Raw genomic sequence first — 144,179 nt, 5'->3', positions numbered from 1 at the left:
TTCCAGCCCTGATCTGGGAGCATTCCCGCTTGCCTCTGAGCCACGAAGCCAGGGGCCACAGCTGTTGAGCCTGCCCTCGAGAGCCCAAATTAGCTGCAATTCCTGAGCCCACGCGCCGCAACTACCAAAGCCCTCCCACCCAGAGTGTGTGTTTCGCAACAAGAGAAGCTGCCGCGATGAGAGGTCCAAGCACTGCAACTGGAGAGTAACCCCATCACCACCACCACCAGAGAACAGCCCGCAAAGCAACAGAGACCCAGTGCATCCCAGGAGGATGGACGGAAGAAAAACAGCCCAAGAAAGAAATCTAGGAGGGCTAAGCAGAAACTTAGATCCAGTGTGGCTTGATGCTCAAGTCACTGAAACACAGACCTAGGAGAAGTGACCAAGGGCATGAACTCCATGCGGGCCATTCAGTAGGGAGGCTGGGGTGATGGTAAGAACATGGTCAACAAGCCCAAAATGGAAAGCATTCCTTTCACAGTTACTGAGCACCTGCTGGAGACCAGGCACAGAAAATAAGGAGAGGGTGTAAGTTTTATGTGCTTTAACATGAATAAAGAAAAACAATTTATTCATCAATTAAAAAAAAATTATTGAAAGGCACAGAGAAAGAGGGAAAGCCCCTGGATTCTTTGTGCTGGGCTCAGTCGTGTCCAACTCTTGGTGACCTCATGGACTGTAGGCCTCCAGGCTCCTCTGTCCATGGAATTCTCCAGGCAAGAACACTGGAGTGGGTTGCCATACCCTCCTCTAGGGGATCCTCCCAACCCAGGGATCGAACCCAGGTCTCCCGCGTTGCAGGCGGATTCTTTACCATCTAAGCCATCAGTTCAGTTCAGTTCACTCAGTCGTGTCCAACTCTGCCACCCCATGGACTGCAGCATGCCAGGCCTTCCTGTCCATCACCAACTCCCAGAGTTTACCCAAACTCATGTCCATTGGGTTGGTGATGCCATCCAACCATCTCGTCCTCTGTCATCCCCTTTTCCTCCTGCCTTCAATCTTTCCCAGCATCAGGGTCCTCTCAAATGAGTCAGTTCTTCGCATCAGGTGGTCAAAGTATTGGAGCTTCAGCTTCAACATCAGTCCTTCCAGTGAACACCCAGGGCTGATCTCCTTTAGAATGGACTGGTTGGATCTCCTTGCAGTCCAAGGGACTTTCAAGAGTCTTCTCCAACACCACAGTTCAAAAGCATCAATTCTTTGGCGCTCAGCTTTCTTTACAGTCCAAATCTCACATCCATACATGACCACTGGAAAAACCATAGCCTTGACTAGATGGACATTTGCTGGCAAAGTAATGTCTCTGCTTTTTAATATGTTGTCTAGGTGGGTCATAACTTTCCTTCCAAGGTGTAAAGAAAGTGAAAGAAAAGGGGCTTCCCTGGTGGCTCAGAGGTTAAAGCATCTGCCTGCAATGCGGGAGACCTGGCTTCGATCCCTGGGTTGGGAAGATCCCGTGGAGAAGGAAATGGCAACCCACTCTAGTATTCTTGCCTGGAAAATTCCATGGACAGAGGAGCCTGGTGGGCTATACTCCATGGGGAAGCAAACAGTCAGACATGACTGAGCAACTGAACTGAACTGAACTGATGGCTTAGATGGTAAAGAATCCACCTGCAATGTGGGAGACCTGGGTTCTCTTCTTGATTCTATTGTTCAGTAGTCTAGTTCTACACTTTCAGAATATATATATATCCTCCTTTTCAGATTCTTTCAAGAGTCTTCTCCAACACCACAGTTCAAAAGCATCAATTCTTCAGCGCTCAGCTTTCTTTACAGTCCAACTCTCACATCCATACGTGACCACTGGAAAAAATATAGCCTTGACTAGATGGACCTTTGTTGGCAAAGTAATGTCTCTGCTTTTTAATATGCTATCTAGGTTGGTCATAACTTTCCTTCCAAGGAGTAAACGTCTTCTTAATTTCATGGCTGCAGTCACCATCTGCAGTGATTTTGGACTCCGGAAAAATAAAGTCAGCCACTGTTTCCACTGTTTCACCATCTATTTCCCATGAAGTGATGGGACTGGATGCCATGATCTTAGTTTTCTGAATGTTGAGCTTTAAGCCAACTTTTTCACCCTCCTCTTTCAGTTTCATCAAGAGGCTCTTTAGTTCCTCTTCACTTTCGGCCGTAAGGGTGGTGTCATCTGCATATCTGAGGTTATTGAGGTCTTGATTCCAGCTTGTGCTTTATCCAGCCCAAAATGATTCATATATATATATATATATATATATATATATATGAATATACACATATATATCCTCTTTTTCAGGTTCTTTTCCATTAAATAGGATATTGAATATAGTTTCCTGTGTTGTACAGTAGGACATTACTATTTATTTTATATGTGGTAGTACCTGTTAATCCCAAATTCTTAATTTATCCCTCCCTCTCCCTTTCCACAGACTTTTCTAATTACAGAAAGAAGTAGAAAACAAAGTCAGGGGGAAAAAGCACTTCTTCAGATATAAAACGAGAGGACCTGCCTAATTGTTGAACATTATTATGAAAGTGTTGAACTAGACTATTGAACAATAGAATCAAGAAGAGAAATAAATCACTGAAAATAGGAGGGAAAGTTATACTTATTTCCTGATGATTTGGTTGAAAGCCTAGAAAATCTAGTTCAATAAGATGGTTGGTTAAGAAACAAACAGACATCCCTGGTGGTCCAGTGGCTAAGACTCTGCACTCTCAATGCAGGGGGCCTGGGTTCGATTCCTGGTGAGGAGACTAGAACCCACATGCTGCAAATAAAGATCCCACATACTGCAACTAAGACCTGGTGAAGTCACATAAATATATAAAAAACAAATAAGTAGATAGATGATAGGTAGGTAGAGATAGATGTAAAACTTTTATATAACAAGCAATAGCCATTGTATTCAGATCAAGGCAGGATTTATTTAAGGATACAGAAACTGCAGCAGTTGTTGTAAGAGAGAGTAGTTAACACAAGGAATTAGTTAAACAGGTATTGGAGGATGGAAAAAGGGAGAACGTGATTGTAGTAGGCAAAATTAAGATGTCCACATCGTAACACCCAGAACCTGTAAACACAGAGGGTTACAAGGCAAGAGCAACTGAGGTTAAAGGTGGAGTTAGGGTTTTAATCAGGGGACCTCATGGGGAGAGTGACCTGGGTTATTCAGGTAGGCCCAGGGTACTCTCAAGGGTCTTAAAGGAGGGCCGGGGGTGGGGGGGTGGTGTGGAATGCAAGGTGGGGGATGCAGTGGGGAGGGGAAGTGGGGAGGAGTAACTATCGGAGAGCTGACAGCCTGAGAAGGACTTAGCCCAGCATTGCTGCTGGCTTTGAAGATGGCCAAGGGGAATGAGCCCAGGAATGAGCATCTGGAAAAGGCAAGGATTCTCCTCAAGAGCCTCCGGGAGGGACCAGCTCTGCCAACGCCTTGATTTCAGCCCAGGGAAAGCAGCACTGGACGCCTAACCTCCAGAACCGTAAGATGATAACCTGGTGTCTTGTTTTATGTTTTGGCCACGCCCTGCCGCACGTGGGATCTTAGTTCCCTGTTTTTGTTGTCATTCAATCGCCAAGTCATGTCCGACTCTTTGTGACCCCATGGACTGTAACATGCCAGGCTCCTCTGTCCTCCACTGTCTTTCAGAGCTTGCTCAAACTCATGTCTGTTGAATTGGTGATGCCATCCAACCATCTCATCCTCTGTCATCCCCTTCTCCTCCTGCTCTCAATCTTTCCCAGCATCAGTGTTTTTTCCAATGAGTTGCATTAGGTGGTCAAAGTATTGAAGCATCAGCATCAGTCTTTCCAATGAATATTCAGGATTGATTTCCTTTAGGATTGACTGGTTTGATCTCCTTGCTCTCTAAGGGACTCTCAGGAGTCTTCTCCAGCACCACAGTTTGAAAGCATCAATTCTTTGGTGCTCAACCTTCATTATGGTCCAACTCTCAGATCCATATGTGACTACTGGAAAAACCATAGCTTTGACTAGACAGACCTTTGTCAGTAAAATGATGACTATGCTGTCTAGGTGTGTCATAGCTTTCCTTTCAAGGAGCAAGCGTCTTTTAATTTCATGGCTGCAGTCACCATCTGCAGTGATTTTAGAGCCCAAGAAAATAAAAGTCTGTCACCGTTTCTGCTTTTTCCCCATCTATTTGCCATGAAGTGATGGGACTGAATGCCATGATCTTAGTTTTCTGAATGTTGAGTTTTAAGCCAGCTTTTTCACTCTCCCCTTTCACCCTCATCAAGAGGCTCTTTAATGCCTCTTCACTTTCTGCTATTAAAGTGGTATCATCCGCATATCTGAGGTTGTTGGTATTTCTCCCTGCAATCTTGATTCCAGTTTGTGATTCATCCAGCCCAGCATTTCTCATGATGTACTCTGCATATAAGTTTAATAAGCAGACAATATACTGCCTTGATGTCCTCCTTTCTCCGACCAAGGATCAAATCCGTACCCCCTGCATTGAAAGCATGGAACCTTAACCACTGGACTCCCAGGGAAGTCCCTATTTTGTGTTGTTTTAAGTCACTAAGTTTGTGACCATTTGTTACCAGAGTCACAGGAAACCAGTGTGGGGACAGTGAGTTAATACAAAGAAAGTAACTGCAGGAAGCAGCTGAGCTCTGCGGTGCTTGGAAGCAGGGGAAGAGCTGAAAGGTCTGGAAGCTCAAAGCACAGCTCTGCAGAGCTAGGACCTCTGAGGGTTGCGGGGGGCTGGCTCGGGGGGTGCAGAATGGCACCAACGCCAGGGCCCTTGAGGGCCCTGCAAGGTGATGCCAACAGGATGGCAAGCAAAGCAAGATGTGAGCTCACCTTCTTTAGCCTTGAGGTTTCCCTCTGAGCCGCTGCTGACAGAAATGAATGCACAGTCAGCTTCCAAGGGGGAAATGTTGTGGGAACCCCCTGGCAGTCCAGTGGTTAGGACTTGGCATGCTCACTGTGCGGAGTGGGAGAGGATGCCCAAGTTCGATCCTTGGTGGAAGAACTAAGGTCCCACAAGCAGCCAAAACAAACACACAAAGGAGAAATTTAAGTATGAGCATCCCTCTCTTGTTCCTCATCGTAGAGGAGAAGCTTTCCGTTTTTCTCCACCGAGTATAATGTTCCTTGTGGGTTTGTCCTATGCAGCCTTTATTATGTTAACATTATGTTGCTTCTGTAGCCAGTCTACTGAAGATTTGTATATGAAAAGAGGTATTCTGTCAAATGCTTTTTCTGCATCTGCTGAGATGGTTGTGTGATTTTTATCTTTCATTTTCTTAGTGTGAGGTGTTATGTGTATTGATTTGCATCCATGGCACCACAGGGATGAATCCCCTTGGGTCACGGTGTATTATCTTTTCTATGTGTTCCTGAATTAGGTCTGCAAATATTTTGTTGAGAATTTTTGTATCTACATCCATCATGAATATTTGTCTATAGTTTTTCTCTTGGGATGTCCTTATCTGGTTTATCAGGGCAGTGCTGGCCTTGTGGAAAAAGTTTGGAGGTACTTCCTCTTCAATTTTTTGGAAGTGTTTAAGAATGACCTGCATTAATTCCTCTTTGATGTTTGATAGAATTCGTCTGTGAAGCCATCTGGGCCTGAGATTCTCTGTGTTGGCAGATTTTTGGTTTCTGGTTTAATCTCTGCTCATTTGGTCTCACCACTCTTACTTGACACAGTGTTGGAAGGCCTACCTAGAGCAATTAGACAAGATCAAAAAAAATCAGGAAGGAAGAAATAAAATTGTAGTTTGCAGATGATCAGATTCTGTATACAGAAAATCCCAAGAGTCAGCCAAAAAAAAGCCATTGAAAGTAATCAATGATTTTAATAAAGTTACAGGATACAAAATCAACATGCAAAAATCAGTTTGAGATGGATCTTTCCATCACTGGCAACAGAAGCACACCCTAACTGATACATAAAGCTGCAGTTATTAAAACAGTATCAGTAGACATGTCCCTAGGTAGATTTATGGGGCAAAAAAGAATAGAGAAAGAGATTTATGGACATATGGAAATGTATGAAATAAAAAAAAAGTGACTTCAAACTAATTGGGGAAAGATAAATTACTCGAGGAAAGGTGTTGAAGTGCCTGGCCAACTTTGGAAAATAAAGCTTAACTTTCAACTTCACTTCTGACACCGAAATAAAATAAATCTCATAGAGATCAAAGATTCACTCTTAAATATAAATGACAAACCTAGAAGAGAAAGAGTGAACATTTTTATAGTCTTGGGGTGACAAAGGCTTTTCTAAGCAGAAAGAGAAAAAGCAAACTTAACTATATACAGTGTAGAGTTTAAAGCTAGCAAAAATTACACATAAAAAATCAAGACAAACTAGGAAAAAAAATAATAATACATATATAAAGGCACTCTGATAAATTGATAAGAAAAAAAGCTAAAAAGAAAAATGGGGGAAAGATGGGCATAAAAACAGCCAATTAAAAAAAATTAATGGGTGACTCCCTCGTGGTCTAGTGGTTAAGACTTTGCCTTCCAATGCAGAGGGTCCTGGTTTGATCACTTGTCAGGGAGCTAAAAATCCCACATGCCTCATGGCCAAAAAACCAAAGCATAAAACAAACAATATTGTAACAAATTTTTAAAAATTAATGGGAATTCCAAATAAAAGCAAAGTGTTTTTTAACTACCAGCTTCCCAAAGATTTCACTGTGTGTTAAGCTGACACACACATGGTTGGTGGGAGTGTGGATCGGTAGGACCACTTCATAGGCATGTGACAATACAGATCACCCTTTGACAGATGCATATCTTTTGACTGGGTGGTTTCTTGGCCTTATCCAGAAGGAATACTTTCACATGGAAGCTAAAATAGCTGCACAAGATATTCCTTGTAGCATTTGTCTTCACTTGTGTAGCATTTTGCAGGCAAGAATGGCTGGAGTGGGTTGCTATTTCCTACTCCAGAGGATCGACCCAGGGATCGAACGCGTGTCTCCTGCATTGGCAGGCGAATTCTTTTACCTCTGAGCCATCTGAGAAGCTCTTGTCTTCTTCACTACCAAAAAAAGAAAAGGAAAAAAGTGAAAAGATGACTCAGGGGCGCCTAATGGGGGAAATGATTAACTAAACCATGCTAAGACCACTAAGCACCTATTAAAAACTCTTCTCAGGCTTCCCTGGTGGCTTGGTGGCCAAGAATCCGTCTGCCAATGCAGGGGACATGGGTTCAATCCCTGGCCTGGGAAGATCCCACATGTTAGTTGCAGAGCAACTAAGCCTATGTGCCACGACTACTGAGCCTGTGCTCTATGGGCCAGAAGCTGCAATGACTGAGTCCACATGTTGCAACTACTAAAGCCCCACGTGCCCTGGAGCTGGTGCTTCACAACAAGAGACGCCCGAGCACCCCACCTCGAGAGTAGCCCCTGCTCGCCATAGCTAGGGAAAGCCCATGCCCAGCAATGAGGACCCCATGGAATGTAGCCCACCAGGCTCCTCCGTCCATGGGATCTTCCAGGCGAGAGTACTGGAGTGGGTTGCCATTTCCTTCCCCAGGGGAATCTTCCCTACCCAGGGATCGAACCCGGGTCTCCTGCATTGCCGGCAGACTCCCTACCCTCTGAGCCACAATGAAGATCCAGCATAGCCAAAAATAAATAAAAAACCAAACTCTCCCCAAGGTCACAGATGGCCTTTACTTTGCAAAAACCACTAGCCAGTTTTTCTGTCCTTAACCTTACTCGTTATCGTCACATGGGAACCACCCTGTCCTCCCGGAAGTCTCTTCCTTAGACCCGAGGACACGTGGTCGCCAGGCCCTCCTCCCGCTCGCCGCCTGCTCTACTGCGGTCTCTTTGCCCTTCTTCCCTTCCAGACCCAGCTCTCCGTCCTTGGCATTTTTCTCTTCCTTGACTGGTGAGTTCGTTCAGTCCCTGATTTTAAAATTCCATTCACATGCTGCTCTTCCAGAGTGCCAGATCTGACTATTCCACAGCCCCCTCCATTTCCCCACTCACAAGTCTCCCAGCGTCTCCAGCAACGCGGCTGAAGGAGAAGCCAGGCTTTCTTCCCAAACCGATCCACGGTATCAGTGGCCTCTCAGTCCTAAACCTAGTGTCATTCGTATTTTCATCTTCTTTATAACAGTTAGGCAGTAAGACACTGGAGAGACGCTACTAGTTGTGTACCTGTTATCCTTTCTACCGTTTCTTCTTACCAACAGAACCCCAGTTTTCTTAGGGGTAGCCCTGGGCTTCCCTGGTGGCTCAGAAAGTAAAGAATCTGCCTGCAATTCGGGAAACCCAGCTTCAATCCCTGGGTCGGGAAGATCCCCTAGAGAAGGAAATGGCTACCCACTCCAGTATTCTTGCCTGGAGAATCCCATGGACAGAGGAGCCTGGCAGCCTACAGTCCACGGAGTCACAAAGAGTCAGACACGACTGGGTGACTAACACAACAATGAGCAATGTACCCAGATAAACACATATATTTCCAAGCCTCTCTTACATCTAGTTTTGGGCCTATTAAATACAAGTGGGAGTTGCTAAGGCTTCTGGAAAGCCATCTGTAGCATCTTTTTTATCAATGCCTGGGACACAGATGTGACACTGGTGGTATGCAGCCACTTTATGACCACAAAGTGACATACATGATGTAGTTTTTTTGGGGTTTAAATCTTTCAACTATCTGATACCAAGTATATATGGTAAGGTGCCTTTTTAAAGTGACAATTTAAGTTTAGTTGATTAGTTACCGTTTGTCCAGAAACTTGATGTTAGCCATCCTTCTGTTTCTGCATTCCAGGTCCAGCTTCTTTGTCCTCCTACATTGGAAATTAGGGAATTTCCTGGTGGTCCAGTGGTTAGGACTCTGCACTGCTACTGCAGGGGGCCCAGGTTTGATCCCTGGTCAGTGAACTAAGGTCCTGCAAGCTGCCTGGTGCAGCCAGAAAAAAAAAAGGAAATTAGCTACAAACAGACTAGTCAATGTCCTCAGTAAACCATAGGATCCTCTCCTGTTCCCTTCATCGTGAATGTTGGTCTGTCGCAGAGTGATTTTTTTTTAAGGAAAAAGGAAAACTAATAAATCTGAGAGCTGTCTGAGCATCCAGCAGTTGACACCTTCTCTGATCCCCAGGTTGGAAAATGGGGAGCCAACAACCGACGTACACAGGAGAAATCCCGACTGTAACTGGTTATGAAGCTCATAAATATGCACCTCCAGGCGCCCCCGGGAGGTGGCCTCAGTGTTTTGTGTTTCAGAATGTCATTGCAAATGGGGCCCACTTGTAAAAACACTTTCTCCACTGAGCATAGCACCACCGAGAGGGGCTCAATCCGCTGGACTCGTTACAAGGGAACCAAAAAAAAAAGAACCTTTCAACTAGGCATTTTATTGACTTTTTTAACACATGCTGGTCACCGCCTTTTGGTTTTTTGCATTTCCACAGTAATTTCCTCTCTTTACTCCACTTTTTATCTCCAAAGGTACATTTTCTTTTTCTAAATGGACTAAATAAATAAGTCTGTGAAAGGTTGACTTCGTAGCAGGATATGGGGGACATGTTGAGCTCTCCGGGCAGGAAATGTACTTACCAAGGAGTCGATAAAGCATCTCTCTTTGGAGGTGTGTTTTGGAATCTGGGAAACAGCCTGAGTCTGTCTGGCAAGAGGAATAGCATTCAGCAGCCCCAGGGCTCAGCAGGACGCTCCGACGTGGACGCGGATCTCAGCAGAACAGCCTAGAAGGTGTTAGTGATACGCTGAGAGCCCGCGGGGAGGGGAGCGCCCGGTTATATACGACTCCTGATGACGGGGGCTTGTGGGGCCTCCCACCACCTGCCTAATTCTTGGAAACCTCTCTCTCCTGAACCAAGGCTTTGGCTTCCGTTTGATCTGGACGCTTCCAGAAGCGGCTATCTTAGGGATAAGGTATGGCCATGCAAGTTAAAACCCCAGATGGCATCCATGTGATTTATTTAACAGGCGTCATTCTCCTGGTCCTCCTTAAAGCTACAAAAAATAATAATAATAAGTCTGTTTGCTCCCAGCTGCAGGGCACATTGGCAGGTGCTGTCTCAGGCTCGGATGTTGCATCAGGCAAAGGGAAGCCCCCACAGGCAAGAGAACTGGGCCTCCTCTGAGCTTGTTCTTCTGCCTGGCAGGCCCCTCGCCCCAAGTCTCAGGCTGGACGCTGGTAAGAGCAGCTCCCCGCGCAGGGGACCTTGATATGCCCTGGTTTCCTCCTCTGTAACCGAGGGCGCAGACAGAGCAGCCCCAAAGCCCCAGCCCACTCTGCGTTCTCTGGCTGCCAATACTTCCTGCGTTCTCAGGAGACAGGGAAGAAAGGGAGAGTGGTGGGTGTGCAGGGAGCCCCTCCAAAGGCCCCTAAGACTCACAGCATCTCTCCCTCTGGTGGGAGAAGGGCAAGAACAGAATCACTGGGTCCAGACAGACCCGCAGGCTGACCTTCAAAGGACCCAAACCTGTTGCTGGGCCTCGGCCTTTCTGTACCCCCAAACTGGCGTGGTCTGGGGGGAAACCCCAGGAGTCTCCTCATGATTTCTTTTTTTTCTAATTGGAGGATAATGCTTTACTGGCTCATTAGAAAAGACCCTGATGCTAGGAAACATGGAAGGCGGGAGGAGAAGGGGATGACAGAGGATGGGTTGGTTGGATGGCATCACCGACTCGATGGACATGAGTTTGGGTGGACTCCAGGAGTTGGTGATGGACAGGGAGGCTTGGTGTGCTGTGGTTCATGGGGTCGCGAAGAGTCAGACACGACTGAGTGACTGAACTGAACCGATCTGATGGAATTGCTTTACAACGTTGTGTTGGCTCCTACTGCGCAACAGGGTGAATCTCTCACGATCATATATGCCTTCCCTCTTGAGCCTCCTCCCCTGTCCTCCCCCCACCAAGTCTTCCCAGAGCGACAGGCTGGGATCCTCATGTGATACAGCGGCTCCCCACTAGCTGTCTGGTTCACACGTGATTGTCTATATGTGCCAACATAGCTTCCTCAATTCCTCTGACCCTCTCCTTCCCCTCCTCTGTCCACAAGTCCCTTCTCTACGTCTGTATCTCCATTTTTTCCCTGTAAATAGGTTCACCAGTACTATTTTTCTAGATTCTACACATATGTGTTAATATACGATTTTTTTTTCTGGCCGTGTCGAGTCTTAGTTGTTGTATGTGGCATCTCCCCTTGTAACATGTGGGCTCTTCGTGGTGGTGCATAATTCCCTCCAGTTGTAGCTCAAGAGCTTCTTCTCTAGTTGTGGTGTGTGGGCTTAGCTGCTCCACAGCTTGCGGGATCTTGTTCCCTGACCAGGGATCGAACTTGTGTCCCCTGCATTGGAAGGCGGATTCCAAACCACTGGACCACCAGGGAAGTCCCTCTTTTCATTGTTTTGAATGCAGGTAACCTTCATCTTTGGATGCCTCAAATGGGCACCGAGGACCTAAGCAAACTACTGTTTGTGCTCGAGTGATGTGTTCAGAGCCAATGGGACTGCATGTCCAAGCCAAGTACCAGGGACAGGGACCAGGGTAGGCTGGTAGGGAGGAAACAGGTGACGCAAGGTGAGAGGTAGATGAAGGGGATGCGGGGGTGGGGGGGGTATGGTTACATGGCAGGGAAATGGTGCATGGATGGATGGATGGATGTTGGTTGGAATGATGGCTGGGTCATGGTAGGTGGATAGGCGGATGGGTGAGTGTGTGGCTACAGGAAAGAGGCCATTTTCATAATGGCTATTTTGGCTGCACTGGGAGCGGCATGCAGAATCTTTTAAGCTCCCTGACCAGGGATAGAGCTCCTCTCCCTGCAGTGGAAATGCAGAGACTCAACTACTGGACCGCCAGGGAAGTTCCTTCATAATAGCTGTTAGAGAGAAATGATCAGTGTTCACAATGATTCCAGAAAATGCTCTGGTTAAAGAGCAGGTTAAGAGACAAATGTTCCTCATTGGTTTAGTGTTTTCCAACTTGTGACTTCGCTCTTCACAGAACTTGTCTCTTTCAGCCAAGTTTTTATTATTTCCCAGCTGTCCTTTGTAGAGTCGCATGACAGAGTCTTTCTTACCTTAATGGCTCATTCATTCAACAGCTGGAGAAGGCAATGGCACCCCACTCCAATACTCATACCTGGAAAATCCCAAGGACAGAAGAGCCTGGTAGGCTACAGTCCATGGGGTCTCAAAGAGTCCGACAGGACTGAGAGACTTCACTTTCACTTTTCACTTTCATGCACTGGAGAAGGAAATGGCAACCCACTCCAGTGTTCTTGCCTAGAGAATCCCAGGGATGGGGGAGCCTTGTGGGCTGCCGTCTATGGGGTTGCACAGAGTCGGACACAACTGAAGCGACTTAGCAGCAGCAGCCTTCAACAGCTATTTATTCATTGTCTCGCTTTTGACAGGCACCATGCAATACGTTTGTTCTATTTATCCCCCTCCAAATAAAAGGGAAATCCTGACAGTCTAGGCAGACAAAAAGCATACAAGCAAATGAACTTATAATCATACACTGTGATCAGTGCCATGAAGTCATGAGAGAATGACAGGTGGGTCTCAGCCAGGAAGAGGTCAGTGAGGACCTCTTGAAAAGAAGAGGTTGAAGCTAAGACCTGAGGGCCGGCAAAGAGCCAGGTGGAAGTGGAGCAGCGAAGGGGCCTCCAGGCAGAAGACATGGTGTATGCAAAGGCCCTGTGCAGGCAAAGAGCTTGGCGTTCAGGTTGGACGGACGGTCAGGATAGCCCAAGTGTGCTGTCCAGGCTGACCTCATATATGGTGTGTTGGGACCATCCCAGGGTCATCAGTTATCCTAATATATCTACCCAAAGTGCCCTGGTTGGGGCAATCTATTTCAGGGTCACCCTGAGGATAAGAGGCAAGTGATAAACACATCAGAGGGAAGTTTGGGAGCCAAGCGCACTGGCTGCATGAGGAGTTCTGTCTCTGCACATTGAGAAACCGCTGGATAGGACTTCTGTAACTTTCTCAGGTACCACGTGCACGTGAAGGCAGCTGGGAGACTCAAGACCAGGAGTTTCTGTCTGTCCATAAATCAAAATACCTTTCCTGAGCATATCAGATACTATGCTATGCACTGGAGACTTTAAAAATGAAAAGGAGAAGACAAACAAATGGCTAATAAGCACATGAAACGATGCGCTGCATCCTTAGTCATCAGTGAAATGCAAATCAAGATCACAATGATAATTACCATATGTGCTGGCTTCCTTAAGATTTTTTTTTTTAATGTGGACCATTTTTAAAGTCTTTCCTGAGTCTGTTACAATATTGCTCCTGTTTTATGTCTTGATGGGATTTTTTGTTTGTTTGTTTGTTTGTTTTTTGGCCACGAGGCACGCGGGATCTAAGCTCCCCGACCAGGAATCGAACTCACGGATTGAGCCCTTGCATTGAAGGGGGCGTCTTAACCACTGGACCACAAGGGAAGTTCCTGTATTCGTTTCTTATGGCTGCCATAACAAAGAACCACAAACTGGGCAGCTTAGACAACAGAAAGGTCTGGTCTCCCAGTTCTGAGGCTGGAAGTCCCAGGCCACGGGTGTGGGCAGGCTCGGTTCCCTCTGTGGCTCTGCAGGCCCACGAGACCTTTCTCGCTGGCTTCTCCATGGTCGTCTTCTCCCTGTGTCTTCACGTTGTCTGCCTTTGTGCATCTCCACCCCTGTGTCCAGATTTCTCTTCTTCATAAGAACACAGGCATGTTGGATAAAGGCCCACACTAGTGACCTCATTTTAACTCAATTGTCTCTGTAAAGATCCTATTTCTAAATAAAGATCCTATCTCTAAATAAAATTACATTCTGATGTGCTGGGTTTAGGATTCCATCGTATCTTTTTGGGGGACACAATTCAATCTATTGTGCTATTGTTGTTGTTGTCCAGTTGCTCAGTCATGTCCGACTCTTTGCAACCCCATGGGCTGCAGCACACCAGGCTTCCCTGTCCTTCACTATCTCCTGGAGTTTGCTCAAATTCATATCCATTGAGTCAGTGATGCCATCCAACCATCTGATCCTCTGTTGTCCCCTTCTCCTCTTGCCTTCAATCTTTCCCAGCATCAGGGTCTTTTCCAGAGTCGACTTCACATCAGGCAGCCAAAGTATTGGTGCTTCAGCATCAATCCTTCCAATGAATGAATATTCAAGGTTGATTTCCTTTAGGATTGGCTGATTTGATATCCTTGCTGTCCAAGCGACTCTCAAGAGTCTTTTCTAGCACCACAATTCAAAAGCATCAATTCTTCAGCACTCAGCCTTCTTATGGCCCAACTCTCACATCTGTACGTGACTACTGGAAAAACCATAGTTGACTATAAGGACCTTTGTTGGCAAAGTGATGTCTCTGTTTTTGAATATGCTGTCTAGGTTTGTCATAGCTTTTCTTCCAAAGAGCAAGTATCTTTTAATTTTGTGGCTGTAGTCACCATCTGCAGTGATTTTGGAGCCCAAGAAAATAGAACTGATGGCAGACTCAAATGGATACTTGTATACTAGGGTTCATAGCAACATCATTTATACTAGCCAAAAAGTGGAGACAATCCAAGTGTTCATAAACAAATGAATGAATAAACACAATGTGGCATAGCTATACAATGGAATATAGTTTGGTCATAAGAAGAAGTTAAGTTCTAGTACATGCTGCAACATGGATGTACCTCAAAATTATGCTAAGTGAAGTAAGCCAGTCATGAAAGGACACACAGTGTATGATTCCATACAGAAGAGGCAAATTCATACAAAGTAGAATAGAGGTTACCAGAAGCTGTGGGGTAAGAGGAATGTTATGTAAGTGACTATTGAAACATCTCTGGTCAATAACATTCTGGTAACTAAAAACATTGATACTTCTTTGGTCAATAATAAGTTAAAATGGCTAAAATGACAAATCTTATGTTTTATATATGTTATCATAACTTTGGGCTTCCCTGATAGCTCAGTTGGTAAAGAATCCGCCTGTAATGCAGGAAACCACAGTTCGATTCCTGGGTTGGGAAGATCCGCTGGAGAAGGGATAGGCTACCCATTCCAGTATTCTTGGGCTTCCCTTGTGGCTCAGCTGGTTAAGAATCCACCTGCAATGCAAGAGACCTGAGTTCGATCCCAGGGTTGGGAAGATCCCTTTGAGAAGGGGAAGGCTACCCACTCCAGTGTTCTGGCCTGGAGAGTTCCATGGACTGTATAGTTCATGGGGTCACAAAGAGTCCAACATGACTGAGTGACTTTCACTTTCTTTCATAACTTTAAAAAAGAAGATCCAGTCCCTGCTTTCCCTGAACTCTCAGATGGGTGGTGGGGTGGGAGTGGCGGAGAGATGGAGCTGGAGAGAGAACTGGTTCTGCTCCAGAAATCCCCCTTGGGAACAGACTTGGGGGCAACATCACCCTGGACAAGGGCCAGAAGGAGTGGCTCCCAGGCGTTCTGGAGGTGCTGCCGGTGGTGATGTGTGGTAACCTCAGGCCGGACACGGGCTTGCCCAAGAAAGACCAAGGTGACTTCCTGTCAGTGGTTTTCAAATCTAAAAGCAAAACACTGTTAATGAAAAAAATCAATCAATTTAAGAAAGAAATGGGCTTCCCTGGTAGCTCAGAAGATAAAGAATCTGCCTGTTATGCAGGAGAGCTGGGTTCAATCCCTGGGTTGGGAAGATCCCCCGGAGAAGGGAATGGCAATCCACTCCAATATCCTTGCCTGGGAAAATCCCATGGATAGAGGAGCCTGGCTGGCTACCATCCACAGGGGTCATAAAGAGTCAGACACAACTGAACGATCAGCTCTCAAGAAAGAAAGAAATGGACTTCCCAGGGTACACTAGTGGTAAAGACCTGCCTGCCGACACAGGAGACTTAAGAGACTCTCTGGGTTGGGAAGATCCCCTGGAGGAGGGCATGGCAACCCACTCCAGTGTTCTTGCCTGGAGAATCCCATGGACAAAGGAGCCTGGCAGGCTACAGTCCATAGGGTCACAAAGAGTAGGATAGAATTGAAGCAACTTAGCAAGATAGACATGGAAAATTTTATGTGCACCAGCCTGAGGATTACAACCTGGGAGACAATCTTTCAGAAAGCTCTGAGGACCCTTCTGCCTGTTAAAGCACATTTATATACATTTTTAAGACAAAGGATTATACATCAGACAGCACATTGACAGTTCACACAATCTAGAGCTACATGTCCAAGTGAGCAGTGGGTTATGGCTTGCTGTGGTCCCTTAATGATTAAAAAGGAAGGTTATCTCCTAAGGAGTTGTGACCCTTGACGAGATTAAGCAGGAAGGTTATCTGTTAAGGAAGTCTGGTTAACGCAGCATAAGACACACTGCAGGAGAGGGAGGAGGCCCAAAGGGGCTGAGAACATGTTACATCTAACGCTTCTTGTCTTGCCAAAAATACGAATTTCATTTCAGCATCCCTGGTGCTCAGTGAACGTCTACTACACAGAAGGCCCTTCACTGTTTCCTTCTCACGGAACCAAGGAGATGAGAGCTGTTGCCACCCTGGCCTTCCCCAGGGAACCCAAGGTGCAGGGAGGCCACGTGACTTGCCCACGGCCACAGGCATTAAATCAGTGGGGCTGGACCTTCAGGCCAGTTCTCTGGGCCCAGGGTCGCACCCTTTCTGCCAAGAGGAGCCCGGCAGATCCATCCTAGCCACTGGGAAGGGGTCCTGGGCCAGGCCAGGCCAGGCAGGCAGCCACAAGCTTGGCCTCCCCTTTGGGGTCCCCCTGAGTGTGTTGGCAGCCCCAGGCCCTCCACTGCATATTCCGCCAGCACTCAGGGCTAGAGCGGACACACCCAGGAACAGAAAAAAAGACCCCAGGATGAAGGACCAGCCTTGATTCCTCTAGCATCTCAGAGCTGAGCCTTGAATGGCTCATGCCCAGAGAAACCAACGTCCCTCCCCAACATGGCTGAGGGGGTGGGGCATCTCCACTGAGGCCCTCTTTCTTGCTTTCTTTTTAAATATTAATATGTATTTATTTGTCTGCCCTGGGTCTTAGTTGCCACATGCAGGATCTTCGTTGCATTTGTGGCATGTGCATCTAGTTCCCTGACTGGGAATCGAACCTGGACACCCCCACCCCCGGCACTGGGAGTGTGGAGTCTTTGCCACTGGACCACCCGCAAAGTCCCAAGGCTCTCCTTCCAACCCTCTTGCTTAGTGAAGCACAGTATGGCACCCGCACGTCACACGGGAGACGAGAGCTCTGGTTGCACAATTCGCTGCGCTGCTGAGCAGATAAGCGCAACCTGAAGCTGCAGGTGAAGGCCAGGCCGTCAAGGGCACAGACCTGATGTCCGCCCGCCCTGCTGGCCGCAACCCCCCAAACACCCTGCGGGTCTCACGCCTTTTGTGGAGGCCTCTGGATGGCCAGATGGTGTCCCCTTCATCTGCTTCGTCAGCCAGGAGACAGGAGACCCCCGATGAAGCTGAAGGTCTGGCCTTAGAGGTAAAAATGGCCACTGGGGATGGGACAGACCCAGATTTGAGACTCGGACCGGGCTGCCCCGCGGCGCTGTCACTTCTGCCCCTGCTGCCACTGCCGTGGTTTTCACTGCCTGGGGTGGGGCAGCGGTTTGGCAGCTGTATGTTTGGAGACCCTGCTCTTCCTGGAGCGTGTTTAGCCTGGAAAAGAGAACCCCCCGAATGAGGCGGTGGAATTCCATTACACACCGGAACAAGGGTGCATGCTGCTCTGTGTGGACATAAGCGGAGCCAGGTTTGATTCCATAGGTGGGAGATGCATCCACCTAGGCTGAGCAGAGATGGAGCACATGGTGGTGAGCTCCCCGTCACTGGGAGGGTCCAAGTTGAGGCTGGGTGAGATGAAGCCGCAACACACAGCAACCACACTTGGGACCAGGAGGGAATTACCTGAGCAGGACTTCCGGTGGTGGTCAAGGGCCTGGCCCTGGGGCTCTGTTTTCCTGGAAGCCAGTTCAGCCTCTGCCCCTCATACAGCCCAGCGTGGGCACCTACCCTTCCTGGGCCTCCGTCCCCCGCTTCCTGTAAGAAGGGCAATTGGCCGAACACGAGGGAATCCCACCATACTGACGGCTTCCAGCTCTGTAACTCCAATCTCTAAGGCCCCCCTGGTGTGCGGTCTTGGAATTTCATGTCACGAGTGAATAACTACAGTCATCAGAGTCAGAGTCGCTACAAGGACTGTCATTTTGATCTCCGGAATGCTCCTCAAGTGTGGCTCCCCTCATTCCCACCTCAAGCCAACATTCTGGCCCAGACCCATCACCACTGCTCGGACCATTGCAGTAGCCTCCTGACCGGGGTTCTCTGCACCATTCTCCGCGTGCATGCAGAGGGCTCTTTCTAAAACACAGCGGGGAGTGGGTGCCTGTGAGGGGATCTCCTTTGCACTTTGAATAAATTCAGGCTCCCCTCCAAGCTTAACCCGCCCCCATCTCTGAACTCATCACACACTGTCTATTGGCTGGTTCACAAAGCTCCAGCCACATGAATATCAGTCTATCTGTCCATTCATGAAAGGTCAGGCCTTCCCACCTTGGGGCCTTTCTGGCTGTTTCTTCTACCCACCCCTCCTCATATTTCAAGTCTTGGCTTAAATATCATCCTTCCAGTCAGTCCTTGCCCTACCCCATCCTAAAGCCCTGTAGCGTGCACCCGCGAGGAGGGGTCACGCTCAGTGGTGGAGGTGATGGAGGTGTTACAGGAGCAGGAATGGCTGTTGTGTTTGAGGCTCGGTGGGGGGGCGCCTACTCCGTGCACCCCACCCATGGCTTCTCACTGAATCGGCACGGCAGGTCCGTGAGGCAGGGGCTCTCTGTCATCTCATGTTACAGGTGAGCAAGACAGGCGAGGCTCAGCAAGGCTGAGCAACAAACCCTTGGCCACACAGCAAGTGGCGGAGCCGGGGTTCAAGCCCAGACCAGCTGGCTGATCTTCAACCGCTGCGATTGCTGAGAACCTGGGTTCTGCTGGGTTCAGCTGCCACAAGTTAACTCACAGGTGCTTCCACTTATACCTTCTCATAGGAACCACTTCCATGCTATTTCAGTAGTTCCTGAATTGCTCTTTGAGGAGCTGTCAGAATATTGTGGATTCTCGTAGATTAGCATTATTTGGGTGGAGAGAGGGCATTTTACCTAGGTATCTAAGAGACCAAATTAACCGTGAATTAGGGACCCAGATCTCCTACTGTCAGAGTCCAGTCTGCTGTTCTGCTCGCCAGACCATGGCATTCTCAATTTCCAAGGTTGGCCAGAATTGGTGGTTGTGGTGGTTGATTTTTTTAATGTGAATTTATTTCTTAGGGAAGTGGAGTTGACCTGTAACGTTGTGTTGGCTTCAGATTTACAGCAAGTTGATTCAATTATCTTTTTTTTTCAGATTTGTTTCATTATATGGGGCTTCCCCTGGGACTCAGATGGTAAAGAATCTGCCTGCAGTGCAGAAGATCCAGATTTAATCCCTAATATATAGATATCAGGGCTTCCCTTGTGGCTCAGCTGGTAAAGAATCCACTTGCCATGAGGGAGACCTGGGTTCGATCCCTGGGTTGGGAAGATCCCCTGGAGAAGGGAAAGGCTACCCACTCCAGTATTCTGGCCTGGAGAATTCCATGGACTCTATAGTCCATGGGGTCGCGAAGAGTCAGACACGACTGAGCGACTTTCACTTCACATATAGATATCAAATATAGTTCCCTGAGCTATACAGTAGGCCCTTGTTATTTACATGATGGCTAATTTTAAGTGTCCGTTTAGAGAGTGTTTTGGGGTGAGAGTAACATTTAAATCTGTGAACTCTGAGTGAGCGGATTGTTCTCCCAAACCTGGGGGTCCTCGTCCAATCAGTCGAAGTGCTGAGTAGAACAGAAAGTCCAGCCTCACTAAGCAAGAGGGAGCTCTCCTGGGTTAGCACGTGGCAGCCTTTGGGCTGGAACTTCAGCATCGGCTTTCCTGGGTCTCTAGGCGGCTGGCTTACACTGCAGATTCGGACTTGCTAGCCTCCATAATCATGTAAGCCATTTCTTATAGTGAATCTCTCTCCCTCTCATTTGTGTATTTATACATATATATAAATTCACGTATATGTATAGTTATATACATATATGTGGGTATGGTTATATACATACATGTGTATGTATACTTATATACATATATATAAATATGTGTGTAAATTTACCTGCATGCATGCTCAGTCACTAAGTCATTTCCAACTCTTTGTGGCCCCATGTCCATGGGGCCCACATGTCCGTAGCCCACCAGGCTCCTCTCTCCATAGCATTTTCCAGGCAAAAATACTGGAGTGGGTTGCCATTTCCTTCTCCAGGAGATCTTCCCAACCCAGGAATCAAACCTGCATCTCCTGAGTCTCCTGCACTGGTAGGTGGATTCTTTACCACTAGTGCCACCTGGGAAGTGTGTGTATATTTAAATACATACATATAAAATATATATATAAAGATATGTGCATATTCATATATATACATATCCTATTGTGTGCTTATCTGGAGAACCCTAGTATAGTGGTTAAATATCTCCCCAGGGATGGCAAAATTTCTCCCCTGAGAAAATGGAAGTCTCAGTTTAAGAGGAAGGTACATGTCCCAGCCAATCCTTTCAACTACTGTATGAGGCGAAAGCTATATTTCTATGTTACAGAAGGGAAAATTGAGGCCTAGGGAGAGGATGTAAAATGTGCCAAGTCACACAGCAGTTTAGCAGTTGAGCCAGAATGAAAACTGCACCCCTTCTAGCTCCAAAGCCCATGCCTGGTTATGCGCCCCCCAGACCCCCTTCACACCACCTCACGCACTCTGGCAGCCACATTTGTGGCAATAACCCCACAACCACTTGGCTTGCAGGCCTAAGATCCCCCGCCACCATCTAGGACAACGCCCGCGCCAGTCTCGTGTGCACCAGCAAGTGGCTAGAATTGTTAGGTGCTGGTTTGAAGTCTAAAGCTGGAAGGGTTCATGTTGATATATGGTGGAAACCAACACAATAATGTAAAAGCAATTATCCCCAAATTAGGAATAAATAAATTTTAAAAAAGGAGGGGCTTCCCTGGTGACTCAGAAGGTAAAGAACGTGCCTGCAATGCAGGAGACCTGGGTTCGCTCCCTGGATCGGGAAGATCTCCTGGAGAATGAAATGGCAACCCACTCCAGTATTCTGACCTGGAGAATCCCATGGACAGAGGAGCCTGGAAAAATTTAAAAAATAAAACTGGCAGGGCCTCGAGCGTCCTAAGAAGAAGCTGCCCTCTCCCTCGGCTCCCGAGGAAAAGTTCAGAGCCAAACGCTCCTCCGGTACCAGCGCGGTGCCTGCTTACCCCGGAGTCTTTCGGGCCAGTCCCCTGTCAACTTGCAGGGACCGTGATAAATCAGATTTTACCTTTGTTTCTGCACTCGCCACATTATTGAACAGGGGATTTTTGCAGAAGCTAAGGACTGTGGTCAAAGATCTGTCATGTAGGTGAATACTGAAGCATCTCTGGTCAGTAACATTTGGGTAACAAAAAGCGTACTACTGTGGTCAGTGTTAACATTTTTCCACAGCAGCGACGAGGTCTAGCTAACAAACATCGCATGCCACCATATAGCTACACCGTGACTTAACCTCCTTTTGGCAGACACTTTGGTGATTTCTGATCTTGTTTTCCATTTCCAAATATTGCAACAAATCTTTGTGCACATGTCTTTGTACAGTTGGGAGGTGCAGCGGATATTACCTTTGCTGCTAATGTAGAGAAAGGTCAGTATTAAGACTGTATTTTTTGGGGGGGGGGGGTTAAAAATTTAAAAACCTTTCTGAAGTTAGTGTCTTCAAGCTCATTATACTTTTGGTACAGTGAATATAAGTGCCTTTTCAACCTAACTTACATACATGTGAAGTTTTCCTGGTGTGCCCTGAGTCAGCATGTGACTTGCATTTATAGAGCTCTTTGGGATGATAAAATAGCATTTAATTATCTAGAAAGTAATAAACATGAAAAGTGTATTGTAATAGATAATATACTACTTCCATAACAACGGGATTAGAAACCCTTTCAGTGAAAATATTTGAAATGAGTTAATTTGACGGTGGAGTTAAGGCCTGGCAATATCGCCCCCTAGTGGCTTGTCGGAGTGCTCGTCCCACCGGTAACCGAGAGTTGGTTCTCGCTTCGGGGGGTGGCTCCAAGAGCGCAGCATCAACTCAATCCTGTGACTTCTGGGTTAGAAATGCAGTGACGCTGGGGGCGGGGGGGAAGAGCGAAGTTTTCTTCAAGATTCGGCCTCTCAAGTAGCTGAATATGGAGGTTCTTTATGAAATCAGTGAGTTAAAAGAATTTTAACGGCCCATCACTGGCGTCTTGTCTGGATTTCACAACTCCTACCCATTCCCTTTGACTGCAAGGAGATCCAATCAGTTCACCCTAAAGGAAATCAGTCCTGAATATTCACTGGAAGGACTGATGCTGAAGCTGAAGCTCCAATACTTTGGCCACCTGATGTGAAGAACTGACTCCTTGGAAAAGACCCTGATGCTGGGAAAGACTGAAGGCGGGAGGAGAAGGGGGCGACAGAGGATGAAATGGTTGGATGGCATCACTGACTCGATGGACATGAATTTGAGTAAGTTCCTGAAGTTGGTGATGGACAGGGAGGTCTGGCGTGCTGCAGTCCACGGGGTCGCAAAGAGTCGGACACGACTGAGTGACTGAACTGAACTGAACCCATTCTCAATGCCAGGTGAGCGTGAGGCGCCAAGGGAGGCCAAGGAGTCGGTAGTGGGGCTCCTCACCGGCAGGGGGCTGCCATCTGTTCCCACCCCATCACTCAGGAGCAGCCTGAGCCCAGGGGATGCCCACCGGATGTATCAGATATGAGCTGAGAAGGGTGTCTTGCTCTTGGGAAAACCTAAATGCCTGATCTGCCTCCTTCCTTCCCCGCCCCCTCTCTTGTTCCCGCCTCCCTGAGAGGCCTCCTCCACTGTAAGCTGCAACCCACCCTCCACCCAGCTCCCCTGAGGCCCCTCACCTTTCTCTTTTTTCCATAAGTCATCTCCTTATATGCACTAGCTTTATGGTTGGTCTCCCCCCAGCAGAACGTGAGCTGCAGGAGGGCAGAGCTTTGGTTTGTGCCCCGATGTATCCACTGGTGTCTGCGTGCTGTGCTATGCTTAGTCACTCAGTCGTGTCTGACTCTTCGCGACCCCGTGGACTGTAGCCCACCAGGCTCCTCTGTCCACGGGGATTCTCCAGGCAAGAATACCAGAGTGGGATCCAATCCAGGGGATCTTCCCAACCCAGGGCTCGAACCCACGTCTCCCACATGGCAGGCGGATTCTTTACCAGCTGAGCTACCAGGGTATCTAGGTATCCAACAGACAGATGAACCAAGTGAGCGGATGAGGACACACGGATTATTTCCATAATCCTCTCCCAGCGTGATCTGTTGTCCTGTCTGGCCAGCAGGGGCTGAAGCCGGCATCCAGGGCCACTCACATCAAGCCTGACAGGGACGTGGACGCCTCCAGGAGAGGCGGGACTGACTGGGCAGCAGAGTCCGAGCCCAGGCAGTACCAGACTCCAGCATCAGCCCAGACTCTACTACCAGGCCAGGCCAGTGCGGACAGCGCCCTCTAGTGCCCATGAGAGTTCATACCTCGGCGAGAGCAGGTGCCTATTGAAAGTGAAAGTCGCTCAGTCGTGCCTGACTCTTTGCAACCCCATGGACTGTCCATGGAATTCTCCAGGCCAGAATACTGGAGTGGGCAGCCTTTCCCTTCTCCAGGGCATCTTCCCAATCCAGGGATTGAACCCAGGTCTCCAGCATTGCAGGCGGATTCTTTACCAGCTGAGCCACCAGGGAAGCCCTTGTGCCTGTGACCCCCACACAAAGGGAGGAGGTGGGCTCTGGTTTACCCTCAGCCCTTTAATTGTTTCTCTTGTCTGCCTTCCTGCCTTTTCTCTGACCCTTCTCCCCTGCCAAAGGAGGCACAGTCTTTAGAGCTGTGAAGAAACTTTCTCAGATGAAGTAGCTTGTCCGAGGTCCTGCCTCTCCCATAGAGACCGACAGACAGACAGACAGACAGACAGACAGACACATATCAGGGGAGAGGGAGCTGAGGCTGCAATACAGCAAAAATAACCCAAAAGGGGAGGTGCAGGAGGGCTGGGGGAGTCTAGCTGGGACAGGGGAACAGACCCGTTCATCCTGCACCCCTCACCCCCCCACCCCCAGGACTCGAGATCTACGTTACTTAAATGGACACTGACAAATCATTTGGTAAGAAGGGTCCAGAGCATCATGACAATGCAGACAGGGGTGCTTTCAGCAAGGACCACAGTGGCTGGCAGGGGACAGAAATGGATCAGACGACTGGGCATTGACTCACCCTCCTGCTCCCCTCCTGCCTCTTCCCCACGGGGCACCCTGATGGGCCTGGTCACCCACCACTGGCCCTGCCCGCGCTCCTGGTGTGACAGAGCCGTCACCTCTGCTGCCGGCCGCCCCACCAGCCCTCCTCCCGTGGGCCTGCAGGTCACTCCTCCCCAGACTCCAGGGAACTTGTTATCAAGTTCTCCCGAGCCTCTCTCTACCCAGCAGGCAGCTGGGATTCAGACACAAACCCCATCCCCTACAGATCCATAATGTTGAGCAGGTCCCTGCGCTCAGCACGGATACGGCTCCCCCAGCAGCTCCCCCACCACCGCCCGGGTGGAAGCAGGCAGCTTTGGATCAGGAGGCGGGGTGCCGCCGCCGGGGCTCTTACTGCCGAGTGTGTAATTTATAGTCAGGGTGGCAAACGGGTAATAACTCTGCCCACAAACACGCACCCTGCCTCCTCCCGCCCCATGCCTGCCGCCCCTCCACTGGGGGCGGTCAGAGTGCAGACCTGCTCATCGAGGCACGCGGGACCCACAGTGTCCCCTGTTCGCACGGGGATCAACCCCCACAAAAGAGCCCTCGCTCCAGCTGCAGGATACTTTTATTTTTTGGCTGAGCCCCCTAGCACATGTGGTCTAGTTCCCTGAATAGAGGTCGAACCTGTGCCCCGCTCCTGCGTTGGAAGCACGCAGGAGTCTTAGCCATCGGACCACCAGGGAAGTCCCCAGCTGCAAGAAATTTAAAGTCATTTTTCCTCTGAAGAGCTGATGGCATCTCCCACACGTTGTTATCCTTTTGGTTTGGTAAAGAAAGCTGCTGTCCCTCAGTGATGGACCAGGAAAGCAAGAGAAAGCTTTTGGTGCAGATGCATTTAACAGGCAGAGACTGCCTCCAGGGAAAGCTTCCCTCTCTTCTCAATCCTGGCTGTGCCTTAGATCGCCAGCGAAGCTTTCAAGAATCCTAAGGTTCAAACAGCACCGCAGACCAAGGAAGACAGACTTGGGCGGCAGGACCCGGGCATCAACGTCTGGCAGCTCTTTGGGGGGGGCCTCAAGGCGGAGAACCCTTGGTCAAAACAGCTGCTCTTCGACCTCTTAAAACATCTTCCTACTGGACGTGACCCACACCTGTGTTACTACAACTCTGCATCGATTCACCTGCAAGCTCTCCACATTGTAAATCATCCCCTTTGCCTCTTTCCCGTGAAGAGAGAGGCGGGCTCCTTTTCTGGTTAACTGGGTTGTGGACGGAGCTTCCCAGGTGACTCAGTGCTGAAGAATCTGCCTGACGATGCAGGAGACACAGGTTCGGGATGGTGCTCTGGAGGACACGGCAACCCGCTCCAGTATTCTTGCCTGGAGCATCCCATGGACTGAGGAGGCTGGCGGGGGCTACAGTCCATGGGGTCGTAGAGAGTCGGACATGACTGAGCACACACACGTGGCTCAGTGAAGCAAAGAACCAAGTCCTTTCCAACTCTCTGCCCTGCTGCCGGCCTGAGCTGAGGGTCGTTCTCCCACCCTCAGGGGCTCCCCGCAGAGGCGGGATGTGCGGATCCTGAACTCGCCCTCTGGTCTGGCTTAGTTGGGGCAAGGCGCGCTGGTGCAGCCTCGCCTGGGGGCTTCATCTGCCAGGGTGACGGACGGCATCAGGCGTCGCGGAAGCAGGGGTCAGCTCCGCTCAGCGTGACGCGGCCGCGCCGGCGCCCGGGACCACGCCCGTCGCCACCTCTCGGTCACGACGCCAGCATCTTTCGCACTAAGAGGAGCCTCCAAACGTGTGATGCCTGCTGCAGGGACAGCACGTCACACATCTCAGCCCGCAAGGCCCATTTACTCCCAGGTGGGAAAGGACCACACCAGCAGCCCAGGTGCTGAACGGGCAGAAGCACAGACCACCGAGGAAAGGTACTTCTTTTGCTTTGAAAAATCAAGAAGGTAACCTATGTGTTAACCAAACTGCATATAAAGTGAGATCACAACCCTTCCTCCTCCCAAAAATAACATTAAAAACAATTTTTTTTAAAAAGGAAATATGCTGAAACAGTAGCAAGGGTTTCCTTTTGGTGGTGAGATGGGTGATTTCCACCTCCAAGCCAGTTTCTTTTGTCCTAATTTACTCTAGTTTACTATCTTTCTAGAAAGAGCATTATTACCTTTAAAACCTGAAAGCAAACATAACAAACTTCCAAAAGTTAATCAACTATTTAGGAGCGAAGTTGATCAAATCATCCAACACACTAAAACCTAAATGGAATAAACCTTCTCAAAGTACCGTCTCCTCTAATTCCAGCTGTAGGAGAATCCACGGTCAAGTGTCTGCATTTTCATACAAATATTCCGAGGCGAGAGTCACTCATTTTCACACTAGGTAACACTGAAAGTGAAAGTTGCTCAGTCTTATCCGAGTCTTTGCAACCCCATGGATGATACAGGGCTCCCATCTCAGGAATTCAAGAAAAAGAGAATGTAGTCTATTAAGATGTTCACATCTCTGAGGTAAAAATATATCCTAAATACAAGAGGCGACATATCTCTGGAGAAGACCAGTCCACGTGTATCTTCCGTTACTGAAATCCATTTCCGTCGGATGCCACTGGTCTCAGGTGCCTTCAGGCCCACCCCTCCCTGGCACCCGGGGGCCCCAGAGCTGGCCACCTTCAGGCACAGGACAGGTCTCACTGGGGTCCTTCTCCGTGCTCACCGAATCGGGGCCGCTTCAGCTCCGGGGGGCTGACCTGAGGCTCTGCAGGCATCTCTGAGGCTTAAACACACACAGGGTTGGCAGGTGAGTGAAGACATCTCTAAAGTTAAGAGCTTAAGTTTACAAGATAAATTTCGTGTCCAGACAAAGGAACTGGACTGCCTGGCCAGGTCCTTTGTGGATCTGAGGGGGAGATCTGACCCAGCGGTTCGCAGCCAGGGGTGGCTGTGCCCCTCGAGGGGCAGTGGGCAGAGTCTGGTGGCACTGCAGAGTGTCACGAGGAGGGGGAAGGGAGGAGAGCACCCAGGGGTGCTGCTACGCCGCCTGCATCCAAGGACAGCCCCACAGCCAGGAGTGACGCCCACAGCGCCAACCGGGCTGAACTGGGAACCAGCTCTACACCATCTCCCCCTCAGGTTTAAACAAGCCTGGTAAGATGCATCCTTCTTTAAAGCCAGGTTTTATTTATTATTATTTATATGGCTGTGTGGGGTCTTAGTGGAGACACACAGGATCTAGTTCCCCAACCAGGGATCGAACCCAGGCTCCCTGCATTGGGAGAGTGGAGTCTTGGCCACTGGACCACCAGGGAAGTCCCAAGATGCATCCTTGCTTTCTCAGAACTGACTTAAACTCAGGTGGTGTTCATTTCCAAAAGAGACGAGATTCTCTTTAATTATATTAAACCAGTAACAGTGTCGCTTGAAAGTGAAAGTGTTAATCATTCAGTCCTGTCCGACTCTTTGTGACCCCACGGACTGCAGCCCACCAGGGTCCTCTGTCCATGGGATTCTCCAGGCAACAATACTGGAGTGGGTGGCCATTCCCTTCTCCAGGGGAATCTTCCCGACCCAGGGATCAACCTGGGTCTCCCGCACTGCAGGTGGATTGTTTACCAGCTGAGCCACCAAGAAAGCCCACAGTGTTGCTCACCTGATTGAACTTCCTCTGTGGAAGGGCTGGAAGTTATGGGGGTTGATATGGAGTTCGGTGGAGAATCTGTCTTTAAGGGTATTAAGTTTATTCTCCTGGATTAAAAAGAGAAGTAAAAGGTCGTGAGTGTCACAGGGATTGACTGTATGTGGTACCAAGGTTCCAAGGAAACACAGGCATCAGCTGACATCACGCGAGGCGCTGAATACTGTGTCAGTGTGCCTCCTCACTCAGTAACCAAGGACCACTTACTCAGTAACCAAGGACCACTTACTCAGTTACATCGTCACATAAGTAACAGTCAACCAGTTATCTAAAAGCTTCAGAATCCGTGCTTTGTGAATTTTCAGTGACACATTAGCCACTCTGCTAGATGCTTCATATAAAGCCTACTGGCCGTGGCTTCAGTATGGAAGCTCTAATACATGGATGGTTCTTTTTTAAAAAAATCCAGCCTCAATTCTCAACAGTTACTTTTTTAAAACTCTAACTGCAAGAAGTTCACAAGAAATTAAAGGGGGGGAACTTTAATATCAAAAAGACTTCAAACACCGTCCCACTCCCTCCCCCACCTAGAAGCGAGGTGGACGGAGGTCTGAGTGAGGATGGGGCCCCACAGACGTCAGGAAACGTCTCTCCGGCCGCCGTGTAGGAGACCACACGGTACAGGGCGGGGGGCTGTGTTGTCTCAACCTCAAGGACGCTTTCTTTCTGCATCCGAGTGCTCACCGGGGTGTGGGCTTGCTCCAGGCCTGCAGGGTGTTCAGGGTGACCCTCCGGGATGGCTGGGCCTTGGCATTCTGACCGCTGGGCTGCAGGGGCTTCTCCTTGGGGGGCCCTGCCGGGGAAACCCTGGAACCGGAAGCGGCTGCAGGGGTGTCCTTGGCCGCCGTGGGGGCTGGAGACTGTCTCACCTGCGGGGGGGTGGCAGAGGGACTGCTGGGGTCCTGGACTCTGCCGGTGGGGGTCCCCTCCCCTGGCCTGGGTCCTGGCGAAGACCCCGAGGGGGTCTGACTCTTGGTTTTCTTTGCTGTATCAGGAGTTCGCACGCTCAGAACCGGCTTCTCTTTCAAGGGGATTCCAAGCTCATCTTTCTCGAATGTCACGAAGGAGCAGTAACCATCTGTGGAAGAGATGGCCAGGAAGGCCCCGTCGCTGGACCTTCATTCCCAAAACAGAAGCAGAAGGGAGGAAGTTTACCGAACGCTGTAGGCCACTCTGGGCGTGCTCATCACCAGGCAGGAAAACGGAAGTTCAAACACCGTCCCCAGCTTTGTTTGAAGGCAAGAGTCGTCCGGGGGAGGGGGCCCGGCTGAGGAAGGGCTCTTGGAGCCCCTTCCCTGCCCCCCTACACACTGCACCACCCGCCTCAAGCTTCCCAGGGCCCCAGTGTCTCTGCCTCCTCACAAAATCCACCGGGGAATCTAGGTGAGACGGCCTCCTCTTGCCCACCAAGATAAAAAGAGGACAGGAAGAAGATCAAGAGTTACAAAGAGCAGGAACCGGCTGGCTGGCAGGGTGGCCAGGCCCAGGCTGGGCCCCAGCAGGCAGGAGAGACGGAGTAAGGGGCCCGGGGGTGCTAAGAACCCCAAGCAGGAAGGCCAGGGCGGCAACCCCCCAGGACGGGCCCGTTTCCGGGTCCCCCTCTGTGTCTGGGCTTCCTTCCTCCCAGGGGCCTGGTGAGTCCCCAGATGACCAGGGAGCCCAGGCGTCTTCCCCTCGGTTTATGAGAATGGGAAGAATCCACAGGGCCATCTGTGTGGCATCAACATCCACTGACGTGACCACCAGAAGCAGTATTGTAGCAAGTGAGACACAGATTTCCTTTTAATGTTAATCTTTTCCAAAAAAAAAAAAAGCTGGTAAATAAGGGCCAACCAAGCCAACTGCAGGGCTACTCCAGGGGAGGGTGCGTCCTCACTGCCCACTCACCAGGAAATGTCACTCAGGGTGTGGTAATGGATGTTGGACACGTAGCCGAACGGGAACAGCTGCTGGGTGTCGTAGAGAAGCACCGAGTCCTCAGAAGCCACTGCGAACACCAGGCGGTAGGGCAGGCTCACCAGCTCCATGCCCGGTTCTGGTGATGGGCACACACAGGGGCAGAGACGGTCAAACAAGCCAAGCTCTTGGAGAAAACACATTTCCACCCCCACCAAAGCCCTCTCTCCCTGGGGAACGTAAGTGACATAATTTCATGAAAGACTAGCTTGCTGTATGCTTTACAGAATTCAGTTTTGTCTTACTTTATATATGAATATCAGAATCCAGGGCTTCCCAGGTGGCTCAGATAGTAAAGAATCTGCCTGCAGTGTGGGAGACCGGGGTTTGATCTCTGGGTCGGGAAGATCCCCTGGAGAAAGAAATGGCAACCCACTCCAGTATTCTTGCCTGGAGAATCCCATGGACTGAGGAGCCCGGTGGGCTACAGTCCATGGGGTCACAAAGAGTTGGACGTGACTGAGTGACTAACACCCACGTAAGAATCAAGGAGAACCACACATGAACCAATGAGGACACCATGTTATGATCCGAGACTCAAGGACACCTGAGATCCAAAAAGAAGGAAAGGAAGATATGTGGATGAGGCAAGTCACCCCGGGGTCAGCACCTGACGAGGAAAAATCAGGGTCACGTAGAAATGTCTTATCAAGGGATGTTTTCATGCTGTGTGCGCTTTGCTAAGTTGCTCAGTCGTGGCCGACTCTTTGTGACTCCATGGACTGTACCCACCAGGCTCCTCTGCCTGCGGGGATTCTCCAGGCAAGAATACTGGAGTGGGTTCCCATTTCCTATTCCAGGGGATCTTTCCAACCCAGGGATTGAATTCAGGTCTCCCGCATTGCGGGCAGATTCTTTACCAGCTGAGCCACCAGGGAAGCCCAGGAATACTGAAGTGGGTGGCCTATCCCTTTTCCAGAGGATCTTTCCGACCCAGGAATCGAACCGAGATCTCCTGCATTGCAGGCGGATTCTTTACCAGCTGAGTTAGCAGGGAAGTCATTCACATAAAGGTTTAGAAAGTTGAAAACAGTTTCTGCATCTAGCCTTGGAGTAACAGGGACCAACTGACCCTTCCCTGAAAAAATTAAAATACCTGGCAGAATACTGAAACCAGGGTTTGGGGGACACTGTCCACGAGCCCATGAAGGACAGCAATCTCGCAGAGACAGGAAGCAGGAGACCCAAGCCCTTTCACGGCCCCTGCTTTCTGCCTGGAGTTTCCAGGCCCCGCAAAGGTGGAGGGAACTCAGGCAGCGGCCAGCAGAAACCCCGCGCTGGGAGCCAAGAGGCTTGGCGGAGCATATGGTGGCGGGGCAGAGAGAGAGCTGTGGGGGCCTCCTGAGTCTTCAGCTGACGCTGGCAGTGCATGCATGTGAGAAAACTACGGGAAAGAAAGAGCCATCCCTAAGGAGGCCAGCAATCAAACAGACAATCCACAGGATGGGAGGAAGTATCTGCAACTGATGCTACGGACAAGGGCTTAATTCCCAAAATACACAAACAGCTCACGCAACTCAACAACAACAAAAACCCTATCCAAAAATGGCCAGCAGACCTAAACAGACATTTCTCCAAAGAAGACATACAGATCACCCATATGAAAAGATGCTCAACATCGCTAATTACTAGAGAAATGCAAATCTGAACTACAGTGAGGTACCACCTCACACTGGTCAGAGTGGCCATCATTAAAAAGTCTACAGACAACAAATGCTGGAGTCAGGGAGCGCAGCCAAAATTAAAAAAAAAAAAAAAAACAACAAGAATGAAAATACATCTGCATCCACTAAGGTAAAATCCCCACAATGTCTAATAAAAAATTATCAGGCATGCCAAGAAGCAGAACAATACCCATAATGAGGAGAAAAAAGTTAATCGAAACCAAGCCTTTGTACACAAAGCCATTAAAAGAGTTGTTTTAAGAAACTGTAGTCTACGTGTTCAAGAAGCAAGAGGAAAGCAGATACACATAAGGAAGAACCAGCTTGAACTCGAGATGAAAACCACACTGTCGCAGGTAGAAAATACAGCGGATGGCACCAAGGGCAGGTGACAGAGAAGAAAAGGTATGCGAACTCAAAATTCAGCTATAGAAACTATCCAAGATAAAACACTGGCAGGCGGGGGGCCGAGCTGGGGCAAGTCAAGTCAACAGAGCACCAGTAAGCCGTGGGTAACTTCAAGCAGCCTGATACACGCGTAGCTGGAGTCCCTGAAGAAGAGGAGAGAAAGAGAGGATGACAGAAGAAAGTATCTGAAGAAGTAACTGGCGAAGTTCCCCACATCTGGGACTTTGCTGGAGGTCTAGTGGCTAAGATTCTGTGCTCCCAATGCAGGGGATCTGGGGTTCAATCCCTGGTCAGGGAACTAGTTCCCTGGTGCCTCAACTAAAGATCCAGCACCCACAACTAAGATTGGGTGAAGTCGCTCAGTCGTGTCTGACTCTTTGCGACCCCGTGGACTGTAGCCTACCAGGCTCCTCCATCCATGGAATTTTCCAGGCAAGAACACTGGAGTGGGTTGCCATTTCCTTCTCCAGGGGATCTTCCCGACCCAGGGATCAAACCCGGGTCTCTTGCATTTCAGGCAGACGCTTTACCATCTGAGTAACCAGGGAAGCCACTGATCGGGTAAAACCAAATAAATAAATATATTTTTTTAAAAAGCTCCCCTAATTTGATGGAAACTATAAACTTGTAGACCTAAGCCAGCCAGTGAACCCCAAGCATAAGAAACACAAAGAAAACTGTGGCAGGCACACAGCGACAGGACTACTTAAAGCCGCTGACAGAGAGAAAAATCTTCAAAGCAGCCAGTGGAGGGAAAACAGTTACACAGAAATCCAGTTCATGTATCATCTTTACTGCACAGGAAGTTGATGATGAATGATCGTCAACCAAGCAGCAGAGAAACAAAGCTACTACTTTCATTCCTTTAAAGTTGGTTGTAGCAAAAAAAAAGAGTGTATTCTAGACAATGCGTAAGCTGACAGGTATTTTGGTAACATCAGTCTTTGCTCCTGAAAGGGGTCAAACGGAACCAACCCCGCACTCACCTCTTCCCTCCCCGCCCCGGTCACTTAACACACCTGCTTCCGCTGCCGGCCTCAGCTCAAAGTAGACGGGGCAGCAGCGGACAGCGAGCGTCGCCTTCGCAGGACATGGAAGGTGGGCGATGGGCCTGGAAGATGAATTGCGGTTTTGCAAAAAGGCACCGTCACGTAACAAAAGCCAAAAAAAGAATGGGTGCACGTTTCATATGTTTCTTTAATTGCCTACCTTTTAAGATTTTTCCTGGAGAAAACGTAAGTCGTGTTCGTTACATTTTCACCGGATTCCACGCACCCAGCTGGAGAAGCAGGAGAGGAAGGCGAGGCCTGTGTTATTATCAGACTGTTCACCAGCAGAGACGCACGAGCATCAGTTCTGGTTTATGTTAGATTCCTCGGAAAGATTATTTCCTGGCCAGTGTTTGATGACTGAGGACAAATGCAAACATCTCATCCCTGTCTGGGCTCAGCCTTACTGCGGTTCTAGCCACCTGTCACCCCCGAGTGTCACCTTCCAAGGGGGCTCCCTGGGACCCCCTACCAGGCCTGGGCAGGAGGAACAGAAAGCAGGGACCCCGGCCTCAGCAGACCTCTGCCTGGGAATCCAGCCAATCCCTGTGATGAAGCATTGTGATCAGACCCTCGGCTTGCTGTCCTCCCCGATTCTGACCCCAGCTGCCACCCAAAGCCTGAGACTTGAGCTTCTTCTATCTGCCTGATGGCACCCCGAGGCTGCCAGGAGACCAGCCCTCTGCTGACATCTCCAGCCCCTGCAGAAGCTGCCTTTGCCCTGGGGAGCAGTCCACATCTGAGAGCTTACCACAGGCTATACTCAAAACCAGGTCAGACCCTGTCGGAGAACACCCGTCACACACAGCTACTCTTGGGAACATCTCCCTGTTTTACACTAACATTTCCACACAGACACACAGTCTTCCACAAGACCATTCCATACCCCCTGGGGAGGGCAGCAGACAGAGCCAGTGTCTCCCTACTCTCTCCCCCTCACCCATCCTTCCATCCCCAAATAATCCATCTTAACAAACCATCAGGTCATTGCTAGTTTCCTCCATGCTCACATAATCATCACAACCAGTTATAACTCAACTGCAGGTATATTATACAGTGGCTTTTTAAAATCTATTTTACAAAATGGGATATTATTCACACTTGTGCTCGTTACCTGCATGGCACCAACAGACCCTTCCCTTAGCAGCTGCCTACTGTGCACTGGTATGAAAATGCCGTAATTCATCCTCTCTAAGTAAGTATTGCTTTTTGGTGGTTTTTTTTTTACAACTACAAACCATGTTTGCAATAAACACACTTGGACATATATCCTATGTACTGTTTTCATTTCTTAATGAAGTGAATCTCAGATGACTCAGCAAAGCAGATGCACTGAACGGTTACCAGACTGCTTTCCAAAAAGGCTCTGATAATCCACACTCCCTCCAGCAATGGCCACACCCACACCCGTCAGCCATAGGTATTTTCACTGTTTTTCAGTGTGAAATGCCTAGAGCCATACCTAACTTATATCAAGGTAGCCGGCACTGCCTTGACTGTTGCTGGGTTCCCGAACACTCTCCTGTGTGTGCTGATACCACATGCAGATCTGCTTTTCTGCAAACTACCTTTTCTATCTGGCTCTCATTTCTCTCTTCCAGACTTTTCCCCTTTGTTTGTTTGTTCTTCCTGCCAATTGGAAGAGCACTCACATACGATATCATTTAGCACTTTCTTTCCTGTTCCATGAACATTATTTTCCAGCTCCATCATATGACTACTGATATTGCCTACTGCATCTCTTGCCTGTAGGCAAGCTCTACATTCTATAGCCAAGTAGGTCATTTAAGAGCTTCTGGGTCCCCATTCTTTTGCTTGATCTTCCCCAGTCCTAGAAAGGCCTTCTAGATTTTCTTGTAAGTTTTACATTTTCACCTTTTATGTTTAAGTACGGAGTTCACCTGAGATTTATTTTTATATAAAAGCTAGGAGTCCAATTTCATTTTCTTCCATACATCTAGACATTCCAGTATTCTTCACTCACTAACCCATTCTTCCCACTGAAATACCCTCAGGTTACCTACTAAATTTCCTTTTATCCCAGGATCTATTTCTGGATTCTGCTCTGGTCCACTAATCTATATGCTTATTCCTATACCAATACGGGTACAGAGGAGCCTGGTGGGCTACAGTCCACAGGGTGGCAAAGAGTCGGACATGACTGAAGTGACTGAGCACCCATACCAATTCCATACTGATTTGATAACAGTTATTGTTGTTCAGGCACTCAGTTCTGTCCAACTCTTTGTGACTCCGTGGATAGCAGCACACCAGGATTCCCTGTTGTTCTTCAATATCTCCCTGGGTTTACTCAAACTCATGTCCATTGAGTCAGTGATGCCACCCAACCATCTTGTTCTCTATCATCTCCTTCTCCTCCTGCCTTCAATCTTTCCCAAGATCAGGGTCTTTTCCAATGAGTCAGCTCTTCGCATCAGGTGGCCAAAGTATTGGAACTTCAGCTTCAGCATCAGTCCTTCCAATAAATATTCAGGATTGATTTCCTTTAGGATGGACTGGTTTGATCTCCTTGCAGTCCAAGGGACTCTCAAGAGTCTTCACCAACAACACAGTTCAAAAGCACCAATTCTTTGGCACTCAGCTTTCTTTATGGTCCAACTCTCACATCCATACGTGACTACTGGAAAAAATCATAGCTTTGACTAGACAGACCTTTGCTGGCAAAGTAATGTCTCTGCTTTTTAATGTGCTATCTAGGTTGGTCATAGCTTTTCTTCCAAGGAGTAAGTGTCTTTTAATTTCCTGGCTGCAGAGATCGTTCACAGTGACTTTGGAGCCCAGAAAAACAAAGTCTGTCACTGTTTCCGTTGTTTCCCCAACTATTTGCCATGAAGTGATGGGACCAGATGCCATGATCTTCATTTTTTGAATGTTGAGCTTTAAGCCAGCTTTCTCACTCTTCTCTTTCACCTTCATCAAGAGGCTCTTTCGTTTCTCTTCACGTTCTGCCATAAGGGTGGTGTGATCTGTGCATCTGAGGTTATTGATATTTCTCCCGGCAATCTTGATTCCAGCTTGAACTTCATCCAGCCTGGCATTTCACATGATGTACTCTGCATAGAAGTTAAATAAGCAGGGTGACAATATACAGCCTTGATGTACTTCAATTTGGAACTAGCCCATTGTTCTATGTCTGGTTCTAACTGTTGCTTCTTGACCTGCATAACAGGTTTCGTAGGAGGCAGGTAAGGTGGTCTGGTATTCCCATCTTTTTAAGAATATTCCAGTTTGTTGTGATCCACACAGTCAAAGGCTTTGGTGTAGTCAGTGAAGCAGAAGTAGATGTTTTTCTGGAATCCTTTTGCTTTTTCTATGATCCAATGGATGTTGGCAATTTGATCTCTGGTTCCTCTGCCTTTTCTAAATCCAACTTTAACATCTGGAACTTCTTGTTTCACGTACTGTTGAAGCCTAGCTTGGATAATTTTGAGCATTACTTTGCTAGCAAGAGAAATGAGTGCAATTGTATGGTAGTTTGAACATTCTTTGGCATTGTCCTTCTTTGGGATTGGAATGAAAACTGACTTTTCCAGTCCTGTGGGCACTGTTGAGTTTTCCAAAATTTGCTGGCATATTGAGTGCAGCACATTCACAGTATCATCTTTTAGGATTTGAACTAGTGCAGCTGGAAATCCATTACCTCCACTAGCTTTGTTTGTAGTGATGCTTCCTAAGGCCCACTTGACTTCACACTCCAGGATGTCTGGCTCTAAGTAAGTGATCACACCATTGTGGTTATCTGGGTCATGAAGATCTTCTTTGTACAGCTCTTCTGTGGATTCTTGCCACCTCTTCTCAATGTCTTCTGCTTCTGTTATGCCCATACCGTTTCTGTCTACTGTACCCTTCTTTGTGTGAAATGTTTCCTTGGTATCTCTAATTTTCTTGAAAAGATCTCTGCTGCTGCTGCTGCTGCATCACTTCAGTCGTGTCCGGCTCTGTGCGACCCCATAGACGGCAGCCCACCAGGCTCTGCTGTCCTTGGGAATCTCCAGGCAAGAACACTGGAGTGGGTTGCCATTTCCTTCTCCAATGCATCAAAGTGAAAAGTGAAAGTGAAGTTGCTCAGTCGTCTCTGACTCTTCACAGCCCCAGGGACTGCAGCCTACCAGGCTCCTCCACCCATGGGATTTTCCAGGCAAGAGTACAGGAGTGGGGTGCTATTGCCTTCTCTGTGAAAAGATCTCTAGTTTTTCCCATCCTGTTGTTTTCCTCTATTTCTTTGCATTGTTCACTGAGGAAGGCTTTCTTAACTCTCCTTGCTATTCTTTGGAATTCTTCAGATGGGTATATCTTTCAGCATTCAAATGGATATATCTTTCCTTTTCTCCTTTGCCTTTCGCTTCTCTTTTTTCAGCTACTTGTAAGTAAGTCCTCCTCAGACAACCATTTTCCCTTTTTGCATTCCTTGTTCTTGGAGATGGTTTTGATCACTACCTCCTGTACAATGTTACAAACCTCCAGCCATAGTTCTTCAGGCACTCTATCATATCTAATCCCTTGAAGCTATTTCTCACTTCCACTGTATAATCGGAAGGGATGGGATTTAGGTCATACCTGAATGGTCCAGTGGTTTTCCCTACTTTTTTCATTTTAAGTCTGACTTTGGCAATAAGGAGTTCATGATCTGAGCGACAGTCAGCTTCCAGTCTTGTTTTTGCTGACTGTATAGAGCCTCTCCATCTTCAGTTGCAAAGAATATAATCAATCTGATTTCAGTATTAACCATCTGGTGATGGCCATGTTTAGAGTCGAGTCTGTTGCTGGGAAGAGAGTGTTTGCTGTGACCAGTGCATTCTCTTGGCAAAACTCTGTTAGCCTTTGCCCTGATTCATTTTGTATCCCAAGATCAAACTTGCCTGTCTCCAGGTGACTCTTGACTTCCAACTTTTGCATTCTAGTCCCCTATGATGAAAAGCACATCTGTTTTTGCACTACAGAATCTCTGACATTCAGACAAGGAGATGCGTGCTCAAGTGTTACTCTCCTTTCATATGTGCTACATGCTCAGTCGCTCAGTCATTTCTGACTCTTTGTGACCCTGTGGACTGCAGTCTGCCAGGCTCCTCTGTGCATGGAATTTTTCAGGCAAGAATACTAGTGGTTTGCCATTTCCTTCTCCAGGGGATCTTCCGGACCCAGGGCTTGAACCTGCATCTCCTGCATTGCAGGTGGATTCTTAACCACTGAGCCACCTGGGAAGCTGATTGCATTATTCTTTGCATTTACTCAGCTAAACAAATCTGAGATGTCATACAATTAAAAAAATAGAAAACCAAAAGAAACAACCAAAAAAACATGAAATGGGATCCTAATTGGAAAACAATGAGTATGTTAATTTTTAGAACATGAAATATCTATTTGTTCAGAACTTGTTTTATAACCATCAATCAATAAGACCTTCTAGTCTTCTTCATCAAGGCTCTGTGCCTCATTAAATTTTTTCCTATGTATTCCCATGTCTTCTGGACTTTGCACTATTATGAATGGAACTGTCCTTTTCACATTTCTAAGTACTTATTCTAGTGTAGCAGATTCAGATTTTATGTATTTTTACAATATCTAGCCACCTTATCAAATTCTTTTTTGATTCCGATAGTACTTTTTTAAATCTCTAGGATTTTCTAGAAACATAATCCTATCACAATGTTTTCTCTCTTCTTTTCCAATCTGTCATTGCATTTCCTGCATTTATTAACATCACTGAGAATCATTAACAGTGACAGCAGATACCTATCTGGTGTCCGTTTTGAACCGAAAATGTTTTTAAAGCTGCCATTTAGAAAAAGGATTTGATGCTGAGTTTAGTAAGTAACTTTTAATATACTCAAGCAACTATTTACTCTTGGCCCTGGGACCACCCCCCAAGCCAATGTCATTCCCACATGCTCTCTATTGTCCTTTTACAGTCTAATCCACACACATGTCTGTGTGATTCACACACTCCTGGGGGCCCCCACCCAGCCTGGCTGGAACACGCAGTGGCAAACCTGACCTGCGCCCTCCTGTTTGGCTGAGCCCTGGTTCACGTCACTGAATCACACACAGGATGGTACCCGAGCAGTGGAGAGCAGGGGTCGGTCTCCTCTGAGACCATGCTGGCCATAGCACCACCCTGGCTGATTCTGCTAGGCTCACCCTCTTGCCCTCCTGCAGACAACAAGCCTGACGTGTCCTCACTGATTCTGCTGACCTATCAGATTTGACCACTACACTCCCATAGGTTATTCCAACCCGACTTGTCTGTGTCTAGACCCTGTCACAACAGGTTGCTTCATCACTCAGAGTAAACATGATAAGGGCACTTTCTCGTGAGTTTTAGAACTGTGACCTCCATGTACATGTCTAGGGAAAAGGAATTTGTTAAGAAAACTTTTAAGCTGAATTTACCTAAGAGAATACGTTTATCACTCTAGCCTAGTGCCTCCCAAACTTGTCTGTGCATTAAAACCACTGGGGATCTTTTTAAATTCCAAAACCCAGACCACACACTTCAAACCAGTTAAAAGACAATCTCTAGGGGTGTGGGACCCAAGTACCAGGACTTTTGGAAGCTCCCTGGAGGTTTTGGAAGGGCTTTCCAGGTGGTGCTAGTGGTAAAGAACCCATCTGCCAATGGAGGAGATGTAAGAGGCGCGGGTTCAATCCCTGGGTCGGGAAGAGCCCTTGGAGGAGGGCATGGTAACCCACTCCAGTATTCTTGCCTGAAGAATCCTGTGGACAGAGGGGTCTGGCGGGCTACAGTCCATGGGTCGCAAAGAGTCAGACATGACTGAAGCAACTTAACAGAGTTCAGTGTGTGGACAAGTTGGGACAACTGCTTTCATCAGAATTCCCTGAGCTGCAAAGAGCATCACAGATCAGGAGCACAGACACCAGCACTGCTGCCCTCCTGCCCTCAAATCCAAAGCTTCGTGAAACACACCTGGTGTGAGGAGCAAAGATCCATCAGGAGTGAAACTCAGTCTACGGAAGAACGACTTCATGCTGTCATCATGGAACATCCGGTAACTTCTCGCCTGCAGCACACGAAATTTACATGTTATCCCAAATCTTCGCATTCACACTAAAGGCTTACCAATTCCTATCTCTTTTTACTACGTATTGTCATTCATTTATTACTGACATAATAATAGGTATAAAATTGAAACACATTACAAATCAAATAATCACACAGAACTGCAAAGGCCATCACTCTTGAACAGATTTCCCATTTTTGGTAGGGAAAGCTTTAAGTGTGTGTGTGTGTGTCTACATGTTTGAAAGTGAAAGTGTTAAGTCACTCAGTTGTGTCTGACTGTTTGTGACCCGCCGGGCCCTTCTGTCCCTGGGATTCCCCAGGCAAGAATACTGGAGTGGGTCTACGTGTTTGTGTGGTTCAACAATTATTAAATGAATACATCTCTGTAAGAACACACCACGCTGTGAGCAGAGCTTTGCCTGGGAAATGAGACTGGGAAAAGGCAGGAAGGTGACGAGGAGCCCTTTTGTTTGTTATCTGTGTGTATATATTTAGAATCTCCCACTGAATGAACCCTTTTTAAACAGAAAATAGTAACCCCATCATCTTCCCAGAAAATGCTGCTTGAATTGAACCCCTACGTGGAACAGTTTTTGCTGCCATGCACCTGATGCTTTAGAAACACTAGCATTTAATCCTCCAGAACCAGCCCAGCCTGCTGCCCCAGGACTGCTCGGCAGTCAGCCCTTCTTTGCTCCAGTAACCAACTTGCTCCCTTTCAGCTCCATGCCTGCCTTAGTACTCAGTCATCTGACATCTCAGGACTAGGATGCTACCTTTATTTGCCGCTTCTTCCCAAAGACCAGAACCTTTCCCATTCCTGGGTACCAGCCCAGTGACCCGCGTTGCCCCTCTACCTGCCTGGAAGGTGCCGGACCCACCTGCCTTCCTGTTGCCTAGGGCTGGGATGCTCCTGGTCAGTGGTTCCCAACCGTCATTGCACCTCAGACCCCGGGGCCCTGGCTGCCTCCAGCCACATGAAACTCATCTCTGGGGTGCTGTCCAGGTGACTCCACAGCGCACTCAGGACTGGAAACCACTGAGCTCCATCGCCTACTCCTCCCCTGGCCCCCAGAGGTCCCCACCCCCACTCAGATCAGCCCGGCCCCCCACAATGAGACTCAGCGGTCTGCGAGGAAGTCACTGCAGTTCAGGTGTCAGGGCCTGGCCACCAGGGGCTTAGCCGCAGGGTACAGAGGTGCTCACGACTTCCTGGGTCCCAACTTAAGTACAGGTGGGATGGAATGTCAACCCTGTACCTCTCCTTCGGCCCCCACTCCAGACAGCATCTTTGAGACGTTAAAAGCCACACGTTTCTTCTGTGTGCTGTACACCCTCAGGATCCTAAACAAAGAAGACAAGAGTGACCTATCTCTTCTAGTAAGTGAATTACGCTTCACACAGAAACAATCTAGTACCAGAACTAAAGACTGCTTCAACAACTTGCAGCCTGCAAAACCACTGACCAAAGACTTTCACACTTAACTGAATGACATGGGCAAATATTAACAATTGAAAGGCTACCGCTAATGAAGGGGGGAAATACAACATAATTTCATTTTTCTATGGAATGTTTCAACCTGTCAAGGGAGATGAACTTCGGGTCTTGGACGTGTGGCCCAGTGGCCATCTGCATGACTGTCGTGAAGTTGATTTTGTGTGGAATGGTCTTGGCCTCAGGGATTTGCAAGAGTAAGGAAAACACCAGAAGGTAACTGGTTGTTGGTAATTCATATTATTCCCCAAGCTGATCAGACTGCTTCACTCCTGAGTGCTGAATAAAACATGTACACCAGGGGATTACTGTGGCAGTCGAGTGGTTAGAACTCGGCCCTTCCACTGCAGAGGGCATGGGTTCAATCCCTGGTTGGGGAACTAAGATCCCACATGTCACTGGGGCAAAGCCAAAGAATTCACATATATAAGAAAATAAATGACATCTGGAATGTTACAGGAGATTCTACAAAAAATAAACACTAATTCTTCCTCAGTGTTTTCATTCCAGGGTTATCTGAAATCCAGTTTGTTATACTTAAAAATAGCTGTATGTGCTTAGTCACTCAGTCGTGTCTGACTCTGAGACCCCATGGACTGTAGCCCACCAGGCTCCTCTGTCCATGGATTTCGTCAGGCAAGAACACTGGAGTGGGTTGCCATTTCCTACCCCAGGGGATCTTCCCGACCCAGAGATTGAACCCGGGTTTCCTGTACTGCAGGCAGATTCTTAACCACTGGAGTCACCGGGGGAAGCACTTCTCAATTATGGCCGCAATAAACCTAACAGAAGACTTTAGCATAATTGGGCTCTATATGCTCTATATGAAAACTGTCATTATGTATTTTTTTTCTGGTGATAATTTTCAATCTAAAACAAATCGGCAAATGGCTAGAGCAGGACCTTTATAAATCTGAGAAGCAAAGCCGAAGAGACATGAAAAAGGATTATGACTGGTGAGCAATATGACTGGTAACTCTGTTGTTTTGTTTTTGATTTTTTGTAATTTGGCTAGGCCAGGTCTTTGTTGCAACATGCAGGGTCTAGTTCCCTGACCAGGAATTAAACCCAGGTACCCTGCAGTGGGAGCACTGAGTCTTAACTACCGGACCACTGGGGAAATCCTCCTGGCTTTTTTTCTAATTCTTTGTTCCAAGAACACAATTAAATTATTGTGTTTAATTACACCAGTAAATACAGCAACAAGACCTCCTTGAAACAAGGAGGAAAATAAGATAAAATATCTTCTTTTCAAATTAATTTAAATGGAGTTATTAAAATCACTGTAGCAGTAAACACTAATCAAAAAAATGAAATAAATATCCAACCTTACTACTAGGTATCTCTTCTTTCCTAAGTCATAAAAGACTTTCTCTTTAAAAGTTGCTAAAGAAGTTCAGATTTAACTCAGAATTATTTCTGCATTCATTCATCCATTCAATAAAGATTTATTAAGTACTAACTTTGTGTAAGGTTCTTGTCCTAATCAGTTTCCAATTTCTTACTCTGTTTTATGGATAACAGTAAAATAAAACACTTTCTATGAAATCAGGAACAAAAGAATCAAAGCTAGACTGTGGTTTATATTTGTTAAGTTGTAATAAAAATACCTCTGAAGAAAATTTCAAGCTAACAGAGTGAGGACAACTCATCAAATACTAACTTACCTGTCACAGCTCAGAGTAGCAACATATTGACCCAAAGGATCCCAGGTTACTCCTTGTACGTAACTTTTATGTTCATTAAAAATGGAGATCTTCTGGCCTATGGATAAAGCATACAACACATTACTAAAACCTGCTAATGCACAAATGGTATAAACTACAATTTCAGTATTATTCCTTTGCTGTTCCATCATTCAGCAGCGGGTGATTGAGCCTCTGTACCAAACCCCACAACAGGCTGTGGAGTCAAAGATAACTTCACGTGGTCCCCCCTCCCAGGGAGCTCAGAACTCCCGGTGGCAGCTATGCACACACAATCCCCCTGGGGAGCAAGTGGACAGAGAGAATACGAGTGGCAGGGGCAGGGGGAGGGGGGAACAGACCACCACCGAGCACGCACATGGACACCACGGGGAGGACGAGGGGCAGCCAACACAGCAAGGGGCGAGGGTGGAGAAGGCTCGAGCTCGGAGTTCAGGTCTCCAGGTCAGGCAGGACGTAGGGGGCCAGCAGGGAGAGAAGGCAGCATTCTGAGCAAACCCAAGGGGTGAAAGTCAGCTTGGTGTTTGGGGAAACGACAGGCAGCTGAGACCGCTGGTGGTGCGACACCCTCGTGCACGAGAAGGGTTCTGGGGGCTCACAGTGTGGCTCAGAGCAATGCTGAGCTTGGGAAGTGACCTGCATGTTAAGGATGAAGCTGAGGGTTGAAGAGAGCACACACAGCAAGTGTCACTAGTTGGGAGGGGACAGGAGACCGGGTGAGAGACAAGAGCCTGCCCCAGAGCGAGGCGGGCCAGGATGGGAAGGGGCTTTGGGGGAGAAACGTGGAGGATAAAACCAGTCGCACACAAAGACGACCTGGAAGAAGCGAGGAAGGAGTTAGGAAGCCTTGGCCAGACTTTGAGAAACAAAACTCTTCTGGGGGGAGCGCCCTACACCTGGTCACTCACTCTGGTGACCTCCTCGCCTCTCACTTGACCCTTTGCCGGGGGCACCCGCTCCCCACGCCCGCCACTGCCCCCTAAAATCGCAGGCCCCGAGGTCACCAGGGATCTTAATGTGCATGCCACAGATGTCAGACTAACTGTCCGTCCCGCTCCCCTTCATGAGGCTCTTCTCTGGGAGTCTGCTGAGATTAAGGTGGCTGGGGGTGAAGAAGCGGCTTCGGCAGATCTTCGGAGGTTTGAGGGGGAGGCTACTGGGGAAACAGGGGTGGGATTAGACCTCACAAGCAAAAGGGGCAGGGACCTTGGGACCACCCGCCCGCCCCCAAAGGCTGCTGGGGACACATCTGCAGGGGCCCGGGGTGCAGTGTGGGGGTCTGTGACCAGCTGTGCTCAGCCTGGGACCCGGACCTCAGCTGATCCTGAGCTGGGGTTTGTCTTGATGGAGCTGGTAGATGAAGATGGTCTGTGTTCGTACACAAACCCCTTGGGGAGCAAGCTGGACAGGGAGAATATGAGAGGCCAGAGGGGCCGACAGACCAGGAAACAGAGGGCTCAGCGGACTGCGGGGCTTCGGGAAGGAGATGAGCAGGAAGCGGAGGTGCTGAGGGACCAGCCGGAGATGTGCTGATGGGGGGACATGCCACCTGGCCTGACAGGGACCCGAGGGGTCCGTGTCAGATCTGTCAAAGGACAGGCCTTCAGAGACAGATGCCCAGCTCTGGGAAGCAGACAGCAGAAAGGACAAGTGCAGACCAAGTGGGCATTCTTCTTTGAGGGCCATCTTGAGGATGATGACTTCAACTCTGGAGTCAAAATCACTGCAGATGGTGACTGCAGCCATGAAATTAAAAGAAACTTGCTCCTTGGAAGAAAAGTTATGACCAACCTAGACAGCATATTAAAAAGCAGAGACATTACTTTGCCAACAAAGGTCCACCCAGTCAAAGCTATGGTTTTTCTAGTGGTCATGTATGGATGTGAGAGCTGGACTATAAAGAAAGCTGAGCGCCGAAGAATTGATGTTTTTGAACTGTGGTGTTGGAGAAGACTCTTGAGAGGCCCTTGGACTGCAAGGAGATCCAACCAGTCCATCCTAAAGGAGATTAGTCCTGAATATTCATTGGAAGGACTGATGCTTAAGCTGAAACTCCAATACTTTTGCCACCTGATGCAAAGAACTGACTCATTTGAAAAGACTCTGATGCTGGGAAAGACTGAAGGTGGGAGGAGAAGGGGACGACAGAGGATGAGATGGCTGGATGGCCTCAGCGGCTCAATGGACATGAGTTTGAGTAAACTGGGAGTTGGTGATGGACAGGGAGGTCCAGCCTGCTGCAGTCTGTGGGGTCACAAAGAATAGGACAGGACTGAGCGACTGAACTGAACTGAAGGTGATGGGCAGTAGAGGGAATCACAGCACATGCAAATCCACAAATACAAAAACTTAGTGACTTTGAATAACCTTGCCCATGTTACACATTTAAACAAAGGCTTACAATAAAGTCTCGATTTCCATACTCCTTAAAAACTGCTCCTCCCCCTGCCCCTGCCCCCTTCTCTGTTGTCCCAGGATCAGCATGTCACGTGCTAATAAGTAAAATCAGGTTGCTCTACTACTCAAAGCCCTTCAGCAGCTCACGATTACACCTAGGATACAACCTGAGACCCGACCCAGGTGCCCGGGCCCACCACCACCCTCCAGCCTTGGGTCCTCCTTCCCACTCCTGCTCCTGCACACCCTTGATTTCCTATTGCCTGGACACAACAAGCCGTTCCGGCCACAGGGCCTCCGCACCTGCTGTTCCCACAGGCGGGAACACTGTTCCCTGAAACAATGCACACAGCTCGCTCCCCAAGTTCATTCCAGTCTCTGTTCAAACTCCACGTGTTCAGAGAACCCTTCTTGATCACCTGACCACTCTCTGACCCCCTTGGGGCGCTATCACTTCCTAACATCGGATGGATGTTTGTGTACTTATTCACATCCTGCTAGAACATGGCCATCATATTCGGGTATTTTCCAGCACCTGCATGAGTGCCCAGCGTGCTGGCAGTGTTCAAGGTCATTACAACTGGCTTCAGAGGTGCTGGATGGAGTGCCCACAGACACTGAAATATCAAGGTTTGGGGAAAGAAGATGAGGATACTGGTCACGCCAGTCCTCCCCTTGGCCGAAATGTCAGGGACTGATTAGAAAGAGTGTGACACAGAGAAGGCAAGAGAGGCTGCTTCAGTGGACGGCACGGAACTATTAACAGAAGAGAGGCTTTTACAGCATGGACGGAAACCGGGTGGATGCAGTGCTGAGACTGCAGGGGATGCCAGCGCCATAGCCTGACCCCTGACCTGGGTATTTGGGCTGGTGGAGAATGATCAGATAAAGAAGAGGAGAGGAAGAGGTTTGGGAGAAAACACCAAGCTTGACTGCAGGACTGCAGCGGGGAAAAGTGGTTAGGTATTGGCCACCACTGCTATTTTCAAACTGTACTTTAACTTCTCACATGTTTACCTCCCACCTCCTCCCACTCCCCTCCCAAACAGATTCTTTCAAAGCGGCGAGGTATCCTTTGCTTTATTTGATGTCCTGAAATGTAAACTTGACCATGAAGTGAAGTGAAGTGAAAGTCCAACTCTTTGTGTCCGACTCTTTGTGACCCCAAACACTGTATACAGTGCATGAATTCTCCAGGCCTGAATACTGGGGTGGGTAGTCTTTCCCTTCTCCAGGGGATCTTCCCAACCCAGGGATCGAATCCAGGTCTCTCACATTGTGGGTAGATTCTATACCAGCTGAGCCACAAAGGAAACCTGATCACACCTACCCCTATATTGAGCAGGCAATGCCCCACTGATGATGATGACTTGACAACCTTTCAAGATCCTCAGGTCCATGAAGGCTGGGATCAGCCCTGTCCCTCCCCACCCCCTGCCCCGTCATATCTGCACCCCCAGGCGTGCGGCGTCTACCTTGCTTTGGCATCAGCAACTCATGACTCATAACACCACTGCTAAACCTCATACATTCCGACTGCATCCCTGGCATATGGGGATAATCCCTAAGCTGTCGAGCGAAACTTCTGTTTCAGTCCGCTAAAGAAACTCTTCTGAAGCGTTTCATGGTTCGGCTTTTCAGACACTTGGAATGTCGCTCCCCTAATAATGGGCTTTCATGGTGGCTCAGACAGCAAAGACCCTGCCTGCAACGCAGAAGACCTGGTTCCAACCCAAGGTCGGGAAGATCCCCTGGAGGAGGAAATGGCAACCCGCTTCAGTACTCTTGCCTGGGCAGAGGAGCCTAGCGGCCCATAGTACACGGGGTCGCAGAGAATCGGACACGACTGAACAACTAACACTTGCACTTTTGCCCCGACAATAGCAAAAACACATCAGCTACCTTTACTAACGTCCCACATGATGGCCGTGTTGTCCACAGAGGCAGAAGCCATTAAATTTCCGTCAGTTGCCCAGCAAATATCATACACGTCTTCTAAGTGGCCCCTAGAATCCAAAGAAAAGAAAAGAAAAAGCAATTCTTGTCTTGAGGAGAGAAAAAAAAAACAAATGTCAAAAATTTAAAGGCAAACTCAGGGCCCATGCAATGGGATTGTAGAATTCCCACTAGAGGTACATTAGCTATATAGCTATATTAGCTGTAGCTATAAACTACTACCTTCAAGGACATTTGTATCTTTAAAATTGATTCAAGTTTACTAAAAAAATTTTATAAGAGAAACTAGGAAAATCTATTTTAATGGCTTTTAATGAAAAATCCATTTTATTCCATATTTTTATCTTTTTAAGCCAGGGGTCCCCAACCCCCAGGCCATGGACTGCTACCAGTCTAGGCATTTAGCCTTTCTATCTCACTTAAAACTTTTAAGTGACTGCTACCAGTCCATGGCCTGTTAGGAACTGGTCTGGACGGCAGGAGGTGTGCACACTGAGTGAAGCTTCGTGTGTATTTACAGCCACTCCCTGGCGATCGCATTACTGCCTGAGCTCCGCCCCCTCTCAGGTCAGCGGTGGCTCTGGATCCTCACAGGGCCGAGAACCCTGTGGTGAACGGTTCTTGCGAGGGACCCAGGTGGCAGGCTCCTTGTAAGAATTTAATGCCTGAAGATCTGACATGGAGCTCAGGCCATGATGTGAGCACTGGGGAGCGGCTATGAACACAGATGATCATCAGTGGGCAGGATGACCGTGTGAGACCATGATGAATCAACTGCCTGCAGACACATATGCAAACTCTATCACTGAGCAGCAAGTGACGACTGTATAATTATTTCATTATATATTATAGTGTAATAATAATAATAAAGTGCACAATAAATGTAATGCACTTGAATCAGCCCGAAATCACCCCCACTCCCAGTCTGTGGAAAAACCGTCTTCCACGAAACCCGTCCCTAATACCAAAAAGGTTGGGGAGCCGCTGATTTAAACTATACCTGCATTACTGTCTTGCATAAGAAAAAGTTGTAAGTGAGATACGAAAGTCTAAATGCCTATCAGCTGAATGCATTCAGGTAGGTCCTAAAGCTAACACCTTCACAGGTCGCTCCCAAGGTTACCTCAGGGTTTTTACAACAGTCCAGTTCTCCTTGTTCAGCTGAGCCTCATCCTCGTCCTGAAAGGCAACCTGTTCCGGCTCCTTGTTATCATTCACCTTCCAGAGCAGAATGACAGCATCTGCAGAGTGAGTCGATTAAATGCAAGTCATACTTTCCTGCACGGCTTTTCACTTCTGGATTTTTAGGACATTAAACAACATCTACAGACACTATGGCCACGAGAATTCACCTCTAAGAATTCGGGCGGGAACAGCAAGTTTCCCTTCCGAACAAAAACTCCAAAATCAAACTCATACCAGATCAGAGTTATACAAGGTCATCTTAAACAGAAGGGTCCCCGGGCCAGCAAAACATGACTGCAAAGCGACTCTATTAACAAATACACAGGCATAACCTGACAGGGGAGAAAAAGCAACAGAGGCACCAACGCAGGCATTGGCAAGTCATTCCCCGCTATGCAGCCTACAGAGTCACTTACTGTCTAGATGCCTCGGTCCCCTCACCAGGCAGGCTACAGTCTGGGGGGTCACAAAGAGTTGGACAAGACTGGGCAACTGAGCACACATGAGCACATAGGCCACTGTGAGGATTAAATGAGGTAGATATATAAAACACATACCACACAATGCCCGGCACATGGTAAGCCCATATATGTGTGTGTATGCTAAGTTGCTTTAGTCGTGCCTGACTCTGCGACCCTATGGACTTGTCCTATGTCCATGGGATTCTCCAGGCAAGAATACTGGAGTGGGTTGCCATGCCCTTCAAGGGATGTTCCTAACCAGGGATTGAACCCGCGTCTCTTAAGTCTCCTGCATTGGCAGGCAGGATCTTTAGCGCTAGTGACCTGGGAAGACACTCTCATGTATGTGTCAGGAGGAGACTGAAGGAGCTGGCTATATGGACACATGTGTTCTGGACCCGTGCTGCCCTGCCAACTGCCCAGCCTCTCCCCCACCCCCAGGCAGCTCCCACCCCCCATCTCTCCCTCAACCACACACTGGGAATCAGGGCACTCAGTTCCACCAGGTCTCTTTTCCTCCTTCTGCCAACAACATCTCAGATTTCTACTTTCTTTTTATTCTCACTTCTAGACTATTCTGGTTTTAAGAGCATGATTAAAAAGATTTACTTTTTCTGTATAGCTTTATGCTGTTTAAACACAAGCAGAAAATATGAATCAATTTGTGCCCACCAAACAAACAGAGGGCCATTTCAACAACACTCCCCAGGCCAATTAATTCATTAATTACACAGAGACATGGAACGGACTATGATCACTTACAGATACTAAGCCAACAAGCCTAACAAGGTCAGGTCAGTTGCCTTGGGACTTAGAATGGTAAGCACCAACCTACCTGTCTCCAACCAGCCCAGAGGGAGAGAATGGGAAAGGGGTCATTTTCAAACAGCTCTTCTCAGTTTAAGCTTGCTGTCTTCCATCTGCTCACACTCCCCATAACATCATTTTACTGAACTATCTAAATGACAGATTTAAAGGGTCAAGCCACCTCTGAAATGAGAAAGTATATCTAGCTCAAATCTCAGTATTGACTGAGACATGTGTGTATCTGATTTCTGAAGACTTGAAGTAAAATACTCACCATCCCCTCCCGATGCTAAAATTTCCCCATTTGGAGAAAAACGCACGACATTGACCGCTTTGGTATGGCGAGCAAGATTGGACAAAAATTCAACAATGGCCTTTCCATCTGGTCCTTTCTCTACCTTCCAGATCTGTTGATACAAAAACACGCAGTCAGAGAAACATGTAGTGAGCAGGCTTCATACTGCACCTATTAAAACAACCCTGCACTGATTTTCAGAAAGAAAATTTAGTTTCTCTTTTGAAATGTAAGAGGAAGTAACTCCTATCTGAAACATAAACCACTAGTGCCACTGCCTCCCAGCTCTTTCTTGTGCAAAATCTTCCCCTAAAGGAAACTGGCTCAGGGTTATGAAATAATAACATCACCACATCCAGTGACATCAGTCTAAGTAACAGGACCCTAGGAAGAAAGCTGCTCTTTTGCCTTCATTGTTGACTCAAGGCCCTGACAATTTATCTGCCTCAGCTAGATACACATATACATACACTTTGTGGCTCAGCTGTGTCCCATTATTTGCGACCTCATGGACTGTAGTCCACCAGGCTCCTCTGTCCATGGGATTCTCCAGGCAAGAAGACTAGAGTGGATTTGCCATTTCCTCTTCCAAGGGATCTTCCCCACCCAGGGATCCAACCGGCATCTCCTGCCTTTGTCAGGCGGATTCTTTACCGCTAGTGCCACCTGGGAAGCCCCTGGGCTAGGTAACTTAATTAGTACAATAATTTGTGATGATTGCCTGCAGTGCGCATGCTCAGTCCTGTCCGACTCTTGGCAACCCCATGGACTGTATAGCCCACCAGGCTCCTGTGTCCATGGGATTTCCCAGGTTAAAATATGCTGCAGTGGGCTGCCATTTCCTCCTCCAGGGGGATCTGCCCGATTCAGGGATCCAACCTGCGTCTCCGCATTGGCAGATTCTTTACCGCCAAGCCGGCCACCTGGGAAGCCCTGAGCTTAACAGTCGTTATAAAAACATAAGAGTGGAGAATGCCGCTTCTACGTTGCTTCCTGGGCCCTTCCCACTCCCCATGCCCCGCTTACCCTGACAGCCGTGTCCACCCCCGCGGAGGCCAGCCGGTGGATCCTCCCGGCGGCTCCATACTGGAAGTCCAGGCTGTACACCGGCTCCTTGTTGTGCCAGGCGATCTCGCAAGTGATGACTTTCATCCTCCAGAGTCTTCAAGGAGCGAAACACAGTTCCTCAGGGGCGGGGTGGGTGGTAGGTGGCGGGGGACGGGCGTTGGTTCTCCAAAGACGGAGGAGAGAGAGCTGCAAATGGTTGGTGATGAGGTGAATCTTCGAGCCGGGGACCGGGCACTGAACGCTGAAGCCTTAGCCAGGAGCCCTGCCGACCATTAAAGACGCTGCCCTGGGAGAGGATGTCAGTGCGGCCCTCTGACGCAGCCCTCGCAGTTCCACCTCAAATGGTTCGCGGAGTCCGCGGCTGTTTTCAGTTTATTCTCCGAGTACGTCCGGAAAAGCAACGAGGGACGGACACCCAGGGAGGGGAAAGCAAGGCCAGGGCCGGGCCGGGCCAGGCTGAGGGGGTGGCAAGCCCGGGGGTCTGCGGGTGGGCGCCGCGGGGAGACGGCTACCGGGGGTGGGGGAAGGCCGGGGCCGCGGGGGAAGGGCTGCTCGGCAAGCCGACCGAGGCCGGGGACGAGGGGGCAGCCGGGGCAGCCGGAACCGGACTTGACTGGGACCTGGCTGAGAGGAGGCCTCCGGGGACACTGGGGCCGGGCCGGGGGCCCGCCGCGCACACGCGCGCTTCTCCGAAGATCTCCCGGGTCCTCGCTGCTGGCCCTCGGAGAGGGCCGCTCGCCACCCCCACCCGGCCCCTGACCCCTCACCCAGGCCCAGCCGGGAAAGCGCGGGGACGCGAGAGTCCGCGCGGGAGAAGCAGTACCTGCAGGGACGCGCTCAAGCCGCTGGGCCGCCAGCTCCCGCCGCCGCGCGCGCGCCGCTTCCCGCGCGCTGCAGGCCCCGCCTCCTCGTGGGCGGGGCTCTCGGGACTGTCCGCCTCGTGGGCGGGTCTCCACAGAGGCCCCGCCCCGCCGCGGAGGCGTGACCAGCGCCCTCGGACACCGGGCTGGCTCCCACCCGGTTATTATTTCCCTGCGGACCGACGCATCGGTGGAAGAATGAAGGAGTCCGATCACTTCTTCCCTTGTTAGTTTATTCTTTTAGCAAACATTTACTGAGCATCTGCCATGTGCTGGACACTATGCTGGACCTGGATACACAGTGGAGAGTGAAGCTGACGCAGACTTCAGTTCAGTCGCTCAGTCGTGTCCCGACTCTTTGCGACCCTAGGGACGGCAGCACCGCCAGGCTTCCCTGTCCATCAACAACTCCCGGAGCTTACTCAAACTTATGTCCATTGAGTCAATGATGCCATCCAACCATCTCATCCTCTGTCGTCCCCTTCTCCCGCCCTCAATCTTTCCCAGCATCAGGGTCTTTTCCAATGAGTCAGTTCTTCGCATCAGGTGGCCAAAGTTTTGGAGTTTAAGCTTCAGCATCAGTCCTTCCAATGAATATTCAGGACTGATCTCCTTTAGGATGGACTGGTTGGATCTCCTTGCAGTCTAAGGGACTCTCAAGAGTCCTCTCCAACACCACAGTTCAAAAACAGACTTACCCTCAGGAGAATTTGCGGTCTGGTAAAAGAAAAAGGAGGGCCCTCCTGTAGGACAGGTGGGAACACTGTAACTCTGAGACTCACCCAAGACTACCACAACTTTCACTAGTGCAGCGAATATTTGACAGCTGTAACCTGTTTTGGCCACTAGTGTTTCAAAATAAATAAACCACAGAAACGGTCTTCAGGCCTCCTGTTGTGTATCCAAATAATTATGATTAAAAAATAAAGTGAAAAGGAGTATGTCAAGTTGTGTATTGCCACCCTGCTTATTTAACTTATATGCAGAGTACATCATGTGAAATGCCGGGCTGGAGGAATCACAAGGTGGAATCAAGATTGCTGGGAGAAGTATCAGCAACCTCAGATGTGCAGATGATACCACTCAAACAGCAGAAAGACAAGAGGAACTAACGAGTCTCTTGATGAGGGTGAAAGAGGAGAGTGGAAAAGCTGGCTTAAAATTCAACATTCAAAAAACAAAGATTATGGCATCTGGTCCCATCATGTCATGGCAAATAGATGGGGGAAAAGTGGAATCAGTGACAGATTTTATTTTCTTGGTCTCCAAGATCACTGTGGACAGTGACTGCAGGCATGATTAAAAGACGCTTGCTCCTTGGAAGAAAAGCTATGACCAACCTAGACAGCATATTTAAAAGTGGAGACATCATTTTGCCAACAAATGTCCACATGGTCAAAGATATGGTTTTTCCAGTAGTCTTGTATGGATGTGAGAGCTGGACCATGAAGAAGGCTGAGCACCGAAGAATTGATGCTTTTAAACTGTGGTATTGGAGAAGACACTTGACAGTCCCTTGGACAACAAGGAGATCAAGCCAGACAATCCTAAAGGAAATCAACCCTGACTATTCATTGGAAAGACTGATGCTGAAACTGAAGTTTCAGTACTTTGACCACCTGATGCACAGAGCCAATTTATTGGAAAAGACCCTGATGCTGGAAAAGATTGATGGCAAAAGGAGAAGGGGATGACAGAGGATGAAATGGTTGGATAGCATCAATGGACATGAGTCTGAGCAAACTCTGGGAGATAGTGAAGTACAGGGAAGCCTGGCAGGCAGCAGTCCATGGGGTTGCAGAGTCAGACATGACTTAGCAAATGAACAACAGCAGCAACAAAATACAGTGAAAAGGAACATGAAAGGAACAGTGCGCTTTTATAGTCCTGAATGTGAACTTTAGGTTTGAAGGCTCAAAGAAAGTTTGAAGAGGAGACATTTAAAGTGGGTTTCAAGTGATAAAGAGTTTTGGAATGAGCAGCTCTGGGAAATGAGAATTGAAGGTAAAGAAACTCACTGTTGACAAGAGAGACACACAGCAGCAGCGGGACCTGGTCGTGGGAAAGGATGGGTGGATCCATGACCCAGAAGTCTCTGGACATGAACGAGCAGGTTATATGGACATGTGTGTTTCATGTGCAAGCATGTGTGCTCAGTCGCTTCAGCTGTGTCTGACTCTTTGTGACCCCAAGGACTACAGCCCAGGATCTTCTGTCCATTGGATTCTCCAGGCGAGAATACTGGAGTGGGTTGCCATGCCCTCTTCAGGGGGTTTCAATTGTCCTTCTAAATTAACTGGAATCCTGATTCCATACATTAGTCTGGGAGCTTGGTTGAGATGAGATTGGTCCAGATAAATAGACAATCTCCTTGTGCTGACTGACAGCAGGTTTCTGGGCCTTCAAAGCCAAGGGGTTTTGTAAAGCAAGTCCTACCCTGTGCAACCTTGCAGAAGACAGCTTGTCAGCCTCCCCCAGCTGACTCTCCCACTCCCCACCCTTCCCCTCTTGTCTCTCTGGATGTCTTGGCCCTGAATTCAATCAGGTCTCTTGCTCCTTTGGCAAACAAAAATTGGGATTTTGGTTTTTTATGTATTTTTGATATATTTATATAGTCTCTAGATCATTCTGGAGAATTCAAAACTATGTGATTGTTCAATACCTGAATTGCTTACCTCAATTAACAGATGTGCTTATAAATAATTCCTAAAAATAGAACTTAACATTTTAAAGTGAGGTTGTCAATCAGAAGGCAGAAATGGATGTAGCAAGGCCTTTTGAAATGGGTTAATTTTCCAAATGTGACATTTTACCTGTGAGTTTCCTGGAAGGCAAGGAAACAAATACCCTGTGATGCAAAGCCTTGATGAAAAGAAATATGGGTTATTTGAGGAACCAACTCTTGCTGACTTTTAAAAAAATTTTTCTCTTCTGGCATTTTTAGGAAAAAGAGTTGTTGTGGATTCTTATATAAATGCTAGTCAAACGTTTTTAGCCAGTTTTATGAAAGGTATACAAATTGTCTACAAATGATGTCTCATGTTGATGAATATGACTGGATGCTCCTTAAGTCTACAGGAAGCTAGGACAATGTAGTTTTTAGATGTTCTCTTGAGTTATGGCTAGGATTTAGAGAACTTGGAGTGGGAATGACTAATATGTGCCGTAGATAATCTAATTGTTTGAAAAGCACAGATAAGAGGGGGAAAAAAAGTAAAATTCCACTCCTAGGTATGTACCCCAAAGAATTAAAAGCAAAGACACAAATAGGTATTTATACAATAGTGTTCATGGCAGGATTATTAATAGCAAAAAGTGGAACCAACTTAAACATCCATGGATGGTTGAATGGATAAACAAAATGTGGTACATACATACAATGGGGTATCACTCAGCCTTAAAAGGAAATGAAACTGGTATTTGCAACAATATAGATGAACCTTAAAAATGTTATGCAAAGTAAAATAAGCCAGACCCAAAAGAACAAATATGTTATGATTCACCTTAGATGAGGTATCTAGAATAAGCAAATTCGTAGAGACAGAAAGTAGAGGCTACCAGGGGACAGATGGGAAAGGGGGAGTTATTGTTCACAGGATACAGAGTTTATTTGAGATGATGAAAAAGTTCTGGAAATGGATGGTGGAGGTAGCTGCCCAATGATATCAATGTACTTCATGCCACTGAATCATACACTTTAAAATGGTATATATTTCCACAATTAAAAATGAGTCAATATTTACAACCACACAGAAATTATTACCAGGGGGATAGGTTAATGGGAATATAGCTAAAACAAGACTGACCATGAGTTGGAAATTGTGGAAGTGATGGGTACACAGAGTTCATAGTTTCTGACTTTTCTTCTTCTTATTGGAGTAGAGTGGATTTACAATGCTGTCTGTTCTGGGTGTACAGCAGAGTGAGTGTGATAGATAAATCTGTGTTTCCTATACAGGCTGTCACAGAGCACTGAGAAGTTCCCCGAGCTACGCTGTAGGTCCTTGTTGGTTACCTATTTTACCTTTAGTGGTGTGTATACATCAACCCCAATCTCCCAATTGACCCCTCCCTCTTCCTTTTATCCCCCGGTAACCATAAATTTGTTATATTTGTTTTGCAGATAGTTCATTTGTATCCTTTTTTTAGGTTCTACACATAAGCAATCATATATTTGTCTTTCTCATAGTTCACAATGACACCCTCTAGCTCCCAACCACGTTGGCTCCACGTGGCATTATTTCATTCTCTTTATGGCTAAGTAATATTCCATTGCATTTATGGACCACATCTTCTTTATCCATTCTTCTGCTGATGGACAATTAGGTCACTTCCATGTCCTTGCTATTGTAAACAGTGCTGCAATGAACAGTTTCTGTACTTTTGTATACATTTGAAAATTCCCATTATAGAGGGAATTCCCTGGTGGTCCAGTGGTTAGGACCCTGTGCTTCCACTGCTGAAGGCCCTGGTTCCATTTCTGGTCAGGAAACCAAGATCCCATAAGCCACCCAGCATGACCGCCCCCCCAAAAAACCCAAAAATTTCCATGAGAGAGCTTAAAATATCTGATACTGAAAAAAACAACTTAAGAACACAGAAAATTAACAGAAAATGAGAAACTACTGGTTAAAGTGATTACAGTGAATACTATTATCATATTAGTTTACATAATGTAAAGTCACACAGCAAGCTGGGAAGAGCACCCTGTAGTGTCTCAGCTGTCTGCACAGGGAGACACTGCCCCACAGGACTCGCAAAAACATGGGACGACTGTCTATTCAGAAAAAGAAAACAAAAAGCCCAAATTTACTTCCAGTCAGCCCTGGTTCAGATCACAGCACAAACTTTGAAAACTGGCCACATAGTTCAAAACATAGGCCAAGATTTTCAACAGTATTTAACAGGAAACCCATAGGTAAGACTGTTGACTCAGGTACTCAATACTTTGTGGATATAAAGCACCATTACACTGTTATGAGGATACAGCTGAGTTCTGGATAATACCTACCTATTAAAGACACTCAACCTAAGGATTAGCCAGGCTGGGGTAGAAACTTCTTTTGAGTCTATGTATTGTTACCATAATATTGAGTCCTGACTGCTTTGCAAGAGATTAACACTGAACCTTCAACTTGTTTTATCTGTTTGAAATAGGCAATTGAATTTACTCAGCCCATTCTTAGAAGAATGCTTGTGCAGGAAATTTAACTTGTGATTCACACATTATAATGGTTTGGCTTGAATTTACCAGGACTGTCTTCTCTGGTCTTGAATTTCTCCCCAGAGACCAGTATATGTAAATTAACTTTGTGATCACAAAATTAATCCTGGAAAACAGTACGTATGTGTTTTCCTCTATGCCAAGTGGAAGGATATCAATGGCATTCTTTGTGAGCTATGACCAATGTCCAAAAGACAAATACTGTTGACCCTTGAACACAGGCTTGAACTGCCTGGGTTCACTTATATGTGGATTTTTTTCAATATATTGGAAATTTGGGGGGGAGATTACAACTTAAAAATACAGTTGAGCTGCATGACCTAGAAATATCTAAAAATTTGAGAAACAGTTGGAGGAGAGGGCTGAATTAGTTGGTTGGCAATAATATATACACATTACTATATGTAAAACAGATAACCAAAAAAGAGCTACTGTATAGCACAGGGAACTATGCTCAATATTTTGTAATAACCTGTAAGAGAAAAGAATCTAAAAATATACATATATAACTGAATCACTGTGCTGTACTCCTGAAATTAACATGTTGTAAATCATTTATACTTCAGAATTCATATATAACAGTGCATGATATAATGAAAATTTAGGTATGTCATAAAAGTATAAAATATACATAGATACTATAGAGTGAAAATATAAAATTAATGTGTTGTTTCCTATTTTATAACTTTGCTCTCAAAGAATTATATTACCATACAGTATGTTTCTAACTGGAAAAACGGCATATTATCACAGTTAAGTTTCAAAAAAAAATGCAACATTTCCAATACTGTATTAAGAATATGACTATAATACTGTATGCCATGACTATAAAACTGTATACCATAAAAATTTGATAATAATTAGTGTACAGAATAGGCTACCATGAAGCAATTATATTGGTTATACTAGGCTGCCATAAAGCAATCATATTATTGCTTCTTTATTATTGGTGCATGAATCATTACACCTGTAAATAAATATGAATTCTTCACATTACCTTCTCATTTTCAGTATCTATCATACAAGACAATACTGACATACACACTGAGATGGTCCATCTTTTTGTAAACAAATGACAAGTTTTGGTAGTACAGTACTTTAAACATTTTCCTTATGATTCTTTTTCTAGCTTACTTTAAGAATACAGTAAATGATACATATAACATATGCTACTTGACTATTCATCAGTAAGTCTTCTGGTCAAGTTATTATTAACTTTGGGGGGGGATCAAAATTATGTGGATTTTTTGACTAAATGGGGGTCAGCACCCATAAAGCCAGAAAAACTTGACTCCAGTGAGACTCTCCCTCCATCCCAATGAATCTATGAGACACCGTGCAAAAGATTTAACCAACAGTAGGTTTTCTGAAAGCTTGGAGCCGTTTGTGGCCACCTTAACAGGCACTCAGCTTCTTTAAAACAATAAATCGACGAGGTACCATTACACACCAGTCAGAATGGCTGCTATCCAAGAGTCTACAAGCAATAAATGCTGGAGAGGGTGTGGAGAAAAGGGAACCCTCTTACACTGTTGGTGGGAATGCAAACTAGTACAGCCACTATGGAGACCAGTGTGGAGATTCCTTAAAAAACTGGGAAAAAACAAAACAAAACTGGAAATAGAACTGCCATATGACCCAGCAATCCCACTCCTGGGCATACACACCAAGGAAACCAGAACTGAGAGACACATGTACCCCAATGTTCATCGCAGCACTGTTTATAACAGCCAGGACATGGAAGCAATCTAGATGACCATCAGCAGACGAATGGATAAGGAAGCTGTGGTACATATACACAATGGAATATCACTCAGCCATTAAAAAGAATTCATTTGAATCAGTTCTAATGAGGTGGATGAAACTGGAGCCCATTATAGAGTGAAGTAAGCCAGAAAGAAAAACACCAATACAGTATACTAACACATATATATGGAATTTAGAAAGATGGTAACGATAACCCTATATGCAAGATAGAAAAAGAGACACAGATGTTTAGAACAGACTTTTGGACTCTATGGGAGAAGTCAAGGGTGGGATGATCTGAGAGAACAGCATCGAAACATGCATATTATCAAATGTGAAACAGATCACCAGTCCAGGTTGGATGCATGAGACAAGTGCTCGGGGCTGGTGCACTGGGAAGACCCAGAGGGATGGGATGGGGAGGGAGGTGGGAGGGGGGTTCAGGATGGGGAACACATGTAAATCCATGGCTGATTCATGTCAATGTATGGCAAAAACCACTACAATATTGTAATTAGCCTCCAACTAATAAAAATAATTGGGAAAAAACAAACAAACAATAAATCGAAGAATCCAAAAGAGGTGGCAGAGAGTTATGATGGGGAACACAGAAAAAGTAATTAAAGTGGCCAATAAAACATGAAAACATGTTCAACCTGGGACAAAGAATAGCAAGCTGCCATTTTCCCACGTTATTAGTAAGTTTGATGGAGATAGGAAAAAACACACTCGTACATTTATTTTTCATAGGAGTTTAAGTACAACGATTTCTGGATGGCAACATTTATTAAAATTAACATATACCCTTTGATCAATCAGTATTCACTACAAGGAATTTACATATTGGATATTCTTGAAAAAGTATGTGTGGTGGGTATTAATTTCACAGTAGTGTTTTTTCCAGAAAGAAATAAAGGAGCACTGGGAGCATATTCATGTCATTTAAAAATGCTGTTCAAAGAGTAATATGGAAATGTTACCAATTACATGGTTTAATACCTATATAGATTTGATACAAATATATAATCAAATATAAAGATATAAAATTTAATAGAAACTGAATGCATATATATGAATGTGTATATGTATGCAGCTAATATTTTCTGGAAGGACATACAAAGAATACTGGTCACCTTCAGGGAGGCAGTGGGGAAGTCTTTTCACATTATACCATTCTGTTGTTATTTACATTTCTAACTTGGGCACCAGTTCTGCTTCCCTTTCCCTGACCTCGTACCCCGGTGAGAAAGTGGCCATGCAGATTCTGGGTTGGTTTCACGAACCACTTGACTTCAACACTTACAAACACTCATCACTAGAGGGTATATATCAATGGCTCTTGGCTCTGATGGTATACTGGGAGGCCTTAAAAAAAAGCCTGACAATTGGTTCAACCCTCAAAACTCTTACAGTATGGGGAGCATCCTCACATTGGGATTTCTAAGAACTCCACAAGTGATTCTAAAATGCAGTCAGTGGTGAGAACCACCAGGATGTATCATCTTTGATTATTGCTCCATGTCAAATAATGAACTAACGGGTCACGTGATACCACAAGTCAACTGTCTGGGACCGTGGGCAGTCACCAGCGCCTCCTGCCCACATTAGGAATTGAGGTCAAATAAAGGAAACATCAATATGCCACACTGGCCTTGCTGTGTGAACATTTAGCTTTTACTGAGTTTGTAGTCTCTGCTGAGGTCCTGTTTGTAGGGACTGTGGACAATTCTAGTTTACGTCCTCATACCGTTTTTGTTTTAAAGCTTTAAACAACTGGTTTAAGCAACACACTCCTCCCACACTAGCCTTTTAACAAATTTAACAAAAAAAAAAAAGAGGCAGAGGTACCTCAATATATGCGATGTGGGTCCATGTTGTTCTTCTCTTAAATTTGCTAGCCACATTTTCAGTCTTATCTTGGCAATATTTTCTTAAAGAGTGAATATTAGGTTAAATATTTTCAAAGAATCAACTTAGCAAGCAAGTTTCTCTTACTAATTCTATGATTAATTTTCCCATTAAGCCAGTTAACAGCCATATAATACGGATTTTTGCAAGAATATAGCTGACCAAAAGGAAGGGGAAAATTGCAAATTCCAGAAATAAGTGCTACATAAATATTCACAAACTTAGACATGCTATACACAGCTGCTCTCATTTAGACAAGGTTTCTTTAAATGATTTATACAAAGAAAGTTTCTTTTTCAGTGTAAAATGCACATACACACTCTCAAGGTGAGCCCAGTCTTAAAGAGTCTTAATGGAAACAAACAGTATTAGTCTTCTAAATGTAACTTCTAATAAATATAATGAGCTCAACTTGAGGGTCTTAACAGACACAATCTTAGTTTTCAAAATATAACTTGAATATAGAATTCCTCAAAAGTAATATCTGAAATGTTAGCCATCATATATATTTTTATTACAAGATTTTTAAAATCTGAGCAGATAATTGTGACAGAAAACCAGCTTCATACCAAAAATACACTTTCAATTACCTTATCAAGCAAATAAAATTTCACTTATTTGCTTTTTCTAGAAGTTAATGTACAGTAAAAATTTAACATTGTACATGATAGACATGTAATTAAGCATATAAAAGGAACATGTATTCAATGTTCAGAAACAAAAGTAAAAATAAATAGCAATGATAAAACTTTGAAAAAAATAATGCACATTTTAGTTGTGGAAAATATGATTCTTAATTATATACACAGTTACACTTAACAGAAAGCCATCTCTTTATAATTGCACAAAACATGGGACCAATAAAGCATAATTTTTAGGGCATGTAATACTATAATCCTAGGTTGTCTGTTGCTTAACTCCAGGACATAAAACACGTAGGTTTGTAATATAATAAAAAGTATGCAGTACTGCTGGAGAAAGATTGTCTTCCTCAACTCATATTAACCTGTAGTAATTCTACAAAAGGCTGTACAAGAAATTTCACAAAAAGAAATATTAAACAATCATTGTGCCCACTCCATGCGAACTAAAGCAGCCAAAAATGGGCTTCAAGGTAAATGTGGGACATTTAGTATTTTTGATACTTTTATACTAAAAATCATTACTTTTTTCTGTAAAAAACACTTTGCATTTGATCATGATTGGCAATCTCCACACAAAAAAAATCCTGGCAAAAATGGAGTTTCTGCTTTACTTTCTTTTCATGAATCAAATATTTCAGGAAATAGGAATTTATAAAAAAGAAACATTAATGCTCAATTCACTTAAAACTTATCAGGAGGACTGTTATTCCATTTTAAAAAACCCTGTTTTAAACTTTTCTGTAAGAAAACCAAAGGAACATTTCCATTCATATTATGGCACAGCCTTCAAGTCAGAGAAAAATACACTTTAGGTAACCAGAAAAGATTGCACAAAGGTTAGGGGCAACCTGAAAACCTCTTGGTGAAAAACACTTGAGTCCTTTAGGGTGATAAAAAAATATGTGCAGACTTAATTAGGGTATTTACATTTCAAAGCAGAATCATGAGTTAGCTGTGTAGCTTCTCAATATCAATGATTCACAGGCATATCAAAAGGTGTGATAATGTGTCCACAGTATTTGTGTCCACACTTGATGCATAGAATACAGCAAAGATTATGGTTCTTCAGTCTGTTACCTATCATACCTATAACAAAATTGTTTACATTTCGAAAGCTGTACAACCAGAAGACTGAGCAAATATTTTTTATTATCTCGAATACACTTTAAGTACTACTGATTTCACTCATTTGTTCCACAACTTGTCCTAAGATCTCATCAACTACATCAACATCGTAATTCACTTGCTGAAGATCGAGATCAGGTACAATCATGGCCAGGAGCTGTCCTACGTTAACTCGAAGAGATCGAAGTTTGAGGCTGAAAATACAAACATTACACCTATTAGATGAACATTATAATAATACAGCTTAATATTCACGTAGGGCTTAAAATTTAAGAGAAATATTAAAATGGAACCTCTGCAGAATGGCACACAAGCTAAATGAAAAGCAAAACTTGAAGAGAACTGGATTTAATAATTCACTTAATAATTTATAATTTAACAACTAAATATTTATCTGTTGGTAAACAGAATGTTTCATAAAACTAGTGGCTCTGTTTGGTTCCAACTAATATAATTTCAATTTGAGATTGGAAAAAATGTGAACTGGTAAATACATAAATAACAAGATGCTATTTACAACTGAAAATCTTGTTATTACCTGGAAAACAGTATTGATATACTAGTGAGAACACTGGTCTAAGAATAAGACATAGCTCTTTGAATTTCAGCTTCCTTCTGAGGAAACTAAACTGAATTGTTCCCTAAACCATGTTCTGTGAGATAGCCACAGTCGCATAAATGGATTTGAGGTTAACTAAGCTTAACAAACTTTGGGTTAAATAATGTTAAACAAGATCTTTTTTAAACGCAGGATTTCTCTGAACCTATCACATACTAAATAAAGTTCACTATCAATTATACTATGAATTCATTATAAACACTGGGAAACTCTAGATTAAATGATCATTATCATTCCTTCCTGATTTCCATACATGTAGGTATCTGAATATCAACATTCTGGACTTTAGAGACATACCTACAACTATTCAGCAAGTGGTCTTTCGTTGAAGATTGAGTGAAACACGTGGATCAAGAGAATGTTAGAGTTGTTCCTATTCTGCCCCCTCCCAAATATAAGAAGCCTATCTTTAGTTTAGATACTGATTTTTCTAGGGTAGAAATCTCTGAAGGAACAAGATGCTCATCTTAGGTTGACAACACACAAAAATGTGATTTTACATTTGGTTTGTGAGCTTATCTTAGGATTCTATTGGATCTTGGATAAAATTTTATACCATTCCCATAAAAGTTGCTTTCTGTCCAAGCTTACCCACTCACCTTCAATCAGATGCCTAATTTCTAGACAAAAAACAAACAAAGGGCCAGCATGACCCTACAGCCATCTCTGACCTTCCTAACCTTTAAGTCTCTGGATTGTCCTGGCTAACTGCCCTTCTCTACAGGACACATCACAAGACCCTATATTTCAGTATATGTAACAGCACCGAGAAAAAGCACTGTGAGCTCCACATGCAATGTTAGAGAATGTAGCCACATTAAAAACTAAAATGAAGCAATAAATTTGTTACACATTGAAATATCATTTCATCATATAATCAAATATTGAGGCGTTTTCTTCTCCTTTTTTTGAGTATGAGGGCATCAAAATCCAGCATGTATTTTATACTTAAAGCACATCTCAACTCAGACTAGCTATATTCCAAGTGCCAGTGGCCAAATATGGCTATACTGTCTTGGAAAGCCCAAATCTAAATGGTCATCAATGACTCAAAGTTCAGTGTGCAAGTGAATCATCTGGAAAACTGTTTAGAAGTTTCCAACTCAGTAACCCATACTTCGGCCCAAGGATCTGTATTTTACAAGCACTACAGATGTTTGTGGCTAACGTTTTCAGAGACACCAGTTAGGAGTTTATTTTCTGAAACCTTGACCCCACAGTTATATGTACTAATCTATTCATTCTATTTCCATAAACAGATTTAATTAAATCCTTCAAAAACTTAAATGTCAGGTAAGGATGGTAAACTATTTCCCAACAATGGTATGTTTCAGGTACCAAGTCTTATTACATTAGCAGGAAGAGTTATACAGTTTTATCCCTTAATGACCATTTTTTTTTTCTTAATGAATGTTTTTGAATAATAAGCTATCAATAGACCACCAATGCTGTCGGAACCCCAAGTCCATTTAATACCTTACTGAGAGTAATCATTCATTTATGTTTTCTTATTTTCACAGAACTTCGTCCTTATTAATCACCTGTTAACAGCAATTTTCAGTAACTGTGGATTTCCTAAGTGAAAATTGTTGGAAAATTGTAGTAAAACGAGTAGTAAACTGAGGTAAAACATGTAGTAAAATGAGACAGCAAACCATAAATAAGTGGTGCCAAGCACAGAAAGAAATCAAGGTGAAAAACTAAGTTTCATGAAATGGACCCTTATCCTCTAGTCACCGCCTAATTCAGCCCATTCTTTAACATCTGGGACAATTTTCACTTTCCCCAAAAAATATTCCTAACCACTCTGACCAATCAGAGCTTTATTCCTTTGAAATTCCTATTTCACTTAGGTTCACTAAACTGTTAGTTCCCTGAAGGAAAGGATGATGACATATACTTCTTTTTGTATCTATCATAATGCTGAGATCACAACAGCAAGCAACTTCTTTTGATAGAACAACCTTTGATGTGTACTAGCAAGTATCATGCTAACCACAACTGCAGCCCCAGCCAAACTGCCTCATCTCATATTACCTTTCCCCATCAGTGTAATTTACAGACTCCTCGATGTTACTTGAAGTTGATACATCAGCTCCTACTTGTCCACTTGTAGATTTTAACTGTTCGATTTCAGCTTTCAGTTCTTCACACTGCGAACGGATTTGTGATTTTTCCACTTCCAGTAATTCAATCTGACAAAAAATTAATTTTATAACTGTAAAATTTTAAAATACTACTATCAAAGTGCAAATTTAAGCTAAGAAATGTACAAAACCCTGCATGATGAAAATCTCCATCAAAAAATTAAGACACTACCCTAGTGGCTCAGACAGTAAAGAATCTGCCTGCAATCCAGGAGACCCAGGTTGGAAAGAACCCCTGGAGAAGGGAATGGAAACCCGCTCCAGTATTCTTGCCTGGAGAATTCTATGGACACAGGGGCCTGGCAAGCTACAGTCTATGGGGTTGCAAAGAGTCGGACTCGACTGAACGACTGACACTTTCACTTTACACTCCAAAAAGAAAACCAACAAAACGTAGACCAAAAACGGCATGCTATAAATACAGTTTCACTTGTTTAGTTTCACTTAAATGAAGACCTACAAGACCTTTTAGAACTAACACCATAAAAGATGTCCTTTGCATCATAGGGCACTAGAATGCAAAAGTAGGAAGTCAAGAGATACCTGGAATAACAGGCAAATTTGACCTTGGAGTATAAAATGAAGCAGGGCAAAGGCTAATAGAGTTTTGCTAAGAGAATGTACTGGTCATAGCAAATATCACTTCCAACAACAGAAGAGACAACCCCACACATGGACATCACCAGATGGTCAATACCGGTATCAGACTGATTATATTCTTTGCAGCCAAAGATGGAGAAGCTCTATACATTCAGCAAAAACAAGACCAAAAGCTAATTGTGGCTCAAATCATGAACTCCTTACTGCAAAATTCAGACCTGAATTGAAGAAAGTAGGGAAAACCACTAGACCATTCAAGTATGACCTAAATCAAATCCCTTACGAAGGAGGGAAGTGACAAATAGATTCAAGGGATTAGATGTGATAGACAGAGTGCCTGAAGAACTATGGATGGAGGTTTGTGACATTCTACAGGAGGCGGTGATGAAAACCATCCCCAAGAAAAAGAAATGCAAAAAACCAAAATGGCTGTCTGAGGAGGCCTTACAAATAGCTGAGAAAAGAAGAGAAGCTAAAGGCAAAGGAGAAGAGAAAAGATGTACCCATCTGAATGCAGAGTTCCAAAGAACAGCAAGGAGAGTTAAGAAAGCCCTCCTCTGTGAACAATGCAAAGTAATAGAGAAAAACAATAGAATGGGAAAAGACCAGAAATCTTTTCAAGAAAACAAGAGATACCAAGGGAACATTTCAAGCATGCTTAAGATGGGCCCAATAAAAGACAGAAACCGTATGGACCTAACAGAAGCAGAAGATATTATGAAGAGGTGGCAAGAAAACACAGAACTGTACAAAAAAGATCTTCACGACCCAGATAATCACGATGGTATGATCACTCACCTAGAGTCAGACATCCTGGAGTGTGAAGTCAAGTGGGCCTTAGGAGCATCACTACAAACAAAGCTAGTGGTGGTGACAGAATTTCAGTTGAGGCATTTTAAATCCAAAAAGATGATGCTGTTAAAGTGCTGTACTCAATATGCCAGCAAATTTGGAAAACTCAGCAGTGGCCACAGGACTGGAAAAGGTTAATTTTCATTTCAATCTCAAAGAAGGGCAAGGCCAAAGAATGTTCAAACTACTGTACAACTGCACTCATTTCACATGCTAGCAAAGTAATGCTCAAAATCCTTCAAGCTAGGCTTCAACAGTTTGTGAATCAAGAACTTTCATATGTACAAACTGGATTTAGAAAAGGGAGAGGAACCAGAGATCAAATTGCCAACATCCACTGGACCAGAGAAAAAGCAAGAGAATTCCAGAAAAACATTTACTTCTGCTTCACTGACGATGCTAAAGCCTTTAACTGTGTGGATCACAACAAACTGTGGAAAATTCTTAAAGAGGTGGGAATACCAGACAGACTACCTCACCTACCTCCTATATGCAGGTCAAGAAGCAAAGAGTTAAAAACAGAAGACATGCAACAATGGACTGGTTCAAAACTGGAAAAGAAGTCAAGGATGTATATTGTCACCCTGCTTATTTAACTTACATGCAGAGTACATCATGCAAAATGCCAGGCTGGATGAAGCTCAAGCTGGAATCAAGATTGCAGGGAGAAATATCACTAACCTCAGACATGCAGATGAAACCACCCTAATGGCAGAAAGCTAAAGAGCCTCTTGATGATGGTGAAAAAGTAGAGTGAAAAAGATGGTTTAAAATTCATCATTCAAAAAGCAGAAGATTATGGCATGTGGTCCCATTACTTCGTGGCAAATAGATGGGGAAAAAGTGGAAACAGTGACAGATTTTATTTTCCTGGGCTCCAAAATCACCAGGGATGGTGACTGCAGCCATGAAATTAAAACACAACTTGCTTCTTTCAAGAAAGTTATGACAAACCTAGACAGTCTATTAAAAAGCAGAGACATCACTTTGCCAACAAAGGTCCATAGAGTCAGAGCTATGGTTTTTCTAGTAGTCATGTATGGATGTGAGACTTGGACCATAATGAAGGTTGAGTGCTGAAGAACTGATGCTTTTGAACCATGGTGTTGGAGAAGTCTCTAGAGAGTCCCTTGGACTGCAAGGTGATCAAACCAGTCTGTCCTAAAGGAAATCAACCCTGGATATTCATTGGAAGGACTGATGCTGAAGTGCCAATACTTTGGCCACCTGATGCGAAGAACCGACTTGTTTGAAAACACCCTGATGCTGAGAAAGACTGAAGGCAGGAGAAGGGGATGACAGAGGATGAGATGGTTGGATAACATCACCGACTTGATGGACCTGAGTTTGAGCAAGCTCCAAGAGCTGGTGATAGACAGGGAAGCCTGGCATATTGCAGTCCACAGGGTCACAAAGAGTCGGACATGACTTAGCGGCTGAACAACAAACATCGTCATCTACCTCATATGGTTATTTTCAGGCTTATAAACAACAGACATAGAGCTCCCAGCATATTAGTAACTGACTGTCTCAGGGCCAATGAGCAGGACAATCTCTTGTGGTACAGCATGGTCCTGTGTATACAGGACATTTACCAGACCTGGTCCCCACCCCTTCAATTCCAGCACGGCCCATCCCTTCAAGATACTGAAAGAAGCACAACTACCCTATGCATTTCCAGATGCCCACACCAGGACCACTCCCAGTCGAGAACCAGTGGACTAGTAGGAAGTCGGTAAATGGAAATATTATGAAGTGATTTATTCCGATCTAGCCACTGGGGAGTTAAGGTTGGGATGCCCCTGGACACCCACACCTCTCATTATGCGGAGGGACATAACTCACCTCACTTTTATACTGGTCCCTCTCAACACTGCATTTGTCCAGCTGTCTAAATACATCATCAAGCTGCACAACCATTTCATCCACCTCACTTTTACTCTCACTACTGGAACACTGACTGCATTCAGCCTTTACATGTTGCAAAGCACTACACTGCTTTTTCAGCCTTTCAATTTCTTCCAAGGCTTGCCGATACTGAGATACCACATGGTCTGGGCTTTCGGGTTTACCATTAACACTTTCCAGTAAAAATACAGCATCAGTTTCAGTAGACTGATGGCAAGTTTCCTTCTTCACGTATTTGTTATTCATCTCCAGTATCCTCTGCTGTAACACCTTGATTTGGTCAGTGAACATGTGGCACTGTCTTTTATAATTTTCTCTTTCTTGGGTGACGAGAAGCAGTTCATTTCTTAGTTCATTTAACTGGAAACCAACGTCGCTAGCAGACTTATCCAAGGCTCCCTGGGTCTCAGGCGTCTTCCCTTCAGTTCCCACACAGCCTGGCCGTGCGGTCGTGTCATTCCTTACGTCTATCTCATCTTCAACAGTCTCCTCCTTTTTCACGACTAAACTTGGCACTTCCGTCTGGGTGGCTGTAGTAGTTCCCTGATCACACCGGGATGCTGAGGTGCCTGTGGAACCAGTCTGGCCACAAGGTTCATTATCACCCACGGGCTCCACGTCAACACCACTGTGCTCCATGGGACTCTGTTGCAATTTCACTTCAGTATCATCATCTCCTGCAGGCTTGGGAGTGCTATTTTCTTCTAAGATGATGACATCTTCATCGTCATCATCATCTTTGTGAGAATTTTCAAATACTTGATTACTCAATCTCTGATTCTTTGCATTCAAAATTGAGGAGCGAGTAGGGAGTCTCCGTTTCAGGCTGGAAAAAATTTCATACATGAAATATAAGATTATAAAATGTAGATATGGAAAAAGTAAGACGACATTGAAGTAATATATCTTGAGATTCTAAGAAATGCCCACATTCATTTTCTTAAACAATATATTTACAGAATATTGCTCAATGATTTAATAAAGTAGAAATTATTTTTTCCTTTTACAGATGAGGAAACAAGACTATTAAGACCTCTTCAAAGTACCACATCCTTATACTGCCGATTTATTTCTTCATTTGATGTCTACTGGCATTTCCATTTAACATCCTGACAGAATGCCACCACTCAGCCCAGGGGTGCTCTCTGTGACCCAGAGGTCACTGAGTGGCACTGCCATTCCCATCCGTCCATCGTAATTCCATCAACATTCAGGGATCAAACATGGGTCACAAAGTAAACCAGCACGCGCCCTACCCTTTCACGGGAGACAACTTACCCTGCATTAAACATTGCCTCGTTTTCTTCATCTGATTAGTTTTCTGTGAATTTATCACCAACCGACCACTTTTTGTCCCATTTAAGAGGGACAATTGTACTGATTTGCCATTTGGGTCTTACATGTTAAGACCTCATTTCTCAAGAAAGAATTCCCCTTTCCTTAGGCTTACTCTCTCACATGGAGGGGGCATAATCTTCAACAAGAACTTGAGAAAGGGTACACATGACATAAAAAATATGAAATATTACACAGTGAAAATATTTTTTTCACGTCTCAAGTTCACTGATGGTTTGATTTTTATACAGACTTCCAGGTTGGGAATTACTTTCTCGAAACTTTAAAAGCATTATCCCATCGTTATCTACCAGTCACTGTTCCTGCCGCTCTGATTCCTACACTGATTCCTGGTGTAGGAAATGGCAAACCACTCTAGTATCCTTGCCCGAGAAATCCCAGGAGCAGAAGGAGCCTGACGGGCTATAGTCCATGGGGTTGCAAAAGAGTCGGACACAACTTCGCAATTAAACAAAAACCAACTCATCCGTAAGACTTTTTTTTTAATATGCGTAAAAACTACACGTTCTTAAGTGCGTTATTGCCATAAAAGTGTCAAGTAAAGGCTGTCTCATACTCATTTCCCAAATGGAAAAACACATTTTAGCGACTGACCTGTTATTCTCAGGTTCAGATTGGGGTGAACCTCGATGATGGTTTATAAGCCTCGCTGAGTAAGTATTTGCTACTTCTGAAAGATGTCCTCGTGGAACACTTTCCTTAACGGGAGTAAAGGTTTGACTTGACACAGGGGTTTTTGGAAACAGGAGTTCGGCATGAATCTGTTGAAGGAAAAAAAAAACCTGATCTTAAAGAGATTTTTAAAATGTGTCCTGTCCCAAACACAAAATACTCCTTCCCCATCCCCCTGCCCCAGAAGGCACTGAGAACTATCCTAACCACGAGAAATCCTTGCACTGTGTACACTACACCAGGTAGTGACAAAGAGCCAAGTCCAGCCTGCAAGTGAGTCAAGACTGGCTTCACATTTTTAAACGCATGAACAAAGCAAAGAATGAATACGCCACGGAGACTGTATGTGTGGTCCACAGAGCCTAAAAATACCACCTGGCCTGTTACAGAAAGATTTGTTGACCTTGGATTACATAGAGAGCTTACACAGATACATAATAAAAACATTTTCCCAAGAGAAAGAAACTGAAGATAAAGTCACAAAGACACTGCCTTTAAAAAACCTAAGCCCACTATTCTTTTTCTCTTAGTTCTGTTCTCACTCTCAAACCCTCAGCCTTTATATAAGAGAACATTTCAATGTATTGATAAGCATACATATACCAATGCAGCAGCCCACAGCTTCCTATACAAGAAGTACAACTACCTACTTAGACACTAATAAAAGCTCAACACCATTAAACATTAAGCAAGACAGGGCTGTGGGATTAAGAGAGGCAAACTGTGTGTAAGAGACAAGTGATAAGGATATATTATTGTACAGCACAGGAAATTACAGCCATCGTTCTGCAGTAACTTTTACTGGAGTATTATCTGTAAAGATTCTGAATCACATGCTGCACACCTGAAACTAGTATTACAAAATTAACTATACTTTCAATTAAAAAAATACAGAGAAAGGGAGGGAGGGTCAACAATGTAGCTCTGGTCCAAGTCAGTACTAGAATGCAGCCCCCTGAGTGTTCCTATGAATTTTTCCTTGACTGTCTACCTAATGAGAAGATTCTTAAAAGAATATCGGCCTTTCCCCAGATGCCCAACTTGAGAATAAAACTGAACCGTTTGAGTGAAGTTGTTGGGTTAGGAAGTCAGGGTTGGGAAAGAGAGTAAGAAGCAGGTACAAGAGAAGAGAAGAGAATGTGAACTGAATGAACAAGATTGCTTCAATCTGCTATGTAACTCCTAAGTTTAAAGTTGAGTACTAAGTTAATCACCACCCAATCCAGGACACAGCTGTAATACGGAAGGCCTCATTACCCGAGGGACTGTTTCCGGTTGTCTGATCCTGAACTTTTCCCTGTCTCTTAAAAAAAAAAAAGAGAGAGAGAGAAAAAAGAAAAAGAAAAAATGAACAAATTTAAATTTACTTCATTTTTCAACTGTTTTCCAATGACATACTTGCCACTTCACTGTGAAGTCACTAAGACAGGTGGGTACACTGAACTTTGCTTCAGTGTCATTATAGTAAGTGCTAAGCCCGAGGCAGGGAGGAGCTTTCTGCCTCTTATCTCAGAAACACACTAATGTCTTCCACTCTTGCTTCAAACGTTATCTTCAAGAATAGTGCACTATAAACCTTCATGAACTCGATGTTCCATGAGCAGCATGCAAGCCTAATGCTCCCCATGGCTCACTGCTGTTCCCAGCTTCTCTCTCCACCTCCATTCTCCACTAGGCCCATTCACATTATTTACTCTGGTTAAGCTGAACAAACCATTGCTCTCCACCCAACAAATCCCACCCAGCAGGAATTTTCCTGATCCATGTCCCTAGCCAAAGGGATTTATCCTTATGGGCTTCCTCACAGGACAGAGTCAGGTCTTTTACAGGGGTCGTCAACTTCACACTGGTAACGCACACACGTCTCACTTATTCTGTTAAAAGGGCAGTATTCACTCCTGATTCATTGGTGTTTAGGCCAAAAAGACAAAACTATACTGCATATGCAAAGTATCTTGTAGACAGGACAGCAATAACCAGCAGGTATCCACAGCATAAACTTAAAAAGTACTTGATGGTATACACTCCACACCTTGGAGTCGTCATCTTTTGTGGCTATCCTGCTGTCTCTTAGAGACGCATTGACTGATACTGTAGACAGAGCACTGCGGATGATCTGGGCTTTATTCTCCCACATACTTTCATACAACACTCACTTCTTTTTGTAGGTTTTTTCGTAAGTGGGATGCACCACATCTTCATCTTCAGGTTCTTCTGGAACGTCACAATTTCTAGTCAGAAAAATCACATGGGAATAACACGTCACCAGCGCCTATTCATACATCTTGAACAGTACTTTCTGCCTTTCCAAAAAAGGGTACTACCAACTATATGGTACCTGAACTGTGGGTCAGGGTTATTGGAGCAATACCATTTTTCTGGAAGTTGATCTATCCCATCTGGTAATTTTCGCCACTTTAGACAGGAATCACATTGAACCCATGTCTGATCAGGACGTTTCCTGTAACCAAATAACAATTCAATACTAACATGGAAATATGGACCTAAGTACTTTACTGGACTTGCCACATCATTTCTCCCATAAAATTCTCTTATTAATTCTGTCCCTGAAAATTCCGTAACATAACTACTTTGGTGGACAATTAGTTTTTTTGGTTTTTTTTTTTGACAATTAGTTTTTAAAAACAATTCTGGCTACTATTGAAGTGACAGACTCATTTACACAAAGTGATTTAAATGTCTTGTTTAACAGCACATTATTAATTTTTTCTATAGTAAAAACTCAAAAACCTAAGAAAATACTACAAATGACTTGCTCTGAAATTTATAATAAGTTAGCATCTGTACTGTCAAATCCAATATACTTCTTAGCACAATAACAACTCAAGTACAGAAAATAGGCAAGTTGTGTTATTGCAATTTAAGCAATTTTTTAACTGTATTACATTTTACCCTCTACTATAGCATATTTCTGAACAACTTAAACTTGTGCATTTCTTTAGTTTATAAAATAAGGCTTTCACATTTTTATCATTCAAAAATTACGATGATCCTGCAAAGAATTTACGTAGACTCTTTTAACATACAATGAATTCACCTTAATGCTGGTAACTTTTAAAAATACATTTAAACGGTTTTATAGAAACTTCAAACAATCTAGAACTTGATAAAATAAATATAAACCCTTTGTTTCAGGAGGTTACTACTGCTTACTTCTTTAATCCTGGTATAAATTTTCTATGCTTATTAAAGTATGCATATGTATGTGAACAATAAAAAAAAACACACAATGGAAAAATCAAGACACTGAGTTGCGTCCTTTTTGTTTCCCATTACCTATCTTGGACATCCTTCCATCAGTACACAGAGTTGTTATTCATTCAGAGGGCTTACGTGTTTTACTGAGGAGCAATGTTATCTTTTAAGTCTTACAACTCTAGGAGGTAAAGACTATTATTGTTCCTGTTTTACAAACGATAAAATGGAAGCTTAAACTAGGTCAAATAACATGTTCAATGTCACATAGCTACTTAAGCAGAACTACAATGTAAACTGAAATCTGGCTTCAGACTCCTGATCCTATTACACAAGACCAGAGATTTTCAAACGATGAGATACAACCCATTAGTGGACCCACTTTAGTGGGTCACGATGAGCATTTTTAAATAAAATAAGTACTATCAACACTAATAATACAGGTACTGTTTCGAGAATCTTTTGTGTATAAGTGCATACATTCATTTTACAGTATGCTGATTTGAGCTGTGGGATTTATTTCTTACTATGTATTAAATTCCAAAGTTTATGAATACTGTACAATCGCCATGCCCTCCAATACCACATCCTGATAGTAAAGTCAATTATTTTTTAAATGTACTTACTGAATATCTTCAACTGGCAAGTTTAGAGGATATTCTGCATGTTTTTTCACTTTCATTTCATTCCAGTAATCATTGAGCTTTTCTCCTAGTGCTGTTATTGTTAGCCTCAAAAAGAAGTAAATTATAAAATCAATTCAAGAAAAAAAATGATAAAGATTAAATTTTTGTCAAACACAAAGAAAGCATAAGCAACCTAGTATTTACTGATTATGTGAACACTGGGGGTGGGGAGGGCATGGTGGAGGGCTCTCCAAAAGGTTCAGTTAAGTAAGAACACTGAGAGTCATGGCAATCTCTAAGGATCTTTAGAAGTTCACAGAACAGAGCCAGGGTCAACAGGAATAAAACAGAAAATACTAGTACTTCGGGTCCTCTGCTGAGAAAGTATGTTGCCAACCAACCCACCAATTGCTTTTTGAATTTCAACGCACTGGCCCTTCCAGAGGAGCTCCAGCTGTGCCCTTAGGCCACGCTCTTCCCTCCAGCAGCAGAGACTGTTCCAGCCTATGCACCTCCTGGGCAGAGACAGGTCTCCTCTAGGGACAGCTCAGTCCAAGCCCGCCTACATCCCCTGCCAAAAGCAGGCCATGTCTACAGACGGAGAGTGACCAGGCCTTCTGGCAAGCTTCCTGCCATGGCGGGTAGTGTGTTCCCCTGTCGGTCACAACCTCTACCAAGATCTGAACCTCAGACTTCTGGGACTGGGAGCGCTCTCCTAGCTCCTTTACTGTCTACTCTTTTTCAGCCCAGAGGTAACAGTTGTATTTTTGCATCTGACAGTTCTGGATAAGCTACTGTCCTTTTTAACCCTCTGAGCAATCGCCTTCTACTACTGTGGCTAACAGCTCCTTGTATTTTCTTTGTTTAAATAACAGAGGTAGCTGTAGTCTCAGGACTGCACTCTGAACAATATATTTATTGATTTTCTCTATCATGTGTTTCATAATTTGCCGATTCTGCTATTAATCCCTTCCTTCCACTTTATTTGTTCTTTATTTATAACAAGTTTGCACTCTATTTTGTAATATATGCTCACTAGGACAGCTGTTGATGCTTCCTAAATTTACAAGTAAAATCAATGATCATATTTATTTTATGGCTTCTAATCATTCTTAGAAGATAGGAGTAATAAATGAAAAAAAAAAAAAAAAGAAGAAGATAGGAGTATTTCTGTCTAAAGTACAGAGGACTAAACATTCTTGAAGTTCCCATCCAAGATGGAAATTTCTAGATTTTATAATACACAAAAAAATGTTACCAAGAAAGCATGAACTTCCTCTATTTAGTATAAATCTCAGAAATACTTCACTAGTAAAGACAGAGGAGAATATATTTCTATTTGTGATGGAGTAGAATATAATTCCTAGGGTGGTAAAAAATGATTACATGTGTTTTCTAAGTAAGCCTCCCACAAAATAGAAACAAATTCAGCTTAGAAAAAGTTAAGGAAGTATTTCCAAAATAAATTGTAAAAAGTTAGTCATCAATCATTTTAATAGGTAACATACCTGTATTCATTAGTATAATCGAAATCTTGTTTATTATGAGTTGGTTTTAGGAAATAGCAGTCTATAATCCCCACTACTCCAACACCCATGTTGTTTGCCTGAAAAATAAAATGAAATTGGCATTTTAAACATTAGGTATGATACTCCCACATTGCAGGTGGATTCTTTAGCAGCTGAGCTACAAGGGAAACCCTTCATGATGCTCAAAACAATCATTACTTCACCAAAATTTAAGAACTTTATGAAACGTTTTCCCATATTTTATCTCATGATTCTTATGACATTTAGATTGAATAACAGTATCTGGAGTGTAACTTACTTTACTTCTGGGGGAGATAATTCCTAAAAATGTAATAGCTTTCCTCCAAAACCACTTCCACTGTCAAGCATTCACTTAGACAAGTACTATCATTCCCAGTTTTATACAACGGGAAAAAAGATCCTCTCTACTGGGATGCAGTATCTTAGCTGGTAGAAACCACAACTAACTCCTTCCTATATCAGGGTCTAGAGCAAAGGCTTTGGAGAAGGCAATGGTACCCCACTCCAGTACTCCTGCCTGGAAAATCCCATGGATGGAAGAGCCTGGTGGGCTGCAGTCCATGGGTTCGCTAGGAGTTGGACACGACTGAACAACTTCACTTTCACTTTTCACTTTCATGCATTGGAGGAGGAAATGGCAACCCACTCCAGTGTTCTTGCCTGGAGAATCCAAGGGACGGGGGAGCCTGGTGGGCTGCCGTCTACGGGGTCGCAGAGAGTTAGACACGACTGTATTGACTTAGCAGCAGCAGCGAAGGCTTTGGCACATTAATATTTCATAAGTTTGCTAGACAGAAATTAAAGTCATTTACCCAAAGTTAAGCATTCAATTGCTAACTGTGATGAAATAAAAACTTTAAATTCAACTGACCTAATTTATTTTTTAAACCTGCTAGCTAAAATATTGAACTCAACGTATCTGAATCATATTCTGATTATCATGTTTATTTTGTTCATAATTCTAGCTGAGTCTAAGTACAATGATAAAAGTGAAATACTGACTTATAAAATGAAAATTTTCATAGATAGAGCTATAGACAAAACCATAAAAACCTAATCACAATGTGACTCTACTAAAAGCCATCAGTGGCTCCTCATTTCATACAAGTTGTAAATCACAGCACCCTTCGCTTGTAGTTCATGTTCTTTCTGGCCTTACCTTCCTCCCCCTGCCCATTACTGCATTCACAATTACCATCTGGTCCAAAGTGAAAGTGAAAGTCCTTCAGTCAAGTGTCTGCCTCTTTGCGACCCCATGGTTTATACAGTCTATGGTTTCTCCAGGCCAGAATACTGGATTGGGTAGCCTTTCCCTTCTCCAGGGGATCTTTTTAACCCAAGGATCGAACCCAGGTCTCCAGGAGACTCTTCAACATTGCTGGGCGGATTCTTTAATAGCTAAGCCACCAGAGAAGCCCATCTGGTCCAAATAACTCGTTAAGGTTGCCATTCTCTCAGAAGCCTCTTTCTTTTCCTCTGCAGATCTCCTTTTCTGGGCCTAGAAAACTCTTGTTAGACTTTCCAAAATAGTAAATTAACACAGTCTCCTCTCAGTCACCACTTTCTCCAAGAAGCCCATTCCGATGCTCCAAGTAAAAGTCAAAGTTGCTCAGTCGTGTTCAACTCTTAACACACACACATCAAAAAAAAAAAACCCTTCTGTGGAAACAGGTAAAAGATTAAACAGACGGACACAGCAGGCAATGTTCATCATCCTAAACTGAACTCTACAGAAATGAAAGCGGTTTAGGAGGAAAATTCTAACATATTTAGGAACTAACTTCAGAAAAGTAAATCACCTATCAGATATTATTTTTTAGGCTACTGCAGCAACAACGAATTAAAACTGATCAATTTTATTCTCGCATAAAATAATCCAGGATCCTCATCCAAGTGCAGCAACAAGATCTGCATCTGTGTCTGAGAGCCACACTCATCTTTAGATCTACGGCAAGCTACGTATGAGCCCCAATTTCCTCATCTGTAAATCAGAGAAAATGCTCTGTCCTCTTTTTAAGATTATTCAAGACCAAATGAGAAAACAATACACAAGTGCTCTACGGTCAAGCACCATACCAATGCTGTTAAAAACACTGACATTAGAAGTCATGAGGCAAGGGCAGGGGGCTTCCATGGTGGTCCAGTGGCTAAGACTCCGCATTCTCAATGCAGGGGCCCTGGGTTCCATCCCTGTTCAGGGACCTGGATCCCACATACAGCAACTAAGATCCTACATGCCACAATGAAGAAATCCCACACCCCACAGCTAAGAAACAGTGCAGCCAAGTAAATAAATATTTTAAGACAAAAAAATAAAAATCATTAGGAAAAAAGCACATTATTTCACATTTGACCTGTAACATGTTATCCTAACTTTTATAAAAGATTCAGACATTTTCAGATATAAGCTTACCTTTAACTGACATCCAACTTTTTCATAAGCTTTGATGAGTCTATTTCTGTGATACATCATTATTCCATAATGATCTTTATTTCTGCAGTTGAATCCAAAAGTAATTCTCACAGTTTTATTAGTCTTAAATGTTAAGGAAAATTCTGAATACACCATCTCACTTCCTTTAATTCATCCTCTCTATTTCATTGAGTTCAAAGGTGCATTAAAGGCAAAGTTGGACAGGATTAGAATCTGTCAGGATAAAAAGAGAAATGGGGAAGGGAAATACACTTGATCTCTCTCTATATATACATACAGCATCGTAACAAAGTAAAGGATACTAAAAACTTGGGTCGATAAATATCACGTTCAACGTAGGCAAGACTCTTCGAAACTAGCTGGGTCTTTACTTTCTGTCCACGCAAGATGATCTGCATTCGTGGCTTTAGATACAATATACTGCAGTAAGCCTGCAAAGACACACAACAATTGACTGTCGTTTCCGAATAATTACCAATGGATTTGTTCAACATTACTTACATATGTTTTTAAAAAGAAAGCTATCTCAGTGCTTTGACAATAAAAGACTCACTAACTCTTCAATAAAATACTACAGACTATAAAGGTGCTTTAGTTAGCATTTGATTACTGTATTAAAAACAAGCTCAATATAATGGAGCCAGTAAACAAGCAAGCTCAATATACTGGAGCCAGTAAAAAGGGTTTACAGGAAACAATCAACCGACCTACACAGATGTTGATAAGTTATGTGGAAAAAAGTTTAAAAAGAGCATGTATGATATAATCTCATTTTAACAGATGACCAGTGCAAGTTCAATGCATGAAGCAGGGCGCTCAGAGTCGGTGCTCTGGGACAACCCAGAGAGGAGCGGTGGGAAGGGAGGGGGAGGGGGGAGACATGCACGCCCGTGGCTGACTCATGCTGATGTATGGCAAAAACCACAAGACTGTGAAGGAATTATCCTCCAATTAAAATAAATAAATAAATAAATAAAAATGCCCATGTATACAAAAAAGGACCTATATTTTCTGACTCTGCTGTCAAAAACATATATTGTTATTACAATTTTAAAGCATCAATAAATTTTACTTGTGCAGAAATAAGCAAAAATCTAATATAAACAAAGGGGACTACTGTAAGTTTGAAAAGGAAAAAAAAATGCAGCAATATTAAGTGGAGTGGACAAACAACACTTTTTCTATGGAATTGTAACAATCAGCAGTCCACCAAATGTGCTTTCAATTCCTTTTTCTTTGTTTTTTAGGACCCTGACCAGGGACTGAACCTGAACGATCCCAGTTGGAAAGCGCCAGTCCTAACCACTGCACTTCGAGGGTAAATGTGTTTTCAATTCTTGATGCATCAAAGCTTAGATACTTGAGAATCATGATCAAACTTAGCATCCTAAAACATGTTAAAATATGATCTCTTGTACCTGTCTGCAAGCTATCAGAAATCTCTAAAGGAAATGAATCGAACAACTCAATAAGGATCTATTAATATGAAAAACTCAACACAAAACTAAAATTTGAACATTTCTCTTACTTTTTCCCTCCTGACTCCTGATTTCAAAAGTAGTGTTTTGTCATTTATAAAAGTCATTAATGATATTTTAAAACATTTTACTTTGTGGTATACTAAAACTATTCCATCTGCTCTGGCTGCCTCTAGATATTCTTGAGCAAGACTTTCTTAACCACTAAGACATACTTCCCTATCACACTGGGATATGGCAAGGAATAGTAACTTCTGCCATTGTAATTGCTAGAATCTCAAAACAACTTACACAGTAAACCTGTCAATGTCAAATGTATCCTTAGCTTGGGTTATGAGATAAATTTAATGCAAAAAAAGGGAATGGGGAAAGTCCCTGGAGGTCCAGTAGTTAGGACTCTGCACTTCCACTGCAGGGGGCATGGAAGCCCCATAGTTCCTGGTTGGGGAACTAAGATCCAACACGCCATGATGTGGTTGACCAAAAGGGGGAAAAAAAGGCGGGGGGGGGGGGGACGGGGCGGGGAAAGTCAGTATTGCATGTCTCATAGTGACTAAGAAACAATATTATTCTCATATCAACATTGTTATACTGAGATATTAATTCCTTCAATCTTAGAAGCATAACTCACTTTCAGGTTAGATCTCAGAGATATTTACCACAAAATTATATTAATGTGCATTATATGTAAGCTATCCGTAACACTGCTTTAGAGTACCGATTAATGCGTGTGTTCTAGAATATTTTAATTTTTAAAAAAGACAATTTGGTATTTTGATTGAATTAACCGATATGGTCATCAGGGCATCTTGATTCTAGTATTCCCAATTCAAATAATTAATCACACAGTGAAAGAACTTTTACAACCACAGTTAGACCTGATGACTTCACAATTTAAAAACTTTTCTAAAAACATAAAACAGCCAACGAGCATGACAAATTTAACACATTGTTTCATGTCTGACACACTTTCATTTAGAGATTTCTGGCAGCATTTATAACACAAGTGGATAATATAATTTTCATTACTTGATGGTTTTCTCACTCCCACAGAGAGCAGAGTACATACCCTCAGGGAGTAGTCACTCTCAGGGGCTATCTGGTCCATCCTTTCTTGCTTCTTGTACCCTTTCTTCCCTGCTGTCTCATCTAAATCTTCTGGAATTCTGATGTCATATTTATCCTTATCAAAATCAAACTCTGTTGCACTTTTGTAGCTGTAAAAAAAATTTTTAAAGAGCTAAATATTAACTTCACCATAAGAGAAGCAAGCAAGTAACCTTTCGTTAACAAAACAAAGCACAAACAAATACATGGTAAGAGTCAAGATCTGAGGAGCTGGAGGGAGGAAGGAAGGAAAAAAGGAATCCAGGAAGGTGCAGAAACACTATTTACTCACATGTTGCCAGTGGGAATGTCAAATGAGGGAGCCACATTCTAATAGCATCTTAAAAAACTAAACAAGCAACTACCATGTGATCCAGCAATTACACTCCTGGGCATTTATCCAATAAAATGACGACCATATTCCCACAAAACCTCTATGCACTTATTTTACAGCTTTACTTGTAGTAACTGAAAATTGTGAACAACTAGATTGGTAAACACACTGTGGCCCATGCATACAATGCACTACTACTACTCAGCTAGGAAAAGGAAGAGAGCAGACACACACAAGAACCTGGATGAATCTTCAGAAAATTAAGCTGAATGAAAACACCCAATCCCAAAAGGTTTCATACTATGTGACTCCAGTTATATAACATTCTTTAAAATGACAAACACACAGAAACGGAAAAACATGTTAGCAGTTGCCAGGGATTAAGGAAGGAGTGGGTGTGAATATAAAAAGGATCTGAGCTGATGACAATGTCCTTACTGTATCAGTGTATCAACAGTACTCTTACTACAGTGTTTCAAGATGCTACCACTGGGGGGAACCTAGGGAAGGAGTACCTGAGATTTCTTACAACCACAAGGGAGTCTGCAAGCACCTCAAAATTAAGTTTAAAAAAAAAATGGGGGTGAGGATGGGAGGGGCAGGGAAGAAAGGAAGAGAAAAGAAAAAGGGAATGCAAGAGGTTAGAAAAGCATAAGAATTAAAGGATTTTAAGATTATCACTCTTTCTGCTTAACTCTTACAGTTCAACAGATCAATTAGATCTCTCAATATTATACACTCACTCTAAAGTTCATAGCTTCATTTGGAAAGGATTTTATCCTCACAAAGATTTAGCAACACAGAAGTCTCATCTATATTATTTTTCTCAACAGATACTGAATCATGCTTAGCTTTATGTAATGAACCAAAAGGATTTTTCTAACCTTACCAAGTTGGGACTTGTTGGCTGGGCTTTATCTTGTCATGTCTTTTTTTTTTGAGGCGAGGGATAGTATAACCAAGAGCAAAAAGCAGTGCTATGTAGATACAGTGGCAGGGCCAGGAAATTTATTTATAACAATATAAAATTATCTCAAATTGAAGCCAAAGAAGCCTCAATGAAACACATTTGGGAAAAGGTAAATCATTAAATATGCCATAAAATGAGGACCTTCCAATACATTTCTACTCGGTGTAACGATGGATGAACATAATGAAATTACTCCATGCACTTTACTTCCCAAATGGTTAACCAGCTGAGGGCTACTCTTTCACTTACCTTCTGAGATTCCAAATGATGATCCTGGTTCCCTTCTTGCCTATGATAGCATCAAGTTCTGCCAGTAACTGCTGTTCCTTAGAAAATAGAGAATGTTCCAGAATTGCAGCAAGGCTCGCTTTTGATTCTGTTGAATTTAATACCTGTCGTATATCCTAAGTTAAAGACTTAGACCAACAATATTTTTCAATTATAATATGGAAACCAACTCAAACTGAAAAACTACTAAATTATCCTCTAAATTTTAAAATCACAGTCTGATTTCAAATGAACAACAAAAAGTATGAACAAGTATATTATGACTCCTAACGAATTTAATGATTTCAAATATTTGAACGTTTATACAGAATACATCTTCCTAGAGATATCTTGTTTTTCATGGTTGTTGGTGAAAATTTCAAGCCAGACCGTAAGTCTTACTGACCACAAAAAGACTGAAATAAAAAGGTGAACTCTGGGAAGCTTAATAAAAATGCAATCGCCTTATGTTGAGTATTTCCATGGCACAATTCCAACAGAGGTCAGAGAGGGAGAAACATTTAGCCCACACGCAGAGCAGAAGCAGTGGATAGGAACAAGAGCTAGAACGGAAGGTATGATTAAAAACAAGAACCCAGAGGAGGCCAAAAGGACAGAATGGTCCAGACTATTTCCTCAAATAGGAAATTTAATTTCAAAATCAAAAGGATATGGTGTTTGTTGAATGCCACAATTGGGACAACAACATGTTCTGCTTTTATGACTTCCAAGTACGTCTGAGACAAGAAACCCACGCTCATGCTTTCTCCATTTTTGGTAAAAACCATTGCATCTTTACCCAAACGCATAGAACCTGACTTGAAGCCATTTCCATACAATCCAACTGGGACATGATCATTCATGGTGACTTTCTCACTGAAGCCAAAGCTAAAACGAAAAAAGTATAATCTTCATTTATTTTAGTTCAAACATTGTTAACATCAAGTAAAATGCCTAAGTCTGAATGTCAGCCCTATCCTTCTTTGCTGGATGGTCTGTACTGATGTGTCTCCCCATCTCTGAAATGAAGGAAACCAAATTCACACTATAGGGATGGAAGGACTGTTGCTGCTTTTCCGCCACTCAGTCGTGTCTGACTCTTTGCGACCCCGTGGAATGTAGCCCACCAGGCTCGTCTGTCCATGGGATTGTCCAGGCAAGGATGCTGGCGTGGGCTGCCATACACACACTAACGCAGCAGCTCGCTGCCTGGCACATCCCAGCTAGATGGATGAATGAGCTGAGGCTTCTGGGACCTTGAGACTTCACGTCTTCCTCCTGAAGGGGAGAACCTGCCTTTTCTGGCAGCATAAGGAGTGCTGGAGGACAGCAGAGGGGCCTCTGCTCCAAACCCTCCCTCCATCTTGTTCATGTACTACGTGTTTTAGCTTCCATGTCAGGTACATCTGGGTTCATTCTGACATCCTGTTCTTTGCCCTAGAGCCCAAGACCTTATGACTATGCTACTTCCTCATCCTTGAATCACTTGAAAATTATTAGTTTCCATTCTCCAAAGTGTTAAGTTTTATTGGATATGGTAGCCAAAACTATTTTTCTACTAAAGCACAAACAACAGAGGACAATGTACTACAACTCTAAAGGAATGGGGGAATTTAGGTAAGTGAAGACATGGCAGGGATGATGAGAATGGCCGGGATTGCCTAATAACCTAACATTGATAGAAAACGATGGAAGACTTACAGAATAGAGCACACTGTGGGTACATCTCATGTTTAAAATACAGGAACTACAGGTGATGAGTATGACACATGAAACACTTCAACTAGGTAAAAACAATGATTTTAAGGAGTGTGACGCTTTTACATACCTTAGCATTTTATGTAATTTGTCTGAAGTCATACCGTTCCCATTATCAGTGAATGTCAGGCATATACAGTCATTTATCACTGTTTTGTCAATCCATATCTGTTTAGCATTCACATCAGGATCATAAGCATTATCTGGGAAACACAAGTTTGAGAAATTTTGATTTTGGATTTTAAAGAAGAGCAATCAGTTTTGAACAACCCTTTATAACCAGCAACAGAATATATTTTAAGGAAACTTTAACAGCTGAAATGTTTTCAAACTTCTAAAATTAGACATGAACCTAACCTGCATCATGCTGTATATCACTCGCTGACTCTTACGGAATTATCTACAGCCCTCCATTCGTCACACAGAGGATGGGGGCGGGAACCCGCGACACTACGTAAGTGTGAAGCCAAAAGAAGCACTGCGATGAAGAGATGGTCAAGACAGGAAGGTCTCTGCCCAAAGAACTAGCCTAGCTATCATAAAGGAAACTTACAGCCGAGTGTCAACAGCACTTCAAGTTGGTATGGAAGGTCCACACAGGATTACTGAGTGAATGAGAAAGCAGTATGCTAACCTACACACAGATGAAAGTCCACCTTCTACACAGTTCTTCAAATTTTAGCCCTTTTTAACCTAATATAAGCCTCTGACAACAGGTACATTTTCATCATCTTCGTGAAAGTGAGTTGTCTAGTGGTGCCTACTCTGCAACACCATGAACTGTAGCCCGCCAGGCTCCTTTGTACATGGAGTTCTCCAGGCAACAATACGAGAGTGGGTAGCCATTCCTTTCCCCAGGGAATTTTCCCACCCGAGAGATCAAAGCCGGGTCTACAGAACTGCAGGCGGGTTCTTTACCCCCTGAGCCACCAGGGAAGCCATCTCTGTACACCTCATCATTTAACACCCTTGTCTAGCATACTTGCTGCTCTCAGAACGGCTATTAAGTATTAAGGAATACAGCAAAGAAAAAGGAAAAAAATTTCAACAGTAGCAGTAATAAAAATCAACTTATGAACTGTCTAAAATCTATCTGAATATTCCTAACTGACTAAAAATACTTCTGAGGTATATTTTGAAGACTTTATTATAATAGAAGAAGTGGCTCTCAAACTCCTGTAAGCCTTCAATTAAAATAAAACAATCTTTTTTATCAACCACTTCAAGCATCATTAAAAAAAAAGCACTTAAAATGTGATACACCACAAAGAGCATAATGGCTTTCAGTTGCCCTATCTCAAAACTAGACAAGTACTATGTATGAATGAACAATCCCAGCTGAGTAGTTCCTCTGGGTTGCCATAAAAAGGAAAAAGAGTGACCGTGAATAGCTGCAATGTTATCTCATTTACACCTCAGAGTTTACATCTGAACAGAACATGTTAGGGACTTTGGAAAATCTAACTACACCAAAGAAAAGAAGGAAGTGAATGAAAGCCACTCAGTTGTGTCTGACTCTTTGTGACCCCATGGACTATACAGTCCATGGGAGTTCTCCAGGCCAGAATACTGGAGTGGGTAGCCTTTCCCTTCTCCAGGGGGTCTTCCCAACCCAGGGATTGAACCCAGGTTTCCCACATTGTGGGCAGATTCTTTACCAGCTGAGCCACAAGGGAAGCCCAAGAATACTAGAGTGGGTAGCCTATCCCTTCTCTAGAGGATCTTCCTGAACCTGGGTCTCCTGCATTGCAGGTGGATTTTGTACCAACTGAGCTATCAGGGATAAAGAAAAGAAGGGTTCTCAAATTGTCTTTCTTTCCTTATTCTGGGCGCATCCACTTTAGAACCGCTCCTTGACAAATAATCTAAAGTGTATCTAAGAATTCCCAAGAATATAGTTTTCCTTTATTATCTGTTTCTCAAACACGTTTAAATGAAACAATTCATGTGCATGACTTTTACCAAAGAAAACCCATAATGCAAATCCGATCATGACCTTGCCTCTTTTCTCATGTTCACTAAAACACTTTTAGGACTTCCCTGGAGGTCCAGTGGTTAAGAATCCGCCTTGCAATGCAAGGGACACTGGTTTGATCCCTGGTCCAGGAAGATCCCACATGCCTCAGAGCAACTAAGCCAGTACACCTCAACTACCGAGCGGCCGATGGGGCCTGAGAGCTGCAACCACTGAGGCCCGTGCACCGAGAGCCTGTGCTCTGCAACGAGGAGCCCACGCACCGCAAGGAAGAGCGGCCCCTGCTCGCTGCCTCCAGAGAGCACCTACATGCAGCAACAAAGACCCACCACAGCCAAATGCATGTACATAGAAACCTCCTAACTGCTAATGTCAGAAAAGTGCTATAAACAATTTCCGACTTTAAAATAAACGTAATTCTCATTTTTCGGCAACAGACCTATTTCTTTTATGATGAGACTAAAAATATTTTCAACATAAATGCTTCAGGAACTCTGCAAATTAAAATACTTTGCTCTGACAGTATATAGGGCAATACTTAAAACAACAGTATACAGGGAAAGCTGGGCAATGACTGACACTAGTTTGAATGCGTGTGATGCAAGGTAACTTTTACTAATGTTATCACTGACACGTTTGGTTTTTTAAAAAAGCGTATCTTCATATCACTTTTCAATAAAAAGCTTTTTAGAGCTTCAACTGCCAGCAATAGATTATATATGACACATCAATTTACTTACCTATTAATTCAGCAACTGCACTAAATGGCCAAGTGTGACTTGTAGAATTTGTATGTAAAAACTTCGGGCAAAGCTGAAACAAATCAATGATTCATGTAAATTAATTAAGGCCTCACTTTCGCGAACAGAAGCCAAAATAATCTTCTGTCCCAGTATTAACACCAAGATCAAGCAAAAATTACTTAACTGCTTGTGTCAGGAGACACCTGGAAGATAAAACCCAGATTAGATTCCTGGAAAATAAGGCTGAAAAATCAGCCAAACAGTTTCTCATTAAGACGGGCGGCAAACCCCTTGCCTCCTTGCGCCCACCAATCCAGAGCCGTATCAGAAGGGACCCAATTCCAAAGTGCTCCACCCTGCCAGGCCTGCCTCAAAATTGAGAGGCTTAGTCGCTCAGTGTGACTCTCTGAGACCCCATGGACTGTAGCCCACCAGGCTCCTCTGTCCATGAGATTCTCCAGGCAAGAGTACTGGAGTAGACTGCCATGTCCTCCTCCAGGGGATATTCTAGACCCAGGGATCGGACCTGCATCTCTTATGTCTCCTGCATTGACAGGCGGGTTCTTTACCACTAGAGCCACCTCAAAATTACCATGAGATAAAACTAAGACTTGGTCAAAGGGATGTTTTCGCCTTTTGTGCATTAGGCTTAATTAACATATCTAAAAGCCCTCAACCAACGTCAAGTAACAGTTCAAATGCAACAAACCTCCTTGCCTTCCAGAGATTTTGTCTGACTCGTCATAATAAAGTATGGAAGAGTATATTAATCAACTTCATGCTACAGGGAACTCTCTTAATCCTGAGTAGTGCAGATATCAAATGTGTAAAAATGTACAAATGGTTTTAAAAGGCTGAGGCTTGGATATTTCAATATGCAGAACATTTTCATGAAATGAGGACTTTTCTGTGTTCATTTTGAACAGATTATCTTATATTTCAGGAAGAAAAAAGAGGCAATTTAAGTGTTTCATGTGAAGAGCCTAGAGATATGACTATAACCAAACATTTGTAGTGTTCAGCTGCTGCCACAAGGTGTCAGAAAGAGGTCTGCTTTTCCTCTGTCCACCCTTGATTTTAGACAACCCTCAAGCATGTTTACCATCAGGCTAAAGTGTACATGTGAGAAAAGGTATTCTGTAGAAGACTGGTTTGCAAACTGGAGTATATGTAATTCCAACTTTCTATAGCATGTATCTATGTAATAATGGGAGTATAAGGAATTCCCGAACTTTCTAAAACAAAGAGTTTTTATAAAGAAAATCAATTTCCAGACCTTCATCTTCTACAAGAAACCTACTGTCAATTAGCCCACCTGAGCCCTATCCCAGCCCCTCCTCTTGTGCAATCACCATTTCTCCATTTATAAAAGAACACTCCTCAGCCATTCGAGGTCCTACTATGGGTATGGTCTTGGGGGGTCAGCTACCAAAGGAGAAAATCAACACCAGAAACCCTTAGAAGAGTTTGTCTTTGTTCTCTACTTTATGAATTTGTTAGGTGTGAAGTCTGGAGTTAGAAACTGGGTATTCTGCAGCAGATGCAGGTTTGATCCCTAGGTTGGGAAGATCCCCTGGAGTAAGAAATGGCAACTATTCCAGTACTCTTGCCTAGAAAATACCATGGACAGAGGAGCCCGGCGGGCTATAGTCCATGGGGTTCAGAGAGCCAGCCACAACTGTGCACAAATGACACAAGGGTGAAATCTGGGTTATAGAGACTGGGCATTTCGGTCCATGTTGTAATACTCTGGTTTGAGATGTATGGCTTTTGGTATATTTAAACACAAGCATTATTTATAGCTATTATGAATTCTCATCTCTAAAACAATTAGCTATAAAGAAAAACTCCCTAGAACAGCCAACACACACACACACACCAGACAGACTACGGAGTATCTGATCATACACACACACACACACACACACATCACATCACATACACTGATCTCTCACACACACACACACACAGCCTACGGAGTTTCTTTAACTAGACGTGTGATCCTGATCACACACAGATCACATACACTGATATCACTCACACACACACACACACACACACACACACAGCCTATGGAGTATCTTTAACTAGATGTGTGATCCTGATCACACACAGATCACATACACTGATATCACTCTCACACACACACACACACAGCCTATGGAGTATCTTTAACTAGATGTGTGATCCTGATCACACACAGATCACATACACTGATATCACTCACACACACACACACACACACACACACAGCCTATGGAGTATCTTTAACTAGATGTGTGATCCTGATCACACACAGATCACATACACTGATACCACTCACTCACACACACACACACACACACACAGAGCCTATGGAGTATCTTTAACTAGATGTGTGATCCTGATCCCAGGTAAGCAACTGAACCTTCTGTGCCTAGATGTGTGATCCTGATCACACACAGATCACATACACTGATACCACTCACTCACACTCACTCACACACACACACATAGTCTATGGAGTATCTTTAACTAGATGTGTGATCCTGATCCCAGGTAAGCAACTGAACCTTCTGTGCCTAGATGTGTGATCCTGATCACACACAGATCACATACACTGATACCACTCACTCACACTCACTCACACACACACACATAGTCTATGGAGTATCTTTAACTAGATGTGTGATCCTGATCCCAGGTAAGCAACTGAATCTTCTGTGCCTCAAGTTTTAGCATCTGTGGAAATGAGGACGATAGTAACAGCAGCTTACCAAGATGTTAAGAGAATTAAATAACTTAATATTTGTAAATGCTTAGAAGAACACCTGGGATATAATAAGTATTGTAAGTGTGTGGCTTTTTTTTTTTTAAGGTAAGCATACCTTTAAAGGCACAACTGAGCTCATATAATCAAGAAAATACTCAAGGGCCTCAAGTAAAGAAAAAATTAAAAACAAAAATAAGATTTGAAAATAGGGATACCCTAGGGACTAGAGTTGGAGAAGGAAATGACAACCCACTCCAGTACTCTTGCCTGGAAAATCCCATGGATGGTGGAGCCTGGTAGGCTGCAGTCCATGGGGTCGCTAAGAGTCAGACACGACTGAGTGACTTCACTTTCACGCGTTGGAGAAGGAAATGGCAACCCACTCCAGTGTTCTTGCCTGGAGAATCTCAGGGACGGGGGAGCCTGGTGGGCTGCCGTCTATGGGGTCGCACAGAGTCGAACACGACTGAAGTGACTTAGCAGCAGCAGCAGAAGGGACTAGAGTGGGGTGCGTAACTGGAATGTGAAGGTTTTCATTTTAGCAGTGACTGTGGATTGGAAACATGGCAGAGAAGCATGCACTTGGAGGTGACTGCCCCTCCTACCTCAAGAAAAAGGGGGCAGGGGAAATATGCCCAATGAGAAGCTTATCTGTTTCAGTCTGCAGTCAAGGTTAAAAAAAAAAAGTCTACCATGAAGTTCTGTAAAGAGGCACATCTCTTCACTTGGGTTAAGTGTTTCAATTTAACCTGCAGAACCACTGTGGAGACACAGTCTCAACCCGACTGCACAAGATTCTCTGGGGTCATTACTTGGGGAATATTTGAGTACACGATCTAAAATAACATTTAAGGAAACAATCCACCAAGAGAAAATATTTGCAGACAAGACACAGTAGTCTTAGTGTGCACCCAACCTCACTGAAGTAAAGTGAAGTCACTCAGTCTTGTCCAACTCTTTGCGACCCCATGGACTGCAGCCTACAAGGCTCCTCTGTCCATGGACTTTTCCAGGCAAGAGTACTGGAATGGGTTGCCATTTCCTTCTCCAGGGGATCTTCCCGACCCAGGGATCAAACCCGGGTCTCCCGCATTGCAGGCAGATACTTTACAATTTCATTGGGTAAAAGAAGTATCAGCCTATAAAATAGCTGCTGCTGCTGCCGATCGCTTCAGTTGTGTCCAACTCTGTGAGACCCTATGGACTGCAGTCTGCCAGGCTCCTCTGTCCATGGGATTTTCTAGGCAGGAGTACTGGAGTGGGTTGCCATGCCCTCCTCCAGGTGATCTTCCCAACCCAGGGATCAAACCTGGGTCTCCTGCATTGCAGGCAGATTTTTTACCACTGAGCCACCAGGGAAGCCCTATAAAATAAGAATCCCTTGACATAGCTAGACCTTTAAAAAGACTCCCCTCCAAAAAAAAAAAAAAAAACAAAAAGGAGATGCAATGAAGACCATTTAGATATTTTAAAGAATCAACAGAATTTTTAGAATCAACAAATGGTCCCAAATTTTAAAAATGCTTTAAATGTAAGACTTTAAATGTGGAAGCCTGAATACACGGACAATGTTTACTTCGGCTCCCTCTTGGAGCTGCTATCTAATGAAGGAAAAGGGGTGGGGGACATAAACCCAGGAGAACAAAAAGAATCAAAGAAGTGATTAATAATAGCAGACAAAATAGTAGCTTGGAAACTATAAAGTACAGAGTAGTGATAACTGCTTTAATATCCTGGAAAGAGCTAAACCCAAAGCCTGCAGGAGATGGGAAAACCAACAAGAAGGTCAGGAACTTTGGGAACCCCAGGAAGGCTTAGGAAATAAGACTTTTGCTCCTTTGAAGTCGTATGAAAAATGCGATAGGCCGAAAGTATTTAAAAGAAGAAAGATTCCCCAGATCCTTTTACCCTGAGCAAGTCCTTCAACTACACTCAGCAAACCATGAAAAGACAAGAGGTCTGTTCTCTGGAGAAACTGATGGCCATGGACTCAGAGACAAATGAAAACACGTGGGTTAAAAGCAAGCCAGTAAACAGTCCAGAAATAAATGGTTAAACGATTTTCCAGAAGGCTGTAAAGGCCATTTAATGAGGAAAAGACAGCTTTTCAACAAATAGTGCTGGGAAAACTAGGTATCCATAAAAAGAATCATGTTGCACCCTTGTTGTTGTTCAGTCACCAAGCTGTCTCTGACTCTTTGCGACCCCATGGACTGACTGTAGCACGCCAGGATTCCCTATCCTCCACTATTTCCCAGAGTTTGCTCAAGTTCATGTCCACTGTGCCGATGATGCCATCCAACTATCTCATCCTTTGCCACCCTCTTCTCCTTTTGCCTTCAACCCCCTTCATGGATCATACCCCTGTCGTGGTGAAGGGGCTTACATAACTCAATGAAGCTACGAGCCATGCTATGGAGGGCCACCCGAGACAGACAGGTCACAGAGGAGAGTTCTGACAAAACATAGTCCTTGAAGGAGGGAATGGCAAGCCATTCCAGTATTCTTGCCACAAGAATCCCCTGAACAGTACAAAAAGTCGTACCCTTCCCCTACACCATAAACAAAAATTAACTCAAAATGAATCAAAGACCTGACTTTCAGAGCTGAAACTCTAGACTCTTTAGAAGAAAACATAGAGGAAACATTTTATGACATTGGGTTTGGCAATGATTTTGACATGACACCAAAAGCACAAGAAACAAAAGAAAAAATAAACTGAATTGTACTAAAATTTAAAACTTCTGTACATCAAGTGACATGTTCTACAGAGTGAAAAGGCAACCTACAGAACAGGGGAAAAAAGCCTGCAAATCAAGTAATATGCAAAAATATATAAAGAATTCTCACAACTCAATAACAAGATGATAAACAGATTTAAAAACGGGCAAAGGACTCAAGATATTTCTCCAAAGATGCTCAACATCTCTAATCATTAAGGAAATGAAAATCAAAACTACAGTGAGATACCACCTCACACTCAAAGGCATGACCATTATTAAAAACAAAAACAAAAAAAACACAACAACAAAAACAGAAAATAACAAGCATTGGAGAGGCTGGGAAGCAACTGGAACTCCTGTGCACCTGACCACAGGGCTGGAAAAGGTCCGTTTTCAATCCAATCCCAAAGAAAGACAACGCCAAAGAATGTCCAAACTACCGCACATCTGCACTCTTCTCACACGCTAGCAAAGTAATGCTCGAAATTCTCCAAGCTAGGTTTCAATAGTACATGAACCGTGAACTTCCAGATGCTCAAGCTGGATTTAGAAAAGGCAGAAGAACCAGAGATCAAATTGCCAACATCCACTGGATCATAGGAAAACAAAGGTATTCCAGAAAAACATCTGCTTCACTGACTATGTGAAAGCCTTTGTGTGGATCACAACAAACTGTGGGAAATTCTTAAAGAGATGGGAATCTCAGACAGACCACCTTATCTGCCTCCTGAGAAATCTGTATGCAGGTCAAGAAGCAACAGTTAGAACCAGACATAGAACAACAGACTGGTTATTGGGAAAAGAGTATGTCAAGACTGAAAATTGTCACCTTGCTTATTTAACTTATATGTAGAGTACATCATGTGAAATAGCAGGCTGGATAACTCACAAGCTGGAATCACGATTGCCAGGAGATATATCAACAACCTCAAACATGCAGATGATACTATTCTAACGCAGAAAGTGAGGAGAACTAAAAAGCCTCTTGCTGAGGGTGAAAGAGGAGAGCAAAAAAGGTGGCTTAAAACTCAACATTCAAAAAACTAAAATCATGGCATGTAGTCACATCACTTCATGGTAAATAGGGAAACAATGGAAACAGAGACAGACTTTATCTTCTTGGGCTTCAAAATCACTGCAGGCAGTGACTGCAGCCATAAAATTAAAAGACACTTGCTCCTTGGAAGAAAAGTTATGACAAACCTAGGTAGCATATTAAAAAGCAGAGACATCACTCTGCTGACAAAGTCCGTATAGTCAAAGCTATGGTTTTTCTAGTAGTCATATACAGATGTGAGAACTAGACCAAAAAAAAGGCTGAGTGCCAAAGAATTCATGCTTTTCAAGTGTGGTGTTGGAGAAGACTCTTAAGAGTCCCTTGGAGAGCAAGGAGATCCAACCAGTCAATCCTAAAGAAAATCAACCCTGAATATTCACTGGAAGGACTGATGCTGAAACTCCAATACTCTGGCCACCTGATGCGCAGAGGTGACTCATTGGCAAAGACCCTAATGCCAAGAAAGACTGAGGGCAGGAGAAGAGGATGACAGAGGGTTTAGATGGTTGGATGGCATTACCAACTCAGTGGACATGAGTATGAACAAACTCCGGGAGATAGTGAAGGACAGGGAAGCCTGGTATGCTTCAGTCTATGGAGTCAGAAAGAGTTGGACATGACTTAGCGACTGAACAACAAAAATGGTGCAGCCACTGTGGAAAACAATATGGAGGGTCCTCAAAAAGTTAAATATAGATTTACCATATGATCTAGGAATTCTACTTTTAGGGATAAACTGAAAAGAACTGAAAGCAGGGTCTTCTTCCCCTTAATTGAAACATAGCTGATTTACAATGCTGTGATAGCCTCAGGTATACAGCAAGGTGATTCTGTCATATGTGTATCTCAAAGTGATTCTACATATATACATCCATACTTACACACACACAGATACTTTTTCAGATTCTTCTCTAGTACAGGTTATTATAAGATAGATATAATATAGCTCCCTGTGCTGCTATACAGTAGGTAGGTCCTTACTGTTTATTTTGTATACAGCAGTGAGAAGAGGGTCCTGAAGAGATACTTGCACACCTGTGAATAGAGCAGCATTATCCTAACAGCCAAAGTGAAAGCAACACAAATACCAATTGATGAACAAAATGTGGCACATTTGAATATACAGCAGAATGTTATTCAGCCTTAAAAGGGAAGGAAAATTTAGCACATGCTGCAACATGCATGAACCTCGAGGATGTTATGCTGAGCGGAATAAGTTAACCACAAAGAGACAAATGATGTATGATTCCACTTATATGATATACCCACAGATGTCAAATTCACAGAGGTTAAAATGGTGGCTGCCAGGAGCTGGTGGAAAGTGGAACAAAGAGTTATTTTTTCATGGGCTCAGAGTTTTAGCGTTGCAAGACGAAGGGTTCTGAGATTCGCTGTACAACGTGAATGTACATAACACTATTGAACGGCACACTTAAAATGGTTAGGACGGTAAATTTTATGTCATGTGTATTTTACCACAATAATAAACAAATAAAAACCAAGTGAGCAAACTGATCAATGTGACACTCCTATCTCCTGTCCCCTGCTGAGCTACCAGAAGAGCTAGCAGCTAGGATTATCTATGCCATGACCAGATGTAGAATTCCCCTCTGGAAAAAAGGAATGATTTCTAAAATTTTTATTTGGTTCTTTTACAATTGTACCATGCCACTCTGGACAGCATTTTCCCCCTCACTTAAAAAAAAAATTTATTTTAAAAGTCATTTTATTGTTGTTTAGTCGCTAAGTCGTGTCCGACTTTTTTGCAACCCTGTAGACTGTAGCCTGCCAGGGTCCTGGGTCCATGGAACTTTCCAGGCAAGAGTACTGGAGTGGGTTGCCATTTCCTTCTCCATGGGATCTTCCTGACCCAGGGATAGAACCTGAATCTCCTAAGCCACAAGGGAAGACAGATTTGGGGAATGATAATTCTTGCTTTTTGACTGCTTTCCCCCCCGCCCCGTTGTCCTATTGAACTCCTATTGGTAGGTGGATTCATTATCCCCGAGCCACCAGGGAAGCCCCAAAGTTATTCTAAACATCCTTATTTTCTGGTCTAACATTTTTATTCTCTAGGATCAACAGATTCTGACACAGCGTACTCCAACGACAAGCTGGCTCTTCCTACCTGATCAGCCAATACTGAAACCCACCGAATGACAAGCTCTACTCAGGTATGAACATCCAGCTGTTAGTGTTTCATCTGGAAACATAAGCACACTTGAGAATGTGTAAAATTAGAATAAAAAACACACAGTAAAAAGAACATGAAGAAGACAGAGGAAATGAACAAAAGAAAACTTCAAAAATACTATGAATAATACAGCCAGTGACAAGAACAAATATTTTGTTGAGATTTTCTAAAGACAGTGTTTCTAGAGAACAAGACAATGTTTCTAATAATTAAATACATGGTAAAAGGTAGGAGATCAAATAGAGAAAATCTCTCAAAAAGAAAAGAAAAAGCAATGAGAAGGAAAACAGAAGATGAACAAAAGCAGAAAAACAGACGGGAAATTGCTGTCAAAAATCTGAGAAAATTTCCCTGATATTATTACAGGTTTCTAGCCTAAGTACCAAAACAGTGTATTGCATGTGTGCTTAGTCACGCAGTTGTGTCCAACTCCTTGAGACCCCATGGACTGTAGCCCAGCCAGCTGCTCTGTCCATGGGGATTCTCCAGGCAAGAATACTGGAGTGGGTAGCCATTCCCTTCTCCCCACCCAGGGATCAAACCCAGGTCTCCCGCATTGCAGGTGGATTCTTCACCGACTCAGTCACCAGGGGAACCCCAATATAATGCATAGGACTCTACTAAACAATAAAGCATGCCTTGAAAATTCTGACAAGAAATCACTTCTAATCTAGAATTGCAAGCCCAGCCAAATTATATGTAAAGAAAGAGCAAGGGTAGCATAAATATATTTCCAAGAAAAGACACACAAATGTTCTTCCCATGTACTCTGTTCTCAAGAAGCTACACCAGTTTTTGGAAAAATGGACAGGCTTCACTGTTAACAGTAACAAAGACAGCAAATATTTGCTGAGTATTTATAGCACGCACAGGACCGTTATAAAAGACTTTTATGTGTATTGGCTCAGTTAATTTTTAAAGCAGCCCTTTTAGGTGGTAAGATGATTATTCTCTCTTCAGGTCACACATCCAGTTATCTGTCAGACTTTGAACCCAAGCAAATGGGCTCCAGAACCCATGCTCTCAGTCACTAAGCTACTGCTGGCGGTCAAGAGTAAACCCCAGAAGAGGAATATATGATGGGAAGGAGAAACAAAGGAAAGGGGAAGGAAATGTCCATAAAAATGATAAAGGGAAGTCGCCAACTCACAACTGAGCCAGCAAAAATGACAAAATTTGGGTGTGCTTGAACACATCTGGCAAAGATTTTCCAGTTCTCTGAAAGTGTGGATGAAAGAGTAATCAGTACAGAGAAAAACTAAGCAAACAAACACAAATCAATTACTAACTTCAAGGAAAACACAGAAGCTCCACAGCAAAGAAAAAGCAATCATAGTTTTGGCTGGCTCATGTCTGAATAATGCTAAGAGTGATAATAAATCATACGGTAATTCAACCAAAAGAAAAAGTGAACTGAAGAGTGTGCATATGTGTCACTTAAATCTATAGCAGGATTTCTGGAAAACAAAATGGTATCAGCATTTACTTAGAATCATGGAGGCAAAAAGCAAAAACTTAAGTTTTTGTTACTCTGCATTCCATTTCAGAATTTACAGACCTAGTGATTTTTTAAATTTGTACACATTACGGGTCACTTTATATTCTATGATTTTTGACAAACCCATAAATTCAGTAATTCCTAGCTCCACTCCTAATGCAAACATCTGAGAGCGATACCAAAGGGATGAGCAAACCTTCAAAACTGAAACTACTTATGGGAACTGAAATATCTATTTCACATAATTTTCATGATACGAAACATTATTCTTTGATCTTTTTTTCCCCCAACCATTTAAGGATCTTCTGCCATAAAAAAACAGGTGGCAGGCTGGATTTGGCCCATAAACCGCAGTTTGCCAACTCCTGTCCTAAAGCAACAGACCACTTGGAATACAGTCCAGAAGCTGCAGATACGAGATTTCCATCAGTGAGCTTCAAAACAGTCTGTATTACCCACAAAACAAAGATGTAGCACACGGACAGCTGCTACACCTCGAGAACCAGCTAACCACAGTGCCAGTCTCTCAAGACTGTACTGACCCTTATCTTTGCTCCCTTTGTCTTCTCAATCCTGAAGAGACAGAGACAGCAACTTGGGAGGGGCTGGGGAGTGGGGAAGAGAATCAAAGTGCAGAAATAGCAAGGGAAAGGGAAAAAAAAACAAAAACAACCCAGTTCCTCACCACAATTTTCCAGACCAGAATTAGGCCCAATCTGAGGGGAAGGAGAGGGCTTTAAGCTGAAGAGCTTCTCAAGTAGATTTAACAGTGCTAAAGTGCTTAGTCGCTCAGTCGTGTCAGGCTCTTTGCGACCCCATGGACCATAGCCCCCAGGCTATCTTGTCCATGGGGATTCTCCAGGCAAGGATAACCCGAGTGGGTTCCCAATCCGGGGACCAAACCCAGGTTCCCAGCATTGCTGGTGGATTCGTTACCATCTGAGCCACCGGGGAAGCCCGGTGATTAAACAGTGAAAGTGAAACTGAAGTCTCTCAGTCGTGTCTCTTTGTCACCCCATGGACTGCAGCCTGCCAGGCTCCTCCGTCCGTGACATTTTCCAGGGAAGAAACTGGAGTGAGTTGCCATTTCCTTCTCCAGAGGATCTTCCCCACCCAGGGATCAAACCCGGGTCTCCAACACTGCAGGCAGACTCTTTACTGTCTGAGCCACCAGGAAAGCCCAGATTAAACAGTGAAAGTGAAGTGAAGTCGCTCAGTCGTGTGGGACTCTTTGCAACCCTGTGGACTGTAGCCTACCAAGCTCCTCCACCCATGGGATTCTCCAGGCAAGAATACTGGAGTGGGCTGTCATTTCCTCCTCCAAGATTAAACAGTGCCTGAGGCTAACTGGAAAGCATTAGGATGTGCCCAGATTCACTGAGGTGAATTAGCAACAATAAGGCCAGTGGTAAGAAAGAATAAAGTTGCCCTCTGTATTCCATCTACTAAATACAAGCTCATTCAATAAACCACTTAGGAACCAAGGAGCCTTTATTAAAGATATGTAAAGAACGCTAATAAACCAATTAAAAGTTCCCCTCAAAAGAAACAAAATAGAAAAACGGGCAAGGAATGTGAAGGGTTTTTTTTTTTTTTTTAGGAAGGTTTCTTTTATCCCAAAATCAAAAGGGTGAATGAAGTGTGATAAACTTTCAGCTTCTCAGTCAAATGTAAAGTAAAATTTCACACTCATCAGGAAAAAACGTTAAAAGTCTGATGATAGCAGGGGGTCGGTTAGGAATCTCGCCAAATTAAAGTCAAAAGGCAAAAATATCATTTTAAAGCAATGGTATTACCATTCGACTTCCCTGTTGGCTCAGACGGTAAGGCGTCTACTACAACGCGAGAGACCTGTGTTCAATCCCTGGATCGAGAAGATCTCCTGGATTAGGAAATGGCAACCCACTCCAGTATTCCTGCCTGGAAAATCCCTTCGACGGAGGAGCCTGGTAGGCTACAGTCCACGGGGTCGCAGAGAGTCGGACAGGACTGAGCGACTTCACTCACTCATTACCATTCGAATAATGAGACTGGCAGAGCCATTCTCTGGCCGGAGGAAACACCCTGATGAGGAGAGGTATATTTTTGCATAACAAGGCCAACTTTTTCAGGAGAATCGGGCCGGGAGGGCATGCCCACACTCTTGAGGCAGCGAAATTTTCACTTATTGTGTGACTGCTCCCCCCCCACCAAAAAAAAGACGCACTAGTACAAAGCACACTCAAGGATTTCCAAGAGGCCGAGACGCTCCGGGAACGAGACACCGCCAGGAGACGAGACGGGGCAAACCGGGAGAGCTCGGTGACCACCTAGGAGCGATCTGGGCTCCCGAAGGATGCAGTGGAGGGAAAAGTGAAGTCGCTCAGTCGTGTCCGACTCTTGGCAACCCCGTGGGGCTGTACAGCCTACGAGGCTCCTCCGTCCATGAGATTTTCCAGGCAAGAGTACTGGACTGGGTTGCCATTCCCTCTCTCCAGGGCAATCTTCCCCACCCAGGGATCGAAGCCGGGCCTCCTGCATTGCGAGCGGACGCTCTGACCGTCTGAGCCACCCAGGGAAGCTAGAGGGAAGGCGGCAGGAATTGAAATGGATGAGGAAGACAAGTCCCAGCTCGCAGCACCCCGGGGCCCGCCGCCAGGAGGTCAAGGCCGCGGGGCATTTCTGGCCGCCGACGGCCACTCCCCCCGCACTCCGGGACGCCCCGAGGGTCCGCAGAGGCCGGGAAGGGGCCAGGGGCCCCCGCGGGCCGAGGGGCCGGCTGGCCGCCGAGGCCTCGCCCTCGGACGACAGCTGCAGAGCAAACCGGGGGAGGGAGCCAAGGAGGAGGGGCCGCGGCCCCGGCCCGCCCCGCCCCGAAGCCGCGGAGGCAAAACAGAAACCCAACGCCGAGGAAACGAAACTAGACGCGGCCCGGCCCGGCCCTGCCCGCCGCCGTCGCCGCCGAGCGTCTCAGCCGTCGGGAGCGATATGGCCGCCGCCGCCTGCCCCGGCCCCGCCGCGGCCCCAAGCCGCCGTGCCGGGCCGACGAGCCGCCCCCGCCCACCGCCGGCCTCCCCCCCGCCCCGCACCCCGCCTCGCTTGCCCGCCTGCCCGCCCTCCTGGGACACGGCCCGCTCCACCCCTCGCGGCTGCTCACCGCGCTGAGGCGGATCCCGCTGGGTGGCTGTGTCGCCATCTTGAGCGAGTTACAAAGCCAGGACCGGCCTCAGCCGCAATCAGACTGGGAGGCGGCTGCGGAGCGCCGAGGAGCCCGCGAGGCCCCGCCTGCTTCCGGGGCGGGCCGCGCGGGCTGACCCCGCCCCCCGACTTCCGCCTCCCGGCGCCTTGGAGTTGGGAGTGTAGGGCAGGTAAATTCCCCCGGGGGTTAAGGAAGCCGGGACAGCTGGAGTGGTGGGTGGGCTTCAGAATCCGGGCGGGGGCCCTGCAGAGTAAGGCGCATGCGTGAGGCTCAACCGGGTGACTGCAGTAACTGAACCTACAGACTTTGCCAAACAGTAATCGGTATTTTGTTGTTCACTCTCTCAGTCGTGTCCGACTGCGACCCCTTGGACTGCAGCACACCAGGCCTCCGTGTTCATCACCATCTCCCCGAGCTTGCTCAAACTCATGTCCATTGAGTCAGTGATGCTGCCATCACTGACCATCCAACCATCTGATCCTCTGTCGTCCCCTTCTCCTCCCGCCTTCAATCTTTCCCAACATCAGGGTCTCTTCCAATGAGTCGGCTCTTTGCATCAGGTGGCCAAAGGATTGGAGCTTCAACTTCAGCATCAGTCCTTCCAATGAATAGTAAGGGTTGATTTTCTTGGGGATTGACTGGTTTGATTTCCTTGCAGTCCAGGGGACTCTCAAGCATCTTCTCCAGCAGCACAGTTCGAAAGCCTCAGTTCTTTGGTGCTCAGCCTCCTTTATGGTCCAAATCTCACATCCGTACCTGACGACTGGAAAAATCGTAGCTTTGACTAAACGAACCTTTGTAGGCGTAGTAATGTCTCTTTTTTAATATGTTTTCTAGGTTTGTCATTGCTTTTCTTCCAAGGAGCAAGCATCTTTTAATTTCTTGGCTGCATTCACTGTCCACAGTGATTTTGAAGCCCAAGAAAATAAAGTCTGTCAGTTTCCTCATCTATTTGCCATGAAGTGATGGGACTGGATGACTGACATGATCTTAGTTTTCTGAATGTTGAGTTTTAAGCCAGCTTTCTCACTCTCTTCTTTCACCTTCATCAAGAGTCTCTTTAATTCCTCTTTGCTTCTGCCATAGTGTGGTGTCTTCTGCATATCTGAGGTTATTGATATTTCTCCTGATTAATTGATATTAATCAGTATGGAGGCTGCAAATAATAAAGAGCCCTGTCTGGGGTCTTGGGAATTACAACTGGGGATACACAGGTTCTAGCAAAATAGAAAGTTTGGGGAAGAGAAAGAGTCCCGGGGGTTATAAAGGCAAAATCCACAAGTTTTGTTAAAGTTGTATTGCAGGAATTATGATTGACTTTGGTAGTAAAAGGAAATATTCGTCTTTAAGGGATGGATTTGTCACCAGTTATTTAGGGTATGGGCCGGATAAGTATCTTGAATTTCTGCAACCCTGTGCAAATGTTCTGAATATCTTTGTTAGACGATAAGTGGTCAAAAGGTCAGATTCAATCTGGGCAGAGACATAAGTCACTTCTCAGTGGCCTCTGGCTCCACTCTAGAGAGTTCTTTTAGCAGTACAAAACTGATTCTTTTTTGATTTTCCTTTTGCAACCTGAGGTCCCCAAGTTTGAAGACAGGTGCCATGGGTGTTGGTGACCCAAAAAGGTGCACTTGAAGTGCTTGACTGGACTGGACATGAATTACACTGAAGAAAGCTATCACATGCCTGCCAGTGTCATCATGTTGTGAAACCTTAATGAAATGAGGTGACTCAGATGGTAAAGAATCTGCCTGCAAGACAGGAGACCTGGGTTCAATCCTTGGGTCGGGAAGATCCCCTGGAGAAGGGAATGGCTACCCAATCCAGTATTCTCACCTGGAGAATCCCATGGACGGAGAAGCCTGGTGGGCTACAGTCTATGGGGTCGCAAAGAGTTGGATATGACTGAGTGACTAACACTTAATGAGATGAAGATTTGTACTTTGGGGATTTACCCTGAAAATTATCACCCTTCATTCTGATAAAAAAGAGTCCTTTCTCATACGCAGTTTAGTACTTTTGCTCCTGTATCTATATCAACCTTGAGCTGGGCCTTGGGCTAATTAGCAGGATATAGAAATGAGTAAGTTGGGACTTCCCTGGTGGTCCAGGGGTTAAGCCTCCGAGATTCCTCTGTAGGGGGCAGGAATTCCATCCTGGGTGGGAAACTAAGATCCTGCTTGCAGAGCAGCCAAAGAAAAATGAAAGAAATGGATAAGTCAAGAGCTGTCAGATACCGCAGTTAAAGAAAGAGTTAAAAGGTTTTTCTTAAAATATTCACTGCGGTTTTTAAAAAATACTTATTTGGCTGTGCCAGGTCTTACTTGTGGCATGCGGGATCTTTAGTTGCAGCATGTGAACTGTTGGTGCAGCATGTGGGATCTAGTTCCCTGACGGGGATGAAACCCAGGCCTCTGCATTGGGATCGCAGAGTCCTAGACCCAGGACCATCAGGGAAATCCTCATTGCATCTTTATAATTGTAAAAGAAATACATTTGCTTTGTAAAATTCAAATAACATGGAAATATAAAACATAACATTTACCCCAATCCGTTTACTGGAACATGTGAATTTGGTATACATTACTCCATATTTACTATATGCTAAATACATATGCTAAATACTGTTTACAGTGTGGAACTAGACATTACATACTCCTCTGCAACTTGTGTTTTTGTTTTATTTAATTATTTCAGTTTGAGATTTGTAAGTGCCCAAATAGTTTTGAATAAATGAACAAAGGAGGAAATGTTAAAAACAAACAGGACTTTCCTGGTGGTCCAGTGGTTAAGAATCTGCCTGCCGATGCAGGGGACTATCCCTGGTCCTGGAAGATCCCAAATGCCACGAGATATCTAGCCCATGTGGTGTCCTAACGCCCATGCTCTGAAATAAGCCACTGCCATGAGAAGCCCAAGTATTGCAATTAGAGAGTAGCCCCTGCTCACCACAATGAGAGAAAGCCTGCACACAGTAACCAAGATACAACACAGCCAAAAATAAGTAAATAAAATTAACAACAACAACACAGAACACCCTGTGCTCTGTTGTTACCCTTACTATTGACCACTGTGTTCTCGATTGGAAAAAAGAAATGCACAATCTAAAAGTTAAGAATTATGTTTTATTCAATGGACACACTGAGGACCGAGGCCAAGAAGACAGCCTCTCAGACTCTGAGGGACTGTTCTGAAGATGTAACGGTGGAGCTAGGATAGAGAGGGGTTTTTGCAAAACACCTAGGAAGTCAGAGTGTCAAAAGATTACAGTTAATCGACAGAAGATGAGATGGTTGGATGGCATCACTGACTCGATGGATATGAGTTTGAGCAAGCTCTGGGAGTTTGAGTTTCAGCAAGCCCTGGGAATTGGTGATGGACACGGAAGCCTGGCATGCTGCAGTCCATAGGGTCGCAAAGAGTCAGACACGACTGAGCGACTGAACTGAAAGAAAACCAATCATCTCAAGTTAGTGAAAGTGCTTTTCTAGATATGGGAAGAGGCAAGAATCTGGGCTTATTGAAATCAACCCTTTGATGTGTACGTTAACTATGTAGGGCCAGCATCCTATTTTCCCCCATCCTGGGTGTGCAGTGGCTGATGACTTGATGGCCACAACATCCTTTCTTTACTGATACAGCAGGTAACATTCTGTGTCCACAGGATAAATGGCATGTGAAACACCTAAGTGAGAATGCTAGTTAATATCATTTGCAGTGCTCTGGACTGGATAATTTCTCAGTTCCTTCAGGTTTAAGATCATATTATTACAATAGAGGCACTTTTATCAGCTGTTTATTGAGAACTTACTTTGTGTCTATCAAAGTGAGAGGTCCTAGAACGCAGTGATGAGTGAAACAGAGGTTTCCATTCCTGTGGAATCTACAGTCTCTTGGCTGTTTATTCAATAAGTTGCAGCCCATTTGTTGTGAGATCAATTTGGTGTCAACTAGCACTTTGTTAAAAAAAAAAAAAGGAAGACTAGAATAGCATACTGCAGTGTCTGCCTGGGCTCAAATCCAAGTTATTCATTTATGAACCATGTGATGTTTGGCAATGTGAATTTTGAAATGAGATTAGCCTGGATTATCCGGATGTGCCCTAGATGCGATCACAAGTGTCTTTATAAGACAGGCAGAGGGAGACTTGGTCACAGAAGGCCACTTGAGCACTGAAGCATCTCTCTAGAGACTTGAAGATGCTATGTGGCTGGATCGGAAAGTGGAGAAGGGCCATGAACCAAAGAATGCAGGTACTGTAGCTTCAGAAGCTAGAAAGGCAAGGAAACCCCATTCTAGAGTCCCTAGAGTTTACAGAGAGAACGAGTCTCTGCAGACACCTTGGTTTCAGCTTGTTTTGGACCTCTGGCTTCCAGAACTCTAGGAGAATACATTCCTGCAGTTTGAAGACACTAAATTACAGTAATTTGTTAGAACAGCAACAGGAATAGACAGTAGTCTATTCATGTAGAAGCTAATACTTAACTGTACATACAAATTGTTGCCTCCCCACCCCAAAAGTTTTTTAACCCAGTTGTGCATACTGCGGAGTTCTGCATTCTCAAGGCTTACTCATATGAAAGAAATGTGAGGTAGACATGTATGGGCTAAACTTAAACCATGTTGGTGTAAAAGGGGCTTTTTCAGGAAAGTAAATGCTTTTGCTTATGTCAGATGAACTCAAGCTGGCTTGGAAATCTGTTTTTTTTTTAAAATGTCAAAGCTGAGGTTGATATGATTTTAATGGTAAAAACTACCTTCTTTGGGGAGTGCTGAATGTTTGTATCCCCCATCCCCCGCCAAAAATCCATGTTACCTAGCCCGCCCCATGTGATGGCATTTGGAGGTGGGGCCTTTGGGAGGGTAATTAGGTCAAGAGGGTGGATCCCTCATTAATGGGATTGAAAGTGTGAAAATGTTAGCCACTCAGTCCAGCTGAGTCCAGCTGTTTACAACCCCATAGACTGTAGCCCGCCAAGCTCCTCTGCCCATGGAATTCTCCAGGTGAGAATACTGGAGTGGATTGCCATTCCCTTCTCCAGGGGATCTTCCCGACCTCGGGATTGAACCTAGGTCTCCTGCATTGCAGGAAGATTCTTTACCATCTGAGCTGCCAGAGAAGCCCATGAATGGGATTAGAGTCTTTGTAAAAGAGACACTATAGAGATGCCTCAACCAACCCTCTGTTATGTGAGGACACAGCAGGTAGAACCAAGAAAGTGCTGGGGTTTTTTGGCCACACACACAGCTTGTGGGATCTTAGTTCTGTGACCAGGGGTTGAACCCAGACCCTGGGCAGATGAGAGTGCCAAGTCCTAACCACTGGACCACTGGGAAATTTCCAAGGTGCTTTGACCTTGGACTTCCCAATTACAGAGTTGTGAGAAATGAGTTTATTGTTTAAACCACCCAATCTGTGGTGTCAGCAGCCCAAACTAAGAAAAGAGAAATTTTAAAATTGCATACAAGAGTAAGAATATCGGAATAGAGTAAAATTTCCCACTGACCTAAATCAAACACAATATGAAAACTGGTTGCTTTCATAAACTTACACAGCTATGCATCTTGACTTCCATGGACTATATCTCAGAGATCCTTCCATCGCTGTACATGAAAAACTTAATCACATTATTTTACAGTTTCCTAACATTTTATTATATTGTGTGGTCATTCATTTAGCCACTCTCCTACTGGTGGACACACTGAGGTTGTTGCCAAACTTCTTGCTATTATCAATATTTACATGAATAACTTGTACATAAGTCATTTTGCACATATGCATTTATGTCAGATAAATTCCTGGCAGTAGAATTGTGGAATCAAAAATATACACGTGGCTTGCAGGATCATAGTCCCCCCAACCAGGGATTGAACCCGCCCCCTACAGTAGAAGCACAGAGTCTTAACCGCTGGACTGCCAGGGAAGTCTCCATCCGTTTTTACTTTTGGTAAAAATTGCCCGCACTTTCTCCACAGAACTTGTACCAATCTATATTCTATAGCAATGGAGGGGAGATGCTGTTCACCTATAATTGATGTTGGCTGCAATGGTCACTAATACCTCAGAGCAATGTTTTTCTCATATTGTAAGTATGGGTATCTTTATACATTTGTAAAAGCCAATTGTGTGTGGGTCCATGTACTCCCTATTTATATCTGTTGCCCATATTTCTATTTCTTTTGATCATTCTTTCAGTACTGAAGAAATTAGCCCTTTGTAATATTTCTCAAATATTTTTCTGTCTGCCGTCTTTTACTTTGCTTCTGATGATTTTTGTTGTGCAGAGTTTTAAAAAATGTTTTTATATAGCCAAAACTTATAGAACTTTCTCTTAGGCACCTAGAGTTTATGTTCATTTAAGAAAGATCATCCAAAAAAAAAGAAAAAAGAAAAATCATCTATCTTCATTGTTGTCTTGTTTTTATAAATATCTTTTCTTCATTCCTTCTAGCATTTTCATGTTTTCTTCATGGTTTCCAATCTTTGATCTGTTTGGGATTTATTTTGGTGAAAGATGTGAGAGATGAATACAACTTATTTTCCTCCTATTGGGTACCCAGTTCTCCCAACACCGTTTGTTGAATAAGACACCTTTCTTTCCTGCTACAGTTTGAAGTACCACCTTTATTACATGTTAAACTTTTCTGTGTGTTTTGGTCCATTGATGGACTTGCTAGTTTAGTCCTATTGATCTCTCATCCATTTCTGCACTGGTACCAATTATTTTAGCTTTATAATATAAAGATCTGAGGTTAGTTCTCTCAACTCTTCAATAAGTTAAAATTTATAACTTGATGATGTTGAATTTCCTCTCCAAGATCTAGTAAATCTTCCCTTTAGCTCCAAGTCTTCTTGTCTGCTTTGGTAGTGTTGTCTTCAAGGAGCTCTTATAAAGTTTTTTTCTCCCCCTATTTTATTATTGTTGTTATTGGAAGAGAGATTTCATCTATCTCATAACAGGTCACATATATATATATTACATTGATATCAAAAAACTATATTGATGTGTACATATTAACTTTTTTTTTCTGGCTGTGCCACAGAGCATGTGAGATCTTCATTCTCTGACCAAGGATCGAACCCAGGCCCCCTGTAGTCCAAGTGTGGATTCTTAACTACTGGACCACCAGGGAAGTCCCCATGTTAACTTTCTATTGAATTTATTGCCTTTAGGCCATTCATACCATTCATCTGGCCACAAGCTCCACCGCCCCCACCCCCACCCCCAACAGTATTAAACAACTTGTCTTTTTCCTGATGGGATGTATATTGATAGCCTGGCTTAGCTTCAGAAACAAACAGAAAATAATTGGAAGGAAAATATGGGACAATATACAATCAAGGGCAGTCGGTCACGGTAGTGCCTTTACTACAACACAAACCTCCCTGAGCAGCGTGGTTACTGCACGGTCAAGTGCCCCCTCTCCATTCGGTATGGAAGCGTTTGGTTGTCCACGTCCACGGGTCCAGGAAGAATTAAGCATGAGCCTGGTGAAGTCAGAGTGGGCGGTCCTCACAGCTGGGTTGGGCTGACTGTGTCATCGGGCAGTGCTGGGACCAGCAGGATACGGTGGGGAAAACCCGCCAAGCATAGGACCCTCCTGTGTCCACACAGGGGGGTCATGGGAATCTCAGCGAGGGGATTCTTAAGCGTGATGGAGAGGCCAAGATCGGGGCAGAAAACCCACTGTTCCCTGAGCCCACACTCTCTATAGTCCTACAGACTGATTCATTCAAACTTAGTTTCACTTCCTGTTTTTCTTCCTCCTAGCAGCATCTTGGGCAGATAAGTCAACCTTTCTGTTCTCCATTTAGCTCTCTGCCGTCTGCCCGTAGATGCCAGACACTGAAGATGCCAGGAACCGAAGATATAGGCTCTGTCTTTTCCACAAAATGGCACTTGCCTTGGACCACTTATGGGCACTACGTTATTGGGTGTTTTCATAGGGTCCCTCTGGGAAGGTGCCTTGCTGAGCCTGAGGAGATGTAGAAAGAAGCAGGACTGGGGAGCTTGGATCTCAAAGACGGGCGCCTGTATATCTATTGAATAAAACCAACAAATGACTTGAGTTGGTCTTTGCCAGGTGAAAAGAGGAAAACAGTATCAAGTGGATGAAACAACATATGTAAGAAATGCAGCAAATGAGAAATCCCAAGTGGTTGGAGGAGACAGGAGAGAGAGCTAAGGCCTTCAGGAGGCTAGAAACCCCATCAGGCATCAAGAGTTTAAACCTTAAAACAAAAATTTTTTTTTAATGTGGGCCATTTTTCAACTCATTATTGAGTTTGTTACAATATTGCTTCTGTTTTACTGTTTTATGTTTTTGGTTTCTTGGCCACAAGTCAGGTGGGATATCAGCTTCCCAACAAGGATTGAACCTCCACACCCTGCATTAGAAGGCAAAGTCTTAACTACTGGACTACCAGAGAAGTCCCAACAATCATTATTACAATTTCAATTTAGGGTAAAATGTGAAGCAACTTCTTTTTCTAAAGCTGAAACATTGAAGGGCAAGTTTGTCCTTATTATTCCACCTCCCACCTGCTTCTGGTTGACTTTGGGTCAGGGGAAACTTGGGCTGGTACAAATGCTTGTTCACCAGATAAGGTGGGGCCCGGGCTGTCTCCCCTCCCCTCACTTTAAATTCACAGTATTTTTGTTTAAAATTATTATTGTGGTATTATGTACAAAGCATAAAATTTATCATTTTACCCTTGGGTGGACGATTCAGCAACATTAATTACATTTACATTGTTGTGCAACTGTCAATAGCATCCATCTCCAGAACTTTCTCAATCCTAACTGCAATTTTGTACCCACTGAACACTAATTCCTCAGTTCTTCCTCCTCCAGCCCCTGGCAACCACCATTCTGTTTCCTTTTTCTATGAATTTGACTATTTCAGGTTCCTCATGTAAGTGGAATCATATTTGTCCTTTTGTAACTGGTTTATTTCATGTCCTCAAGGTTCATGCATGTTGTAGCTCGTGTCCGAATTTCATTCCCTTTTAAGGCTGAATAATCTTCCACTGTGTGTTTATACCATGTTTATCCATTCATCCATTGATGGACATACAGGTTATTTCCACCTCTCAGCTATTGTGGATAATGCTGCCACAGATGTGGGTGTGCAAGTATCTGTTCGTGACGCTGCTTTCAGTTTTTACTGGAATTTCTGGATCACAGGGTAATTCTATCTTAAATTCTTTGAGGGACTCTCTTCCTAGACCCGATTTTAAAGTCCATTTCCCCCTTGGTTTGAAGGTAGGCAGACTGATTTAGATAGAGTACCACTTGGAAAGAGCTACCAGTTTAGGATGAAAAGGAACCAGGCAAGCTTCAGCCCTGCGGGCTTCCTCCTTGTTTCCGTAAGAGCCATCATCTCTGTGAACTCATTGCTCTGCAAACTAGTTCACTCATTTCTCTACGAGTGGTCCGGGAAGCACTGGCGTCAAAATTAACTTAGGACAGACTTCCCTGTGGTTCAGTGGACAGGAGTCTGCCTGCCAGTGCTGGGGTCCCTGGTTCAATCCCTGGTCTGAGAAGATTCCACATGCTGTGGAGCAACTAAACCTGTGCGCCACAACTCCTGAGCCTGTGTGCTGCAAATACTGAAGCCCATGTGCCTAGAGCCTATGCTCTGCAACAAGAGAAGCCCCCACAGTGAGAAGCCCACACAGCGCCCCTGATCACCAAGATACCACTGTAGTGACTGTCACAATGTCCAGTTGCCCCTTGGTGTAGAATGGACTCCTTTGCTGGTCCAGGTCCACATGACCACAGTCTCTCCTTTGATGGTGTTACTTTTCCATGTTTGTGGATTCATGTAGTCAAAGCTATGGTTTTTCCAGTAATCATGTACAGATGTGATGTGGACCATAAAGAAAGCTGAGCACCGAAGAATTGTTGCTTTCGAATTGTGATGCTAGAGAAAACTCTTTGAGAGTCCCTTGGAGAACAAGGAGATCAAGCTAGTCAATCCTAAAGGAAATCAACACTGAATGTTCCTTGGAAGGACTGATGCTGAAGCTCTGATACTTTGGCCACCTGATTCAAAGAGCTGACTCATTGGAAAAGAACTTGGTGCTGGGAAAGACTGAAGGCAGGAGAACAGTGGGTGACAGAGGATGAGATGGTTGGATGGCATCACCAACTCAAGGGACATGAATTTGAGCAAAACTGCAGGAGATAGTTAGTGAAGGACACGGAAGCCTCGCATGCTGCAGCCCATGGGTCGCAAAGAGTCGGACATGACTTAGTGACTGAACAACAATTAAACTGCAAATAATGCCTAGTAGAAGGCATTGTCTTACATCAGAATTTTATTCCAAAGACCAGATTCTGTCTGGTCTCCCAGGCTGTTGTTCAAAACTTTTAATTACAGGCTTCATCAGCTGTCTTGACCCATCCAGCTCCTTCGAATTTTACTGGGCATACACACATACTGGGACATGAGGCTTGTTCTCCTTTAAGACACTCCTTACCACACCTTGAGAGTTGGCAGCCACCTGCTGTGCTGTGACCCTCCCCCCCAGGGTGGCCAGGTTTGGCAGGAAGCCCACTGGGCGGGGTGCCCTCAGAAGTGCCCTTCCACACCTCACCCGGCAGCAGCAGCCCTCCTGGGGTTTTCCTGTTGAACTCTTCTTGGCCCCGGACTTGAGAACGTAGTGCTCTAGAACAAGCCGAACATAGAGTATTGACTTTGTAGGATCGGGTAACACTGCTTACCTCCTCCGGGGCTTAGGAAACAACCCCCATGACACAGTCCAGGCCCAGCCCCTGGAAAGCACCCCAGTGATGACTGTGTCATCCCATACATATAGGCTCTGTTCTCATCGCACCCCCCTGCAGCTGCGTGTATTCCAAACCCTGCTTTCTTAGAACAGGGGTTCCAGCTCACTGCTTGCACCCAGAGCAGTGGCATTTTGGTCCTTGGGCTGGACATCTGGTTTACCTTCTAGGAGGAACTGAGTCAGAACAGTCATCTTCAAAGTGGGGTGGAGAAGAGCTTCCATGAGGAAGGAAAAACAAAAAGGTTTTTCCTCATACTTAAACAAAAACAACAAACATGGGGACTTCCCGAGCTGCCCAGGGATTGAGGTCACGTTCTTCCACTGCAGGGGCCACAGGTTTGATCCTTGGTCAGGGAGCAAAGATCCTACATATTGCATGCTGTGGCCAAAAAAAAAAAAAATCTCCATTTTCTCTTTTATAAAATACACAATCTATGTGGATACTCAGGTCAATTAATGCAACACATAGGCTTGTAGATACTGAGAGTGAACACAAGCTTCGCTTTCACTGATGGGGGCTTCCCAGGTGGCAGAGTGGTAAAGAATCCGCTTGCCAGTGCAGGAGATGCAAGAGATGTGGGTTCAATCCCTGGGTCAGGAAGATCCCTGGAGTAGGAAATGGCAACCCAATCCAGGATTGTTGCCTGGAAAATTCCACGAACAGAGGAGCCTGGAGGGCTGCAGTCCATGGAGCTGCAGAGTCAGATATGACTGAGCACACACAAATGCATGATCAAAACTATATAGACTACTGAAGCAACATGGATGGGTCCAGAGATCGTCATACTTAGTGAAGTCAGATAAAGACATCATATGATATCGCTTATATGTGGTATAAAAAAATGATACAAAGGAACTTAGAAACAGACTCATAGACTTAGAGGTGGGGGCATAGACTTGTTACAGGTGGGGGCAAGGGTGGGGGTTGGGGGGAGGTATAGTTAGGGAGTTTGGGGTTGACATGTACACCCTGGTATATTTAAAATGGATAATTAACAAGGATCTACTGTGTAGCATGTGGAACTCTGCTCAACATTATGTAACAACCTAAATGGGAAAAGAATTGGAAAAAGAATAGATACATGTGTAACTGAATCACTTTGCTGTACACCTTAAATTAACACAACGTTGTTAATAGTATGCTCCAATATAAAATAAAAACTCAAGAAAATAAGACAGAAGATCCAAAAAAAAGTGGAAAAAAAATATATCACCGAGGGAACACAGAGAGGATTCGTTCCTACAACTCTGAGGGGGTAATTACCATTGATAATTCCACTTTGTAGTTGAGAAAACTGAGGCACAGAGTATATGCCTGGTCTAGCATGTGGGTAAAATTGAGTCCTCAAACCCATGTCCATCGAGTTGGTGATGCCATCCAACCATCTCATCCTCAGTCGTCCCCTTCTCCTCCTGCCTTCAATCTTTCCCAACATCAGGGTCTTTTTCAATGAGTTGCTGTTCACATTAGGCGGCCAAAGTATTGGAGTTTCAGCTTCAGCATCACATTTACAAGACTTTTTTACTGTTCTATGCTAAACAGAGATGTGTTATTAAATCCCTTTAAGATTTCTACTTAATAAAAAAGGATTAAATTACATATGGTATTGAGTTGTTTTAGACACTGGAGAGAAAAAAAAAGAAAAAAAAATTGTAAATCTAAGTACAGATACAAGAACTATCTTTCATAGCATAATAGCTACTGATGACATACATAAGCTATTAGATTTGTTGTCAATTTTTGGGGGTGCCATACCATGGGGCATGCGAGATGTCTGTTCCTCCAACAGGAATCAAAACTGGGACTCCTGCATTGGGAACACCGAGTCTTAACTGCTGGACCAACAGGGAAGTCCCTGCATGTAATTTTTAACACATATTTGTATGAATACCCATATGTGATGGTGCTTTTCGACTCTCACTTTCAGCCATACTGTAGGGAACCAAGTGGTTCTGTGTTCCCCACATCCTGTCTTGGGGCCAGTGACACAAACTGCTTCTGCCCTGCTCACAAACTCATACATGGTGGGACGTTACAAGAAACGAAACCAATAATGTTTGTCAAGTCCCCAAACACCCTTGTCTGTAGAAAGGATGTCTCTGAGAGCCCGCATCAGAGTAGTGTGCATCGTCTGACTTGGAAAGTGATGTCATGGAAGGCCCTGGTGGCTGAAAAGGGAACAAGAGACAGGCAGGTCTGGCGGGCAAGCCCGGAGCACAGGCAGAGAGCAAGGGCACTAGCCGAGCAGGACGGGTGCCAAGTGGACTCTAAACAGGGAGCTGGTGTAAGGCAGAGAGGCTGGAAAAGAGTGGGCTGGCATGCTGCCAGCCCCGAGGCGCCTGTGCCTAGGAACCTAGAAATTATTTTCACAAACAGCGATGCCTGCAGCGGTACAGAGTTCCCAGAGAGGACAGAGGAATAAGGAAGAGTCCAGAGTGAATTTCCCCGACAGCAGTTTCAGGCATTAAAGCCTCCATGACCATGATGACTGATTTATGTTAAGTGGAAAGTGCTGGCCAGGCACATTGCAGTGTATAACTGAGGTGACAGCTGTCGGAGGGTTAAAACGGTGTATTTCTTACCCAGCAGAAGGTGGGAACACGTGATTTTAATGCGGCAAGAGTTAAATACACTGAGATTGTCTTCACGCTCACACCTCTGCTGAATAGTCAAAGGTAACAGGCTATTAGTATTTTCAGAAAATAATATATTTTCATTTTAAAATGTGGTACCAAAATAAATGCTTAAAGGGACACATGTATGAAAGGTTAAAAATAATATTCAATGAGTTAGAAATGTTTAGAGAGATGTACTGACACAGACCCATATCTCTGCAACAAAAAAAACCCAACTTTTTAATCTCTTCATGGTTTACTTTATATTACAAATTTTGTGCCACCATTAGATGATATATTAATTTCACTTCTTTACATACATCGAGGAAGAAACATAAAATCAGGCCTAAATATATTACAAGGCATTTCAGGGAGGTGTGTTTTGTTGGCCACCAAAAAAAAAAAGATCTGAAATTTACTTTCGAAATTGAGATAGACTTGTTTAGAACCACTATCCTGGCTCCTTTTCCGTCTTCAGTATATCCTGGCTTTTCTCAAGGTCTCAGTAAATGGCTTACACAAATTCTTCGGTCCAAGGTTAACATTCCAGATGTTCCAAAAAGTCATGTTCAACACATTCTTCCAGTTGTTTCAAGACCCTTGGGTTATCTGCAATAGGAAACTCCACGAGCGGAGGAGGGCCTTGGGTGTCGGCGGGCAGTCGACTCTGGGTTTTAAAAGCACAGTTTAGAGTCCCGAAGAAGGGCATCAGTTGCCTAATGCTGGAAAGAGAATGCTGGCGCAGCAGAGGGAACTCACTCTTCATGGCGATCTCATCTGAGCTGCAGATTTCCTGCAGAAAACCAATGACGACATGCTAAGTAAGGGTTAGAGAGGTACACGCAGGCAGTGAAAGCTAAGACACGAGTCCTCTAGGAAAACTCCCCGTCTGCGCTGACGGCAGCAGCGTCAACTCGAATCCCACGTCCCCACTGCCGTCTTCCACCAGATTTCGCTGTGAGCCATCCCGCTGGGGCCCCTGCCACCCCTCCTGCAGGCCCTTCCTCTGAGTCACGGAGGGACTCTGTGGGCACATCTCCTTCTACAGCAGAGGTCCCCAGCCTGTGGTCTACTCAGGATCCGGGCTGCAAAGCAGGAGGTGAGCAGTGGAACAGGATGAGATTACAGAGTAGACTGGACATTAGCAACACACTTCGGGTGTCCCTGTCTCCCACGACTCCCAGCCGGGACCATCGGGTTGCAGGAAAACAAGCTCAGGGCTCCCACTGATGCTGCATTATGGTGAGTTGGATTATTATTTCATTATCACAATATAACGATAAAAGAAATAAAGTGCACAATAAAGGTAATGAAATCACCCTGAAACCACGCCCCCAACCCATCCCAGCTCCCCGGTCCGTGGAAAGACTGCCTTCCACAAAACCTCCTCCTGATGCCAAAGAGGTTGGGGACTGCTGTTCTGTAGGACTGTGTCCACCCAGGAGGCTTTACCTCTTAGCATCTGGGATGAGAAAGTGACATACAAATGCTAAGACAAAGATGAAATGCATAACCCTCTCCAAGTCTGAACACTTAAGAGGCATTGTGAACACCGCTCGAAGTCGTTGAAATCAAATGGCATATGAAGTACTTCACTCACCCCCTGAGCCTGTCCCCCTCCACCACAAATACAAATTTTATAAAAAGGAAAACAATTACCCCATATTTTAATTTTAGGAGTTCAAGAATCCTGACAGTGTGGGGCTTGCATTCTTGGTGCTCCTCCTCTAAATCTGAGGAGAAGGCAGGGCTTTCTGTGTCCACTTCGGGAACAAATGCCCACCTGTAACTGGAGGAAGAGAATCCGAGGTCAGGCATGTGGGCTCAGAGCCCACCCAGAGGTTTTCAAACAGCTTCCCTGAGATGTAATTCACATACCACACAGTTCACTCATTTAAAGTGCACTATTCAGGACTTCCCTGCTGGTTCAGTGGCTAAGACTCCGTGTTCCCAGTGCAGGGAACGTGGGTTCAATCCCTGGTCAGGGAACTAGAGCCCATGTGCAGCAACTTAAGAGTTCACACGCTGCAATTAAACACTTCATGTGCTGTAACTAAGACCCAGGACAGCCCAAAATACAAATAAATAAAAAATAAACTGCACCATTCAACAGCCTTTGGCATATTTACAGAATTGTACATCCACCACCATCCATCATGATCAATTTTAGGATATTTTCATTACCCCAAATAGAATCCCTGCTCCCTTTAGCTCGCACCCCTCAATCCACTCCAATCATCCCTCAATTCACTCCTCAATCGAGGCCACCACTTAACTACTTTCTGGGTACAGGTTTTTTTATTCTGGACATTTCATACAAATAGAATCATGGTGGGACATGATTACATTACAACCAATGTACTCCACGGTTGTTTGTGCCTGGCTTCTCTCACCTAACCTACTATCGTCAAGGCTTGCCCATGCTGTACCGCTGTACCACGCACCAGCACTTCACCTCTTTGTGCTGTAGACTACTGCATTGTCTGGACACACCATATGTTATTTACCCGCTTGTCAGCTGATGGACATTTAGGTTTTCTCTACTTTTTGCCTATTATGATTAATGCTGCTATGCATATTCACGTACATTGGAACTCACTTAAAGAAAAACAAAACAAACTTTCTTTTTTAGAGCACTTTGAGGTTCATCCAAAATTGAGCAGCAAGTATGGAGGTTTCCCATTTGCCCCCTGCCCCCCCTCTAGTATACAGAGCCTCCCTGTCAACATTCCCACCAGAAGGGTACATTTGTTACAATCAGTGAACTGATACGGACTCACCATCATCACCCCAAGTCCAGAGTTAAGCTTAGGGTTCATTCTTGGAGCTGCATCTTCCATAGGCTTGGACAAGTGTGTGAAAATATGTGTCCACAGCATAGAGTCACACAGAGTCATTTCACTGCCCTGAAAATCCTGTGCCCTGCCTCCCTCTCCACTCCTGGGACACACTCATCTGTTTACTGTCTTTACAGTTTTGTCCTTTATAGATCATCATGTAGTTGAAAACACATGGTATGTAGCCGTTTCAGACTGGCTTCTTTCACTCTGTCTTTCTAACCACAAACATTTCTACACGATTTCTCTCTTTAGAGGGGCAGGATGGAGAGAAGTGGCATCTGGGGCCAGGCATGAAATGAAACATACGAGCAGCTGTGTTAAGCCCACAGGATATGTGAGCCAACAAGGGCAGAGTGAACTGCGGAGAGCGTGTTCCATTTAGTTAATTAGAAACAAAGAGACCAAAAAAAAAAAAAATACACAAATGCAGTGAGGCTCACCAGTGGGGGACTCTGTCTTATAAGCACCCAATAGCAAAACCCACTGAAACACACACACGAACAGAAACCCATCTGTAAACACTACTGTGAGCCAAATTCACCAAACCACAGATGTTGCAAGTAATCTGAAACTCGGTATTCTGAGCAGGCTCCTCGGCCACTGGTAACCCACATGGTGTACAGGAAAGAACCAGTGAAAGGGCTGACGAGGAAAGAAATGTCACCTCCTTTGAAGAGGACACGTGGTCTCCTATGACTTACATTTGAAATAACGGCATCTTGTCAGGTGGAAAAGAAAGTGCCGTGTCCAGAAATTTGCAAGCTGATAAATAGAGGACCAGCTCACTCTGGGGTATCTCCCCTACCGACGGCCCGTTTCCATCAGCGGCTCCAACTTTCATTCTGTTGATTTTGTTGCTGTTTCTATAAATTGGCAAAGAAACTCTTGTTAGAAATTCATTCACATCTGCTGTAGTCCTTTTGCCTATGAAATATCCATAAGAAGGTTTTTTCCTTTTGAGAAGTGGTCAGAATAGCTGGTCCCTTCACAACTACTTCAAGAAAATGGTGTTTAGGATTATCTAACCCTACGTTATAAATTGATGTCCACAGTCTGGATCTAAAAAAAAAAAAAATCAAAACAAACAAAAAAATACAGTGATGTCCATTAACCTTCACATATGTGCACAGACTCATACACTACTTACCTCAATGATTCACTGTCCTTTTTCAGCTCTTCTTCAAGCTGTATGAATGCCTGAATCTTAAAAAAAAAAGTGAATTCAAGTTACTATTTGAGAGAGGTCAGATCTAGCTTAATGTTTAAAATTTATATATCCATAAAAATCAGCAAATAAAACAAAAGAAGGAATCAAAACTATGAAAAGACAACCTATTAAATGGTAAAAAAAAATATTTGCAAACCAAATATGGTAAGGGATAATATCCAAAATACATAAAGAACTCATACAACTCAATAACAAAAAAGCAAATAATCAACTGAAAAATGGGCAGAGGACTTGAATAGACATTTTCCCAAAGAAGATATAGGAATGGTCAAAAGGCACATGAAAAGATGCTCAACATCACTAATCATCAAGGAAACGCAGATCGAAAGCATGATGAGACATCATCTCACACCCATTAGAATTGCTGTCATCCAACGGGTGAGATTATAAATGTTGGTGAGGATGTGGAGGAAAGGGAGCCCTTGTGTACTGTTGGTGGGATTATAAACTGGTACAGTCACTATGGAAAACAGTATGATGGCTCCTCAAAAAATTAAAAACAGAACTACCATATGATCCAGTAAACCCACTTTTGGGACTATGCTCAAAGGAAATGAAAATATTCTCAAAGAGATATGTGCACCCCCATATTCACTGCAGCATTATTTACTAGGTTGGCCAAAAAGTTTGTTCAGGTTTTTCTGTGACATGGGAAGAACCTGAATGAACTTTTTGGTCAACCCGATACAACAGCCAAGACATGGAAACATCCTAAGTGTCTATCAACAAATAAATGGATTAAAAAACTGTTTCATATACATATATATGAATATATACATATATATATATATACATACACACATATATACACACACAAGCATATACATATGCATATGTGTGTATATACACATACATGCACATGTATATATGTATGAGAATACACACACACAGTAGAATGTTTTTCAGCATGAAAAGGAGGAATCTTGCCATTGGCACATCTGCAGTAATGTGGAAGGACTCTGAGGGCATTACATTATGTAAAATAAGTCAGAAGAGAAAGACAAAAACTGTATGATCTCACTTATAAGGGGAACCTAAGAAACAAAGCAAAACCAAACCAAACTCACAGAAGAGATCAGAGGCAGGGGGTGGGAGGAGGGAAATTGAATGAAGGTGGTCAAAAGGTACAAACGTCGCTTTATAAGACATATGTTATTACTAGGGATGTAATGCAGGATGTGACAACTGCAGTTAAAGCTGCTGTAAGTCACAGGTGAAAGTAAAGACAGTAAATCCTGAGTTGTCATCACAAGGGAAAAAATTGTTTTCTTTTGGATCCATATCAGATGGATGTAAACTGAATGTGATAAGGGTTTCATGATATATTTCAGTCAAATCATTACGTTGTACACTTTAAACTTATATGCTGCTGCATGACACTTATATCTCAATAAAAGTGGGAAAAGGCCAGTTTAAAAACTAGCAAATAGGGAGTTCTATGGAGGTCCAGTGGTTAAGACTCAATGCTTTCACTTCTGGGTTCAATCTTTGGTTGGGGAAGTCAGATCCCAAAAGTCGCACAGGATGGCCAAAAAAAAAAGCAAATAATATCAAATTAATTTAAATAACTACAGTTGAGAGGTCAACTATGATTAGAGGATAAAATATCTCTACTTAACCAAGAGCTGACCATACACTACCAACTTGATTGAAAATTTTACAGATAAAATTAGATATACGTGAAAGTTTACATTATTCCTGAAAACGCATTTTAAAGAGCTCCAATTTTATCTCAAGGATAAAGTATTTACACTTACCAATTCAGAGACCATTATTGGCCACAGTGAAGTCAAATGTTGGGGAGATATTCTTAGCAGCAAAACTCTGAAAAACAGAAACATCTGAGCAGCAACTGAGGATGTCTGTCCCACTCTGAGATTGTCTGTCAGGCGTTCTAAGGAAAGAAGATTTTCGAGATGTCACACAAATGAGGAGTTTGGAGCGTCTCACTAGACAAAGAGGAAAAACACAACTGCAGTTGCTCTGACATTTGACAACTGTACATGAGCGGGGCGTTGGGAGAATCGTATTGCTCTCCTTGTTTGCCCACAGACCTCTTCTTTGTGAGGCACAGCAGTTCAAGGCCTTTGCTAAAGAAGTGAATCAAGGGTCTCTTATTCCCCTGCTACAGCAGGAAGGAGGGCATCAACTTCTGGCTCAAGCCAGAAATCCACTGCACCATCAGTGAGAACGTAAATGATATTGGTGGCTTTTTAAAATTTTTGGTCATGCTGTATAGCTTGTGGGATCTCAGTTCCCTGACCAGGGATCAAACCCGTGCCCCCTGCAGTAGAAGCATGGAGTCCTAACCGCTGGACCTCCAGGGAAGTCCTGTAAATATTCTTCTAAGAATATGAAGCATGAGACATCGAAACCAAAGACAGCCCTTGGTAAGGATTGGAACTATAAGACCACATAGGTTGGTTGGCAGATGACACTGTATTTTGGGGGTGAGGAGTGACAAGTGAAATGAGTGAATAAAAGAATTATTCAGTTAAGTTTAGGTTTGATGACTATAACAAAACTTTCAATTCCTGCAGGAAAAAGAAACTCTCTAGTCCCTAAGTCTTCCCAATTTCTCCACTGAAATAACTGCTTGTAGAATGTGATTCTTCTCATAATTTAGGGTTTCTGAGGAATATGACAAATTGCCATGACAAACAGCTGAACTGTGGTCGTGCTTGTTAAGATTCACTGGAGTACATTAGTAATAAACTTCTCTTAAAATCATATAATATAAATAATATTCTTTTATCCTGAGTATTTAACCTCTGTTCAACAGTAACAGCAAAAACAACAGTAAAAGCAAAAAGTTTATCTCAATCTCTTACAGTTCCAGTGCGAAAAGTAGTATTTCACATAACTATACCACATGGGTGAAAAGAAGAGCATCCCAAATGATGTAAAATGTTGATACAAGTACATACAATCTATGTTCACTGCAATCCCTACAGCGACCACTGCAGAAAGCTTTAAAAAGAGACACATCCCCAAACCCACTTTAAATAAATCAAAAAGGAACGCTGAAAAAATGTTCAAGCAACCTCAGGAAAATACAGAAAGGCAAACAAAAGAACAAAAACACAAGGAACAAACAGAAAATTTAAAAAAAGGCATAATATATCCTAACATGCCAGTAATTACATTAAAGGTAAACTGTCTACACCTGCCAGTTAAAAGAGAGAGATTGGTTGAATAGATTAAAGAAATGACCTAGCTGTATGCTATCTTACACAAAATTGCCTTCAAATATAATGACCTAAGTAGGTTAAAGGTTGCCAATGTTTTAAGAAAGCTGGAGTGGCACTATTAACATAACACGGAATGGACTTCAGAGCAGAGCAAAGCACCAGGGTCAAAGAGGGACACTGCAGAGGGCAAGGTCAATTCAGCAGGAAGAGATAACGTTCCCAAATGCCTGTGCACCGAACAAGAGGTCTAAATTACAAACAGGAAGAACTACCAGAACTCAAAGAAGAGTAACTTCTGACAACTGTAGCTGAGGTTCAACATCCCTACCCCATGACTGATAGAAGCCCTAGGGAAAATAACAGTCAAGTAAGGATAAAGTCCTGGGTGTTCATTGGAAGGACTGATGCTGAAGCTGAAACTTCAATACTTTGGCCTCATGCGAAGAGTTGACTCACTGGAAAAGACCCTGATGCTGGGAGGGATTGGGGGCAGGAGGAAAAGGGGACGACAGAGGAGGAGATGGTTGGATGGCATCACCAACTCGATGGGCATGGGTTTGGGTAAACTCCAGGAGTTGGTGATGGACAGGGAGGCCTAGCGTGCTGCGATTCATGGGGTCGCAAAGAGTTGGACACGACTGAGCGACTGAACTGAAGGATACAGAAGAACCGAGCAATACCATCAGCCTGCAGGATTTAAACAACACTTGCAGGACACTCCGCTCAACACAGCAGAATTCATCTCATTAACTGCTTGTGGAACATTCACCAGGACTGCTTTATGACCCGTGATAAAATCTAACTTCAACAAGTTTAAATTCTACAAAGAATGTTCTCTGACCACGTGTGTGCTCAGTCGCTCAGTTGTGTTTGACTGTGACCCCCTGGACTGCTGCCCGCCAGACTCCTCTGTCCATGAGGATTCTTTAGGCAAGATTCTCCAGGGCTGCCATGCCCTCCTCCAGGGGATCTTCCCAAGCCAGGAATCAAACCCAGGTCCACGGCATTGCAGGTGGATTCTTTACTGTCTGAGCCACGAGGGAAGCCCACTCTGACCATGATGGACTTAAACTGGAAATTAATTGCAGAAGAACAACTGGAAACACGTGGAAATTAACAAACTTCTATTAATAAATAAGATATGGGCTTAAGAGGAAGCATCAAATAAAAAATATAAAGAAATGAATGAAAATTAAAAGATGATCAGATTTTGTGGGATATAATTAAAGTAATGAGAGGGAAATGTATAGCACTAAATGCTTACATTATAAAAGAAGAAAGCACTCAATTCTATAATTCAAGCCTCTATGTTATGAGACTTGGAGAAGGAAATGGCAACCCACTCCAGTACTCTTGCCTGGAGAATCCCATGATAGAGGAGCCTGGCAGGCTACTGTCCATGGGGTCGCAAGAGTCAGACACGACTTAGCGACTAAACCACCACCACCACCAACTCGAGAGACTAGAAAAAGAACAGACTAAACCCAAAACAAGGACAAAGAAGGGCATGATAAAGAGCAGAAATAAATGAAATTGCAAACAAAACAAAAATAATACAGAAAAAGCCCCCCACAGTTTGGTAATTTGAAAAGAAGAATAAAACTGATAAAACTTCTAGAAACACTGACCCCCAAAAAGAGAAGGTAAATTACCAATATCAGGAATGAAACAAAGATTATCTCTACAGGCATCAAAAAGGATAATGACATTTGAATTATTGCTTAAATGAGGGTGCAAAATGGTAAATTCATTCTGAAAAACAGTTTGGCAGTTTCTTAGAGAGTTTCTTAAGAGCTCCTTAGAGTGTTAGATGACAAAGGTCCATCTAGTCAAAGCTATGGTTTTTCTAGTAGTCATGTATGGATGTGAGAGTTGGACCATAAAGAAAGTTGAGCGCCAAAAGAACTGATGTTTTTGAACTGTGGTGTTGGAGAAAACTTTTGAGAGTCCCTTGGACTGCAAGGAGATCCAACCAGTCCATCCTAAAGGAAATCAATCCTGAATATTCATTGGAAGGACTGATGCTGAAGCTGAAACTCCAATACTTTGGCCACCTGATGTGAAGAACTGACTCACTGGAAAAGACTCTGATGCTGGGAAAAATTGAAGGCAGGAGGAGAAGAGGACGACAGAGGATGAGATGGTTGGATGGCATCACTGACTCGATGGACATGAGTTTGAGCAAGCTCCAGGAGTTGGTGATGGACAGGGAGGCCTGGCGTGCTGCAGTCCATGGGGTCACAAAGAGTCAGACGTGACTGAGCAACTGAACTGAACTAGAGAGTTAAACACACATTTACCACAGGACCCTGTAATCAAATCCTGTGTAGAGAAATGACAATTTACAACCACACAAAAATGGTACATGCAAGTTTACCATAGAGGCTTTATTCCTAATAACCCCATACTGGAACAACACAAATGTCCTCCAGTTAAATGGATAAATGAACTGTGAAACGTCCATAAAAAGGAGTATTATCACTCATTGAAAAAGAGCAAATTCTTGATACACCCATGAACCTACCTCACTTGCCTCTGGATGGATCTCAGAGGCATTGGACTGAATGAAAAAGCTATTCTCTAAAGGTGACATACTGCATGATTCCATTTATGCAATATTCTCAAGGTGACAAATGAAAGTGGTAGAGAAAGTGATAGGTGAGCAGTTTCCAAGGGTTAGGGCTGGGTAGAGAGCGTGACTTCAGGGAACTGCTTCGTGGTGAGGGAAGAGTTCTGTGTCCTGGCTGTGGTGCTGAACACAAGAATCTGTAGAGGAGATTCATTCACAGAACTGGACACACATATAAACATACACAAGAAAAATGCATCGTAGAAACTGGTGAAATCTGAACGGGTATCTAGTTGAGTTGTGGTAATATTCCCATGTCAATTTTCTGTCTTGATGAGGGACTATGCTCATGTGAGATGTTACCACGGGGAAAGCTGGATAAATGGTACACAGAAACACTAGGTACTATTGGTGCAACTTCTTGTGAGTCTTAATCTATTTCAAGAAAAAACAGATTTAAAAAGAGTAGTTTGTACACATAGGGGATATTTCATATTGATACTTCAAATAAAAACTAAATTCATGAGATTCTTCTTCAGTCAAGATGAGCTATTTTAGAATCTCTAATACTCCTTTCTTAGCTGAGTGATAAACCTTACAGTCTTAAGGAATCCTTGTGAGCAGAGAGTGCAGACAGCCCTGAGCCAGGACTCTGCACCACTGTCAAGGTGGCAGAATCTCATTTTAGGCTGGCCAGGTAATCTTGCTGAGCCCGCTTCCTATCTGTGAAACTCACCTGCCTCAAAGGGTACCGCATGAAGACCATAGCCTACTGCAGGGAGCCAGAGAGCTCAGACTTCAGTCCAGGTTTTGCCAGGTAGTGGCAATGCAACTTTACAGAGGTGCTAATCCCTCTGAGCATCCGTATCTTGATGTAAAAATGGAGTTAACACAGGACAACGAGGAAGACTTAAAAGATGGGAAGGATTTCAATGGACCTGGAAGGAGCCGCCCTCATCAGTTAAAGGGCATGGAGTGTTGCTTCGAGGTCTTTCTGATCCCTTCGTCAGGGGCCTTTGTAGGGGGTGATGCCTGTTTTTCTTTCATTCTAGACAAGCAGCAGTTGATCATCCTTCCCATTAAAAAATAATAATTGGTTGAGCTCATTTACAGATTCTTCTGAGATCAATGTAAAATTTATGTCATGAGGAGCCAAGATATACGGCATTACTTAGCTCCGCACTCCATGCACAACGATCACCCACACCCAGGGCTGCTTGACGGTGGTCAGTCAGGGGAAAGGACCCCAGAGGTTACTCCAGAGGAGAAATGCCAGGCCTTTCCCATTCCTGCCTCCTCTGATCAGGACTCGACTCTTTACCATGGTGTGCAATTATTTAGAACCTTATGGATCGTTTACTCCCTTGACCTCATTGCTCCAGGGGCCAGTCAGTGACCCAAGACTGTCAGAGAACACTCTGAAACCCACCACTCCAGCACCGCCAGCGAGTTCCACTCTATTTTTTCAAACAGGTAGTATTTAAAAAAAAAAAAAAGAACCCTTGAGTTATCCAAAGTGGAAGGTATGTCTATGGAGAAATTCCTCTTTCTCCAAGGGCTCCCAAACCATTTCCTACTTAAAGTCAGCATGAAGGTGACCTCTATACATATAAGAAAGTGAAAGTGAAGTAGCTCAGTCGTGTCTGACTCTTTGTAACCCCACGGACTGTAGCCTACCAGGCTCCTCCATCCATGGGATTGCCCAGGCAGGAATACTGGAGTGGGCTGCCATTTCCTTCTCCAGGGGATCTTCCCAACCCAGGGGTTGAACCCGGGTCTGCCGCACTGCAGGCAGACACTTTTCCCTCTGAGCCTCCAGGGAAGCCCTCATATACATATATGCCATATATAAAAGTACCATATAGAATGTGTATACTATTCTGTGGCCCCCTACTTTTCTCCCCCTTTCGTGATTTCTCAGAAATCCTGCTGTGGTCAGACTCGCCACGCCGCTGGTTAAGGAAGGCCACTGTCTGTCCTCTTCTTGTTCTACACACTGGACAGTTCTCTTCAGCCCTCTGGGGCTCAGCCCAGGTTTTAGGAGAGCTTCTGACAGGAGAGAAGGTGGACCACCTGGTGCACTGGCCCCCGCGCGCTCCTTCTGGGACAGGGGCTTGACGCTGCCCTTTCAGGCCCCTGTCCCCTGGCCAGGTGTGTGAAGCACCATCCCAGATGCTGCCCGTGAACCACAGGAAACGTGGTTCCTGTCGCTCCTCCTCCCTCCCAAATCCTGTCAGGATGCCACGAAATTCAGCTCTGACTCTGCTCTGAGCTGAAGGCTTTGGGGGGGCTGCCATCATCTTTACTGGCACTCCTGGTCACCCTCTGATCACATCAGCCCATTAGTACTTCGAGTAAGGATCTGTCCTATCTGAATATTCGCTTTTACACATCGTAGGTATTCAGGATGTTATGGCATGAACATTTCCATGATGCACTAGACGTTGCGGAAGTTATGTCAGCTGAAGTAGAAAATGGTGTCTTTTATTATTGCCAATGTAAAATACTATCATAATTAATACCTAGGAAAGCTGTTAATGTTTTGGCCTAAAATCATTAAGACCTTTCAAATGGTTAATCAAGTAGGGATGTGGGCTGAGAACTAGTAGTACTAATATTTAGGAAAAGCATATACTTCGTGAACTGACAGATATTTATATGAAAATTTTTTAGGAGGGCAGTGTTAAGAGATTTATTGCATAATTCTCTGTGGATAAGTACAATAGCATGAATGACTCTCAAACACAAAAGAAGCCAGACTCAAAGGCTCTACACTGTCTAATCACATTCATATTTATAAGACATTCTGGAAAAAATGAAACTAGATGAACAGAAAGCAGATTTAGCGGTTGATGGGGTCAGGGGAGGAGATGACTTCTGAGGGGCAAGAGCGAACTTTCAGGTGTGATGGAAATGTTGACTGTAGTGGTGGTTACAAGACTGTGTGTGTTTATCAAAATTCACAGAATGGTACAGCCAGAAGGGTGACTTTTATTGTATGTAAACTGTTAGTCACTCAGTCGTTTCTGACTCTGAGCAACCCATAGACTGTAGCCCACCAGGCTCCTCTGTTGATGGAATTCTTCAGGCAAGAATACTGGAGTGGGTAGCCATTCCATTCTCTGGGGGATCTTCTGGACTGAGGGATTGAACCTGGGTTTCCTGTACTGCAGGCGGATTCTTTACCATCTGAGCCACTGGGGGATGTCATCTTTACTGTATGTAAATTAAAACTTAATAAACCTGACCCTCCCCCCAAATGACTGACATCATCATAATTCTAGTACTTGTAAAACTGTTTTTAACACTACTACTCGATATTTAATATAATCTTGAAAGATTTTTTTTCACTTCATTAAGAAGAAAAACACATTTCTGCTTAAGAATTCTTTCATATCTTGGAGGAGGGTAAATTAGAATGTTCATCTTAACATTTCATGAGGAGCGGGAAAAACCCTCCAAAGTCATTGTGCAACATCCATATTCGTTGTTTAAAAAGCATTTTTGATGCTAACTGTTTTTAAAGTCTTTATTGAATCTGTTGGGCTTCCCAGGTGGCTCAGTAGGTAAAGAACGTGCCTGCAATGCAGGAGATGCCGGAGATACGGGATCGAGTCCTGGGTCGGGAAGATCCCCTGGAGGAGGACATGGCAACCCACTCTAGTATTCTTGCCTGGAGAACCCCCATGGACAGAGGAGCCTGGTGGGCTACAGTTCACAGGTCGCCAAGAGTCATGATTGAGGCAACTGAGCCCAGCACAGCATTGAATTTGTTACAATATTGCTTCTGCTTCACCTTTCAGTTTTTCTGGCCCAGAGGGACGTGGGATCTTAGTTCCCCAACCAGGGACCGAACCCCCCACCCCCTGTGCTGAAGGTGAAGTCTTCACCACTGGACCACAAGGGAAGTCCCAGTCATTCATTTTTGAAGCAGATAAAGGATACTGTGAGGGTGAAGGAGAAAAAAACTGCTAAGGAAAAAAGGCACTCCTCCACAGTCCTGTTCCTCTGCTAGCCTCCATTAGGACTCCACCCTCCAAGCATCTGGACTGCAGGAGGGATCGAGCAGGAGACAGTGCCGAAGAAATATGGCCAGATTTTTAAAAATGACCTAATAAAAACTAACAGCACTATAGCAATTGATTTTTAAAACAAAGTTCCTGATTTACCGAAGTTCTTCTACGATCACCCCTGGGGAACACTCATCTGACATTGGCCCATTCTGCCAGCATGTGCTGGCCCCTCTGGGACTGTCTGTGTGGGGAGGGGGGCTGGGGGGGAGGGTGGGCCTTCTTACCTTGGATCAGAGGAAGGTAAAGGTGGTACTGATCAGGTTCTCCACTGAAGACAGCAAAAGCCTGGCGCTTTAGCAGCATGGCTTTCTGCTCAAAACTGGAGAACAGTTTTAAAGAACTGCTCTGCATGTCTGGAATAAATACAGCAAATAAGGTTCACTTAGTTAGAAACCTACAATGAGAGGTAAGTGATGAGAAATTCACACAAGTGTTCATTCCTATCTCCCCTGGTGGAATGTGATCTTGATTAAGGGCATGTAGCTATTAGCCAAATATTTAAAATTTATAGAAGTATTTACTTCTTGAGTGATACTTAATGATAGGGTGTTTGAAGACGATATGCGCTATAGGAAAGTACTCCTAACAAATTATGGTCACCTTATCATTGCTTTCAAAAGTATTTTCTCCACTATAAAAATGCAAAAATGGTGGTTAGAGGCATTCTTGTCAACTGACTAGAACTAGGAAGGTTCACTCATGGAGTCCTGACAAATCCTATCCGCCACATTACAGTTTGTGGCTGAAACTGCACCATAAAAAGTTTGAGTCATGTTCTGAAATACGTGGTAAAAGCTGATTATGACCAAAAGGCTTTGGTCCTTTAAAGTGTGACTTATGTGCATGTTAACACAGAAGAACTTACTCATTAGATCTTTAAACATCGTTTTCTCATGAGTCAGAAGATGGTCAATAATGGACTTCCAACTGGATATTTAAAAAAAAAGAAAGCAAAGTTAAATATGCAAAGGGTGTCAGACAGTTCAGTCAAAAATATCAAGGAAAAATAACATGTCCCTTTAAGATTAAAAACTCTTTTCTGAAAAGTTAGTGAAAGGGATGAATAGTTTTTACATAAGGAGAAGCTAAGAAGAAGCTCTTCATTTATAACCTTAATATAGGGAATAAATAACCTAGGAAGTAATAAATAATTCCCAGACCACCATAAAAGAAAGCACTCATTCAAAGTTCTTTGGCTTTTGCAAAAAGAAAAGTGTTAGTCACTCAGTCGTGTCTGACTTTTTTGCGACCCCATGGATCGTAGCCCATCAGGCTCCTTTGTCCACGGGATTCTCCAGAATCTGGAGTGGATTGCCATTTCCTTCTCCAGGGAATCTTCCCAACCCAGGGATCGAACCCTGGTCTCCTTCATTGCAGGTGGAATCCTTTACCATCTGAATCAAGAGGCTTTTGCAAGAGTTGCCCTTAAATGTGTTTGCACAGATGAAGTCCATACACTTGTGTTGAGGAACAGCAGTGGGGGTCCTGAAGACAAATACCACTAGTTTTCATCAGAGTCTCCCACAGTGCAACAGGATTACAGGGTGAAAGTGAAAGTTGCTCAGTCGTGTTCGACTCTTTTGCGACCCAAGGGACTATACAGTCCATGGGATTCTTCAGGCCAGAATACTAGAGTGGGTGGCTGTTCCCTCCTCCAGGCTTCTTCCCAACCCAGGGATTGAACCGAGGTCTCTGGCATTGCAGGCGGATTCTTTACCAGCTGAGCCCCCAGGGAAGCCCAAGAATACTGGAGTGGGTAGCCTGTCCCTTCTCTAGCAGATCTTCCTGATGCAGGGTGAAAGACCATGGTCAAAGAAGCTGACCAGTCTCTACCCTTGACCCCTGCTGTTAATAAAGACACATTCAGCCAAGCCACGGGCAGAATTACGAGTGGTTCTGCTGACCTCCGAGTAGAAGGCGCAGTCAGTTCATCCTGATTCCACGCATCTCTGCTGGAGTGCACGATCTGGTGCATTCCTGGGGGCTGCACGGTCTCAGCGAGGACTCGTGCAGTGTGAGCCCAGAAGTGGGGGAAGCACCCGAGGGTCACCACAGAGCCCTGTCGTCTCAATACTGGTCCAGCATCTTGTGATTACAAGACAGAGCAGCATAGACCAAGTACTGCTGGAACCCCTTGTTATGCTCTTTAGGAATAATAACAATTCATCTCTTGATTGGGAAAAAAAGGGTACCTGTGTCGTTTTCAAAAGACTTACATTCCTTCCCCGGAAATACACCGATAACCTGTGAGTGGTGTCCTGCGATCTGGGATGATAACAGTCAGCTCTGCTCCCCAGTTCAGGAATGGGAACTAATTACAGAAACCCACACACTTTGCCACGTGAGGGTTCCCAGCCCGTTTTTATAAATCAGGACGGCATTTCTTACTGCACACAAGATGTGTCCATCTGGAAGAAGGCTGGGTCTAAGAATAACTCCAGGGCTTCTTTCTTCCAGGCTCGCTTGGTATAGGCATACCCACTCAGAGAACTCAGCAGCTGGGCGCCCGCCCGGAAGCTGGGGGCATTGTAGGTGCTGCAAGGGCGTGGGAAGGGCAAACGGTCAAGGTCAGAGGCCGTGAGAGGAGCCGTGTTGGATGCATTTCCCGTGAGCCATCTTCCCACACCGGGGCAGGAGTGGGCGGGCTTGGGGGCTACAGAGGAGGCCGTACCTGTGATTGCGTAGGTAAGGAAAAACATAGTAGAGCAAACGTGAGATCAGGGGCACTGCTTTCTCCTTCTCGTCACTTCGGTAAACCATGTCCAGGAGTGGCGCCAGGACCTAGGAGAACAGGAGTCGGCAAACAGGACTCTCCTAAAGGAAGTGGCAATATGGCGTACACACAGCCTAGCCTAGGAGGACAACCCCATGGGGCAGCCAGAGGCCCAGGCCGGCTTACGGGCTCAGCTGGGACGGGGCAGCCCGAGGCCCCAGTCTCTGAGAATGGACGCACTCTGGTGAAGCCTCATTCCCCCAGAGGGGATGACGAGGCAGACACATCCTTACCTCTGCCAGGAGCGACAAGGCCTGCACGCTGTACACCGAGGGCGCAGAGGCAGAGACCATCGCTGAAGCGGCAGCGGCAGCATCTGCTGAGAGAGACATTTGTGTTTTAACCGTGACAGATGGGGCACTTGCCCGCTTGCCCAGTGGTTAGGATGCCGCGATTTCACTGCTGGGGCTGGAGGTCACTCCCTAATCAGGGAGCTAAGATCTCGAGGGCCGAACAGCCAAAAAAAAAAAAAATCACGATGGATTGGTCACCATTTATGCCCCCAAAGCATCACGTGAACGTGAGTCACGAGTCTCTACCTTTCACTCTGATGACGCATGTTAAGTATGTGTTAGGTATTTTTCTCTTCTCACGTGTTCAGTTTTGGCAACCGAGAACCTTTGTTCAGCACCAGCTCACCATCTTCCTCCCTGCTTCTCTTCCCATCATCATTCTTGGAACTTCAACATCCCCTTGGGTGGTGCCTCTGTCACCCTGGCCTCTGAGCCCCTCAAGTCTTTTCAGCGATCTTTTTATTTTGCTCCAGCTCACCTAGCCGCTGTCACCGTCACACACATGGTCGCTCCAGTTTCCCAAATCTCCATCTCTAGCCTCCTGTCATGACCGTGTCTTATTTTACCTGCTCGCTTACTCCTGGAACACTGCTCTGACAGCTTCCACCAGCCCCTGGAATTCCTCACTTTAACCCCCCAGGTCTTCACTTCTCTTCCTCCCCACCCACACCCGAGGTCCATCAGCCACCTTGAGAGCATCCTTCATTCTTTTTCTCCTCTCTCCCTCCTGAAGCAATCACTCAGAAGCATGCAAAGCTGGCTAAACCCAGTGATTGCCTGGTTCCGCACAGCGAAATGTTTCGGAGGAAAAAACCAAACCACTATGAAATAGATCTCACTCTATTTCATGACCATGAACCTCAAAAAACCCCTGATGCTACTAGATACACCTCCCCCATGTATCTCAGTGCTATGCTGGCCTCCTCACTCTCCAACCTAATTTGCCTCCTCCTTCCAGAGCCACCACTACATGCACCTTCTCAGCTGGCAACCTCACTTCATATTTCATTCAGAAAATAAATGTAAACAAATGGGAACTCCCTCAGTTTGGCCCTACGTGTTATTAATCTAGCACACTGATATCCACGTTCTCTGTCTTGTCTGTTTGATAGACATGTTCCCGGCTCTTGTCAAAGAACAGTAATTCCATTGACCATGTTAATCCTGGCCCTATGGCTGTCAAGACCTGATCTGGGAAAGACTGAAGGCAGGAGGAGAAGGGGACGACAGAGAAAGAGATGGTTGGATGGCATCATCGACTAGATGGACATGAGTTTGAGCAGGCTCCGGGAGTTGGTGATGGACAGGGAGGCCTGGCGTGCTGCAGCCCATGGGGTCACAAAGAGGCGGACACGACTGAGCGACAGAACGGATGGCTGTCAAAGACGTCACTTTCTAACTATCCTTTCACCTTTTGGCATTGATTTCTACCGCTCTGCTGCACTGTTTTAGCACCACACAAATATGCTTTGATGAACTCTAATTGAAGAGTAATCCAAATAAACAATATTCTTTGGTCCTTAGTACTACATCAGTAGGGTTCCCTGATGCCTTAAGCGGTACAGAATCTGCCTGCAGTGCAGGGGACGTGAGTTTGATCCCTGGGTCAGGATGATCCCTGGAGGAGGAAATGGCAACCCACTCTAGTACGCTTGCCTGGAGAATCCCATGGACAGAGGAGCCTCTCGGAGCATTACGTTGGCGAGTGGGGAAGGCAGCATAGCGCCAAGGGACATTGTGGGCAGGGTAGGGGGTTCTCTATGGGGTTTCCCTTGTAGCTCAGTTGGTAAAGAATCTGCCTGCAGTGCAGGAGACCTGGGTTCGATTCCTGGGTTGGGAAGATCCCCTGGAGAAGGAAATGGCAACACACTCCGGTATTCTTGCCTGGAGAATCCCATGGACAGAGGAGCCTGGCGGGCTACAGTCCATGGGGTCACAAAGGGTCAGACACGACTTAGCGACTAAACCACCACCACTACCCTATGGGAGGGTTAGCATATGGGCTGCAGTCCATAGGGTCTCAAAGAGCTGGACACCACTGAGCCCGCATTCACTACTTCATTCCTGTCCCGCTGACGAGTAAGCCTCAGCGGGTTATCGACACCCACTGCCAGGTCCTTCTCAGCTCAGTCCTTTATCCCCCCCGACCCCAGCGTGCCATGACCCCCAGCCGTCCAGAGAGCCTGCGTCCTTATCTCACACTACTTCTCAGCAGCCTTCTACCGCGCGCCTCCTCCCTTCTTCTGGAAACACTCTCCTCACAGTTTCCATGACTCGATGTTTTCTCGGTTTCTCCTCCTACCCCAGTGACCTTTCCCAGACCATCTCAAGATTTAATACGGCCATGCAAACCCAGGCTCCACTTCCCTCCCTCCAGATGTTCCTGCTGCAGTCTTCTCCATCGCGGGAGCTGTTTAAACCAAAACCCGAAGTCGCCCTTGACTGCCTTTTGGTGACTCCCATGTCCAGGCCATCAGCCGGTTCCGGGGACCCTGCCTCCCCACCAGCCCACTGTGTTCTAGCATTCGTGCCTCTAAACCAGCGTCAGCTGCGCCCGAAGCACCACCAGAGTCCTCTGCCTGAACCTCTGGTTTCTGTGGCCCATGTTGCTCTCAGCAGTCACACTGATGTTTTCTGAAAACTCAGTCAGATCCTGTCACTGCTCCAAACGCTTGAATGGCTTCCCACAGCAAGCGGGCGGATGGCCAAGCCCCAAGGCAAGCTCAGCCTCGAGCCCCATGGCCCTCCTCCCCCGCGCTCTCCCGGACCTCGCCTGACTGCTCGGTAGGTTCCCAGAGGGCTGGTCTCGAGGTTTCTGGGTCTCAGCCCACTCCCACCCCAAGGGTTTGCCATCCCCACCCCCACCCCGGGGAGCGCCTCCTTAGGTCTCTGCATGCTCTTATCTTTTATTTCTGGCTGTGCTGGGTCTTTGCTGCTATGCATGGATTTTCTCTAGTTGCAGCAACTGGGGGTTCTTCTGTTGTGGTGGGCTTCCCTGCTGGCTCACATGATCCAACTGCCTGCCAGGGAGGAGACCTGGGTTCGATCCTTGGGTCTGGAAGACCCCCTGGAGGAGGACACGGCAACCCATTCCAGTGTTCTTGCCTGGAGAATCCCATGGACAGAGGAGCCTGGCGGGCTACAGCCCATGGGGTCACAAAGGGTCAGATGTGACTGAGACACTAATACTTCTTCTCACTGTGTTGCAGTGTGCAGGCTTTGATAGTTGTGGTGCATGGGCTTAGCTGTCCTGAGGCACATGGGATCTTAAGCTCCCTGACAAGGACAAGGATGGAATCCTTGTCCCCTGCATTGTCAGAAGGACACGCAACCACTGGACCACCAAGGAAGTCCCCCCGCAACTTTATCTTTCATTTCTCAGCACAACTGTCACTTCCTTGGGGACATGTTCTGTAACATCTAAAGTGAACCCAGCCCCACTCCCATTAAAAAAAAAAAAAAAAATATATATATATATGCATATATCATTTTGGAATGACTCTGCATTTCCAGAAGAACTGAAAGATACCTTTTGTTAATTTACTCTGGACCATCACTTCCATGTCACCCTCTCGACAGCAGAGGCCCTGCTCATTCTGATTGCTGCTGGAGCACCAGCGTCCAAATCATGGTGCGTGGCACACGCCAGACTCAAACATACATGGAAGGCCCTGCATGTTCACTGCATGCATAAAGACTCTAAGCCGAAAAAACACATCACTTGAAGGCTCGCTCTGTTTCACGCTTTATATCACCAGGGTGCACACTTAGTTTGCTTAAGACTGAAATAAAAAAACAGTTATGATCCAGAGACTCTTTTGGTACTCTATACTTTGCTAATTAGTTCAGTTCAGTTTAGCCGCTCAGTCGTGTCCGACTCTTTGCGACCCCGTGGACTACAGCACATAGGCCTCCCTGTCCATTACCAACTCTTGGAGTTTACTCAAATTGCTAATTAAGACGCCTCAAGTCACTTTCCGCTTTGGAATTCTATGATTTTTTTTTTTTTTTCTTTTTAGGCTGCACTGCCCAGCATGTGCAGTTTCCCCAATGAGGGATCAGACCCACGTGCCCTGCATTGGAGCGCTGAGTCTCAACCACTGAACCAATGGGAAGTCCAACGATTTCTTTTCTTAAATAAAAACTCAGATAATTATTTTACTACTTTACTGTCTTGAGGTTAAATCTAACGACGGCAGAGAAGTCAGCCCAGAAACACTTGATGCAGCTCAGCTGAGCTGGTGGTGATGGCGGTTCAGTTGTTCAGTCGTGCCTGACTCTCTGCGGCCCCACAGACTGCAGCATGCCAGGGTTCAAGAGGCAGTTTCATCCGCACATTGGAAACTACGGCGGAGTAACTGAGAGCAAAGGAGTCAAGGAGAGGCACAGACTCTCCCTCCCTGGAACCACAACTGTAACAGAGCCACAGCCTGAGAAAACCTAATTGTTGGTTTACGTTAGCAAATAATAGTATACGCGCTACAGGATCTTCGATCCAGAGTAAAGTGTGATTACTTTTCTTACGTAAACCGCAAAGCCAGCTGTCAGATAAACACGGCAGAAGCGATGGAAAGCGGTGCTGCAGTTTGTCTGCCCAACGCCATCCCTTCTCCTCCTGGGAAGAGAAGCCCCTCTTGGGTGGAAGACCACTTTTCAGGGCTCCTGGGCACGAGCCCTTCCTGCCCGCTACTGGGCCAGCCGCGGACCAGGGAAGAACCAACCAGAACGCCTGCACAAGATGTGATGAACTGCGTCTGAACACGTGGTTCCGACTCTGCCCTCAAAACCAGACACAGACGCCTGGGCATTTCACAGACGTGAGCCAGAACATCTTGGGCTGCTGTGGCTCTGTTTTCCTGAAGTGGGTTTCTGCTACTTACAAGAGAAAAGAGCCCAGATTTCTTGACACGCCGTCCTTTGTACATTAAAACCCACGAATTCAGTTTTGTTTCTGCTGCTGTAACAACTGCTAATGATAATGATCGAGGTCACATCAAAAGAGGAGGGAAAGGGAAACGTGAAAGTGAAGTGAAAGTTGCTCAGTCGTGTCTGACTCTTTGTGACCCCTCGGACTATAAAGTCCATGGAATTCTCCAGGCCAGAACACTTCAGTGGGTAGCCTTTCCCTTCTCCAGGGGATCTTCCCCACCCAGGGATTGAACCCAGGTCTCCTGCATTGCAGGCGGATTCTTTACCAGCTGAGCCACCAGGGAAGCCCGATTTTCTTGTCTAGTGCCGAGCAGTGTGGGGACTGGGCATAGTGTCTGCGTGTTAAATTATACTGGGAACTTGCAGAAATAATCATTAATACTTGCTCCAAGATATGCCTAATCCTGTAAGAAAGACTAAACTGACTAAAGCGGCTCACTTATCAAAATAAGCAGCGTGTTCATGAAGATTCACTTGCGGGCCCCCGCCTAGCACTGTGTCCACCAGTGCAGAGGTCACTAACTCCACCCAGTCCCCACCTTGAAACATCTGCCACAGACAACTCGACCTATGCCCTACATCCCCCTACCATCCTCCCCAAGCGTGCCCTGTTGAGACACCCCTCTGACTCGGCCAATTTCTCCCTTGCTGCAGCGGATCCAATAACCTGAGATGTGCCTGACTGAAAGATTCGTCTGGTGGTCTTTAGGGCACCAGCAACTGGCAGTCTACACCGTGGCATTTAATTCAGACCCCTCAGGGGTTTCTGGCTGGTCAGTGGTCCTCCAAATAAACAGATGAGTCTCCTTCCAGAGTCTCCCGATCATTTGCCTAGGAAGTTAGAACTAATAATGAGGCTGGGGTGAGCCTACTGTGTGTGACCTCCATGATAAAATCTTAGTGACCTGGGCAATGACCAAATACAAGGATCTCTGGAAAGCAGGCCAGAAATGAAATACATCATTTGCTTGACAACAGTGAGTTGGTTTACTAAGTTTTCTTTCCACGGCTCCACAAAAACAAACAAACAAACAAAAAACACATGCATTCTCCCTATTCTTTACCTCACAAAGATTTCTACCACTGAGTCCATGCAAATTATCTTGGGAAGTTATTTCCCAGGACCCTCATCTAGGCTCATGGAGGGCTGAACACGGTAGCATGGGTCATTGGCACCCTTCCAGTGGAATTCTACTGTTTATTTTACTATGACTTATGTTTATGACACTACAACTTATATTGTAAGAAGCAAAGCCAGGTCACTTTTAATGCAGAGAGAGACCCGCTAGCTGGCAGCAGGCATTACTTTCTGAGCCATATATACCTACCATGCAAGTCTTCCTCAGCATCGGATTCTTCTAGAGAGATCTGAGGCTGGGCCTTCACTTCCAAGTTCCTGCTCAGCCAGCTGGTTTGTTCCAAGGAAGACCCAGCAATGTTCCCAACAGCATCCAGAATTTTTTGAGTGACTTCCTGAGAGGAACCGAGAGAAAAGAGGAAAGGAAGTTAAGAGAGTCTTAAGTGCCTAAGGTAGCATCATCCAACAGAAATATAATGCAAATCACAGCTATGAAGCATACAGGTAATAAAGTCTTCGAGGAGCTACCTTAAAGGAAGAAACAAGTTCACGGTGTGTAACTCGATACATCCAAAGTAGTATCAACATATAATTGATATAAAATTAGTGAGATTCGGCATTCTTCTTTGCGCTAAGTATTTTCAACCTGATGATGCATGTCTTATGCTTACGGCACGTTCAGTTCAGGTAAGCCACATTACAAGGGTTCAGCAGCCAAACGTGGAGCTGTGGCTGCTCTATGGTCAGTGGGTAAAACGGATACACAGGACGTCACAGCCGCACAAGGCATTTGGCAGATTCAATTTCTGGTTTCTTTAGGACCATGGGTTCTTACTAGAGATGCACCTTTGATGAACACGACCAAAAACAAAACTGAGGAGGTTCAAACTGACTTGAGGGTGAAAAGCACAGGAGTGCTCTCAGTACAGAATCTGGTCAAGCAGCCGGGACACGAGAGGAGACACGGAGCGGGTATCATGGGGTATCATCAGCTAAGAGGGGCTAGACATCCCTGACACGTGAGCAGTCCTGGCTTCTGCTCTGATTGCGGCAGGTGCATTCAGGCATGAAGCAAGAGTATATCCCTCCCTGGTGGGAGGGACGGGGGTGGCACGCCCGGGCAGAGGTGTGGGGGTGGACGCTGGCAGCAAGGGAGATGGCGGAAGGATGGATGGATCTGGGGATGATCGCGAAAGGGAAGCCAGGCAGAGAAAGACACACGTCAGATGACAACACTGACAAGGGGAATCTCTGATGCGGCACAACAGGACCTATCTAGGAGACAGAAAGCAGACTCACAGAGACAGAGACAGACTTGGGGGTGCTGAGGGGGAAGGGGGCGCAGGAAGGATGGAGCAGGAGGCTGGGATTAGCAGACGCAAATGATTACATATATTGGATGGACAGATGACGGGGTCCTACTGCAGAGCAGACAGCAACTGCATTCAACATCCTGCGATAAACCATAATGGAAAGAAAGAGGAGAAAGAATGCATATACGTGCATAACTGAGTGACTCTGCAGTACTGCAGACATTAACATGGCGCTGCTTACGCGTCAATAAAATAAATCTGAAAAAACATCAAGACAAGGGGTTGAGGACTTAAGAGAAGCCACCATTTCGAGGGCAGTGAGCAGATGGGGAAGTCAGGGTGCCTGGAAGCGGCGGGTAGGGGTCCGTGTCAGGAAGCCTGGGACCTTCTGGGTGGATGCAGGGGCCCACTGAGTCACCCTCAATGCCTCGTCACTCCATCGTCACTTCTACTTATTGGCCGGGTTTCTACTCAAAGGAGATTTTCCTTCTCTGGTGGCTGAGCTTTACTTTTGCTTTTCAGTGTTTTTGAAGTTTCCCATGAGTCTGAATTGCTTTAAAAAAGAGGAGGGGGGAAGGTTCTAAGGAAGGGAATCTGTGTATAAAGACAGATTTACTGCTCCAGCCATGCTGAAGAGTGAGCCTGCACACATCGGGATCCAGGCGGAAGCAAGCGGGCACCTTGCAAATTGCAAGGTGGATGGCTCAAGGCTGACATGAGAACCGTCATCTGGAGACTCTATCGAGTCCTCTGAAGACAGTGATACAGGGAGTCAGATGTGGGAACACGTGCAAACCTAAGATCTGGTTCTGCCCCATGTTTAATGTTTATTATCTCCAGTGAGATTATCTGAAGGTGGGGGGGGGGAGCGGTTAGGGGCAGTGAGGGGGGTTGGGGGTGTGGGGCAGGCAATGCTCTCTTGGGAGAGGAACCATCCTCCTGGACACGCACATACAGACCTGCAGGTCTTTTTGGTCCTTCTTGCTCTCCAGGTTTGGAGTTCTTGTCACAAAGTCATTCAGCATGCTGTTGAGAGACAATCAGCTTCAGAACGAGAATGCTAGCAGAAATGAAAACATACATGCTCCTGGAGAAAAAAAAAAATGAGGTAACGCTGAGTGGCTGGGAACACGGTACCTGAGAAGCAGAAAGTAACCGGGGGGAGCCAGATTCAACTGCACGGACTCCTTCAACACACCCAACAGCGAAGGGAAGTTCTCTTGCAAGGCTGTTGCTGGGAGCCTATTTAATAAAAACAAACAGACAACAACAAAAAACCATAAGGAAAAAAAAAACATCCAGCCATGAACAGGTCCAATCAAAATGCTTTCTTATAAGCACGTTTTAGGTGCAGGCGGTTAGAAGGCACAGGACAATGCCTTATCTGCCTGACCTGTTTTGTTCTTTTTAAATTAAAATACACACGTGCTAAATTGCAGTATTCTGGCAAGAACTTGGGGGCTTGGATTACCAGCCACCCGTCTAAACAGGTCAGACGCTCCTGGTTTCCTCGTCTATAAAGTGAAAGCCTTGAACTGGAGGATGGATCTCTGGGCCTGTTCTGGCTCCATCTAGCATTTGGCCTCCCTAACATCACTGGAAATGCAGAGTGAGCCATCGGGAGGTCGCAGAGGGTACAGTCAGGGGTTACCCAGCGGAGGCTGATCTTCAGCAGCTCTCAGGTCAGGCCTCACGGGAAATGAGGACTTGGGGTTGTTGCCGTGGGGTGACGCTGCACTGCACAGGGAGGCAGCTGGGCTGCAGCCAGAGGGTCCCAGGATAGAGTGCTGGTCCCTGACTCTCGGCCTCCTGAGAGTCCTGGGCAGGGCCTCCTCCCTGAAAGGAGGCTGCCGTCCCTGCGGCTGCTGGACGAAGTCATTCAGGCCACTGCAGCCGGCGCTTGCTGGGATTACGACACGTATGAGTGAGCACTAGGAAGGACATGGGGAAAAGTGGAAGCAGTGACACTTTATTTTCTTGGGCTCCAAAATCACTGAGGATGATGACTGCAGCCACGAAGTGAAAAGACGCCTGCTTCTTGCAAGAAAAGCTATGACCAACCCAGACAACGTATTAAAAAGCAGAGATATTACTTTAGCAACAAAGGTCCACAGAGTCAAAGCTGCGGTTTTTCCAGTGGTCATGTATGGATGTGAGAGTTGGACCACAAAGAAGGCGGAGCGCCGAAGGATTGATGCTTTTGAACTGTGGTGTTGGAGGAGACTCTTGAGAGTCCCTTGGACATCAAACCAGTCCATCCTTAAGGAAATCAACCCTGAATATTCATTGGAAGGACTGACGCTAAACTGAAGCTCCAATACTTTGGTCACCTGATGCGAAGAGCCAACTCATTAGAAAAGACCCTGATGCTGGGAAGGATTGAAGGCAGGAGAAGAAGGGGACGACAGAGGATGATATGGTTGGATGGCATCACTGACTCAATGGATGTGAATTTGAGCAAGCTCTGGGAGATAGTGAAGGACAGGGAAGTCTGGTGTGCTGCAGTCCATGAGTCGTAAAGAATTGGACACAACTGAGTGACTGAACAACAGAGGAAGGACATGACTTGCTCATTTTCTCCTCCTGGAGGAAAGGAGTGCAGTGATGCTTGTGGTGGAGGGTGAACAGCTGGCCTGAACTCAATTCTGGACTTGGGGACTCCTGGGACTAGGACCCTCCATCTACCTTCCTGTAACCCTAGGGAGTCATGGGTCAGAATAACCATGGAATGTGAAGTTGCTAGCCAGGGAGCTTGCAGCTGGTGGTCAAATTTACTAATGGTAAATCCCCTGAGACACGTGAGGCTATCAAGGCATCCATGAGATGGGGCTACACCCCCTTCACCCCCATTACTGCAGCTCTAACCTCCCCGCACGGTGGAGGCATCTGGGAGCTGTATCCAGGACCTGCCGTAAGAGCCGCAGGAGGCCAGCAAAGCATCCTCTCTCCTGCAGAGAGCCGCCTGGGGAACCACTGCAGCTGAGGCCCCAGCAGGTGGGTGTTCAGCTCAGGGAACCCACGCAGAAACCTCAGTTCACTTCAGTCGCTCAGTCGTGTCTGACTCTTTGCGACCCCATGGACTGCAGCACGCCAGGTTTCCCTGTCCATCACCAACTCCGGGAGCTTGCTCAAACTCACGTCCGTTGACATGAAGCGTCCCAGCAGGAAACAGGGCAAACCACTGAGGACAGCATCCAAAATAATCACTTCTTTTCCTAAAAGAGGTTCTTAAAATTCCTCTCCTTTTTTTAGGTTATCAAGGTAATGCAAACTGTTTCTTCTGAAGTTTACCAAGTCTCACACAAAGCTGTGCTGAGATAAAGTGTTCAAGCTACAGCACACAGACTTGAAGATGTCAGATTAGCTCTCTGTAGAAGGAAAAAGTAAGACTGTCGGGGTGTTCCAATGGCTTGAGTGGGAATTCGGACACCTCTCAGATCCCTGGGTCGGCAAGATCCCTTGGAGGAGGAATCTGGCACCCCACTCCAGTATTCTTACCTGGAGAATCCCATGGACAGAGGAGCCTGGTGGGCTACAGACCATGGGGTCACACAGAGTCAGACACGACTGGGTTAGTAACACACAGATACTTTCTGAACTAAGGCTCTCCAGTAATCAAGAAACATACAGGTGGGGGCAGGGAGGGATAAAGAAGAAGCTGGGATTAACAAAGACACACTACTGTATACAAAAAAGGTAAACAATAAGGATCCACTGCAAAGCCCAGGGAACTATACGCAACATCTTATAATAACTTGTAATGAAAAAGCATTTGAAAAAGCATACACGCACACACACACACACCCCCCCTATATCGAACTGAGTCACGGTGCCGGACACCTGAAACTAACTCGACATGGGAAATCAACAGTGCTGCAATTAAAAGAAAAAAAGGAGGACAATCAAGAGTAGCTACTTATAATCACTGCAACAGCATCTATAATTGAGAAATGCCTTTGAGGGGCTGCGTTACCTTTGGATGAACGCGTAGCAAAACTGCAACACGGGGACATCCACCAGGGGCGATTTCTGAAAATTAAAGCACAGCTAATTACTCCAAATTGGGAGGAATTAAGGCTAAAACAAGAATTCAAATACAGAAACGAAACAGGTTCTATCTGCTAACAAAGCAAAGGTTTCCAGCTCCAGGAGTCTTCTGAATGTAATAATACAAAGGATCTCAGTGAAATAAAAGCAAAGGTATCCTGGGACGGCCCACATCCTTAGGTCCCTGCGCATCAGACTCCCAGTCCTTCCCCACGTTTACCTACTTTCCACCCCAGACTTTTAGCAAGTATATAAGAAAGGCCGAAAATCAGTTGGCCAGATGACGTCTAGGGTTTTTTGGGTTTTTATTTTTAAGCCCAGGTTTTGCAGATGCTTGTAGATCAAGTACTGAAGGAATAAAGCGGGAAAGCGCCTGCACTGTGCACAGGGCTGTCTGTCGGAGGGCCAGCTTCCCCGTGGCTGTAGCTGGGACATCATTCGGAGGGACTGAACAGCCACGGGGAAGGCCGGTCTCCAGCCAACTCGACCTGCTCGGAGTTATAAACGCCAATCCAAGGTCTGTCACGTGAACATTCACGTTCAAGAGTAAAAAGCGGGACCTTCCTGCCAGCCATGCGGTGGTTAGGAACCCGCCTTCTAATGCAGGGGACGCGGGTTCCAACCCTGCTCAGGGAACCAAGATCCCATGTGCTGCAGGGTGACTACACCTCAGTGCTGCTCCTAACATGCCTGTGAGTTGCAGCGAAAGATCCCACGTGCCCCAACTAAGACTCGATGCCCACAGTAAATAAATAAATATATTTTTTAAAAGGGGTAAAAGGCAACCAGTGCTGTGTGTGCCAAGTCACTTTAGTTGTGTCCAAATCTTTGCGACCCCGTGGACTGTAACCCGCCTGGCTCCTCTGTCCACAGGGATTCTCCAGGCAAGAATACTGGAGTGGGTTGCCGTGCCCTCCTCCAGGGGAATCTTCCCGACCCAGGGATTGAACCTGGCTCTCCTGTCTCCTGCAGGCTCTTTACCACTAGCACCACCTGGGAAGCCCCAAGGCAACAAGAGTTCTAGGCCATGGAGAGACCTGGGGGCAGATGTCATGAAGCCACTTGTGACCATTTTACATCTGATTCCTTAAGCCGGTTCCATGATCTGGCCTCATGGGGTTAAGTTGTAGGCTGCCTCATCTTCTTTCCCCAACTAGAATACAGGCTGACTGTGGGCGGGGGCAGTGTCACTCTTCAGGATTCCACACTGTGGACGCATGTACTTAATGTTCAATGAACACGTGGAATGAAAGAAGGCGAGCAGGGCCGCAAGTGTAACTGACTGGTTAGAGGCCCCGGAGGCCTTCCTCCCAGCGCGGACATTTCTGCAGAGGGCAACCCTGAGCCACGGGCCCTTTCAGAGGAGGCGCCCCCAGTGGAAGGGTCTCCT

The 144,179-nt window shown here is 44.8% G+C and overlaps 3 protein-coding genes, 1 long non-coding RNA gene and 1 other non-coding gene across 12 annotated transcripts in view; 2 read left to right on the top strand and 3 right to left on the bottom strand.

Moving 5' to 3' along the window:
• The first annotated feature begins 8,803 nt into the window (after positions 1–8,803).
• On the top strand, positions 8,804–8,875 carry TRNAS-GCU. The gene has a single exon. It is a non-coding gene; the product is annotated as a tRNA-Ser (tRNA).
• Positions 8,876–24,933: 16,058 nt separating this feature from the next.
• On the bottom strand, positions 24,934–52,396 carry CHAF1B (chromatin assembly factor 1 subunit B). Of its 3 annotated transcripts, XM_043474694.1 has the most exons (14): positions 52,344–52,396; positions 51,479–51,706; positions 50,432–50,564; positions 48,828–48,945; positions 47,651–47,754; positions 43,313–43,409; positions 41,410–41,494; positions 40,055–40,148; positions 33,269–33,338; positions 33,046–33,170; positions 29,919–30,066; positions 28,716–29,147; positions 27,987–28,081; positions 24,934–27,113 (listed from the first exon to the last, which is right to left on the bottom strand). In XM_043474694.1, the coding sequence occupies exons 2-14, from the start codon at positions 51,602–51,604 to the stop codon at positions 27,028–27,030; spliced, it is 1,713 nt and encodes a 570-aa protein (XP_043330629.1). In that variant the 5' UTR covers positions 51,605–51,706; positions 52,344–52,396; the 3' UTR covers positions 24,934–27,027. The 3 variants fall into 3 exon arrangements, with proteins under 3 accessions (XP_043330629.1, XP_043330630.1, XP_043330631.1); XM_043474695.1 differs by lacking the exon at positions 52,344–52,396 and having other exon boundaries at positions 33,079–33,170; positions 51,479–52,293; XM_043474696.1 differs by lacking the exons at positions 33,046–33,170; positions 33,269–33,338; positions 52,344–52,396 and having other exon boundaries at positions 51,479–52,298.
• A 7,668-nt stretch (positions 52,397–60,064) lies between these two features.
• Positions 60,065–101,135, bottom strand: MORC3 (MORC family CW-type zinc finger 3). Its single transcript, XM_043474693.1, has 17 exons — positions 101,000–101,135; positions 87,637–87,709; positions 84,992–85,124; positions 83,837–84,051; positions 83,146–83,293; positions 81,555–81,702; positions 79,310–79,438; positions 78,987–79,109; positions 76,532–76,629; positions 75,024–75,128; positions 73,520–73,642; positions 73,338–73,412; positions 72,439–72,484; positions 71,104–71,270; positions 69,091–69,979; positions 65,684–65,841; positions 60,065–63,221 (listed from the first exon to the last, which is right to left on the bottom strand). Exons 1-17 carry the CDS (start codon positions 101,036–101,038, stop codon positions 63,068–63,070), a joined length of 2,823 nt encoding a protein of 940 aa, XP_043330628.1. The 5' UTR covers positions 101,039–101,135; the 3' UTR covers positions 60,065–63,067.
• On the top strand, positions 98,746–110,644 carry LOC122445466. Its single transcript, XR_006270534.1, has 3 exons — positions 98,746–98,770; positions 106,118–107,130; positions 108,861–110,644. It is a non-coding gene; the product is annotated as an uncharacterized LOC122445466 (long non-coding RNA).
• A 4,053-nt stretch (positions 110,645–114,697) lies between these two features.
• DOP1B (DOP1 leucine zipper like protein B) overlaps positions 114,698–144,179 on the bottom strand; it is a 132,699-nt gene continuing 103,217 nt past the window's right edge. For 4 of the 6 annotated variants that reach the window (XM_043474687.1, XM_043474689.1, XM_043474690.1 and 1 more), the window contains 14 exons: positions 142,716–142,771; positions 139,880–139,984; positions 139,702–139,768; positions 137,680–137,824; positions 131,363–131,448; positions 131,028–131,137; positions 130,745–130,891; positions 129,222–129,283; positions 128,581–128,709; positions 120,281–120,417; positions 118,443–118,498; positions 117,997–118,158; positions 116,115–116,244; positions 114,698–115,248 (listed from right to left, as the gene is read on the bottom strand). In XM_043474687.1, coding sequence (XP_043330622.1) covers positions 114,994–115,248; positions 116,115–116,244; positions 117,997–118,158; positions 118,443–118,498; positions 120,281–120,417; positions 128,581–128,709; positions 129,222–129,283; positions 130,745–130,891; positions 131,028–131,137; positions 131,363–131,448; positions 137,680–137,824; positions 139,702–139,768; positions 139,880–139,984; positions 142,716–142,771 — 1,647 coding nt within the window. In that variant the 3' untranslated portion in view covers positions 114,698–114,993. Of the gene's footprint in view, positions 115,249–116,114; positions 116,245–117,996; positions 118,159–118,442; positions 118,499–120,280; positions 120,418–128,580; positions 128,710–129,221; positions 129,284–130,744; positions 130,892–131,027; positions 131,138–131,362; positions 131,449–137,679; positions 137,825–139,701; positions 139,769–139,879; positions 139,985–142,715; positions 142,772–144,179 lie in introns of those variants that run through there. The other 2 variants (XM_043474688.1, XR_006270533.1) reach the window with 2 other exon arrangements.

The sequence above is a fragment of the Cervus canadensis genome, chromosome 7 (assembly GCF_019320065.1).
Source record: "Cervus canadensis isolate Bull #8, Minnesota chromosome 7, ASM1932006v1, whole genome shotgun sequence".
In the NCBI taxonomy this organism is placed as follows: domain Eukaryota; kingdom Metazoa; phylum Chordata; class Mammalia; order Artiodactyla; family Cervidae; genus Cervus; species Cervus canadensis.
The sequence above is the reverse complement of the archived record's forward strand: the minus strand, read 5'-3'. Positions and strand labels throughout refer to the sequence as shown.

Excerpts from the sequence above, each read along its gene's own strand:
- CHAF1B (XM_043474694.1), bottom strand. The coding sequence starts at position 51,604 with ATGAAAGTCATCACTTGCGAGATCGCCTGGCACAACAAGGAGCCGGTG. Across the intron at positions 41,495-43,312 it reads GCTACTCTGAGCTGTGACAG|GATCCTGAGGGTGTACAGCA; the intron begins GTAAGTTAGTAT and ends TTCTTTGTTTAG. Across the intron at positions 33,171-33,268 it reads TCCAGGAAAAATCTTAAAAG|GCCCATCGCCCACCTTCCAT; the intron begins GTAGGCAATTAA and ends TTCATCTTCCAG.
- MORC3 (XM_043474693.1), bottom strand. The coding sequence starts at position 101,038 with ATGGCGACACAGCCACCCAGCGGGATCCGCCTCAGCGCG. Across the intron at positions 81,703-83,145 it reads ATCATTTGGAATCTCAGAAG|CTACAAAAGTGCAACAGAGT; the intron begins GTAAGTGAAAGA and ends TTTTTTTTACAG. Across the intron at positions 73,643-75,023 it reads TTGCCAGTTGAAGATATTCA|GAAACGTCCTGATCAGACAT; the intron begins GTAAGTACATTT and ends ATTTGGTTACAG.